At 39.8% G+C, this 130,828-nt stretch overlaps 1 protein-coding gene across 2 annotated transcripts; it reads left to right on the plus strand.

Moving 5' to 3' along the window:
* The first annotated feature begins 9,317 nt into the window (after nucleotides 1-9,317).
* LOC126652961 (myosin heavy chain IB-like) lies at nucleotides 9,318-59,715 on the plus strand. 2 transcript variants are annotated; one of them, XM_050340252.1, is made up of 3 exons: nucleotides 9,318-9,559; nucleotides 18,220-18,315; nucleotides 58,237-59,715. In XM_050340252.1, exons 1-3 carry the CDS (start codon nucleotides 9,367-9,369, stop codon nucleotides 58,248-58,250), a joined length of 303 nt encoding a protein of 100 aa, XP_050196209.1. In that variant the 5' UTR covers nucleotides 9,318-9,366; the 3' UTR covers nucleotides 58,251-59,715. The 2 variants fall into 2 exon arrangements, 1 of the variants encoding a protein (XP_050196209.1); XR_007632088.1 differs by lacking the exon at nucleotides 18,220-18,315.
* Nucleotides 59,716-130,828: the final 71,113 nt, after the last annotated feature.

The raw sequence follows: 130,828 nt of genomic DNA on the forward strand, positions 1-130,828 counted from the left end.
TGCACAAAATGCATGTAAATGTGAAACTTTTCTAGGGAAAACCCGCGTGTAATATAAATAATAGTTCACCAGGTGCTGAACTGAAAGACAAATACTGGCCCTCGGACTCTTCACTGGTGTCAGATCAGGTGTCAAAGCAGGGAGGGATAGTCCACTTCCACCAGTGCAACAGCATGGTCTGTCTCACCAGAAGTTGTCTTGACAGAACAACGTAGATCACTTTTGGGCTCAAGCAATCATGAATGGCAACTTAGAGAGGCAGAGCTTACCTTCTTTCTTTTGCATATTCCAGTAACATTTTTTCATTGAACTTCCTATGTATTCCAGGAAAACTGAATTCAGATCTTAGAAGAAATTCCTGCTGAATTTTTTACTGCAGTGTTTTACTTTATAAGATTTTTTTATTAAATTACTTTATAATTGATTTGGTATTAAACAGCAAATCAGAGCTCTGCTTTCAACCAAAACCAGCTGTCCACTTACATTTCTGTGCATTCTTGACCCAGTGTGACAATTACCAGGGGGAAAACATCCCTTTACAATATTGAATGCAGTCCTGAACCTGGACATTCAACAATATTCATTGGCCTGTATAATTTAAACAAGAGCAGTTTGTTAGCCTAATAAATACAAGATTTGGGCTGAAAAATAAAGGTGCTGTCAATAATCCTTTAGCCAGATAATAGAAAGGAGATTATGTGATTATTCTGTCAAAAAATTAGGTTTCATGCTTTTAATTGGCATCATATCCTGTCATGAGTCTGTAGGGTTTAAATCACAGTCCACCATGTTAGAATGAGAAGGAAGCCTAATAGTTAATCCTTTCATCGCAGAGCCTGTAGGGTTTTTAAGTGAAGTCCTAATTTCTGCTAAAATACTTCCAAAGAAAGACAACAGGAAACAGTAAACATGGCAACACCACAAATATATTTCTGTCTATTTCTGTCAATGTTCAAAGAATAAGTTGTACGAGCTGGAAAGGAAACTGCTGTATCATTAAAACAGGGCTTGAGCCCAAGCAGGCTCAAACAGCCACCCTTTTGTAAAATGGCCCCCCTCCCCACCATCTCTCATAAATCTTGTTTTAAACTCGACTAAAGTCATGGATTGACTTTGCCTCTTGCAGTAATGGCTTGAAACTGTTGTGCATCACAGCTCTGTGTTCAAAGGGAATCAGGAGTATTTAAAAACAACTTCTGGTGCAGGATGCAATTATAACTGACAGCCAGATGTCTGCCCTGTCTGGTACAGCAAGCCTGGAAGAGATTGCAAATGGTCTTGAGACCTTTGGATCTAAACACTGCGTCCGAATGAGTGATACACAGATAAACAACAATACCACAAATCACTGACACCAGCCGAGGGGTTGCTGGTACTGATAAAGATTTTAGATGTTGGGAAGCAGCTGACCCTTCCACCCTCCCCTCTCTTATTTTTAACTGCACCAAAACCAAAGTATGTTAGTGGAAAAAGGCTCAGACCACAAAGTGTGTTTATATATCCACTGCCAGAAGTTCATCTTGTGAGGAAAGTCTCCTAAGCAATCATTTAGTTTACAGAGGCTAATTGGACTGTAGTGAAAGATATTTGATATTTTGATTAAATTATACATCTGGAGCATTTGTAGCTAGATCTACAATACAGGGTGATCCCCCCAGGTGCATTAACAACTAAAAAACATTTTTAAATGGACTAACACTAAAAATGGACCCCCTTCTCTCTCCACAGTCTGAACTGATTATTAAGTACAAGAGGTGCTGCTTTGATGTCAATGTATGTTTCTCATAGTACTTGTAGGAATTTTTAGAGATCTCTCTCTTCACAGAGAATCCTACTTTGTGTGTCTTACATGAGGCATGTACACAGACCTACTGACTTAGTAAACACTGGTTTACATGGGGAGTACACAGAGAACTGTACAAAGCTTTCAGGAAAGCAGCACTTATCTTCACATCCTTTACTAATATTTACTATGAGACCAACCAACTAAGAGGCTTTAAAAGTGTCATTGGTTTTCCATGGACAGTGGATCAGGTCCTGCCTGGTTCTGGTGATATTTTTAAAAGAATAAGCTCTTAAACTGACAAAAAATCTCCATACCATAATGTTAGCATACAAGGGAATGGCTGAAGCATGTTTGGATGGTAACAACTTAAAGCAGTGAAGACGTGAATAATGTGAACTGGACCTAAGTTAATTATTCAGACACTTTAAAAGTAAGTATTATATTTGATATGCCTTTATGGTCACCTTCATCCTGTGATATTGTTGCTGTCTTTAAAATATCTGATATCTGATAAAAAGTTTATCTGGTTTGAATTATTTTCTGTTTTGTAGCAGGATTTATAGAATTTCTGGGGGGAAAAAAAGAACAGAAGCTGTGCAGGAGGCATTTCTTTCTTATATCCCAGTGAGAAAATTCACTGCATCACTTTATCACAGGTCTTCAGTGTGTCACAAAGACAGGTCTGTGCAATATTATTAGAATGAAAGATAAGAGACTCCATAATACAAAGATGTCATCAGTGATGGGAAAATTCCAATTTTGAAAGAGGACCCCATTCCAAATATCAAGCTTGAAGGATTTAGTATCTTGAAACATTTTTCAGGTTGGTTCAATGTCATTGTGATAAAAAGGATGTCACTTAAATCACAGCAACCTGATGTGCAAAGTTGTCCTGCTGGATGAATTGACAAAACTTCTGCTCACAGAAGACTCATTTCAACTAGTCTAAAAACTGACCAGACCCCTGCACATTATTTGAGCTAGAATTACTTTATAGACTTTATGGTGAAGAAAGGCCAAAACCCTTCTTTGTAGCTTCCATTCCATCACTGGTTCTCCCGTTTGACTTCCATTCTCACAACAGGCACTGCTTATTTGGACATCACCACATTCACACAGCAGGAGTGGCATTGCCCAGTGGAGGAGCCATGGCAGTGAGACTGGGCAGTGGGGCATCAGCTCAGGCACTGCTGCAGGACTACACTGCACAGGCTGCAGTGCAGACATGCCCTAACCCACCTTCAAGCCAAGAGAAAAGGCCCCAAACTTATGCTGCATCCCAAGAAACTGCTGCATTAGTAGGAGTGTTAGAGCATTGCAAACCACATCTTTTTTAAGTGTGAGTGAAAACAAGGCCCTAGAATTGCCCATGGGAAATAAAGAGTTGCCAAGAGTATGGATGTGAGAGGAAAGACTGTCAGGTTTGAGTCTTCTGTGAAAAGCCAGATCACACAGAGGGAGGGACCTGGGGCCTAGTGGTGGCGATATTTTGGCCAGCATTGAAGTCTGGGGAATAATTCATGAGAATATAATATATGATAATATGTAATTCAAGAAAACCTCTGGAGTCTTCTTTAAATCAAACTAGCACATGAACAAGTGCTGAGTTTTAAGCATTCCAGCTTCTTCAAGGTTGTCATTTTAATAAGCTTTGAATGGTCACATAGCCCAAATCCATCTGTGTTGAATTTTATTTTGTTTGTAATAATTTTTAAAGCTAATGATTACTATGTAATATTATGTATGGGACTCTTCTTGGAGACAGTCTTTATTTATATGAGAAACCTTTAAAGAGTTACTACCAGTGTAACATGTTCGCTGTTTCAGTACTTCTAAATGGAATTTTAAGATCCTGGTAATTCTCATAGATATGGGAGATATAAATATCTCCTCACCTTTGCCTCAGAGTGCATCAGGAAAGCAATACACACAGATCAAGAGGGAGAAGAAAGCATTCAAGTTGTATTAGCACTCCCTCTCCCCCGAAAACTTCCCAGCACCATGGCTGGGACTATGCAAGGAGAGAGGGAGAAGCAATGTGGCCTGAGAGACCAGGGTGGGCTGCAGACAATCACCATAATGCTCTCTTAAAGGCAGAATTTGAGTCAAAAAGTTAATGCTTGAAATTGTCCCCAGCCACCCCAAGGAAAACATAAAGCTTCCTCTCCATCCCAGAGCAAAAAGGAGAGGAAAGCCATTGGCTCAGGCTTTTCCATGCATGGCCTGCTGTGCAGCTGCTGCTCCTGAATGCCCTGACTCCCTGACACCTGCATCATGCTGGGCCACATGCAACACTCCAGATTAATCCCTCTGCCATAGCTGCTCCTGCTCAGGTGTTACGTGCCCTTCCCATATGAGGTAATTCCCTGCCACACCATCTTTTATGCAGGAAGGTGAGAGCAGTTTGTCAACGGAGATTTCGTGATGCTTTACCCTCTGTGCTTAAGGGCTAATCTGGTTACCTGAGGGGCACAAATTCATCTTCCTCATTTGCCACTCAAACCTGCAAAATGTTGGAGATATTTCAGGCAGGTAAAGATGAAATAGAAATCATGCAGAACAGAGCAGCTAGAGGGATTTCCCTAGGGACCTAAATATCTTCAAGCCAGTTTCTCCTCTGGAAATTGGTTCTAAAGATAATCCTGTACTCAGCAAATTGCAAGGTGCTGCCCTGCAAGAGTAACCAGAGCAGCACCTGGGCAGCCAGAAACTTCCCAGTGGCTCTGGAAACACCCTTGACATGTTTTTTTGCTTGTGCCCATGCTTCACATGCAGAAGGAACAGGGCAGATACACGGGTGTTAATTAACATAACATAACAGCGCCTAATCCCTAAAAGGTCAGCAGGATAAGTACAGAAGTTTGGTAGGATTTTCCAGTATGAGAAGGGTAGTTCTCCAGTTGGGTTTGCTGTTTATAAATCCTCCAGCTAAGAATTGCACCTTGGATTCCCTGTAGTTATTCTGAGTTGGGTATTTCAAGGTGATCATGTTAGACTCTGTTTCTCTATTGCTATGATTACCATTAGTAAAGTTGTTTCCATAAGTTACCAGGAAAAAGACAGTAAAAGAAATTTCAACATTTTCTTGAGAACTAATAATGAGAGAGACCTGTATATATAGAAATATATATATATGGACTGAAAATAAAGGAGAAGAAAAATGGGACTAAGATAAAATAATAGAAAAACATGAAATTATTGCAAAACTACCACTCAGCTTAAGAACTTAAATGACATTGCATTATAAACAATAACTAAGTTCTTAAGCAAGAAAGCAAATCCCAAGCTCTGTTTCAAGATCTGTAAATGTTACAAAACCCATAGTCTGGACCTACTGCTTACTTCCCAAGAAGGGTTTCTGGGCTTTCCAAGTTACCGCACTCATCAGAGGAAACTGGGGGAGCCAGTTTGTACTTCAGATGAGAGTTCAGAAAGTAAACCCAAGGATGTGGGTAGTATTGAGTTAGATAGGACTTTCATTGATTGAATAATCTATAGCTGCAGAAAGTACAGCTATTTTTCTACTGAGTTTGACTTATCTGACTTTCTTCTGAGGAAAGCTTTTATAGGGTACATCTATCAGTTTGGACACAGAGGCACAATGCTCATTGGCGTACGTCCATTAAACTATAATAAAACTACAATGTAGTGAGCACTTCAACTGTCTTATTTTTATATACCGTAAGTTTATATCATTATCTTCATGTACTTTTATTATTTTATACATCTGCAGCATACTAATCTTTGCAGAAGATAATTACATGGGAAAGAAAAGGATAGAGTTCTGATAGGAACGTGTGTTTTTCTCAATCCGAATGACCTAGTCAGGACTCCAGCCTTTCTCAGAAGCCACAACTCCCCAAACTTCAGGAATTTTATTAAAAATTCATGAAACAGGTTAATTAAACTTTGCTGTTATTTTCTCTCCTCCTTTGAGCTCCCTGGAGTGGCACTGGAAGATCTATCTTGGGATGTGGCAGATGTGGGCTAGAGCCTGTGCTCTAGTTTCAGAGGAGGCATTGTCTTACAGTCTCCTGAATACCAGGGGAGTATGTTAATATCTGGTCTACAGGAACCAGGTCTTCCTTCTCAAGTAATAGCAACCAAACGCCCTGGAAATTGCTTTATGAGGGACCCTTAATTTTTGTTACATTTTCTCCTGATTTGGGAAATGGCAACTTTCAACAAGGATGTGATTTGACGACAACAACAACAACAACAACAACCAACCCCCCCCCCAAAAAAAACACACAACAAACAGCACTGAAAAAGTGCCTATTGCTTGTTTTGTCAGCAGTTTTGCAAAAAATAAAATTAATAAAATTAAAGACCTTATTGAAGTCCCTTTAATAGATTTCAGAAGGGAGTGTACTCAACTTTCTGGTTTCATCATCAACCTCAAATTTGTTTTCAGAAAATTGGGATTTAACTGCACAAATACTACTCTTATCTATAGGAGTTCTGTGGTTGAGACACAAATGGCTTTCACAGAACATCTTTTCCTCTTTAGTTAAAGACTTCTGGGTTGATTATCATGTTGTTGGCATGTTGCATGTAAATAAATTGTTAAACTACTATTGTTCATACATCACTGTATAGCATACTGTAGTTCAGCTTTGTGCTTTTGATAGTATGATGTCATTACTAATGTTTGTACGTAACTGCCTATTAATAACTAATTAGTCATGACTGCACTTTTAGTCTCATCATGAACAATGGCATAAGTTCCACTGACTTGAATAGATTTAGGGCTATTCCCGTTAAAATTATTAATATGTATCTTCTCATGTTCACCAGAGCATCAGTAGATCTGGCAATGTACTGTGTGCCAAGAGTACACTGCATTTCACCAGTGCACCTGCTTGATGTGCTGTTGAAGAGAATGACTGGGCCATAAACAGGGGTTAATGTGTAAATACAGGAACAGAACATCCACAGATTTCTCCCTGGGCCAGCGTTCCTCATGTACCATCTTCTGGCCATCCTTGGTGGAAGGGAGGGTCTCAACCCACATAACTGCCCTGACAGTGCCTGTTGGGGTCTGAAAGACCTCTCCTGGGTCCCACTGGTGCATGCTGGGGACAGGGCCAGCCCTAGCCATGCTGCTCTATTTAATTATTCCACCAAGGTTGTTCTCTTTCAGCCAGGGCTATCTTGCCAGCCTTGCACACCTCCTGTAGGCACCAGCCCAGGCCCAGTTACTGAATCCAGCCTCTCTGTTTCTGTTTCCATGATGGTGGGAACAGCTTCATCAGACCTTTTTTCATGTTCTAGGAAAAAATTTAAGCCCCTGGGAAAGGGTTAAGTTAGTTAGATGCTTCATTGATTAAATAATATGTGGCATGTTTACATATTTATACTCAAAGCATTTCCAAGTTTGCCCTTTCTCTCAAAAGAACAATAGCAACCACTTCTCTTCCAAAGTTAACAGTTTCCAGTCCATCACTTCTTTTACCATGTAATTTCATCCTGCAGGTTTCCAGTGTGATTGTTGTTAAAGGTTTAAGAAGTTTAAATTGACCTTGACCAGCAAACATGTGATTTACAGTAGATGATATTGTTCTAGAAAAATAAAACTTTTGTCCTGAAGCTAAACAGCATTTAATTGATTTATATTACTTCTCCTGGGCCAGATTCTGGCATATTTACAAACACTGCATGTTACTTTAACTCCTCCAGAAGCCCCATTGATTTCAGAGGCACTCTTCCAGAGTGAGGCATATTCACAATATAAATAAATATAGAAACATACGGTCCATTAATATATTGTAATGATTTTGAATATAAATTCTTTGATCACTTCTAACCTTGTCTTCAGGTCCATTTCTAAAGTCCTTGGAATTATTCAAGCCTATTTTAAAAATACACAGACAGTGCCTGTTTTCTTTAATAGAAATCCCTATTGGCAGTATCACGAAATACCTTGGAACATGGTACATATGTTTGTGCTGGAGGAAAAAAGTCCTCCTCCTACTTTGGAAATTATGAGATATGTTCTTGTTGCAGACTTTAATGGGGCAGGGTTAGAATCATAGGGAATTAAATGATTAATTGTAAAATTGTGAAAGAACATCTTCCTAGTATCCCTGTGAACCTTGCAAGTTTGGAACGATTTGTGTTAAAGAGACAAAACTGGCATTGAAGTGTTCCTGATGTTATTGCTACCTTTTATCTTTTTTGGCATGGTCTTTAGGAAACAGCAGAAAAGGAAAAATATGAAATTGAACACAGAAAATTTAATTATAAAACAAAGCCACCCACCTTGCTTTCAGGGTCAGGAAGTATAATCGCCTCCTTTTGACGCAAGAATGAGTTTAACAACATATGTTAAATGAACAATTATTTAAAATAAAAGGAAATTGCCTTAAAAATAGCTGCAGGATCTCAGGCTATAGCACCACAGCAGTGAAGAAAAACAGCCCATTGTGGGAGAAGGGTACATGCACAAATGAGAGAGCTCCCACAACCCTACCCTTGCTAAGACAAAAGCAAAACACAATAATTTCACAGAATACTCTAAAATCTCTCACTTGTTTTTGATCTCACCAGCTTGTTTGTTTTCCTTCTGATTTTTTTAAATGTTTGTTTATTTTGGTCTTTCTTTTTTCCTATTTATTTATTTGTTGGCTGCAAGACTAAACCATAATGCCCAAAGCCACTGTTTGCTGCACAATGGCACGATGACATTGGGTGTTTTCCATAAATTGTATTTCGCTGAGTGTCGCAAGCAGTGGAAACACCAGAGCAAGCACGTCAGCGCTAGATGCACACCTAAGAATAAAAGGAAAAGAGCTTTTTGCACCAGAATGAATCCATTTTTCGTGAAAGCTCTGGGAGTCACCTGACCGAGCCCGGAGCCTCCAGGACAACACAGCACCAGTCTGCAATGGGAAAGAAATTAAGCAGGGCTGCCTTCGCCTCGCACATGCCTTTTAGCCTGTCGACGCATTGCCTGTCCGTATCCTTCACAGCGCATCTGTAGAGCCATTAAATTGGATAATCCCTCTGGCCTTTGATACATTTCTGGACATGATTATTTCATTACTCGCAGTATATCAGTAGGATCATAATAAAAAGGACTTCTGACAACCTGCCAAGAGTTTTGTGGCCTTGTAAACACAAAAGTGCTCTAATAAAATTTTATTAAGTGTTAAAAAGTCATAAAAAGTGAAATAACATAAACTACAAAATTTACTGTCCTCAGCAAATGCTGAAAATATCGTCCATAGTAAAATTAAATTAGCATGTAATAGCGCGGCAGCGTGGAGTGGGCTTGAAAGAGGATCCGGGAGGGGGGTAGGGGGAGGGGAACAAAAAAAAAAAAGAGGGAGGGGGGTTGGAAGAAAGATAAAAATTGCACTTGAACCGAATATGGGTCACGGGGGGTTCGTTTACGGCGATCCCCGCGTGTTCCCGGCGGGCCGCGGGGACGGGCGCGGCGGGGCCGCCAGGCGGCGCTGTGGGAGCGGGAATGCGGCGGGCCCCGCGCCGCGACCCCCGCGCCGCCCCCAGCAGAGCCTTGTACGGGGGCTCTGGCGTCTTCTTGCAAATTAAAAAAAAAAAATGGTGCGAGAAAAACAATGCGGGTAGAGCCGGGCTGGAAGGCGCCTGGCGGGGCAGGCAGCGGCGGGACGGGCTCCCGGCGGCTTCGGCCGCGCCGCCGCCTCGGCTCCCCCGCGCCCGGGGCAGGGGCAGGGGGTGCAGTGCCGGGGGCGAGCGAGGCGGCGGAGAGTGCTCGCCCCCCGCGCCTCCGGGGGCCGCCGCAGGAGACAAGTAAGTTCAACCTTTCCACCGCCGTCGGTGCTGCGCCGGGAGAAGGCACGGCCGGGATGGGGAGCGGGCGAGCACCGCGGCACACGGCCGGGATGGAGCGGGACGGGACGGGATGGGATGGGACGGGCTGCCGCCGCTGCCGCGCTCCCCTCTTGCCGTGCCGGCTGTCCGTGCTCCTGGGAAAGGGATGCGCTTGTGTCCAGACTGGTTTGGACGCCGGCAGCAACCGGGTATGGGAGTGCGGTCACTGAGGGAGCAGCCGAGGTGGCGATGCCAGGTTCTCGGGGAATTGCTTCTCGCCCTCGGGATGTCCGTCCCGTGGAGCTCTACCGGGATTTACCTGCGGCTGGCCGGGAAGGAAGCGACCACGCTGCCGTCACATGGAGCCAGCCGCTTGGCAAAGCCGCCCGAAACTCAACGCAGACGGGGCGGGGGGGAAGGAGGGGTAGGGAAAGAGGGAGGAGGGAGCGAGGATGATAAAATAGCAATAAAACAAGGAAATTGTGGGTAGGAAATATTTTAAGTTTCGTTTTCTTCAGGGGAAGAGGATAGCTGGTTCTCATGTTGCAAGGCTGATGTTCAAGGCCAACCACTGTATGAAAAATAGTGACTCGCCGCCTAAGCCTGGCGTGTCTTTGAGCCTGGGCTGCTGCCCGCTGAAGTGCAGCACGAGCAGCTCCGGCGGGGAGCGGGCAGGGAGAGACCCTTAGGGAAAAACTGGCTGGAAAACAGACGGTATATGAGCAGGAACAACGAGCTTTGCTCTCAGTAAGGGTGAAAAAATGACCATTAAGTTAGTTTAGAAGAAATTCTAGCAGCTCTTGTAAGTAAACTGCACTTCAGTGGCTTTGGATCTATACACTGTGTATTAAGGCAAGGTTACAAAGAAAACCAGTAATAGTATTGTGCTTTATTTTGAGTCCTAAGAATGAATGGGAAAGTTGTAGGTATAGTGTAGAGCAGTGCTTGATTTAGCAGGGCTTTATTTAGCTGTCTTGAATTAAGACTGGTTTCTAAAAATAAGTATTTCTGTTTGTACATTATCGGCTAGTCCTGTGTGCATGTGCAGACCATACAGCCTTAAAATGTATATTTATCTAACTGATACAAAACTTGTAATGTTTTATATACCCTTACGTTCATCACCTCTGATTAAGACTATGAGGATACTACTATGTAATTCCTATATATATTTCCTGGAAAAAATACAGAAATAAAATATATTGGAAAAAATAGCAAAAACCTTTGCTTTTCTTCCATCTCAGATTTTTCTATAAATCGGTAACAATTTTACAATAATGACTGCAGTTACTAATACTCACAGAAAGAAGTTGTACTTTTTAAGCAGTACTTTTTAAGCATTGTCTACTTCATTTTTTAAAAATCCGAGCTCTACAGCATCTATGGAAATACACAAGTTTTCAATGAAAGCTAAATAATGATTTTCTTTTCTCTCTAATGAAATTTACAGTCTTCTGTCACCAAATATAATGTAAAGACTGCAGAAATGCAAACAGAAAGTGTAGCAGCACTGTGATCAAAGCTTTGAACTTATATATGAATTAAAAAGTCAGCAAAGCATTACAGAATTCCACGTACATGTGGCTAAGGTGTGTGCACGCTTACACAAATTTGAAGAGTTTTAAAGTGAAATGAAGGCTTTTGGAGTTAGTTTGCATTACTGAAAGACTCTTCAGCATCAATTCTAATATTTGTTGGATTTTGGAAACATTTCTAGGAATTTCCACTTTAGGCTATGGTGTGCAGAGCCACACCACCTTTATTTTCAAATATGGTGTTAAAAACATAAGTCTGTCATCTGTTTGATCAGTTGTTTGCTATTTTGTGCTGCTCTCAGCCTGTACGTGTACAATATCATTGGGTGAATAATCCCATTTGTTCCCTGGATTTTACAGCCAAGGATCAGGATACGTGCTTATGTGGGTGGGTTCCAGGTTTCAGTAGAACTTTTTATTCCTAAATTTAGCATTCTAGTTTGTGGTGGGTGGTTTTGACTATGCAGCATTACTTTGACAACGGAATTTTTATGTCAGCCTAATGGGATCTAAAATTTAAAAAAAAAAAAGATACAACAGGCAACTATAGGTTGTGTTTAAATAGAGACAGTAAAGGCTCGATGGGCAAATGTCTGACCTTGCATTGCACAAGGCTGGAACTCCTGTTGTTTACATCCAGCTTCATCCCTGCTGCATTCAGTATCCAACATTGCCTTGCAATTCCAGCTGCGACAAGCAAAAGCTGGAGTCCTGCCTAGGGAAGTTTGCAATCTGCCTGTCAGAAGGGCCTCAAAGGGTGAGGAAGGAAAGCCCAGTTACAGTGGACCACAATGCTTGCAGCAGGCAGGATGGATATTGTCTGGGCTCGGGGACTGGGGCTGCACATGTGTCAAATTTTTTGGCAGGGTTTCTTTAAGTGCTTGCAGAATTTAAAGGCACGCACCATCCAACAGAGCCTACCTTGCAATACATTAACCAGAACTTTCTAAGTTGATTAATAACTTCAGCCTTTTGGTGCTGGATTTTTTTTTTTTTTTTTTTACTGTAATACAGCTGGACCCTATGCTACAGAAAGAGATAATGGATGAAATCTTGGCTCTCCTGAAGTCTGTCAGAAAACTCACTGACTTCATTGGAGCCACGTTTTCATCAGCTGCCTCATAATACTTTGTATCAGCCATATGGAGGAGATTTAAAATTGGCTTTAGAAGAAATAGAAATTAGCTCCTCTACAAATGATTTGCATGGGTTATCTGTTTTTTTTTTTCTCCAGGTAATATAAATGGCAACGCTAAATGTAAACTGCCAAAAAGACAAATAGCTGTATAACATTTTGATTTCCTGTAACTACAGCATAACTCAACTGAAATATTAATTTAAAATGAACAAAGTTGGATTACTGTATGTAAGACCACCAGTTCTGATCTGGATGATGCAAGGGCATGGGAAGACCTTCAAAAGCACAACTGGCTATTTACAGATCATGACACATTTTAAAAGATGTGAAACTGTATGTCAATGGTGCTTTAACATGAGAGGCAGTAAGTTAAGCAGGGGAGACGGTATTAATTCACAGCTCTCGCTTTTGTACTTTTAGTGTTATTGAATTGTGCTTCCCCTTGATATTTTAAACAGATGCATCATAATGGACTTCTTAAAATCTGATTTAAACCACAACACCAGGAAATACAATTTTGTTAAAAAGGGAGGGAGGGAAAAAGAAACTGCTGGACTCCCAGCCACTCCCACAGTTGTCTTTTCACAGACAGTTTTTTCTGATCCATTAGCCTGCCAGACAGAGATGGCACCTATCCAGTGTAAATATTACATTTTCAACATTTGGATGGCATTTTGGGCAATATTTCTCATCCCCTGAGAGTGTACACTTTATAAATACAATGTTATCTGCTATTCAGAGCTAGATTGTGGTAGGATGAGACTTCATAATGCAAAAGACGCTTAAAGAAAACTGTTTATGGACACACTGTAGAATAAAACTTCTTCCTTTCAGTTATTTTAATTTACAGTGAAAATTACTTAAGCACAGCATCAAACACACTTTTTTTTTCTGGAATAGGGAAGATCCATATACCATTTTGGAGGAATAACTGCATGTTTAGACAAGATCTGTCGCTACTGTTCAGCAGCTTCATCTGCACTGTGCAGATATTGAAGTGGAAAGCCACTCTAGTGTCTTTGGGACCTAATATCCTCATTGGACTAAGCTCTTCACTGTGTGTATTCCAGTAATATCCCACTAACAGTGCCAGATGCTGACAGAACTCCGCCTTGGAAATAATTATGAAAGTGAGTTGATCCCCATCCATTGCAAGTAGGAGATACACTTAGAGCAAGAATTTGTTCTGAAATTCCCATTCTATTTTAAATCCTTGTCTTCTGATTAAAGCGAAAATGGGCAATATTTGGACTAACCCCCAAAACAACTTCTTTGTGCTTGTTGTTCTAAGTAAAAACAACATAGCTGTTTTGGATAGTCTTGCATAAGGGAGGAGAAACCACACCCAAGCACGGCACTTCTATCACAAGCTTAAGCTGTCAGGAATTTACACAGTTTAATTATATGCCCTGAAATTTGTGTTTACAATGAAAAAACCTGACCTATCTCTAACTACAGAAGTGTTGCTTAGGACTATTTTAATATATACCAGATGCAGTCCATTAAACTGGAACAAATACAATCCTGAAAATGCTACTTTCACATTTTCCTGGTTGTAGTTAATTTTCCATACTCATAATCTACTGTTTTCAAAGAATGTCCTTATTTCTTGACTTTGAAGTACAGAGCAGTGTGTTTGTCTCCTGTTTAGCTTCCCCACCTTCCCTTCAATTTGTGGCTCATGATACTTTGTGTTTTGGACCTTATATTTACCCACCTTCAATAAAATGTTATCAGTTGGTGCATGCTTCTCATTTGTAAGTTTCTGCCTGTGGATATCAAACTTGAAGGTCTGGTAGTGCAGTAGAGGCTGGATCCTGGAGCCTGAGTGAAGAGGAGCCCCACATCCACCTGGCTACAATGGTAAAGTAGAAGAGAAATAGCAGATTTTCATAATGGAAAGCTGGGTAAGAAATTTCATGGCTTTCAAGAAGTGCTTTACCTGTGGTCCTGAAGGAGAGACACGTCAGTGTGACTGGATGACTCCTTGTAAACAGAGCTGGAGGGAGTCCCTCTTGCAGCAGCTGTGGCTTTCCCCAGGCCCATCAGCTTCCCCACAGTGCCCCGGGGCACAAGCAGTGGGACTGTGCCAGTTCTTTCTGGCAAAGAATCTGGCCTTACATTTCCAGCCTTTGTCACTGCAAAAATAACCTTGGAAATATGAAGCCTGAGTAAACTAAGGAGCTGGCAGGAAACTTGGAATAATGGTTCTGAGAAGTGTGAATTGTGCCCATCAAATGTGATACCTTAGAGGCCTGATAACGTGTTCAGTACCAGACAATATTAACTATTAATGGCAAGCCCTGGCTAAACTGTTTCTCCCACTGGGGGAGTTTGTCCATGTGCAGAGGAAATGCAAACTTATCAGGCCTTGAGTGTTCCCGGAAAGGGAATGTCCCAGTTTGGTACCAGGACATCTCATTCCTGTCACTCTGCTCCCTTGGTAGCATTGTGTATTGTGCTGAATCAGAATATACATGGTGTGCCCTGTGAAGGAGGTGAGAGGGGAATAAGCAGGAGCACAGGTGGTTCTAGTACTTCTGTCTTTCACAGAAGAGTCTGGCTTATAGTCACATCAGGAGTTGGACGTGATGATCTTTGTGAGTCTCTTCAAGATATTCCATGATTCTGCAAAAGCAATACAGGGCGATGTGGAATGCTATGGGAAGAAAAGGACTGATAAGTTTAGGAGGTTAAAATTTCTATGATTAGCAAAAGAGATGAAAAATAAGATACTGAGTGACCAATAATACCTGCCTTGGCCTTATACTAGTATGAGTGATGGTAAGACCAGTAGTCCCATTTTTATCTGTACAAACCATACATCCAGTTACATCAGGGTACCTGACAATCTAACACGGAAATGAAGCTGAAGGTGTGATGTCCTGGGCGTTCTGGACATAGAGTCTCCTCGTGTCACTGTTCCTGTAGCAGATGAACTAAATAACTCCTCCTGAAATGCTGTAACTCTTGGTCCCTGGCAGCAAAGACTCAGGATGGATCCAGTCACACTGGCTAGAGCCCCTCTGTCATCCTGCAGTTCTACCTGTGCTCAGGACTCTTCATGGCACCCACCAAAGCAAACACCCACCCCTTCTTCATGGTTTACATGTTTAGTCCTTTAACCAGTAAAGCATCTTGGTTGGCTCAAGGCTCCTATGGTTGTGCTGTGAGCAAGGCCAGTAGGCATTGAAATCAACTTGGACGGCACATACCTTCTGGTGTATACTTACACCAAAACTTAAAATGAATAAACTATCATCCATTTCCTGCTTACTGTTGTTTAGAGCATGCTGCATGTGAGAGCCAGAGCCATCGGAGTAGGAAGAACAGCTGTATTATTTCTAATGACATCCAGTGCTGTAAAGTGCTTTGAAGTTGCATAGCTGCTGTTTCTTCTTTATGATTTCCAAATGCAAAGGGGGGGGGAAAAAAAGGCATATCAATTGTAAAAGCATCAATCAGTCTAATTGGACAGTAGTTGTCTGTGTCGTTTCTTCTTATGGTGATCTGAAGAGGGAAAGCAAAAAAAGAAATTTTTTTTGATGGTTATAAAGCATACATTATTTACTTCTGAGACCAAAAAAAAACCCCATGCATAGCATTTGTCAAAGGCCAAAGGCCAACATACTTACATATTTCCAAAAGTGCATTTTTACTGGTGGTGTGCATTTGACTGGTGGTGTGCTTGACCACTGGGTGGATCACTTAGCACCACTAAAACACCCACCACCGTTTTGCATCATCATCTGTCCACCAGTGATACTGTCACTTTAAAATCTAACAAAAGTTTGCTTATTTTACTACATTCCCATTCCTATCAGACTGCTGTTTTTCCAATATGAAAGAGGGCTAGAAAGACTATGGACTGAACCTTACTGAGCTCACTCCTCACTGGGGGCTGCAAGTTGTCCTGCCCCTTTTAGGAAGGCCAATATAGTCCTTGGTGCTCTGCTTGGCCAGTTTTGCCAGCTGGCATAAGAAAATACCACGTTTGAATGAGTTTTAGCTTTCTGAGCTCTGAGGGTGATGTAAGGACTCGGAGGAGGATCGAATCCCAGGTCTGGCAGAAACTCTTCCGAGCTGACTGCTCTGACTATCGCACACAAGCTCCTCCTGAAGCAATGCCAACAAATGCTAACACAAGATACCCCTGCAATTGATGCAAACTGTGAACATGTAATGCTGCACTTGCTCTCCAATATAATGTATCTGGACCTTGTAACAATCATGACATTCACTCCATGACAATCATTTAATGTGTGTTTTATTGTGCATTTTAGATCACTACGTGCTCCATGGGAAATGGTAAGACTATATGCCAAAGGCCAGATTCTGCTTTCCTGTTATTCTCCCAGTGACCCAGAGAAGAGAAAAAATATAGAAAGAAAACTGCTGACATTTATATGCCCATATAAAAATACTGAAATACAAAGCTGCTTATGAGCATTTCATAATAAAATCCTGTCCTGATGACAGGATTTGTTTTAATTGTGTGCTTATATGTGACTTTAATGTATCTAAAACATTTTCATACATTGTTAAAGACATATTTCTTCTTGTGATTACATCTAGGTACAACAAAATTGAAGGTTTTTTAAATATAATTGCCTGGAAAAGGGAGTTGTTGATACACTTTTAAGTAAGTCCCATGACTGACATCTCTAGCATATTGAAATAAATACACAAATATAGTTAATCGCTACATGGTTTAAGCAGTGAAGGACTTGCCATAACTTTTATATATGACAACATTACAATGTTTAGATAAATTGCCTGGTGTAGATCAGTAAAGGGGGACCAATTCATTTTTGTCTATCTTAAAAAGGGCTCAGAAAAACATGATCCCTCACCAAACATCCACCGAAAGGACAACTCACTGTAATACACTGAGATAAAAAATGAGTTCAGCAGGGGAACATGCTTATTTATCTGGTGGGTCCATTATCTTAGTTGTCCTTGACAGCCAATGAAGAGTCATATACAGTTTACATTAATTGATTTTATTGTTAATCTGCTCGAAATTTTGTCAGTCAAAAGGAAAAAAACCACCTGAAAAACACATAATGACTCACTTTATATAGTGTTCATCTGTACAGAAATGCTGTTCTTCTAGAGATCTGATCACCAGCAAGCTGCAGAATGCTTTACAAGTTGTATACACACTTTTCTATAGTCTAAAACTACGGACTGTCTGTATTTTACTTTACTACCTCTAACGTTTATGTTTCACCACCATGGGCTGCAATGTTACATTACAGTGGTGCTGACCCCACCCACCCCTAACATGTCTTTGCATGAGGCGATTGCTCCCAGCAATGCTGGGGACAGACTGTAGCATAACAAAAAAGCTTTCTCAGTGTAGGAAGATGCCAACACAGGAGATTTCAGTGCAAAACTACACAAAAAAGACCTTATTATAGTCATGTGTTTCTGTGCATTTGATTAGCTAAGACAGTAAAGGAAATCTCTACTCAGAGGAGACTTTAATAGTTTCCTTAACTTCTTTTCTGGCGACTGGTGTTAGAAGTGCTGTGATTACTGAACAAATTCTAACTGATTACCACTTTAACATCTCTACATATTGCTTTCAGTAATACATCCAGATAGTCAGCAGAGTAGGATGTTAGTTGTGTTCTGGAACTGAATGTTACCTGCTTATAAAAGATTTCAGTGATATGGCATTGCTAATCAGAGGTGGGCAAAATACTTGATTAAAGTAATTTATTTATCAGAATTTTACATAAACAATTTTTCTTTTAATTCCACAAATGTAAACTTTTTTTTGTCTTTAGATGAAACTTCTTTTTTTTCTTTGTTTTTAGAGTCAATCCTAAAAGATCAATCTAGGTGCTTCTAACTGTGCATTGTTTCTGAATACTTAATACCAGTTTCAGTGAATTTGCAATGTCAAATTTGCTTATGCTAATTGTCAACAATTGTGGTGATGATTATTTCATCGACAGCAAACCTGGTTCCTGAGAGTTTGATTTGGAGGGAGACCAAACCACTTCTGCCTGCGGATGAAGGTGTTCCACTGTGTTACCCTCATGTCAAAATGGGTCAGTACAGCATAGCCCATGGCCATCATTGCTACAAGAGTAGCATTTCTGAATTAAAGATCCTGACAAAGAAAGGGGGATGAAATCCTATTATAGAAAGAAGCTTTTCTTTGCTCACTCCCATTAGGTTGCCCAGCTCGTCGAGGACAGACGTTCACTGCATGCACACATCTGGCCCAGCCTCTCTTCGTGTAACATCATTCATCACGTCCTGTCATGTTAGCCATGCTGCCCACATTCCCCCAGCACACCACAGAAAACTTTCCTCTCAGCACCTTACATTTCACTCCCTCGTAGGCATCCTTTGTTCATTCTAACAACAAAATGGTACCATTCAGGAGCTGTAGCAACATAATTGGTAGTTAAACAGCACAGTCCTCCGGTCACCAAGAGGTCTGTGAGTGCATGGTCATGCTAGGATTGCTGCAGTGTCATTCACTGCTCCAAAAAAATGCAAACTAATGGTTTTGTGATTCTTTTTGTCTCTGACATTTCAAGAATGCTTTGCAAATATTCATTGTCTCCATGTACATACTAGGTGAAGCTGGGAAGTATTAATTCTCTCTGGAATATGAGAGTAAAAAACCATAATTATACTTGTCTCATTGATGTTATATAGATGTTGTGAACCCAGGTGGTCAAACCTACTGCTTCTGCTCTTTGAGCATGATTTCAGATTTTTCCACTTTGTACTTCAGCCCTGACAGCAAAGTAGTACAGTATATTGCAAGTTTATGACTACTGAGATCAGAATCATGTTGATGGAGGTGTCCTGCCGCCTGTGACATGGAAGGATGCAAGGGCAATGCCTCCCAGGGATGACGTCCATGGACGGAGCATGGACAGGACCATCAGGCAGCCCATGCCATTGATAGGTTGGGCCACTCCTCAAAGGCTGATACTTTAACTTTTATTTTTATTGCATTTCGTCTGTTGAGTACCTGTCTTGGGCCATATCTCAACAGGCTTTCATCACTTATACTTAGCTCATTATCAGTAAGGACAAGGGGAGAAGTTCCTTACTTGTGTACTTCAATACACACTTCAATCAGTTCATGAGTAGGTGAATTAGGGAAATGTGAGGTACTTGCAGTGTCCTAGTTCCTTTTTCCTCATTGTGGTTCTTGAGGTTTTGTTTGTTTTATTTTATTTCCACACCTGTTTTTCAATTTCATTTTTTCCTACTGCCCCTCAGAGCCTGTTTTTTGCCTCTTGGCTTTATCCAGCACTCTTTGCCCCTGCTGTTTTTTCTGCTTCTGGCTCTAGGTGACTACATTAGACTGTCATTCTCCAAACCAAAAGTATGTTATTTTTTCTCTTAATTTTCTCCATCACATCCCATTTGTCTCTTCAGTCATCTCAACTCTCTTATCAGGCTCAAAACCTTGGCACCATCATTAGGTATTTGCCAGTATCTATTCCACTACTCAGTATTATAGATAACCTTCCCCTAGTACATCTGCTTTCATCTCTTTCATCTTCTTGTCACTGTTCAAACTATGGAGTGACTCAGCTTTATGCAGTCTTTTCTTCACATGGCTCTGTTTGTATTTGTTTAATGAAATTCACCTCAAAAAGTCATTTAAATTTTAGGCATGTAGACAGATAGACCAGTAGATCTAGCACCCTGTGAATCACCTGGATCACTCCTGGAGTTGAACAAATAGCAATTATCTCAAAAATAATAAGCTGTTGAGGTTTACACAGAACCAGACAGTTCTTCCACCATTACACTGTAGATGATCAGAGCATTGTTTTTTCATGAACACCAAACTAACCTACATATTTCAGAAGAAAAATTATTTGTTAAGGATCTATGTTCTTTCCTCAATATTTGACATGCAACAATATACTGTGTCACCATGCCTTGAATATCTTGCTGCTGGCCTGTGACACAGTCCACAAGGCACAACAGCTATGAAATGTGGATCCTTCTGAGACGTTTCATGCTTGTCAGGTTGGCAACAGATTTGTGCTGGTGATGAGACTTGTCTGAGTTGCTGGGCATTGCAGGCCTGTTTCTATTTACCTTGCCAGCCCATTTGCAGCCAGCTGTTCTCCAGCAGGAGACAATGTTAAAGCAAACACACACATGGAAATTGTCCATAATAATTAAGATCCCAAGGCAATAAGTCCCTTAAACACGTGCTTAACTATGTTTAATCAGGTGACCAGTCTAAAGCTTCTTTTTGAAATGTCTTCTACAGTTGTCCAACCTATTAAAATCTTTTCAAGGTGATAAAAAATTAATTTCTTTTGTCTTCCATGCATATGTCATCCAACAATTTTCACCTGGCTTCAGAGTGGGCATTTACCTGCAGATGTTTCAGAAGTTCTTTCTCCCCTGTTGATTCTTTGACAGTACTTCTGCTTGCCAAATTCTCAGTTTGTTGATAATTTATCTTCTCACTCTTTACATCTTTTGTTATTTAAAACTAGAAAAAACCTCTTCATTCATGTTAATAAAACAGTTTAAATATGCCTTGTATCTGCGCCTAAAGATACTAAGGCTTGTGTGCCTTATGGAAATAAATGTGCTTAATAAATGTGTTTGAACATTGTCATCTTGGTCATTATCATCAGTACTTAGGACACAGGTCTCCCCATATTTTGGGGAATTACAATTACAAGTCTAAGAGTTGTTCTTATACAGAAATGAGAGTAGATATCTGTAGCAACTGAAAGTCTTGGAGGAAACCTACCAATTAGATAGATTATAAATCCAGATGTAATAAAAGGTCTTAAGAGACGTGACTTATCAAGTAGACAGAGGCAGTCAGACTCAGACATTTTTCTGAGGGATAACCATTGTCAGACCATTTTTTGCTCCTTGTTTTTACAAATTCCCAATTTGGGTCTGCCAGGTGAAGTACTTTGGTAAAACAGTTGCCCCTGTGGAAGAGAAAAGCTCTGGTGGGTTATGAGGCTTCAAGGACATGAAACAAAAATTTCAGGTCTCCCCTGAAGGGTGTCACTTATCAGGGACACCAAAGCAGAGATTTGATGCACCTGGGCAAATCTGACCTGCCTGCAGGTTCACGTGAGCTTTGCTGGAGCTTTTAGCTAGCACAACCCTGAGCTCTGGGTAGTGTGTTTTCATCTTAAGCAGAGGCAAGAAAGACTATCAGTAGTTTTAGAGGTGGAATTGTCTAAGAGGAAGAGATTTAATAGTCTGACCAGCCTTTACCTCAAAGCTTTTCTGGACATTACTGCTCTGGCTGGAAGTCTATCAAAACTTGAGGTTAAAAAGCAAATACAACTCTCACAAGAAGTTTCTCCACCATGTTTAATTCTTACTCAGCCTGCTACACAATATATACACTGAAAATAATCCTTCTCAGGATCTCAGCACCAAAAACTTCCTCATCTCAAAGCTTACCTCAGACATCTGAATGCAACTCAAAACATCCTGCTTGGTCATTGGCTCCCATGCAAATAGAGAGGAGATAAGCTGCTCCTTTCCCTTCCTGACAGGCTCCACAAACCTTCCACAGTGGTCTGAGGAAATATCAGAGTGGACATCTCAGCACCATGCCACGTGCATCTGGAAAAATAGCCCATGTCACCAAAAAAAGGAAAGAAGTCTCCACAATGATTACTGCCAAATGCCATTAACCTGCTATCAACAAACTACACCACTGCATGACAACCAATCAGTGTTTTTGTGTATGATGAAGCACAGTGGAGCCATCTGCTCATGGTGTGTGGCCTAAATGTTGGGCTGCAAGAGCATCTGAAAAACTTACTGGATGTTTCTGAATTTCACATCTCTACCACAGATGTTTCCCGCTGTGTAGTAGTGAGGTGCTGTGCATATGAGGTACCACAGCATTTGCAGTTTCTCCATCACTTTTCTGGGTGGTTTTAATCATGCTCGTTGTCATTTGCAACCACTATTCTTCCACTCATGACTGATTGGCATGGGATATGTTAACAGTGGTAGTTCATCGCTGCAGCAACTGTCAGAGGGCTTCAGCCTTCTGAAACACTGCTATCAGGAAAAAAAGGACAATGATGTTCCAAATGGTTCCCTTGAGGGGCTGTAGCAGTGAGTAAGGTCCATTTGTCTCCCCTTCACACTCCAAAAAAACACACTGGGGATGGTGCACACTTCTGTAAATCCACACTGTCCTGCTGCTCAGGGCACTGATCCCTCTTCCTGCCTAAAGGGAATCTCAAAGAGGAATGTGGGGCAAATCCCCAGAACAAAATGCTGAACAGCTAAGAAACTGAATTTCAATGTTGTGGAGAATGATCCTCCACAAAAATCAGAAAAATTAAATTCTAGAATTAGGAACTCTTAGCCAGCACTTTTAGACCTCATGGATGCTTATTATCATGTCCACATTGTAAAGCTTTTGATAATCTATGATGTAATGTAGATATAGTCACAGAGACTTTACCTACCTGCATTTATCATTCTGGAAAGATCATGTCTATTAATCATAGGTGAGAGCACAGCCTATTGTGTCCCTGACAATTAGAGCTCTCTGCCAGAAGAGCAGACACAAATGCCAAGATGAACAAAATGTAAGGGCTCTTTACAGGCTTTGGGTTGTTTTGGGTTAGTTGGTTTTTTTTCTGAAAATCTTGTGCATGCTATGAGTAGGGTCTTGAATTTTTGTGGTGTTCTGTAAGTGAATCTTAAGCAGGGAAGGGAGGGCAAATACCTGTTGCTAGCCACCACAAAGATCTGTTGGAACTTTAAATTGGGTTGAAGGGTTGCCTTGTCTTTGGGAGCTGTGCTAGAGAGAACTCACAAAACACACGTTTGAATATACAGGAACTGACCTGACACCTCAGCACTAAGCACATGCAAGTTCCCTGCATTCAGAGGTGAGGGGAATGACCTGAACAAGGGCAAGAAACCTTTTCTGAAACCCTAAGGCTTATCAAAAATTTGTAAAAATTAGCTGCTGTCTACTGGGATAAGACCAAATTACTTTATTAAAAAAACAAACAAACAAAAACCCAACAAAACAAAAACAAACAAAACAAACAAACAAACACCTTTGTGGGGAAAAAGAAAACACCAATGTAAAATGTGAGTAGGAAGGATAAACCATAACAAAAAAGAAAGGAACAAATAAATTGATAAACAGATCATAGATCCATGGTTCTGCAGGTCATGATATGAACTGTTTGAGTGGACTGGGGACAGCAGCCACTTCCAGGCAGGTCTGTTTTGAGTCTGTTACCCTTCTTCTAGGCTGGACCAAGTCTACTTATTCTCTTTTACCCATGTTTTTAACTACAAAATGCAGCTAAGAAACTTTTCCTGACGAAGGAGCTATTGAAAATTTCTTTTGAAAATCTCTAATCTTGACAAATAAGCATGAACAAATTATCTAATCAGAAAGTTCCCAGCTATTGAAAACAATCTACCCATTTACACCTGAGCCAGATCATACCTGTCAGTATTTGATTGTGCTGTAAAGCAGGGACTCAGAAAACTGCTCTTGGTTTTTGTGGTTCCCAGTACAAGGGGTCCAGGTCACAAATGTCTTTTTCCTGGTTGGGGCAGCTGATGGTACATGCTGGGAGCTGGCACCCAGGAACCCTGAGGCAGCTCTGGAGTACTCAGGGCTCCCTTCAGAGCGGTACCCAGCAGATTCCCTTCTCTAAAGGTGAGAGTAACGGAGAACCTGGGGGAAGAAAACCCGAGCACATCTGGGTTTTAACCTGCAGGAGGCTCAGAGCAGGCATTCCCAGTACTGGATGTGCATTCCAGCCCTACCCTGGGTCTCCTTTGTGAGATATGGCCTAAGGGGCTGCTTCAGTGCAAATAATAATTTATGACAGCAGCACATACATCTATGAGAATATGTTTATAATAATTAATATATGCTTTCAGGGTGATTCTGTGGCCATAAACAGCACTTTAATTTGTTTCTAAATTTCCCCAAAGAAATTACCTGCTATAGGAGAAATCCAAAGCAGTGTTTTTCAAGCCCTAGCAAAATATATAATTCTGCAAACAAGAGAAAAATTGCTCCATTTTTTTTTTAATAAACTGATTTGTAGTTTATTTCTACCAGCATTCTAAACCCTAAGTGAGCTTGCTGCTGGATGACCAGAGATAGAGAGACATTTTGAGACTATTCGTTTTTTTGAGTTTTACAAGTGAGAAAAGAAACAACATTTATTCTTGCTTGCTATATATTTCCCCTGTATTTATTTTCAAATCAGCTGGGTTCTCTGCAGAAAACAGAACTCCCCTTTTCTTTCCCTTTTATAAAAGGCTGTATTTATATTTTAATTCAGGAAGGTTGCCATCTGTAAGGAGTAGAAGTTCTAGGTCGAGTGTTGCATCATGTCATTGGGGCAATTCTGTGTATTGTAGCACTTGTTCAGGAACCAGATATATGAGTGTTGGCTTGCTTGTGAATAAAGTTCTGGGTTCTGATACAAGTTCTGAGAAGCATTAGCCTTGCACACGCTGCTTTCCCAGTCAAAAAGCCATCTTCTGCTCCTGTGCCTGGTTCTCACTGCAACACTCCTTTGGAGTGAATCCACTGGTCAGTGCAGTGTGTGTGGCCCTTTTTACTTGGGGGAGGGACAAGCAGTAGCAAGAGAGACCCCATATCAGGCAGGGAAAGCTCTCACTGGAGACAGTCCTGCTGAGTGAGGAGCGAGGTGCTGTGGCGAGGAGGGAAAGAGGTGTTCCTATTTCATTAAAATGGTAAGTAGCAGCTTCATTACAGCAATGTAGGCATTTGCTTTCTTCCATAAAGGTGAATATTTTGCTCTGCATTTTTAGTTTACCCTTGTATCTCACCAACAAAACCCTATCATCCCATGAGCCAGATCCTGACCACTCCCAGTATCCCATCAGGACTCTTAAGAAGCTTCTGATATTCATGAACATTATGGGGTTTATAAGATAATGGTATTCTTTTCATTATTAGGTATCAAAAGATGGGTAACTTTAAACTACTGGGTTTGGGATGAAATTTCTCCCTTCTGACCATTCAGAAAAAATGAAAGGCAAACTGAAAAGTTGATTTTAGATGCAGCTTATGGATAATTTATAAGCTCTAGTCCTCTCTTTTATTTCTAATTTAGAAAAATTTACCTTTAAATAAATAATTCTTTTATCCAACTGAGCCCTAAATAATCCAGAGCTTTGGAAATGTCCTTTGAAAGAGAAGGATTTCTCTGCATCTGAGAAATGCTTTCAGAAATGTCAAGAGTAACAATGAAATCGCTGGAAAAGGCAAATAAGTGAAAATTTGTTGGAAGACATAAATATGGGTCCACAGGTGCTTTCTGGGACTGGGATTTTTTGGAGTGTTGGAAACAGAGCACAGCTCTCTGTCACTGAGATGAACTGATGTCACCTCAGCAGAGGCTGAAACCTGTTAGCATCTCACATCTGTTGGGAGGCCTGTGCAAAGTGAGTTGTCAGTGTTGATGCAGCCTTTAGCCAGTAAGGGTTATCATGTTTGTGGCATCCTCCATTGTGTCACACAGGGATTTAGGAACTAATGTGACTTAACCTGAGTCACATAGTGGGCACAGGAAAAGCAAAGTCAGATGTGATCTGCAGCAAATAAAAAGGCTCTGAAACTGCTCTAGAGGTAGAGCAGTTTTGTGTCTGAAAAAGTGTATTAACATTTTTAATAAAATATTCTTTCATTGTGTTCAGGGAAATGTCCACTTACACAGACAGATGTGTAACTAAAACCTCTGAAAATGCAGCAGTGAAATAAATATCTAGGAACTGCAACAGGCACTTCATACAGACCACCTGGGAGACATTAGGTGCTAATAAACTTGAGCCTTTGCTGAGGTGATGTAGTAGGGTAGGTCATCGAGTTGAATGAGTAGAATTTACCCAAAAGCATTGATAATGTGTGGTTAGAGAACATAAGCATTACTAAAAATATAAATTGAAGTTACACATGGAAAACAACAAATAATTTGCATCCTGAAATAGAAAACTCTCATCACCCCACACGTATGCTTATAGATTCCATCGCTGGACAGAGATGGAGGTAGCCATGCCCCAGTATTGACCCAATACAATCAACATCCAAAACTGAAAGCATCGCACTAACCCAGTGCCTTTGCTTGCACTTAGCCCAGTGACATCACTGGGGTAAATTACTTGCACGGGCACAGCTGAGATGCTGGGTGTAATGGAGACATCTTAAAAAGATGGATTTAGGAATTCTGTTTTGCAGCCATGACGCTGACCTTGTTCAGAGTCAGTAAGTGCCATGAAGACCGTGTGCCATGGAAATCAAGGAAAGAGAATCAGCCAGAAGCAACTGATTTGTGTCCAAGTTGTAGTGTCCCCTTCTGAATAACACAGGCACAGGAATAAGTTGCTGGGTAGCCAGTGATATCAATTACATTTTTGCTGAATAGATATGCATTTAGAAACCCCCTGGAGCTCCACTACACTGTGCCCTATGAGTTCCTCCTACTGAAATCTTACCATCCACAGCTTCAACTTTTTGTTGATATTCTGCCTTGTCTTACACTTCTCCCAAATTTTAGTGGGGAAGAAAAAGTGGCATCTCTGTTCATACAGCTTGAGTTTCTCCCCCTTTCTGAAAAACAGCAGGAAAGAAGGAGCAGAGTATTAGAAAAGCCCCCTTTTTTTTTTTTTTTGATGGCAGTAAGAGTTTCACATACATTAAAACAGTTTCAAGCATAGACAGGACTATCTACAAAACTGTTTTCATAAGGCACATTTGTAAATGTTATGTAAGCTGAACTGATCTACATTACCTAAACTTTTTGTTGCTTTCCGTGGCAGAGGAAAGAAGATATTATAAATATGTAAAATAAGGCACTGGTACATTAACATAAATAACTAATATACTTTAAAGCTTTGTAGATAACAAAAAACTGCTAATGGAATAATGCACATTTGTTGATTTTTGGAGCAGACAGTGGCCATACATCATGCACCAAAGCATATGCTAGGAGCATCAGCATGTAACAGCATTATTTAAACTTCTCTTGTAGGAGAGATTAAACAGTCATCAAAGCACCCCATACTGAGTCATTGATTCCATTTTCTATTTTCCTTTTTTTTTTTTTTTGCATAGAGAAGACAGAATTTGGGGTTCTCATTTGTATTTACATCCTCAGAGCAATACCTTCATGGCAGTTGACCCCCAGATTATCAACAATGAAAACTGCCCTTCCAAAAGGATCAGCCTAGAGGTCGGAAGCATAAGATTCAGTAATTCCTTTATGTCATCCAGCCTCACTCAAGCTTGCCAGACAACCTCAGGAAAGGATAGTCATGTGGTCTGCCACTCATTTCTTTGATGCTTTGACCAACTTATATCACAATGGGTGAAAGGTGGTGCTGACTCCTGGCCCACAAGAACTAACTCATCAAACCAAAGTCATCAACTATTGCATGTAGAGCACTAAATACAGTGACAAGATAGATGTTAATTCCTGTTGATCACCCTAGTCTGGCATGGATTTGAATGAAGGAGTAAAGAATATAGGCAAAGGCACATGTTGATCAAAGCTTCTGCAGAGGTAGTAAATTTTCAAAAATGTGGATTAGTGTATATGTAAAGACCTCAACTTAAGCATTTTCCCCTTAATGTTTCTGCGCTCTGTGGGGTTAATCACATTCCTAAAACTAAGATGAACTGGAAGCCAAAAGGTACCACCCACACGAGCCTTCCTCCACTCAGCATTAGAGACACCAAGGAACAAAAGGTAACCCACTCTTCTGAGGAGGAAACCTGTTAAATTACATACATCCAGCCAGGGCATGTGGAAAGACAAGCACTGTAGCTGTGCTCTGGTATATGCTGCAGCTTTGTAAATTTGGCCTGTCCTGTCGTGTTAAGGAATGAAAATACTTTAGAGCCAAGTTAAAGGGATGAATTGCAGATTGGAAGTCCTTGGATTTGTTGATGCTCTTTAGGCCAGATAAAACAAACAATAGAGCTCGATGGAATGAAAATCTCCATAGTCTGCCATACATTGAATTTGTTTACAGTTCACTTGGCACATTTTTTTTTCTCTTTTGGCATTAAATGGACTTTTAAACTGAAAGTTAATTTTTTTATTAAAAAAGCTCTGGCTATAAGAAATGGACGAATTAACAGCAATGAACACTTTCATATGGGAGAAAATGATTCATTAACTGTTCTTTCGCCATTGCAGAAGAGCCCATTGTTGGCTGGTCCTCAGAGAGTCCAAGGATGCTTATAATACAAGCAACATTTAGAAAAACTTCATTGCACAGGGAAAATTCCAGGCTTCAATTTTCTTCTTGAGAGAGTTCAGTAGTTGCTTTATTTTCTCTGTGTGTGTGTGTGTGTGTGTGTTTATAGACAAAATTAGGTTCTAGCAAAGGGAAAGTGCATTTATGCAAAAAGCAATTCATCAACCTCTTCTGTGCTCAGAATTCACTGAGGTAATTTAGATACTTTAATGGCAAGGTAGTTTAGGTAAGGTATGCAATAAATATTTCCCCTAACCCCTCCAAACAGTTAGAGTAATGGAAAATGTGCTCTCTAAATGAATCTTTTCAGTAAAGTAATTCTTGTTTTAATTATTTATCAGTTAGAAAATATGAAATATAATGACATAGCAAACTTCTCTGGAACCTCTCTTCATGTTGAGGGAGCACTCTTACATTAGCTGGAGTTTTATGCTGGCTGTAACTAAAAGGCTAACATAATGCAGTGTGTGGCACTAATCTGTTTCTCGTAATATTAAATGTGCAGCAAGCACCTACCATGGTGAGGAGACCCTTTGGATCTATTTGCGATATTTTCACCATGGCCTTGACCTTAGTGATGTCAGGCATATATTACATCTCCACTTAATTTACTATTGACATCATGGATTAAATTTGTTGTTTCAGCTAATGCAACAGAGCAAGCAAGGTGGATTGTGAAACAAAGCCAGCTGCTGAAATACGAGGGTTGTCAAGTATAAATTTACAAAAGATATTCAGACTGAGCACAGAAGACAAAAATAAATGGACAGAGAAGCTGTTTTTGACAGACTGCAAAGGGCTAGAGACTTAAACTTGAGCATTGTAAATCCAAATGTCACAAAACACTGCTACAGAATGTGAGACGTGTCTATTTCTCAGGAATATAAATGGTGATATGAAACCAAACTTTCAAGATGCTGTGCATTTTTGAAAAGTCTATCACTATGTCCTGATAAGAAACTTAGTGATCTTTTCCTCTTAGCTTTAAAAGAAGGAAATTCATCATTTAAATTCAGTGACCAACACAACAACTGTATTTGGGGCAGGTAGATTATAAAAATAGCAAAAAAAGCAAGCTTTGTATAGTTTTCTGGATTTCTAGAAAAATATATTAAACTGACTAATATGTTCTCTTGGTGAAATGTAGCCAATCACATCTAATTAATTCTTATTTGGCATCCATGTGGATAGGTGGTAGGTTTCAGCTGTTATGTGCCTGTGGAAGACCAGCACTATATAAAACTAAAATTTTTTTTTCATATACGTTATGTCATATAATTGGGGATTGGTTCTCTTGCCAAGGGTTTACTGTGGTTTCCAGGGTGACACGCTACTGGACCACCCGCAGGAAGGACTCAATAAAGTGAGACATCCATGGAGTGAGGTGGGCAGCAGTGCTCATGTAGGCCTGCAGCTGAGGCTGGGGAGCATCCTGCAATGGCTTCAGCTTCCAAATTCTCAAATCACGAAGCCAGTAACTGAGGCTGAAAAAAGAGGCGCAGCATGTTGGCCAAAGTCTCCGTCTTGAAGACTTTCGTCTCCATATTTGACTCAGCAACAAGCATGCGCTTTCTTATTTCTTTACAGCTTGAGGAAATAAATCTAACCTGAGGAAATTAAACTCTGATTCCATGACCTAAATAAGTTGTCAGCACAGATTTAAGAGGAACATATCACAGTCACAGGACCATCAATGAAGCAACCATGGGTTCTACAAAAATAACAGAGGGCACTGTTTTGGGAGAAACACAGAGATGGGAATGATACCTTTCTCTGTGACATTTGAAATACCTCCAAACAGTTGTATTTTGTGGAACCCTTTCCTCCAGTGCAAATCCAGTTGTGGCCTGAGTGATGGGGTGGTTACCTCTAAGAATTGAAGACCAGAGAAGGTGAAATAATGGCTAGGAAGAGCAGCTGTTTTTCAGAGGAGCTCATGTTTTTCTGTTGGGGTTTTGCACTACTCAAAAGTCTTAATTTTAAATAAAAATTGGAATGGGGTAAAACAAGGGTTTGACACATGACTAAAAGCAGTGTTAAGACAAATGGTCTATAGCTTTCTCCTATTGTGTCAAAGATGCTGTGGAAGATGATCAATGTAGGCCAGATGCAGAGAGATTCCACGCTCCACTCGCTGCAAACACCTCTTTGGAGCAGCTCAGATACACTGTGCTGCAAGAGGTAGGAGCAACAGCATGCCACATGAGCTTAGCATTAATTTTGATTCATTTTACAGGTCAAGCATGAAATGCTTTTTGTAGTGCTCTCTGGTGCTAAACAATTTACACCAGTTTAGAATTTTCCAATCTTAGCATCAATTATTTGTGACAATTTCAGATAGCTATCTAATTTGGCAATGCTGTATTCATACCTAGGACTTCATTCCCTATATATTGATTTCCTCTAAGCCCTGCTTTTTTGGGAAAACCTTTTACACTGATACACCTGGCTAGCAGATGTGGCTTAGCTATTATATGTGATGCAATTAATCTGGAAGGCTGGCGTCACAGGACTTTCTGTGATGCTGTGGCAGCATTATTGTGATTCATTATTGTCACTTCCTCAGCAAGATGTAATTGGCAGTGCTATATTGTCTCTGAAAAAAAATTAGTCACTGTGGTGGTAGGAAAAGGAATGGCGTATTTTCTTCTCTGAAGAAAACAAAGGTTATCCTTGTTTACGCATCTAATGTAAATGTAAAATGAACAAGCTCCATCCTTAATTTACCTCTTCTACCTCACTGCAAAGCCTAGGTGTTAGAGGACAGTGTTGAGATGCATTCACCAGACAAAAAGTGTTTCCTATTATTAATGGCTGGAGGAGCTCTCTGTGTAATCAAAGGGCACAGCTGCAGTGATATACGGCCAGTGACAAACGGAGAGATCTTTCCTTCTCACTGCTACAAGCTTACCAGCTTGCAGCCAGCAACTTCCAGTGCTGTATATCTGCAAGATAAATAGCATGAGATATGAATATACGCAGTGCTTACAGTCTTGAGAAGTATTGTTATATCCCCCACATACAATCATTCTAAATATGACTCGAGTGCATTTTTCACAATTTCGGAGCTGTTCTTGCTGTTTGTAAATAGATACAGTGTCTGAGCAGAGATTTAAAACCCTCTAACAGTGCTGCTTTCAGAGGTCTGGTTTGGAAGCAGGTATAGTACAGCTGATGGTGTCAGCAAAGCAGCTTTCATGAGATCCACAGTTCTCTTTTGCAGCACTGAACTTTTCTGTGAAAGAAATCAGCTAAAGAATATACAAGAAATCACTTTCTTTTTTTTGTTTTACACACGTATGCCAAAGCAATCTAAGGGAAGAACTCATTGTCTTCAATAAAAATAGGGAGTAACTGCCAGTAAAAAGCGAAGCAAACAAAGGTGCTTGGTAAATAAAAAATTATGTGCCCTTTTGCCTGGTTTGACTTGGTTGCTGTTGGAATAAGTGGGTCCAGATTTCCACAAACATGAAACTAAAGCTGTCAGGGGGCAGGGCCAGCTCTCCCATGGACTGAGGGGTAGGAAGGTGTCCCCACGCACACAGACCCACGTGCAGGCACACAGGCACACAGGCACACGGAGGAAGTCGGTGCCGCTCTGTGACCTTTCTGTGAACTTTCTAGGAGATGCAAAGATCAGTCAAGAAGCCAAAGGTCGGCAGTCATGCTGGTCACAAGCAAAAATCAGATTTAACCAGTCACTGGAAGAGTGTTTCTGGGCCTTGAGTTATCTCAGTAAAATACTAATAAATGCATTTTTTATAGTGAAAAATTGACTCAGTCAGTGTTTAATGTCTCAGCATGGCTCAGTCTTGCTGCACCCATTTGACAACTTGTTAGAAGCTATGTTCACTTTTCCCCTGTAATATATCTATGCAGGAGAATGATGGAGTTAAATAATATGAAGGAAGTGGCACAATGTGAGAAGAATCTGGGAATTCAGATTGAACAGTGTTACTACTGGTGTTTGTGAGGCACAAAAGTATGAGCTGAAGAAAGGAAATTACATGTTGATTGCCTATGAAGAAAAACATTGAGTTAAAAGCAAGGCAACAGTAAAGGAAGTCTGCAATTGCAGTTGTAATTGACTTGTCCAGCCTCTTGCACAGTACTTGGTATCAGATTATACCACAATGGTATCTTTGTTTAAATCAGAGTTAAAAAAAAAAAAAAAAGAATCAGAATGAAATATACAAGTAATATAATCCTACTTTCATCAGGTCAGAAGTGAAAACAAATGTGGTGATTTTGCTTCTGCTGTAGCCTGAGGTGGACATTTGCCCAAGTGACAGCATATGAGATACATTTTAGCACAAAACTCCCATTGACTTCAACAGGACCCTGATCAAACCCAGACACAGCAAGTACTGTATCATAGAAGAAGCAAAAACCTCTAACTATTATGAGTCTTTACTACAGTAGGTTGGGAGGATTTTGTTCTAAGAAATGCATTATTAGGAACGTTATGTTGTTTCCCCTTGCCTTTGCTTTCATCACTGCGCAGTCCAATAAACTAATGCAGATAGTTAAGTTCCACTTATAAAAAATGATGAGTGAAACTCAAGAAGAATTAGAGATGTGGAATTTTGGTAATGGATTGGAAAGGATACTTTTGTTTTTAACAGTTTACTTTAATAATGGCAAGTGGCTTATTAATACACTTTTATCTAAAATATATGAAATTTCTCAATATATTCTTCAACTCAGAAAGTTTTCAAAGTAAAAAAAAAAAGTAAAAAACATAAAATATTTTGCCCATGCTATCTTATTTGTTACTTCAATTATTTCTCATGCTAGTTCTTTTTTTTTGAGTCATCTGGATTATTTTGACCACTTCCCCACACCTTTTAGCTCCTAAAACAAATGGTCTTTCATCAATAATTGCTCACTCTGGGGCTAGTTTCACTGTGCTTTCTTTTGTAAACTAAACAAAACAAAACGAAGATAAAAAGGTCTAGGTTCATTCTCCAGTTTTTGCAGTAGAATATGAGTGAAAATGTTTCTGCACAAACCAAACACTGCAGCACTTCCTGCTCAGTCACTGAGAACTGAAGTGCTTTTCAGAACAGGGTCAGGAGCCATCAGGAGCCCTGAGAATGCTTTGTGTCTGCTTGAGCAGTGGGAAGGCAGCTCCTCATGTCTGGGAGCTGGTGTGTACAGACTCCCACCTGGACCAGACCTGGGCTGAAGCTTCCAGCTTCTCCATGAAGGGATCTGGGGAGTATGGACTGGGTGGTAATTCTAGATGAGTCTTGGGCTGGGATGGTAAAGCAAGGCATAAATTACACAAGTTCAGGGCAGGCAGTATTTAATATACATAATACAGGGAGGACTTACAGCCAGGGCTACTCTTCTGTCTCCACTGCAGAGCAGAATAATGGGAAATCCAATCTTTTAATCTTTCTGCAATATTTTAACTCCTTTTAAAATCCTTCTAATGATAGCATTTACTTCATACTTGAGCCAGCACTTCTCTGTGTGTGGGAGTGCTCATAGATCCTGAAGTGACTGTGGAGCCTCTTCTTGTCCCATCAGCCAGCAGAGAAATATTACCCAGCAGTAAATAAATGGTACTGGCCAACTTTTAGTTGGGTATGAAGATGTCTTGCCAGGGAACAGTCTGATCTGCATACACTGACTTTTTTAAAAAGCTAGAAGAGTATGAGGGGACTATAAAAGAGCTAAGGTCATGCTAATGTTTTAGAATGGTAAACGTGATGACTAATAGACATTCACCCTATTAAGCTGAAAAGAGCCATCATCCCACTCTTGGAAGCTTAACATTGGAGGCAATCAGTACATCATTAAATGATGGCAGCAGAACATTCATCTTGACACATTTTCAGGGAAGTTAAGTCTTGTCAGACAAGTCTGGTCTTCTTTTTTCGATGAAATAGCAAGTTCTGGTGATAAAGTTAAAACCCCCAACAAATCTACATACTCACATTGAATGGACTAAACCAAACAAAGGGATGATATTGAGTAACTGGGAACTGAAAGTCACCATCCTCTGTTGAGGCCCCACAGGCAACGGCCCTTGTTCCACTCCTGTTCCACAGATGAGGGTCACAGCAAGGCAGGGGCAGGGACACACCACCCATGTAGGAACAGAACCAGTCCAGCAATAGTAACAACAGTCAGCCAAAATCGACGCATCCCAGACAAGGCTGGTCTGAGGTCAAGGAAGGAATTCAGGTCAGCAAGGCCAGATGAGGCTCAGCACAGCAGGAGGCTGGCACAGGCACACCTAAAACGTAACTTCAACAAGGGCAAAAAGCAAAATCCCGACCTTAAATGCAGCTTCCAAACCAGTGGACAAAAGTGTTGCAACGAGGTTCTCTCCAGTTCTTTCTCATGCAACTCTTTCTCACAGCTTAACTGCTTTCATGGCAGCTCAATACAGGGTTCCACAACTGGAATTAGAGCATGGCATCAGAGCGGCCCTGAAGTGCAGCAGCCAAAGTGATGAGGAGAAGAGCCTGCAGAGCAACTGAGGCCTCAGCTGGAGTTTGGGAAAAATGGTAGCTAAACAAAGGAAGACAGGCTTTCAGTACAATATGCAGATGTGAAGGCAAGAAGATACACAGCCTTAATTGTGTTTCAGAAGGGCTTATCATATCTGCAAATAGCATTAGTGAAAATGCTTGTGGAAATATTGGATTGGTTCTTGAAGTACATTATGAAACTAGAAAAAGATTTTAAAAAAAACAAAAACAAAAACAAACAAACAAACAAAACCCAACACACAAAATAAAAAAGAGTCAGGAAAACATGCCTTAATCTGTTAAGGTTATCCAAGAAGGAGTTAAAAAGTGACTTAATCAGAGTCTGCAGGTATCTACATAAGGAAGAGATTTCTGATAACAAATAGCTATTTAGTCTAACAGAAAAAGGCACAATAAGATCCAATGGTTGGAAGCTGCCGTACTTTCTCTAGCATGGGCTATTAATCATTGGAACAACCTAACACAGGATGTGGTAGATCATTTGAAGTCTTTAAATCAGGGCTGCACCTTTAAAAAAGAAGTTCTTCTCTAAAAGAGAAAATCTGCATCTGATGCAGAAACTGAATTGCACAAAGATTGATGCAAAAATCCTTAAAATCTATTAAATTAAGGAAAAACAGTTCAATGGAAAAATACTGAAGACAAATAAGTGTGATGTTATAGGGAATCTTAAGAGATTCCTGTGCCTTTGTCACTAAAACTCAGCTATTTACAAGAATAAACTTATGGAAAAGAAGCAAAGAGGGGAAAGGAAAATTGTATTCTTTCTCAAAAATATATCTTCTGACCTTTAAACACAGTGTGAAAAAGACATAGTTTTTCCATGAAGTTCATCTGATGGAGTTCTGACTGCACATGGTGACGGGCTCACCAGTTGTTATTTATGAAGCATGGATTCTTGGGTCTGGTTAAAATATACCAGTTGGCCTTCTTTGAGTTAAATCCCACTCTTTTGTGGTGAATTTAATCACCTGAAAGAGATCTGTAAAACAGAAGCACTTCGAGTTTCCTACAGAGAAAAAAGGAAGACACCAGCCTATGGAGTAGAATACAGCTCTTATGTCAATCAGAGCCAATACATAGGGTGCAATTCCATGGCTATACCTCTGAGTTCAGACCGCCTAAGTTTATGGTCAGGGAGGGGAGGGACAGGACTATACAAGGATATTTTCTTCTTGCTATGGTTAATAGCACTAAACATTTATGTAATTCTAGTACTCTGCTTTGATGGGAATGTCTTTGTGCTGGGAGTTGCACAAACAGAAACAAAAAGGCCAGGGAGCACACGGTCCATGCACTGGAAGAGTACTGCAGACCAAAACCTCTAGTAGCCTGCACAGAAAACTTGAACTGGTCTTTCAGAGCTGCTGCCATGACAGAAAAAGGGTTCTCGTTCCCTACCTGCTTTGAGCCTCCATGAAAAATCTTTCTCTGAGACTTTATTTCATGATTTCATCCTCTGCTATGCAAACAGCTGCTGCATTAAAGTGTATGTTCCAAGTTCATTGGGCTTTTCTTAATCAGAGAGTAACAGTAAAGAGCTGGATACAGAGATTATGCTGCCTTTAGTCCACCTGTCCTTTGGGATCCAGCAGTTACATCCCTAACCCTTCTGTGACCTAAGCATATGTAATACATGGAGCACGGCTCAAGATGGCGCATGAGAAATGAAAATGCATAGGGATATACCTGATAATTTTTCATCTACATGCAGTGCACATGGCACACAGCTGCATGCACAGGCTGCACGTGTGTGCATGCAGCATGTGGACACCATCCCCCCCACTGGAATATGACAGATTTGTAATTAAAATTGGGGCCTCTGTGGAGTAAGCGGTTCATGCCTGTACTATCCCTGGAAAACTACTACAGTATAAATAAAAATTGGTTGCAACAATTCAGTAAAGTTCCTAGTGTCAAGTCCTTAAATTCATTAGCTATTTCACATACTTTGCCATTTATATTGTTAGATCACTTCTTCTCTTTCCATAAGCTTATAAAAAAAATAATTAGTTAAGAAAATCTCTATGGTTTTTCTCCCCACACAAGTCATTTTCAGGCTTCCTTTTTCTAAAGCCTGTTGTTGGGCTGAGCAGCAGTTTTACCCTTGGGGGTCTCTGTTTCAGTGATGATAGCCAGATGAGGCTGCTTCAGAATGACACCAAGTACCATCTCCACAGAGGCTGAGCATTTCTTACCCCACAAGTGGTGCTGGCTAGAGGAGCCAGGGAGAAGGCAAGAGGCTTAGCTGCTGTTTAGCATATCACAGCACCGATCTGTCAGTCAGCACAGCCCAGATCCCACATGGAAACCTCCATGGGCTTTGAATCAAGCCTTAAGCATTATAGCACTTTGGGCCTGTGTGTGTACTTGTGTGGTTTCTGGATGTATGCTTTAATTTTGTTTTGTTTTGGAAATAACAAGTATGCCCTTTGAGACCATTAGAAATCAAGTTTATATAGACATGGTAAAAGACCACTGTAGGCAAGGATAATGAAATCATTATGAAAGACATAACAACTGGTTTAAAATAGGAAGTGCTGAGTTTTTGAAGTTCATCAAGAAGGACTACTTTTCTCTTTCATTTTCTGAGTGCCCGTGAATATATAGGGTCCTAATTTGAGAACTGGAATGAACTGGGTTTGTTTATGAACAAGAAATGTAAACTTATCTATCAGACTCATCAGTACATGGGCCAAATCATAAATTACCATCTCACTGTTGGCTTTAAGAGAACTGCAACACTTACTCCATGTGAAGATGTGACCCTTATTTTTGAATCAGGGAAGCTAAGAGTTGCTTCTGGCAAGGGCAATGCTAAAAGAAATCATTCCTAATGCAATCTGTCCTTGAAATAATGCTCTCTCTCATCTGCATTCACTGTGTCATCTGATATGGGCTTCAAATATAAAATTTTCATTGTTTTTATATGACATTGTTTGGATGGGAAAAAATATTAGCAACATGATTCCTAACAAAATCTGCATGAAGTCGTCACACATTTGACTTCCTGCTAGATATAAATCCATTATCTTACAAACTGTATTTCTCAAATGACATTCCTACTAAGCAGCTGCAGTTGATAAAAGCTATTTTTGCTTTGAAGTATCTTTGAGATAGGATTAACCAGATGATGTACTCTTTTTTTCTCTCCCTCTTTCCCTCTGTCTCTCTTGCTGCTGGTGGTGGTGGTGGTGTGGTCCTGTTCCTACAGAAAGGTTTGTGGACTACAGATACCCATGTGATAACTGTACACCTTGTGAGCAGGTGTATTTGTATCTTACCCTAAACGTGTTTAAACCTAAATGTTTGGACTACTAGAAATAACATAGAAATATGGAACTGCTAAAATCAGACAGTAAAAAGCCACTGTAGTTAGCCAGTACAACAGCACTTGACAATACATCTGATTTACCAACAAATGACTGTTCTATCTTTCCATCAGCTTGCTTTTAAGTCCAAGTTTGCATTGTTTTTCAAGCATGTTTTCATTAGCAAGAAAACTTTTGCATTGTCTGAAAAAAGAGGATAGTTTAGTTTTGTATTCAGCGACATCTCTGACTCTGAGACACTGAATAGTTTTGTAGCTTCTTCCAAGAGATAGTTTTGTTGTGTAGAGAACCACATCTTTGCCCACTTATTTTCTGCATCACTTGTCATACACAATGCAAAGGAAGCAACTATGAAAATGCAAATTAATAACCTTGCCTAAGTAGTGCTAATATGATAGCATGCTGTACATCTGAATGGCTCAGAAAATTAATGGGTACCATTCTGAACTGTGGAAACATAAGCCACAGTGAGAAAGTTAGAATTCAGATTTACTGCTTCTTCCTTCTCATCTTTAGTCCTTGAATAAAAGAAAGAAACATTAAAAGGATGCAAGTTTAAGTACCTTAATCTCATCAATTTGGGCTTAACTTTTTGTTCTTTTGTGTTCAAATTAAGCACCTCATCAAAATTAGATTAAGATGATAAATAAAATCAAGGTCAACTTTTTATAACCTTTTGCTTTTTACCTCCCCTCTGTTTAAACACACTGGCTCTGAAATCTCCTGGCTGCAGCCGCTGAGTGTTTAGAGGCAATATTGCAGACTTTTAGGTTTTATGGATTCTACAAGAACAATATAACATGATACTGACAATCATAAACAGATACTAAGTTGTTTCAGTTTGGAAACAATTGCAGCCATATAACCCTTGGTGGGCTCTTTTATATGAAGTTTTATTTTTCTCTGTACAATGGCTAACATGGGAACTACCCCCAGACCAATAGACCAGCTTGTATTTGCTCAGGAAATGGTTAAGTTACAGCAGGTCACCCCTGTTACTTCATGGAAATGCTTTGATTTTTCTTCCATACTAAAACAGTTAGAGTCATTTGTTTTACTAACAACTCCCCTCAGAGCAGAACTTCAATACTATCTTAAAGCAAAATTACCTTCACACATGACTTTGTCAAAAGCTTATTTCCATCTCAGGAGAGTTCAAATTTCATGAAACTGGGACACAATGTAATTAGGAGGACAGATTTTGGAAATACTATTTCCATTCTTTTTTTCTGCCCATATTGCCCACTCACCCATGGATTTTTTGGGCAACATAAATGCAACACTTTCCTAAGTGCATAAAATGCCTGTACTTGACCACGCTACCCAGCTTGGCCATTGCCAAGAGAGTACTGGGCAAAATACAAGTAGTGTCTCCAACTTGCATTCTGACTTGTTTGAAGCCTAACCTCAGGGACATGTCCACAGCAGCCACACTAAAAAGGCATTTTTTGAAAGCTTCTGATAATTTGTAAAATATTTGGCATATCTAAGAATAGAGATAATTCTGGACTGGTTCATCACTATCAAAATGGGGAAGATGTAGCTGCAGCCTCCCAAATTGATTGATAAGGCAGCTTAAAGATTCAAACAGGAGTAGATGGACAGCAATCATGAGGTTTGTACGTATCTTACTCCACGCTTCTCTGAGGAGTCGTGTGAACATGAAGCTTTTTACTGTAAGGAAAAAAAACAACACAAAACAAACAAAAAAATTATTGCTGTTTAATGGTGATAAGTCTAGTTTGTCTAGCACATCCAGATCAGTTGAGAACACTTTCTGGACTTGAAAGAGAGAAAAATGAAAGATTCTTTTTGTTAGAATTTCAAAGCACTTCGCATTCACCACAAACCGCCTGCAAACAGTAAAGTTCAGAATACTAGCCTGTATCAAGTCATTAACCTTTTAGGACTCAATCAAAGCAGTGTTGTGTGACATTAATGAATGCTTTAATGTGGTATATAAAAGCTAACAAACATGGAAACTGGCAATGATTCATCAAATTTAATATTCCATCAAACATTTAATTTTGAAGACTGACACTTTTTTAAAAATAATGTAATAGAATACAAGTTCAGAGGAGTGTCTTTAATGAAAGTCATTCCCCTCTTTTTAGGACTTTTCTAAATTGCATTTAGATACCCAACAAAAGGAAGAAAAGCGCATAAAAAACCTGCAACAGTTATGCGACCTTCTAAATAACATTTGAACATATTTTGTGGAATCTGTTGTGAAGAGTGAAGGAAGTTGTCCTTATAAATACACTTGCAGTTTAGGTCACACATTGTCTGCAGTCATTGCTAGGAGGCAAAAGCCCTGTTGTAAAACAGCTGGGCTTCTTGGCTTGGGGCAAAGGCAAATTCCACAGCCAGAAACCTAATTAGACACTCTTGGAATTCACGGCACCCTTTCACGCTATGACCTTTTCCTTTCTGTCTTCCCCTCCCTTCTCTACAGCTCAGCCCCATATGTCCTCCTTCCCCCTGCCCCCATGAACATTTGATCCTCTACTTACTAAATATGTTGCTTTTTATTGCATAAATACTATCTACTAGCCAATTCAATCCTGCTGGTAATAAGAACAACTTGGAAGTCAACAAGTTTATGTCATTGACAAATTTGTCCCTGTGATCTATTTTACTTGTTAGAGACTCTAAGCTTATCCAGTCCTCTAAAAATTTCCAAAAAAACATGGGCTGCAGAGAAGTGATGTCAAAGAAACAGCTTTATCTGTCTTGGAAAACTTCAGAGGTCCCAAGAGAATCCTCATCTTGCCCTGAAATGAAAAGTAAAATAGTCTGACTTTTTTAAAACCTCACCAACACATGGTCTAACCGTGTCCCATTGCCAGGGTACCCACCTGAATGCAGAAAGCCCAGGTTCAAATTCCTGGAGGGACTTGACCCTGGGTCTTCCACATGTGGCACTTAGATACACCAGCTCCTGGCCTCACACTGGCTTCTTTTTGGACTAAAGCAGCAGAAATTCTGTTCTGAACCTGGCTTTTTTCACTGAAAGATTTTGCATATTCACAAAGCGTTTTTCGTACTGACAGATAGGTGTTTTTCAATGAGCAGTGTCTCACCATAAATTTTCCAACCTCCTGTATCCTCAGACAAACACATTCAAAACTTTTCTAAAAGGATTATACACTTTAATTTAAATGTTATTTGTGTCGAGGGGAAATAATACCCCAAAACTCATAGATACAAGAATCTAGGTGTCTTACAAAACAAATGCACAACTGATAGAAATGAAAGGCTATTATATGCCACTGAAGATGTATAATTTACAGTGAGGCCATTATATATCATTTTCTTAAATTGTTTTTATAACATAAGTTGCAATCTTATCCAAACTCATTTCTAGCCAAAGAGCATGTTCCCTAACATGAATTTTTCACTTAAATAAAAATTGCAGGATTCATCCATTAAAAAGAAGAAAAAATATGATAAATAGGATATTTTAACCGAATTGGGTAATGGAGAACTGCTGTGCCACTCCTGAGAAATGTCTATAATTCACTTATGCCTTCTGGTATTTGTATAGCATGTTGATTCATGAATCACAGTGTAGCTATCATAAAAAAAAACAATGTCTCCTTGACAAAAAATACATTTAACTCAGCTGAGATTTGCAGTTAAGATTCATGCCTACATTTTTAAAATCACAAATGCTATTACATTACACTTGGGGAACTGTTTTCGTAAACCTGTGCTCTTTGGTAGTACATTTCCTCTTGCAGGTCCCAGAAAGCACTAACGAATTGCTTCGCACCGTGTTCCTGGAAGGATTATTCTTATTTTACCAATGGAAAAACCGAGGCAGAGGGGATCACTAAGGTGACTGGAGAGAAGTGAAGCTCAAAACAGAGGGCAGAAGTAAACGCTGCTTTGGGCAACTGGTGCTATTTTTCCGTGGATGCCAACTCCAGCAACAGCGACCTTGTTTCCACACCAACTGCCCACCAGCAGCACCTTCCCTCCAGCTGCCCTTTTATGGATCACATAGATTTTTTAGACTTTTTATTTGTTATGGAAAAGCATCTTTTTCACTAGCCAAAGGCATTCTGATATGATATTGGTTTGTGAGGAAAGAAAAAGGAGGGTTTAGGCAGATTTTCATGAAATACATAGAGTAGTTGGGATAGGGGAAGGTGAGAGGTTCCCACTATGGGATGATTCCCACTATGCTTTTGTCATAGCTGCAAATAGTGAGAAACAGTACTTGTCATCGTGACTGGCAATGGGAAAGGGAAGAAAATATCAACAGGATATGCAGGGGAAATAGCCAGAGTTGAGTTTTCCTCCAAGGAAGAAGACAGTTCAACTCTCAAGGCTTGTAGGGCAGAGAGTAAATATCAGTTGGCATTTGTAGGTTGCCAGAAGTGCCAGGTGAGAAAAGATCCTGCAGAATAAAGTCTCAATATCAACAGAGAAACAAACAAAAACCACAGGGCTCCTTGTGATTTCAAACCCACAGAACATTACCTCTGCCATTGCAATTAGGGAGGCAGAGTCCTGGGCTTCTCCGAGTCACAACCAGCAGCTGGGCACCCTGGGCTGACTGCCAGCTTGCCCCAACCCCGTGTCTCCAGCTGAAGGGGTGCAGCATCTCCCTCAACCTGAGCCCTAAAAATATCTCATTTCATCTTCCACAACAAGCATGTATCCAGTACATGCTGTTGCTCTTTGCATGAGATTAAATATTTCAATCACTGAAAAATACCATCCATTATGATTTGCAAGTATCATTTTAATCATAAACTAATCCCCAAAGCAACACTAAGTATGCATGATTACTAACTGGTCAGCATCATCAAGGTCCCATGGAAAAACTAATTAGTATGTTACTATATATCTACATACCTGGGAGATAAATGTTGTTTGCATCCCCTTCCTAACAACAGAATGGAGATGGTTCAGTAAAACACCCTACCTCTTAATATGCAGGGTTTGTTGTAGAAGCAGCTCAATTCGTATTTCCACCAGTTTGATGGTAAGTGAACAGCAGTAGCAATATTAATCTGCAGTAACCTGTCAGTGAACTCTACAGCTAATATGATGTAGTTATGATTTTACCATCAATCAGAACTGAACAGGCCCTGGACAATCCTTACAGCACTGCCTCAAAAAATCTAATTGTGCAAAAGCTTCATCGTTTTCCAACATTTCGTTTTTATCTGTCACAGACTTTTGGCCTACTACACAACCTTTCATTATTGGTCTTATTGCATTAGCTTGTTGGACAAAAAAGAAAAGGCTAAATCTAAGAGTTCCCCTGCATTCCATCATTTGTTACCAAGTGGGATCCTATTTGACAGTTCCATATTATTTTAGATTTAGATAAATATTATTAGGACATATGGTATTGCATGAACTTTTGAACCACTGATTGCCAAGGTATAAAAAAAAGGCTAGCAATATTTTTACCTCTGCATTTGCATGTTCAAATGTATAAAAAATAGGTTAAAAAAATGGGAGAATAAAGCTGTAACACAGGACTGGATTAGATAAAATGTAAACCCACACTTTTTTTTCTTTTAATTAATTGTATTCACAGAGCAGAAGAATAGCTGAGAAATTAATTATTAACAGCAAACATGAACTTCTACAAGAGTTAGAGTTCTACTAGTAATTAAGATAACTGTTCATTATTCTTTTCAGGCATTTTTAGTACAACCATCTATTATGTAGTTTTGTAGCTTAAATTAGATGTGTGTGTGTGTGTGTGTGTGTGTAAATATCATAAAAGAAGCACAGACAGGCCTTCTCAGCCAGAATCTTTCCTTCAAACACTGGCCCTAAGAAATTACAACTTGCAGTGAGATACATTACAACCATACTATTTCTGGTGAGTTTACTATGCACGAAGTTCTGGCATAACTTTTGTGATTTTAAACATATAAACCCATCAAGGAAGATGAACTATTAACATTATCTGTTTAGTCATTTTAATCTTTTGCATCTTAAATGTAATCAGGCTTTTCAGAACTGAAATTGCTAATCAGCATATTGGATAAATGTTTCCATTTTAAAATGTGCACAGTTAGACATAACAGCTGGCTGTAAAGAATATATTTATATTTGTGATTTAATGTATCACAAACTTTATATTTGATTTCATTTAGCCTTACCAAGAAACTGAGAAAATTTTTGCTAGCACGATCTCTTTTGACAGTTTTACAGCAGCAGAAAAGCATGGAGTAATAAATGAGGTGTGCATGCAATGCATTATGTAGTCTTTAAAGCAAGCATGTCTTTTTAACAAAGCAAATTTTTTTACACAGTTTCAAGTAATTTCATCCCTTTCTAATGTGAGCTCAATTCATGCAAAGCAATAGAGATTGTGTATAAACAGAACACAGAAGATAAGCACTCTTCTGTACTACAGCGTCTGTTCATTAATTTAGCAAACTCTATATGAAATTGAGGGGAAATATTTTTTTAAAGAATTCTAACTTCAAAGAAATATTTTTGACTATATGAACATCAAATGAATAGCCTTCAATCAATCATAACGTAAAGTAACTGTAATCTAATAAAAATAGCCATACAAAATAAGGAAATGGCAGTTGCATCCTGTTAAAAACATGCAGGAATGCAGCTTTGGAACTACTGAGAGAACCGAGGCTATAGAAAGACAAAAACAGGATGTTAAATTCTTACGACAATTGGAAGCAACTGATTTTTTTTAAGCACCTACCACCACCCATGATAATTTGTTCAGCAGCCTCTAGGGGGTTCTGTGTGACTGCAGAACCCTGCAATTTTATGAGCACCTAAAAACAGGTTATCAGAGATACAGGCATTTACACCAATGTTGAAAATGCCCAGCTGCTTTATTATGGCTGCAAATTTGACTGCCACACTAGCGTTAGCAAAAATAGCAAAGGAAAGTTCTTCAGAACTTCAGCCCACTTCAAACTGTGTACTGTCATTATGGCAATAATAGAAAAATTAGTTATAATTAATATAATTACATTAGACTGCATATATTCATTCCTCAGGCAACTGTATTTGAATGTCAACCACAAATTTATTCACTTCCCTTTATGTTTTTAATGATTATTTAACTTCTTGTTTTAGAAGCTTGTCAGCAAGGAACACTAGTCTTGCTTCATTATTTCATATTCCTCTTTTTGCAAGACGTTAGATCTTTACCACGACGTGCTAATTCTCCTCTGTGCTTTATGAATCGACTACAGAATGGTATATAGAATTCTTGCTTAAAAAAAAAATCACTAGACTGTTAATAGCAGAATGAAAAAAATTGAATGTTAGTGTGGTACAATGTGTCACGCCTGGCCAAGTACAAGTATAGCAGAAGAATTATAAGCTTCATTGGTTAAAGAACAATAAAACCACATCCATTCAAAAGAGTTCAAAGATTAATAACAGTATAATTACGAAAAAACCTCAAGCCATTCTTTAATGAATATTTTTACAAGAGTAACAACATTTGGAGATTTTAAAATCTATTAGTCTGGATTTTTCAAACATGAGAACATGTAGTCAGAAATTCTGATTTTCTCCAGAGAAGGTCAGGGAAGGAAAGGCTGAATATTACCAGAGTCTACTAAGTTATTCTGTTTTGGTATGATACCTGCAGAGCAGCTCGCACATTGCAACAAATCAGTCCTCTCAGTCATGGTTGTCACAGGAGGGTAACTCACTCTATACTTGCAGGGAAGTTGGTAGAACAAGCTATACAAGTAATTCCTATAGCAAGGATTTTCCTAACTTTTATTATACATGTGGCCTCACTATTATGTAAAAGGAAAATAAATGAAGGTTCTAACTGTTACAGCTTTAACTGCAAATTATAAAACACCTCTTGCTATTCAGTAATTAGGGGGCCCTATTTCAGCAGAGTACTTAGAGATAAAGGTAATTTTAAAGTCAAACCTAGGCATTCTATAGAACAGCAATGGATGAGTCTAGGAATCAATGCCTGGCTTTTCTGGCCTTATAGTTCATAGCTAGAGGAATACTTGAGAACATTTACTTTTGGGCATGGTTCTTCTTGTGACAGACTATCGGGCAGGGATGTCATTCCCTCTTCTCCCTGACACACTTCCCTTCACCCCGCCTTTGCTGTCCTACCTCTTTGGACATCAAGATTTAAACGAGGATTTTCCAAAATTGACTTAAATACTCTATAGTTTAAGCTATCTGAGGGAGTTAGGGTAAGTTTTGTCCTGGTTACAAATCACGGTCACAGGCAGCCCCCCACCACGTGTATGCTGTGACTGCGTCAGGGGTTTGGGAGTTCCTGTTCCATGAGAAAGCTCTAGGAGAATCTCTTGAAAACATGGCCCTGCCTTCCTGTGTATTTATGGCATGGACATTGAAATAAGATTAGTAAAAGCAAAGTGATGGGCTATAAAAAGCATTGCGAAATATACTGTGAAACTTGATATTGCCCAGTTCACATGAGCATGTTATATTTCAGACCAGTTAGGTCACTATACCTGTACACAGTTTATTTTGCATTATACTGGCACTGCAATGTGAGTTTGAGTGAATAACAGTTACCAGCAAGCAGGGAAGTAGAATTTTAAAAATCACCAGGTTAGACTGTGACAACACTGACACATAACAGGTGCAATTTTTTCTAATTTTTAGAAATATTTTTGAAGATGTATATGTGTTTCAAGACAGTTAAAAACAACTTTTTCTTAGACTACCAACCTTTTTCACCTCCCAAAATAGGTACTTATCTAGTGAAAACAGGTGACCTGGGCAGCATCTTCCCAGGTTATCCTAACCAAGAGATGGTATAATGACTCCAGAAGGTTCTGAATATCCCAAAAGGATATATTTAGTATTCATTTTTTCCTAAATGACATTCAGGGATAGGTAACAGGCAAACAGGATATGTGGACTATCTCAAAGCCAATCCAGGAAAGAGGCAACGTGAATAATGAATGTTTGTTACCTTATAGTCAGTACAGTCACGTTATCTACTCCAAAGAAATTTTTCTCAGAGTCTGTATAACTATGAATGAGTCAAGAAAAGCTTCCTTGTCTTAGAAAAATATGAGATATCAAAATCCACAAAATTGAAGATAAAGTGGGTGACAGTGAATCAAACATGTCCTTATTAATTTTAAAATATTAATTTCAAAATATTTCCCTTCTAATCATTTAAGTTTGTACTGAGTTAGCCTGAGTTTCAAGGGAAAATATTACTTCAAACAATTTCTGTTTTCCATTAAGAAAATGTTGACACAAGTCCTTTCAAAATTAAAAAATTTTCCCACTACTTTCTAATTCTAAGCAATTTTGAAACTGTGACCCTTCCTTGAAATCATTTTGGTGGCAATGACTCACTGGTTTTATGAGAAAACATACCACTGTGACAACATGTGACTTCCTATCCCCTTGTGAAATCCCAGAGAGAGAGGATTACCATCCTGTCACACATTTGGGTCCGTTGCTTACTATTTCTGTGAAGTGGGTAGGCAGTTCAGGAGTATTTTAATTCTTCCTTTATAAATAAAGAAAAAAAAAATCTCTGTGTTGTGTGCATAATGCAATAAGAGATTAATGTCAAACTTAGAAGGAAAATTAACAATAAAATTCATAATCAGTGTATGAAAGCTCTTGAAACTAGCTGCTCAACTGGCTATTTTCTGGTACACTGACCTTATGTACACAGTGAGGGCAGTGAACACAAGCCTGTTCTCCATTCCCATCAGAGCTCAGGGGAATGTTTACAATCACAGCCCATCATGCAGCCTCTCTGCTTTTATTCTAAGCCAAGAGGCCAATAGTTTCCTCTGTAATTGAGCTGAAGGATATTTAAAAATAATTAATAGAATTTGATGCAAGCAGTATTATTTGTTGTGTTGTGTGCCTTCTAGTTTTTTACTGCCTGCTTCCAGAGCTTAAAGACTTTTCTTTGGAAAGGTTGAATACTGACTGTTCTGAACGTAGTCCCAAGGCAAGGCAGAATATAAATAGCTTTGCAAGCACAACAAGCTGAAGGCTCCAAAGAGGCAAAAGTACATCAAGTAATTAAAAAATACTGAATTATATAAGTAGGGAATAGCCCTTTACAATTGCAGTCCTTATATATTAAAATACTATCAGGAGCTGAGTTGTTTTTAACTGCCGTGCTGATGGGAGTAATGCATAAACAGGAAGGGTAAATACACAAGGGGAACAGTCTGCTCCACATGCAGAAGCCCTGAGGCAGGGCCACCTTCCCCACATCCCCTCAAGGAAGGAACAGACTACTGTCACCCCTCTGAAGAGCACATAAGTCATGTGTCCCCTTGCTACAGCTGCAGATCCACCAGCACCACATGCCTTGGCCATTCAGTGCCATGCTGTTCTCTCTTTCTGCAGTCTTTCTCCAGCGGACCAAGAGCTGTCAAAACAATGGGCATGGGGTGGACACATAGATAGGGTCCCCACCATAACCCCCTTACATATTTATTTCTTTACTTATTAGTCATGGTGCTACCTACACCATGACTGTTTAATTTTCAGAGGATCTGGTTCCTTTGTACTCTCATGATATCCCCAGGTGATGCAGCCCCAAATCACATGTACTAGCCCTCTGCAACAGCAGCCAGGCTTGATGTGAAGCAGCTATCTGACTGCACAATAGAAAGCTGTGATTTAATTTGCTCTTTTTCTTTGGCCTTTCAAACTGGGGTTGACTTTTCTTCTCTACAGGAAGTCCTGACATGCAACCAATAACGAGGCCTTCCAAAGTCTTATGAGCCACTGAAGAGGGGACTGAGCAGGGCCCTACCTGACACTGCAGCACCATCCATCATGTCAGCAACTCCACAGCTCTGGGAACATGATTTGTTAGTTAACATAGCCTCTGTTATCTCTCCAGTAGTATACGCCCATGGAGATCTACAGCTTTCAGAAAATTTCCAACAATAGACAAGAAGGGACTTGGCAACTAGGCCAGGTCCAAACCATACACAGATTTGAATCAATCAAAAGTGTGGCCAAAAGTATTTGTTTATTACCCAGATGGTGTTCCCTGCCATAGAATCTGAGGTGGGTTATCTTCTCAATTAAAATGAGATTGACACCCCTTAAATCTAATTTTCATCTCCTTTTAAACATATGCAAGGGCTAGGAGCCCTAAACACAAACCTTATGCATGTGGACTTTTCCCTGTTGCTGTTTACCCCTTCATTCATAAATATAGGAGCAAACATATATGCAGCACAAACATTTTAACAACTACTCGTGGTGCACTGCATGCCGTATCAGAGGAATAAAGAAGAAAGCTGATGGAACGGGGAGGGTAATTTACTGTGCGCTGTTCTCAGCTGCCAGTGATTGCAAAGGGAACACAGCAGATGTTTTTTTGATAAAGGTTATTTCTTGTTGCAGCAGCAAAATCCATAGCATTTTTCTGTAGGACTTTGCACATCGTGATTCTGCCATTTCAGTTAGTCTTAACAGCTGGAGGATAAGAAAAAATGTTCCACTGCATTATTTGAAATTTGTCATGTTGATTTAGTTTCATTACTGTTATTAAATTTTATTCTGGAATGGTTTACATATCAAGGACACATAATGGGTTTCTGTGTGGCCTGGGATTTATTCCTTGAATGAGGAAAGGACTCTACTGTGACAAAGTCATAAAGCCTTATTGACTTGATCCTTTGCCATAAACATAGGATTCAGGGAGTTAGGCTGAATATTAAATTGATAGGATGGTTGTATTTTCATCAGGAGAATAACTCCTTCCAAAACAGAACCTCACAGTAAGTCCAGATCTATGGAATTATTTTAGAAATCTGCTATTACCAGGCACAAATGGGAAAATATTCTCCTAATTAGGCAACAAGGGTAGAGAGAACCAACAAAAATATGCATATTTAACATACTGTTCAAATATTGAAGGAAAATAAAATAAGACAAAAAATGTAACAAAAATTAAAAGTGCATAGACATATGGAAGGATTTAAATATGTGAGAGGGTGTTTCTAAAGAAAAAAGTACTGAACAAAAAAAAGCCTTTCAAAAATGTAAGTCGTATTGAAAGACAAGATGAGCAAGCAAATTGAAATTACAGAGGATAGTCCAGTTTGACTCAAATTCAGCTTTTGAATGTCTTCTTGGGACCACTCACAAATCTAAAAAACTTCTGAACTGGCTCTTAATTTTGCATTATAAGCCAGCGCTTAAATGTGAGTGACTGCCATTTTGTCACATTCCTGGAGGGCAATTTGCACACAGGAGAAAGTTGCCATGTCATATAATGTAAATTACTCAAGATCACGTCACCTCAGAGAGATATACTCTTGTTGATTTGTAAATTAAAGAAAAGCCACAAAAGTTCCTAATTCCTTCACAACATAACTACTCATGAGTTTCTGCTGAAAGACTGCCATCAAAAGGCAATAAATCTTCAGTAAATAATATCACAATGTTAGTTCTAAAGCACTCATGACTTTTTCCCGACTTTCTCTGGAATATTTCTTCCAAAAGAAAGCAGACGGCAAAATACTCAGTGGGTCAACTTTTTCAAATGCTCCCAAGGGCTCGAGTTGTCTGCACAGACATAGACAACAACAGAAATAGCTGCCCACACTTCCTTAAGATCACCCCATTTTTCCTTGTTTCACTGTCAGAAGCATTTTTTGAAACAAGTGTTGCTGTTCAGTGCATTCTGGATGCAGTAGCATAAGACAAAACGCAAATAATGTGTCTTGCTGAATTGGATTTGCAGATCCAGGATGTGCCTGGGTCCAACCCAAATCCATCCTTACCTGGTGAATCCCTTGGACAGAGGATTCTGACCTTGCTGCTCCTCTGCCAACCCAGCTACCCAATTGGGCAAAATCAGGTCTTCTCTGAAAGTCACACACCATTGCTGAGCTGAAGCGTCTCAAGTAGCTAAATCACTATAGAACACCAGATTTATTTATTTACTGGTTTGCCGGGGAAAAACAAATTCCTTAGAGGACAGATTTTCAGAAGAATTCAGTGCTGACCTCATTGTGTCACTATTGATGTCAGTGAAACACGCCGAAACAAAATAAAGCCAGTGATGGACGAGTCCTAAAATTGCACATGCTGTAAACCACGAGGAAGTTCACAGCAACTTCATTAGCTGCATTGCTGCTAACGAACAAAGCCCGGCCAGGGACAAGGGCTTGCTGGCAGCCAGTGAGGGAGCATGTCGGGCCACACGGCCCCCCGGGGTGGTGTCCACAGCCGGGTGGGCGCCGGAGACGTGCACTCTCGAGAGGGAAGCCGCCATCCATCGTGTTTGTGCTGAGGTGCCGGGTGTTGCCAGGGGTTACAGCGCACACAGCAAGGGACAGGGGCCACGCAACACAGGGAAAAGAGTTTCAGCCCAAAAAAGGAAAACATCCACTACAGAAATGCAATGGAAGAGGCAAAACACCAGAGATAATCAAATGTTAATATAACCACATTCCTCTTCAGCGTAATGAAAAAACATCAGAAAGCACGAAGAACATGTTTCAAGTAACAGAGGGGTTTTTCTAACAATAAATTCCTACAACTCATATTCAACTGCACAGAGACTAGAAGAGGAAAGCCACTGCAGACCCACAAAATCAGCTTGGTGCACCTCTGTGAGAGCCATGCTGCTGGACCAGGGCCCAGTAGAACCTCCTCGCTCTGCCCCCAGCTGCTCCCAGTGCCCACAGCCACCATCAGCTCCATCACAGCAGAGAACAAGGGTTGAGCTGAAATATTGCTGCTGGCACCGACCAACCACGAGGTTCAATCAGTCTGCAACTGGGAGGCATTAAACCTTTATGGCTCTGCATGCACCAATGGCATCTCCTGAGCAGCTGTGCAGGGGAAAGGGGAAGGAGCCCCACACGACACCTATTCTGTATGAAGGCAGCCAGCAAAACAGCCAACACTTCAATGTTGCCTGCTCCTCTTCAGACCACACACATTTGCTGTTAGTCACCAAAATGCAGACTATTCTTCAGGTGCTTTCCTTTCTCAAGCTTGCACACTGTGAGGAAACAATACACAGCTAGTCCTAAGTTAAAAAAAAAAAAAAAAGAAATGCTTTAAATTTTAATAAGAGCACAAAGCTGTTAGCTCGAGAGTCCTGTTTTCCATAAAACTCACATTCATAACAAGCAATAAAGATGGAAGGTTGCTGCAATATAATTCATGAGTCTGCCTAAAACTTAGATCTGAAGAGATCTCCATTAAAGGTAAAATGTAGTATAGGCTTCATGCCAGACCAGTCTTTTGTTTCTTTTCAATAAGAGAGAGAGTGCCAACTATGATAAAGTTTTACAAGGAAGTCACCTATTTTCTAAAAACATGACTGCAACTAGCCACTTATTTCATGCAGGCTCTCAACAGCCAATACAACTAATTGACATTGCTTTCCTTCTTATCTCTGAGTAAGACAAGAATACTTTATTTAAATTCTATTTCTAACTCAACATTGATATTTACTGCATTCCATATAAAATTAGACATTCCTCTGTTTTAAAGGATAGAATCAAATGAAAACCAGAGACCTGACTTGCTTTGTATGGTGCTTTTCACAGTTTTTATCAATTTCATTGGCAAGATTTACATTCAAGGCACAAGGTTGTAGCAGATCATATGACAGATACAAAAAAAACGTGCTGTTTGGAGTGCATTCAGCATAAACACAATGGATTCATAGCACATTGAAATCAACGGCAGACTGTATGGACAGTATTGAACTTTAGCTGCATCCAGCAATATGGAGAAAGGACAACATACAGTGGAGGGAAACAATGGCTCCTTAAATTAACCTGGCTACAATGCACTGCTAGCATATCTGAGAGGGCTACAGACAATCATTAGAGCATATTCCAAGGAACTTCTGGCAGAGTAAGCCCTTCCTGTAATCAAATTAGTCACTGTAAAAGTTTCCCTAATAACTTAAACTTGTATGTTGATAGAACCAGCAAGCATCTCAAAAAATTGTTCTGTCTAGGAATATAACTCCGAATGTTAAATATTAGAAATATGAATCATTAGATTGGTCTCACGCCTTTCTCCTAACAATGCGACATTATTTCCTAGTGCTTTTGTGTGCTTGTTATTTTTTAAATATACCAAATTGTAGTGGCAAAGTAGGCTGAGTAAAGAGAATAAGAAAGAGGTTATTTCACCTTGCTATAGGTCTTGTTCATGCCACATAGTCGATTTGCCTCACTGCCATCATTTTGCTTTCCCATCTTTAATAAGAGAGATAGTAATATCTGTCTATTCCTCAAGACATTTATGCTGATTACTTATCACTTACCAAAATCTCTCAAACCAAAAGAAGTGTCACAGAGGCAATACAAGACATAAATTTGTCTTTCACTGTGTTTCTTACTTCCTTTTTGTGTTGAGAGCCAAGACTCGTTTCTGATAGCTATCATGTTCTACTCCTTCTCTCATCAATTATTTGAAGAAGTTACTGTCATCCAAGGCTACGTTTCTAATGATTTTTTTAGTTGTGTAATTTAAGGAGTGCAAAATCACTCAATTTCATCTTATTCTGGAGATCACTAACTGTAATTATACATGGAAATGATGAAATGAAGAGAAACTAGATATACTCTAATCCACTTTCAGGGTCTAGCAGAAGAAATCCAGGTCAGTTATGCTAATTTCAAACAGTGTAAGTTCACCAGCGCTTCGGGACAATAAGACTGGTATCAAGTTACGATTCAAAATTTTGTTCACAACAAAGATTTCATTTTCCCCACAGAAATGGTGCAACCATATAAAAATAAAAAATATTCTCTACTGACTATTTGGTCAATCAAGAATTGCAAGCCAAATATAAACACAACTAAGAACCAATTCCCTGCCCAAAAGACAGCCTTCCCCAAAACATCCAAGCCTCCCAAACCAACTGAAAAAAAACATTGCAAAACTCCAAGTTAACCAAAGAGTTCAAGGAGATTGACCTTGGCACTTCTGAAGACTTTAATAAGTATTCTTTGAAGAAAAGAAATGCTAGTGAGAATCAATCCTTTCACACATGAAGAGAATAAACAAAAGATTCAGAAATGGCTTTGACATCAAGTTCCTTTTCAAGTGTTTCATCAGTGGGGAAAACCAAGAAGAAAAGCCTGGAGCACTGAGGGAGGGTGGGATGAGGATCCTTTAAAAGAAATTGCAACAACTGATAAATGGCATATAGGGAAACACATTAAGGAAATGTAAACAATTTAAAAAACCTGGACAACCTACATCATACAAGACTTAAAAGAATTATCTAAACTCCTTTATGCTCATTGTGCATAAGCCAGATAACTGAAAAATTAGAGGAGAGGAAAGCAGTAACATTACCAACTTAAACAACAGCAAGGGTACTACAGACAGACTCTCATAAATTCACTTTCTGTTCCCAATGGTCACTCTTGTCTTCAGTGAGCCTTGGGTACAGAGCCTTTAGCAAGGATAGGAGACTACCACAAATGCAGATGAGCTTTAATAGGGTCGTGATGTTGTATCTCACAGGATCCTAGCTGAAAAAGTAATTCACATTGGCTTGGCCTTTTCCATGTGGCTTTCAAGTTGCTGAGGTAATGAAATTACAGGAAATAAACTGCAATGTAGCGAGCTGGTGGGAAGTGTCTCCTGGCTACCATGTGGATGACTGCTAGGAACAGTCTGTCAGACTTCTTTATTGATAATCTGGGAAAGAAAGTGCACAGCGCTTTGCTGAAACTCGCATGCACTCTGTAAGAAAGACAGTGTACCAAGAAAATAATAGAGAATGTCCTAAAGAAGTCAGAACCATGGAAAGAAAATAACTAAAGGAGACTCAGCTTGGAACAAATGCAGGCTGGGAGAGCACCTGAGAAGGAATAACAGGCAGGAGAAATCTCAAATGAAATAATGATGAAAGAAATGTAGGGAGATAGCTCACGCTAAATTACATGAATTGGTAATGTGCTATGGCATGCAAAGGCCAGTACAGTATTGAACAGAGTAAAAAGTGTCACATCCCTGAGGGAGGAACAAATAGCCACTTTCTGCAGGGTGCTGGTACCACCCAATCTGGAATATTATATGCATTTCTGAATATTGACAAATTTGAGGGTTCAGAGAGGAGCAGCAAACATGATCCAAAGACTAAGAGGGTTGATTTATGAGGAGAGATTAGAAGAGTTAAATATATAAATTGCTTGGCTAAGAAATGATTAATGGGGGACATAATAACAGTCTACAAATATTTGAAGAAGACCACCAGTGGAGGAAAGGCATTTTTCAGCAGGATTCACAGGGAAGAGCAGAGTCCAGAGAGTGACTGAGAAGCAAAAACATGTTCTGAGTATCAAGAAATGCTTCCTGACCATGAATTATGATAATCTGTGGAATAATTTCCTCAGTGGGAGAGGCAGGGAGCTTTTACTTGTGACTTTTAAACGCAGACTTGAAGAATCTCTTAAGAAATGTATGTGCCCACAACTGCAAAGGTTTGGACTCAGTGAGCTCTCTGATCCCTTCCAGCTTAGGAGAGCTGGGTGCAGCCTACAATTCCCCCTTCTCCAAAATGATTTTGGCATGGGAGAAATGACTGTATTTGTAAAGATGTTACATTTTTATTTGTTTTTTTCCCAGTGCTGCTTGGTACTCTGGTATTCATCAAAATGAAACAAACAGTAGCTGCTGTTCGAGAAGTACTTTTGTTACTTGAGAGTCATGGTGAAAGTCTCAGCACCTGTCTTACTACTGCATGCAAATAACAAATCAGCAGTCTGATATCCACAGAGCCTTTCAGCGACTCAGTTGGGTTCTTGATGAGCTACATTCAAGGCAAATATTATCTGCAAATACTTCTTTCTTTTTAAGGTGAAAAAGTAACTATATAGCAAAGCCTGATTACTCTGGTTATGTCAGGAAGCTCATGGTGGTCAGTAACGCAGGAGAAACAATATGAGCCTGGCAAGGCAGGGAGCTGGAAGGTAATTGGAAGCCTCCTTCATCCAGCCACAGGGTGTTACCCAGGGAGACACAACACCATAACACGTGTCACGCAGCAGAAACAGAAGTTTTAAATCTTGCAGCTCCCTTAGCTAGATATATCTCCCAAAAGTTAGATTAATTGTGAGTCTTTCATCTTCAGCCATCTCTGAAAGGCCTTATCTTTATCTCTGCTTTCAGAGGTCCATAAATTTCTCTGTGTTCAAAGGCTTCATCCCTTCCCCCAGTTCCTCTTTAGTTCAGATATCAGACTCCAGCACGAATGGTAAATCTCTCTGTATTTAATCCCCTTAAATTATCTCTCCTTTCATACTTTCTTCCATGTCTTTCACCAATTTCCTTCCAATGCTTCACCTGTTCAGTTCATTCTTGCTGAATCCTTCTGTTGGCAACCTCTTTTCTACCAAAAAGTCTCCCATCATGGAAATCAACATTGCTACTTTCTTTTTTCCTGCTACGTCTTTCCCCGTTACTCAAAACCTAAAGTATTTAAAGGCAGTAAACCCATGAATTTTGTTTGAATGTTTTCACTTTTTCCATGGACATCTTCTCCTCCTCTCCAGAGGCAAAATTATCCATAAACTGTTGCCAATGGTTATGCTTAAAGCATTCACTGAAAAACCTAGTGTGAAATATTGGCACTTTGGCACTTGCTTTCTGCCAGGTAAAGGGATTTAAATCCCTCAACAAAAATGGATTTAGTTTATAAGCAGGCAGTTATGTTTTTGATTTAATTTTTATTCATGTTTTTCTACATCAGATATGATTGATTTGGGTGGATCAGTCCCTGTACACTAGGTTACCATAATTATGCACTGTACCCATTTCAAAATTAGTTCCATCTAGTTAGCTTCACTGCAAGACAATTCACACTTCCAACTGAGAATTTAACCTAGTCTGATGATGGATACATATCAACAGCAAAATCTATTATTTATACAGAGTAGGAAATAAACTCTCTCGCTGGCCGGGGATATGAAACATGTGAAGGGTTTTCATTTTAGATGGTTGGAAATTTTAAACTCAAGCAGCTTTTAATCAACATACCATCGAAAACAAATTTCAGCAGTTGCATTTCTTATTCCGCAATGGTACAATGTAACTGAAAATAGAAACTCCAAAAGCTTGATGGTCTATTACTCAACATGTGCTTATAATAAATTAGATGTAAATAGCGGTTATTGTGTGCTAAGGAAAACAAGAGAAGACAACCAGTTTCAATAAACTGAAGGGGCTGAGAAAAGGGCCATTTCTGTCCTACTGTTCTGAAATAATCCCCATAATTCAAGCACTCGCATGTATCATTGTTTTCCCTTATTATCAAGTTACAGTAGCATCTTGATGCTCAAGTCCCTTAGTACTAAAATAGCTTTCAAAAAGCTAACACCAGTTACATACAACTAGACACTGTTATAGTTTAGCATTGACAGCAAGGCCCCAGCAGGCTCTCAGCTGAGGAGGAGCTGTAGGAAGTGTGCAGAGCAGGGTTAGTGCTGAGGGGCACTCTCAGTGCGAGCATCACACACAGGGTGAAGGCACTCTGCTGCAGAGCTGGGCTTCCTCGAGCCTGTGAGGGCCCCTGTGATGCTCTGCTGTGGGCACCAGGCACTGAACAGAGTGGGGCTACAGCACATTACCTGCAGTGTCACACCTCAGATCTTCCAGCAGTGGTGGGTACCTTAATCCCAGTGAAACCGAGGTGTATAAAGACCATTGATATTTGGGCTTAAACAGCCATGGTTACACAAGTAACAGGTAATCAAGAAAGTGGTCAGCCTGAAGCAGAGGAGCAATGAGCAGCTCCCCATACATGCAAATTTACTGAAATTGAGGGAATTCTCTTGTCCCTGCAAGTAAAAGGAAAACAAGCTGTTTTCATTTCTGGTTCTTGTTTTCTATACTCATAACAACTTTCCTTTAACTCTAGGTGAAGATGGATAATTATGAACCACATGGACAGACAGTGAAGACTGCATAACCCACCAAGTGACAAGACACAGGCTACGTTTTTTCACACTGATGTTATAAGAAGAAAGTGTTATAAAAATCAGTCATGGATTCACCATGTGTAGCGACGGCCTCCGTCACCCCCCTCCATGAACCCCTATCCTGCATCCTGGTGCTGCAGTTCTGGAACCCTGTACATTAGAGCCTTGCCATGGGCCCTCTTAACTCCTCAGCTCAGGGTGCTGGTTAGAGGGAGCTGGTCCTGCAAGAAGCAAACACATCCCAGAGACTTGCCTATGTAAGTCTGTGAGGGCAAACTCATTCCCTTTGACTGAGCACCCTTCTGAGGGAAATGACAAAAGTTTGTTGCAAACGTTTGTGACAATTTGCTACAGAGCCATTTGGGTCTGTAGGTCACTGATAAGACTTCGGGATTATGAACTGGAACAAAAATCTCAGTGAAACAGTTCAATAATTACTTGATTTTTTTTAACTATAATTTGTCATGAAGAAAAAGAGAACACCTCATCCAAAGGCAATTTTACTGGAGGGATTGTTCCGACACAAGCAGCAGGCAGCAAGGGAGGTGCCAGCCCAGGGAAAATGTGCATGGGACCATTGGCAGGACACCTATGGGAAGGTAAAACCTAAAAATCCACGTGAACTCTTCAGAATATCAGTCGACAGTATTGCAGCTCATGGCAATAAAGTTCCCACCTTAACAATTCAGTAGGAAATGGTGCAAATCAATAGAGAGCTTACTGAAAAGCACCCAAAGTCAGAGCCTGATCCATATTTAGAACAACTAAGTTTCAGAGCATGCATGGAGCTGTCACCTGAGGACATTTTTTCTAACAGAAAACCGAAACCAAGACTAACTGCATCATTAGACACTGGGGACTTGCAGGAATGGAGAGTGGGATAGCAAAGCAAACTCCTCAGTTAAACTCAGTGCTCTCAAATCCATCTCATCCCAGAATAGGGGTGAGAGCTGGAACTGAACTTCATGGGGTTTCTGAGCTTCCTGGAAACTGCAGATGTGTATTTTTTATAGTAATTGCTATGTAAGTGATCCTTTCAATTTCTTCCATACATCCTTTTAATACCCTCTGCAGATCCATCAGCATTCACTGGTTATTGTGTGACCTGATCCATTCAGTCAGCTTGTATTAAAGCACTGGTCTTTGGTATGCATGAAAGAAAATCATTTTATTTTGTATTACACAAACAGGGTCAGGCCCACATTTAATGTAAACCTGAAATGTGCACTGCTTTATGGCCCTTTCAGGTACTATATTTATGCAAAACCATCTATTTGGAATATGAAACTTGCTATGCATTCAGAGTGTTCAATTTAAATACAGCTGCTCTTGTTATTTCTTCAAGTATGATTTCAGAGGTTTTATATTTACATTGTTATATAAATAAAGTTAATCAGATGGTTGAGCAGATACTGTGATTTTGTCTAGATTGTGTTTTCATTCTTAGAAATATCCAACTGTAAACATATTGTTGTTGGGCAAAATATACAAATATCTAAACAGATAAGGGAAAATAATCTTTATATTAAATGACATAGGCTTTCACAACCCCTAGCAGAGAATATTGAAATCGTTAGCTGAATGCACAAAATTGCAAAAAGCACAGAAAAGAATCATTTTATTATCACATTGTCATGGCTCACCACCTGCTGCACTTCAAAACCGCAGATTATGATAGGGCCAAACTTTTTAGCAGGGACTGTTGCAATAGAACAAGGGATAATTAAAGGAGGGTCGATTTAGACTAGATATGAGGAAGAAGTTTTTACAATGACAGTGGTAAAACACTAGGACAGGTTGGCCTAAAGTGGTGAATGCTCCATCCCTGGGACAGTGCCTCAAGGTCACGTTGGACAGGGCTCTGACCTAGTGGAAGGTGTAGGTGAGTTGGAGTAGAGGACCTTTAAAGGTCCTCCTTTCAACCCAAACCATTCCACAACTCAGTGATCTCAGGCCCTCGCAGCTCCCTTCTCCAGTGCTCAGTGACTGAGGGATGGAGCTGCTGCTCCGCTGTGACAGGAGCAGGGCACCTGGCTCTTACGGCTGTTTAACAGTCACACCGACTGCTTAAACGCCGCGGAGTGAGGCCACGCCAGCGGCGGGCGGGCCGGGCCGGACCGTGGCGGGTCGGCGGCGGCTCCGGCCCGGCTGGCTGGTGTGGCGGGGGCCGCTGGGTGTCGCTGGGTGTCGCTGGGTGTCGCTGGGTGTCACTGGGTGTCGCTGGGTGTCGCTGGGTGTCGCTGGGTGTCGCTGGGTGTCGCTGGGTGTCGCTGTTGCCGGGCGGGGCCGCAGCCCGGTACAAAGCCGGGCGGCGCGAGGAGCGCCCGCCGCCATCTTGGGCGGCCCCGCCCAGCCGCTGTGGCTCCGTGAGCGCTGCGGGGCCGAGCGGAGCCCGCACCCTGCGGGGCCGCCGGCGCTGCCGCCCCCCCGGCTGTCTGTGTGCCGCTGCCGGCAGGCCCGGCGTGGCAGCCCCCTGGCAGAAGAGGCGGGCCGCCGCCGCCGTGTGTCGGGTGGCTCCTCGCTGAGGGAGGGTGCGGGCGGCGCTGGCCGCGGTGAGCCGCGCGTGCGACAAAGGCAGGCAGCCCGCTGGCTGCGCCCGCGGGAGGCTTGCGAGCAGCTGGAATAATTTGCTGGGAAATTGAATTGGGGGGGGGGGGCAAATAGGAAATCAAATCAGGGACAGATAAGTGATAAGAATGCTGAACAAGGGCCTGTCCTGGAGATAGTGGATGAAGGCGGATTCGCAGCTGTAGAAATGGCCAAACACACCAAGCTCCCTGATACTCAGGAGCGGGAGGAGCTGGGGAGGTGGTGTAAGGTGTAGATACTCGGCAGGTGCATTTGTTTTTTATCTCTCTTAAGCCTGGCGTCAGATTTAGAGGGAAGTCAGAGCTGGGGAAATGAACACCCTTTTCTGGTCCCTTCCTAGGATGGTCTCATAGAGGGACATTTTTCAGAATGTAACTTAGGCCACTCTCCATCCCTGAATTTGATCCCTGGAGGTGGGTTTAGGCCATGCTGTTCATGTACGTGTTTTATGTCATTGCGTGGTCCCAAGTGGAAAATTTCCCATACCCAGGCCCAAGAGTGGGGCTAAAATTCCCCTGCCAGGGAACCTCCACTGGAAGGATGATGAGGACAGTGCCCACAGCAGCACACAGGTGGGTTCATCACAGCATCGTATATCACGCTTGGCTATCCCTCTTCAGGAATATACCAGGATCACCGTGAAAGGAGCCTTTCTGGCCAGAGTCACTGTTCAGCAACAGGCCACATTCAGATGGATCCCTATGGCACTGCCACTTGAAACCACTCCCATGTGCAGGAGTAGTCTGAACACTTAATAAAAGAAGATGAAGAAAAATGTAAATTAGGAGATGAGAAGCTTGTAACAGGAATGATTTGTCATGACAACTGTGTGTAAAGGTGAAAGATTCTCAATGCCTTAGGCAAGACCCAGTAATACTCTGATGCAAGCAGACTCAATGCAAAGCAGCACAGAGCCAAGCTTTTTGTCTGTTACAGGAAAAGTACTCAATCTAAATGAGGGCATGTGGAAGAATTAGACATTGTCTTTTCCTGACATTCTGTGATTGTGTGAAAATTACTGAACACCTGCTACAGCAAATCCACATAGTTCAGCTCAAACAGTGTTTTGCGACAGGGTTCCCCCTTTGTTATGTGGGTTTTTTTCTCTGGGGATGCGCCCACCATTAAAGAGCAAGAAAGGGAAAGGTCCTTGAATTTACAGTGTGCCTCCTTCCAAAAGTGAGGTGGAGAGGAGCAGAATGCAGCCCCTCATTCGTGCCCTTGAAGTTCCTTACACAGCCACAGCTGTTACCAGGCAGACACCCCGGGGTTGCTTTTCTATGGTGCCTTAGCAAGCTGTAAAAGTAACTAGTGGCAGTTTGTTGCTACAATATGAACAAGAACGTGTTCCTTTTGTGCCCATGTCCTTTCCTCCTTAGTCCATGAACTTTCCAAAAGAGCTGACTATGGCACTTCACCTGAGTTTACAGGGAGAGGAATCTCCCTAGTAAAACCAGATATTCCAAGAGAACTGCAAATCCCCTTTGGACTGAGGGTACCTTTGGAACTCTTCTTGTCACAGCAAAGCGCTTTGTAAATTCAGCTTTAAAATTTTGCAGTTCAGATGACAAATCTACACCCATCAATACCAGCAGCACTGATGTCAGAAGCATTGGCAGTCTATGAGAGTAGAGCAGCAGGGACAGATTGGGAGCCAGTTGTTTTGTTTGGTTTTTCCTCCTCATACACACACCAGGGCACACACACAGTGTACAGTCTACCCTGGCAGCAGATCACTGACAAGTGTGTGAGGACAATCATTTCTAGACCAGGCTTAAGTGATCTCTCATGGCTTTACCTGTGCACTCCTCATCCAAAGTAGGAAATTTACCAGTTCCAGCTAGAATTTAGCTGGAATATCCACGAGTCAAAAATGTCTTTATAAAACAAAGAAAACAACCCGTTAAGGTGGAGTTGGTGACCACCAGCCTGCTAACCTTTGCTAAAAGCTGTTGGCAGATAGACTGAGCATCTTTGCTGCTTAACACAAATCAGAAAGTGCAGATAGCTCTGACAGATTTTGGGAAAGACATCAAATGAGTACCAGAAGGAATTAATGAATACAGGGTTTTTCTTTTATGTGTTGGCTAATCTACTACATTTAACAGCTTTACTAATTTCCTTGATTTAGGAATGAGCAATCCTGTGTTTTATGGACATTCTAAACCCTGCTACAGGAAAGGTGTTGGGTCCCAAAACCTGCTGTGTGCAGTTCATGTCATAGCCTGACATCAATAAAGACATAAAGAACAAAAGAGATCTTGCTACTACTGCAAAATGGGACATGTTGAAGCCAATCCTCACTCCCAAGAATGTGTGTTTCTCTACTAGACAGATTAGATTGGAGTTCATCAGGGAGTTGCTCTTTCTTACAAGTGTTAATTCCAACCCTGTTTGTGAATTTATTCACAGAATAAATAAAACATGAACAGCAACATTGTGAATGTACACCCAAGGTGTGTCCATCCTGAAGAAAAATACCCTCTGCCCATGGCAGGGATGCTCTGTTAACACTGCCAGTGAGGTGTGCTGGTGACAGCAGTCTACCTGGAGGAGAATCTCCATTGCAACTTCTTTTATGTGGGTGACCATCAGATGATCATGCTTACCAGTCCTTTTTGGACTGCTGAACTGAATTTGAGCAGTCAAATGAGATTTCTGTGCCTGTCAACCAGCAATTGTAATAACTGTCTTAGGCACAGTTGTTCTAAATAAAATCACATATGTTGAAGTCTCCCTCTGTTTTGCTGCTGGTAGCAGAACACAGCGTGCTGCAGCTGATTTTCTGGTGCTTTCAAGCTGGTTTTGAGGGCCATATAAAAATAAGTTGTTTGCTTAACCCCAAGTAAGCACACAAAAAGGAAGTCTTTTGCACAAATGGTGAAGATCCTCAATACAGTCCCTTTAATGTAGCAGCAAGGAGTCATAAAAGTCCCATTTCTGCAGCAAAAGGATTCCTTTGATGTAGAGAATGTGGAATAATCTTTGTAGAGGTCTTCCAAACTCCAGTGCACGGTGTCGGTACCTATGCTGAGAAGCAGAGGTTCTATATGGAGGTGCTGTGGAGTCCAAGCAGCATCCTGGCCCCTGGAATGACTTGGGGGGGATGGGGGAGGCATGAGCAATTTTTTGACAGTCCTCTGCATCATTTCAGTTGCTCAGCAGACTTACCAGAGGCTTCAGAATAACTCCAACTCTGGGCACCAGGTAAATTTTTCAAGCCACTTTACACCTAACTTTCCAATTCCCTCCCAATAATTTCATATGTGTTACTTAGGGATGGCAAAGGTCTGGGCATCACCCCTGTACCTGAAGCAATTGGAGTTCATTCATACAGAAACCCTTATGGGATCAAGTAGATTTCAAATTATCTCTTGCTTGGTTGTTTTTCCATTTTATTCAGTTTGTGTTCAGTAAGCTTTTCTGGGACATTTATAATTGTTTTCATTCCTGGTTCTCATCTGCTGGCTTTGTGTTTCAAGTGAGTAGGAAGGAATTCTATGTGTTTTTTCAAATAAAAGATTTTTTCCAAAATTTAAAGTGTGACATGTCCTTTTCTAAATGAACAGGTAAAATCCAGCATGTGGGAAGGCAGCATCCCGATATCCCTTATCCCTTGGAACCATCTATGCAAATCTTTACTGAGCCAAGACCACATGGGTGAAGGGCAGATGAGGAAATCATGCAGATGTTCACAAGTGGCAGGTGACAAGAGGTCCCGGATATCCTACCAGTCCACTTAGTAGGGTTCAAATAGGCTGGGCCATTCCCTCTCTCCCTCCCATTACTAAGGATTCAGATTGATCAGTAACTGATTAGTCCTGGTTATAACCCCAACATGAAAACAACACTCAGGCCGAAGGAGACAGAACTCCTTAGAGAACTGAGGCCATATGTAAGACAGCAGAGGAGTCCTAGGATTTTAATATGAATCATTACCATGTCTAAAATCTGATGAGATGCATGTTTGTGGCTCAGTTCTGACCTTACACCCACCACCACCCCCCTTCACATTAATTTTTTGAGAGCTTTTCCTTACATTAGCCAGCATGTTCAAATTTTAAATTGCCTGCAAGCTGGAACTGGCCTGCTTCACTTCTACAAAGGGGTAGCTGCTAAAGCATGTGTTTTCCACTCACACCAGGACTCCAGCTTCAAACATGATGGGCGGGTTTTTTCCTCTGTCTTTTGCTTCTCCAACAGTAGAACATTTCACAGAAATAACTTGTTCTATGTGAATTTGCATGACACCATGTTCCCTGAACTGGTTGGCCCTGGACCATATAAAGGCTATAGAGAGCGTGCCTGAGATAGAGAGGGTTCATTTTATAAGGAATAATCAGAAATAACCATTTAATTCCATAGAAAAACCTACATAACAAATTAATTTCCATTCCTGCTGCACAGTACTGGCCTTGTCACAGAATTTGTAAGACAGCAGAACACAAAGCATCAAACCCTTTTTAATAATTTTTATGAAATATGCTGTTTTGTGTCAGAGATAGAAAGGACAAGAGGAAAAAATACCTCCATCAGTCTGTGCTTCCTGGTGTATTTAGTGTATATTCAAGTGCTTCCTGGTATACTTAGAAACAACCAAATGACAGAAAATATAGTTTGTAGTTAAGATCCCTTATTAACACTTTGTCTGAGTGCAGAGTAAGGAAATACACAACATTCTGCAATGAATAAATGAATATTTAACGAATCTGAATGAAGATAAATTGAGGAAATCCTGTTATAAAGACAAACAAATACATCTTTTTTCTTTACTGTCTAGGCAATAGCTCCACACTGCACATGACAAGGTATGCTTTATGTAATAGGGTGAGTAGGTATTGCAAACTGTGTGGAATACAGTTGAATTGAGAAAATGTATTTTTAAATTTCCATAATGGAGGAAGGCAGCATGTCTGAGGTTACTCACATTTTAAATTATTATTACTGAACACGTTTTTTACATCATTAGTTTTTAATACAGATGCTGTTTGCTTCCACTGTACAATTTACTCTGGTTTGTAGACTGAAGATACAACATGTGGTTGCCTGGAATGTAGGTTCTGTTAGAACTAAGCAGGTTTTTTACTGAATTTTACACACATATATCCAACAGAATAACAGTTTACATTTTTCATTAAATATCCCATCTGTTCCAGTCTTTTTCCGTCCTTTAAAAAAAAAAAAAAAAAAAAAAAAGGCATTTCTTCCTCTCTCCTTTACACGCCCACAGGGATTCCCAGTTTTTCCCGGAGGAAGTGTATAACTCTGCAGAGGTGCTGTTGCATAAAGCTGCTTGTCCACTAGGTGGTCCGTAAAGACACATTTGAGAACATTGGGTCAGGTTTTCAGTCTCTGTATTTACGTACACACAAATCAATGCAAGTATCTATTTTAATATCATAATAGGCATCTATGGCTAAAATTACTGTAATGATTTTTCTTCCTCTTCCTATATTCAATATGTATTCACCAAAAATAAATAATCTGAACAACATTTCGTGTAAGATTCTACTGTGTATGTAAGCCTCCAGAATTCTTAAAAAGCAAGTAATTCAAGTTGTTTCTGTGGGATTACTCACAGAAGTCAATCCTTTTTATGTGAAGAAAACCTCATCTGCAGCTCACATGCTCCATGCATATTCCAGGGATGCCAAACACTTGGAAGTAATGCATTACACTGGCATTGTAGTGATGTTATATAGGGAAAAAAAAACATTGGCATAGCTGTAAACAACAATATCTGACACTGACAGGAAAATATTAGGATTTTAAGCACAGGGTTTGTTTTACTTTGAGGCAAGTTGAGATTCAATCTGGGAATCTACCATATGCCTAAATCTTCCTATAGGAGGTGGAATGCTCTCAGAACTCGGATGGTGTGGAGCCGTTGTGAGGTGTTTGCAGCAAGAGACTTCTCTAGACAACCAGAGCCACTTAGTCTTCTATTTGTTATTCCCAAATTTGAAAGAAGCCATCATCATTACAGATGGCATGTGAACTGAAGTAAACCCTACTCCACAAACATTGTGATCAGAAGACATTCTAGCAATACCCACTATCAAAAAAACCTGAGATGTATCAAGAGCGATATTTTTTTCTCACACTTAGATCTTTAAAGTTATAGTCTGTGATGAAGAGGGAAACTATGAGTCCATGAAATAGATTTGCAGTCATTATATGAGTCTTTTTTATTATGTTGCTGTACTTTTTGGTGCAGTAATGGTAAAATTCTAAATACATTGTACTAATTTCCATATTAATTTTTTACTTAATTATTTCAAGTGTAAAGTATGATTTCATTAGTCTCCATTATTTCATAGAAAATGTGACATGGACTGTGTCTTTTTATTAAGGAAAGGAAAAATAAGAATGAAGATATAGGTTGTGGTGAGGTTTGGAAATGAATTTGCTTCATCTTAGAGCAGTTCTGGAGCAAATTCTAAGCTGTGTTGTGTATTGTTTGTAATACAAACCCTGCCTAATGGAAAAAATTGTGTAATGAAAAACTGTGAAAAGACAGGAGACTCAGTATTCCTTCTATCCTTATGAGCAGGGCTTCTTACCATAAACTAATGAATTAGGTATTAAAAGAAATGCATTACCACTGTAATAAAGAAATTGATGTATTATTCAGAGGGTAAGAGTGGAGAAGAACAGGTATTTCTTTCTTGTTGCTTCTTCTGATATCATGTGAGTTTAAATGTTCAATCTAGTTACAGCATTTTCCCAAAGTGCTTCACAAACTGAAAGATAGAAATCCCTGTTTGCTTCAATGACCTTTAACAGTCCAAACCAGCTGTTTGATAGGCTGTAGAAATTTAATACAAGTATTTGGAGAGCAAGCATGCTCTGTGATCCTGTGGGTGAAGTTTGTATTGGGACAACTATTTAAATTGGCACAAATTCAAGGCTAAAACCTTCATAGGAATTAGAAAATGTATTAATTTTCATAATTTGCAGTTTATGACAAATGACTGTTTAAAGGAGGACACATAAAAACTGGGCAAAAAAATCAGAAAGTAAATCCAACAAAACCAGTTTCACCTTTCAGTATCCTCGTAATACACATTCAAAGCAGAAGTGTCATAGTAAGAAAAAAAAGGCACAAGCCACAGGAAAAATAAGTAAAAATTCTTTCCCCTTTTTTCCATGCAACAGTGACAATACTTCCTATTTGTTCAAATCTTTACGTAGTACAAACAAATACAGCCTTTAATACAACAGTCTTTTCACATTAAGCTTCTGAACAGGGAATTATCCTCCTACTCTAGCTTCTAATTTCCTCTTCCTGTCCCATATACAAAACATCTGGGTGCGGTTGTCTGATGAGCCCAGCTGCCTTGGTCTCCCAAGCTATTTTACCTCTTCCTGCCTGTTGCATGAGCTCTGCTCATTTTAGGGGAGGAGGGTGGTGAGTAATTTTGGTCTGGTTTTTCATGTCTGTTTTAATCTCAATGTTTCTAAGCCCTCAGAAGTCAAATGAACACTGTATTTGTAGAATCAGAAAATTTGAAAAGAAAATGCAGTAAGGAAGGAGCAGCAACTCAAAAGATGCTTAAAGAAAAGCCCTGGAGCTGAAGCCAGAAGAAGGCTCTTTGTAAGTTGCTTTGCCTTAGAGTGAGGCAAAGCTACCTAAGTGTCATGAAGAAAGGAGGATTTTCAGCCAAACTGCAAAGGGACAAGAGCTATGGGGAGTTTCAGCTGTGAAAATTAGACCTGATCTGAATGTGAAGACTAAAGAGCTTAAGGCAAAGAGAATCTTCTTCAATTTAAGACACAAGGAGACTAGTAATCATGTGGTGATCATGACTGAGATCCAAGAGACTGGGGGGAAATGCTTAAAATAGAGGAAGGAGGAAGAGTATGCTGAAGTTATGCTGAGTTTTAGCTGGTGGCTGTGTATACATTAGGTTTCAGTAATGCTGATAAAAATTCCTGCTGTGAACATGGGGAGTCAACAAAAAAGTCTTTAATCTTGAAATGAGGCTAAAATTAGTTAAAGAATAGCATAATTTGATGTAGTACAAATCAGAAGTCCCAGAGAAAATGGAGGAAAGAAGGGGAGAGTCCTTCTAAAGGATCAGTTGAAGAAATAAGACAATTGGAATATGATGATGTCACTGAAATTAGGGGTTTGAGGACATAAATATTTACTTGAACATATATACTGGAGAGTGTTAAAAATAATGATACATAGAGGGAATGAAAATGGAACAAGTGTTTGTGAGATTTGTCTAGGAAACAATCTCTTGAAACTCTAATGACAGCATCTTTATTGAAATGTGAGGAGGAAAGCCACATTAGAGAAGTCAGTTGCTGTGTTTCTGCGTGGTTGGATTTTTGGAGTGTGCATTTTAGGAGGAAGAGTTTATTCTATATTTTAGTTTTAAGAGAGTAAAAAAGAATGCAGCCAGAGCCTGAGAGGTAGGTTCAGAAGGTGGTCATGAGCTGGCTAGAGGAAAATAGATGAGAAACTTCTGCACCTGCAGTAGAGACCATGTGGAAGAGATGTGGGGTTAATCACTAAAGGCAAACATAAACTAGTGAGAAGACCAAGTCATGATCTGCTAAGCTGCTTTTGAGAGATTGCCACAGCCCTGTGCAGTGAAGAGGGAAGGAGAGAAAGGCAAAGAAAATCTGAATTGACGTCACTAAAAATTTCAGTCCAGAGACTTATTTGTGCTGGGAGAGGTGTTCTGCTGAGGCAAGACCATAAGAGGGAAGAATAGGCTTCTGGTGGGGAAAGTCATTCTAGTCACAGGCTTTTGCCAGATACATTCTTGAGCACAAGAGCAGGGGTGGAGGAAGCAGATGTTTGAGCGACTTGGCAAAGTGGACAAAAATGTTGAGGCACAGAAGACTTAGGAGAGGGGGAAAGAGGGAGCAGCATGCAGTGAGGATCAAGAGCAATTGGAGGGGAGCTTGAGAACAGATGTAGAGTTGTCTGCCCTTTGCTGATACTAGGCAGGTCCTGCCCTTGAGAAACGTGATTTAGTAAATAATAAGAATGCATCCAGATAGAATGCAACTTAGCAGCATCTGCTTGGAAAAATAATTGGAATCAGAAGGATAACTTTACAACTGTCAGTGCAACTCATTATACTGTCAGCAAAGAGCCACATTAGGGTGTGTGGGAAGACAATCCCAAAAACGTTTATTCATTCCTGCACTTCCCAGCAGACTCCCATGCCAGAATTTGCCAAAGGGGCAGAGACAAGAGTAGGAAGCCCTGGCAGCTGAAGGTAGAACAGAATGGTCACTTTAAAATACTAAAAAAAAAAAAAAAATAAAATGGCAGCCCATAAAAGAGCATCCAGTTTTCCTAGGGGAGATCTGTTATTCTTACACCTAGTGAAGCATCCAACTGAGATGGGGTGCCCCAGATGTGGAAAAAGCTAAATAAATAAGGTTGCAGCTGCTTTTTTTCCCCACTCTCTAATTTTGCAGAGGTAAACAACAGTCTCTAATGACATCATATGACTTTTCTTCAGGTTTTTTTTTCCTGTTTTACAACATGATGGTATTTCTTAGCATTGTGTTTCCCATCAAACATGGATTCCCATTTTATGACCTCTCCCACGTTTTACTGAGAGAAACAAGATTTGGAAAGAGTTTTTAGCAGAAAAGCCAGTACTGTCAAACACATCTGTAAACATTCAGCTCTGCTTCACACAAGAGAGTTTCATCTGTGAATGCTGCATCTAGGAATCAAATGCAGAGATAAAGCAGGATATTCTCAGCACCTACTTATAGAAGAATGCATAAAGTGCTAATAATTCTGCCACATGTGACAATAGCCACATGACCCAAATACTAAACTATTCACATGAGCCCATGCAAACAGCAGAAGCAAAGCAAACAGCTTAAACCCAACATAATTGAAGATGAAAGCACCGTCAGGAAACATGACAATGAGTTCTGTGTCATTTCATGTTTCATGCAACACAAATGTGTCACCTTATCTCTGAGATTGCTAGATATTAATAAAACATACTGTCACACTTGAAAGGATAATGCTATTGAAGGAGAGAAGCATTTTGTATATTCACTATGTATTCTTTAAGAACTGCAGACCAAAGTCATGAATGGCATCTTAAACCATTTTTCACACAAGGAGCCCATGTGTCACACAAGATTTCTTGTTCCATACCCTACTGTCCTTTCATGTTAGGCTGCTTCTTTTTCAGTACAAGGATATCCTTTATTATGAGGCAACTTTTTTTTTTTTTTTTTTTTAAGGTTACCTTTGGGTAAAAGAATGGCTTTGCTGAGCTCCACTGCTTTAGCATTGGGTATTACAGAAGCAGCTCTAATAGCTTTGTATGTATTGTAAGTTCCCTGTCCTTTCCTTCTGACTTTGCTCTGTGGTTTCCCTAGAAGTGTGACAATTCCTGACGAGTCATGGTGAAGCTGGGAAAAAATCCTGGGTTTATTCCTTGAGAACACTTGAAAGGAATTCAAACACATGTCAAAGTCAGATAGAACAGAACAGTGTCTGTTCTGGTGGCTGGGATTTGTTAAGGGCAAATCCAAAATATTTCATTATGATTCTAGTTCTCAAATGCTTAAGCCATGGAGAAGCAAGTTTTTGCAAATTCCTTTTCCTTCCTCATCACCCTGCGCTCCAGTGTCTTTGTTCTCCTTCCTCAGTCCCCACCCTCCTTCTTTAAGACAACCAGTTTTGAAGGCTGGAAACTTACCAATGCCTACGTGATGATATCTCTGCTATCAACATTCTGGATAAGGCACGATGTAGTCCATGATCTGGGTTTCACGTGTCCCGGTTGAGTCACTGCAAAACATCACAGAATTGTTGCTGGAGGATGTGGTCCATAGCCTTGCCTGACCTGGGATTGCAGACATGGATTATTGCTGAAGCCTGTCTTGCTTTAGCCTGGTGAGTTTAAGCACAGGCTCCTCCAATCAGTTTGTATGCTATGCAAGTTAGGATGACAGAAGGGGTTCAGACTTTAAATACAACCAAGACTGGGGGGCCTCTGGGTCCTCCCTACTTAAATGTTTTTCCCATGGTTTGGCTTCTTCAGTGGGGAACTCCCCCAAAAGAGATATATGGCCTGACATTTAGCAGAGTGGCAGGCAAGCCTGTGGAGTCTGCTAAAACATTTGTGGGAGTCTGGAAACACTTTAGAGGCTGATAGATAAGAAGTTAGAAACATCTGAAGTTTTGAGGAGGAAAACATGATTTATGGTGACTATGAAGAGCAGGAAATCAAAACTGTTAAGAAATCAGCTTCAGGTCATCATAAAGTTTTGATCCCTAGTTTCACATTAAGAAACAGAATACTACTAGAAAATCATGCCTGTGGTAATAAATAAAATTAAAAATTAACTACTATATACTGCTTTTCATCTATAGATTGTGGTGATAAGAAGAACACAGTGAAAGTCTAATTTATTGCAGCTAAATAGTTGACTGTTAAACATTTCTTTTTGTGGGACTGTAAATTCTACCTGTTGACGTGAGCTCAATCTTAGCTGCTTTCTGGGCTGGATTGCTTTATCGTTTAGAATTAACTCCATGCAGGCATTTTGAAGAGTTATTGTTTCTTGCAAGTGTATTATGAAAAGGAGAAATCCCAAAGGAGAAAAAGAAATAAATTGGCAAAAGATTTTGGCACTAATTGTAGCCATGGCTGCATTTATTGTTATACAAATCAATTAGGACCATATTTTGTGAATCTTAATTGAGGAAAACTGCCATCTTTCTCCTAAAAACCTTGATCTTAGAATATGTAATTTTTTAGTGACATCATTTGTCTACCACTATAGGAAACACTTTCTTTAGTACACTCTGAAAATATACGATGCTGCAAGTGTACCTACTGTACGTCTTTTTAATATAAGTAATAAAATTCTAAAGTGCTTGTTGAAACAAAGTGCTAGTGAGAATCTTTCTATTACTTAAAGGCTTGGGAGTTTGCCTTATATTTACCCACGGATTTGGGCCTTAACTCTGAAGAATTACTGATCCTTTGTTTTTGTTGTGCCAACTGACACCATTCAACTGAGCTTGGGGTTCATGCAATGAAGGGCAAATTTGAAAATTAAGTTCTTTACAATTCTCCAAAATCGGTTGCCCAAGTCATTGGTCTGAGTTGCAATATATGTTTATAAATATATTATCTATTCTAATACCTAATGCAAGAGTCCAAGTTACTACAAATAATTACTGCAAGCATGAAGACTTGTAGGACGATGGCAATGTGGTGGTGTGGGTTGGTTTGTTTGAACAATTAGTAGGGATATATGTCCCTAAATGTGGCTGGAAGCTACACTTGGAAGCAGGCCTGAGCCCACATGCTTAGACATGTCTAATGGTTCAGTGGATCATAGAAAATAGACTGGTGACCCTTAGCTGTTGAATCTTTTTAGAGAACTGTGGGAAAAAAGGAGGCAGATAGAAGCATGGTACAAATCTTTGATTTATTTGAGTCATTGGTATTTTTTTGCCAGATTTCTTCTTTATCTGATGAGAGTCATATGGAGAAGAATATGTCCTTTTTAATTTACATGTGACATGGATAAAGACTGGTGACAAGGTTTATTTATTGTGGCTAGGAACTGAAGCCAACCAGATGGTTTTGGAAAGTTTGGATGCAAATGTAAACTTCAAAGCTCTGAGTTATCATTAGTGGGATAAAGGTGTGCTAATGTACTTTGTACAAGAAGGACTTCTTAAAAAATTAGATCACGGGATTTCCCCTGGCATTCAGTGAGGTCATCCTGGCAACCAGAGCAATTGGGCTGATAGAAAGGAAAAGCACATGTTTATTGCTGTCCTTAGGAAGAAGAAGCTGAAAGGGACGAGGGTGGTAGGGATTTCATGGGGAAAAAGAAGGTTTCTTGCTAGCACAAAAGGAGAAGGACTGCAGGAGGTGCTGCTTTGGTAGTCTTTTTGGGGGAGGGGATGAAGGGAAACTTCTAAAAATAGCAAAATATGATTGTCCAGTACTGGCTTTTGTTCCCATCACCCCCTTGAGTTCTGCTTTCAAGATTTATTATATCACTCTTAAATCTCTTGGAGTCATTACAATCTTGCCTTTCATCTAGTCTGTATATAAATAATTGATCATCATAAGGATTGAAAACTGTGGAAATGAAGACAGCTTAACACAGATATTCTTTATGACATCAATTACAGGGGGAATCATTTGATGAGAACAGAGAATATTTCAAATGGTACAATAATGCTAGCTCCTAAAATTACTTTGTATTTGAAATGAAATGTGTACACTGATTGGTTCTGTTGCCAGTTTATGGAGAAAGTATATTATGGTTCAATGAAAAAGATGGTTAATTATCTGCACACAGGGCTTGCTTCACCCCTCCCCTACTTCTCTTTTACACTAGTGTAATTCTGTTGAAGTCAGCTGTGTACAAATGGTGTAATGCAGTGGTGAATCAGGCCTATATTTTGTAAGTAATTTATTGCAAGCATTTACAGTACTGATAGAGGAAACATTCAGGCGTGTTTGCTGCTGAGATTGAAACTCCCTGAGCGTGTGTTCTGTTGGCAGCAGTCACGTGAGCTGGGCCAGGGGTGTCATAGGGTTAAACACTGAGTACTGCAACAGTAGCTTAGCCCAGTTATTGTATTAAAAACTGGTAAGATGCTAAAAATACATAATTAAGTGTGTTGAAAAGAAGTCAAAGTTCAAGTGAGGTGGTTTTTTTTAGTGGAGTGTTGACTGGTGAATTTATATATTTGGCTTGACTGGAGAGGACACTTCCTCTTGTTAGCTGTCATGTCGACATTTTGTGTTGTTCCACTCTTCATCTGCGTTCAGGCAATAGGTGGTTTGGACCAATATTCAAACTGAAAGGAAGCGTAGCAGTATTCACGCTGTTCTAGGAAGTGTGTAATGGTGTCTGGAGGACTTGTCTCCAGCGCCTCTGGCAACTAGGAGCATGCCAAGCTTGTGCAGAGCAATAAAACCATCTCATTTTATCTGTCTGTGGAAAGAATGCCATGCCAAAAATGAAACCCAGTGTACTTTAATCTGTGTGAGCAAGTGATAACAACTTTGTTGTTAAAAGTTCTGGGGGAAAAAAATCTTAAATGTTTCATTTTATATGGGCCACTTCTGGAACTAGACATCAAACAGAAATACTTCCCTTTATGGTGGACAGTCCCAGGAAATTATAGGAATTGAGCTGTGAAAGCAGAGTTGAATGGTGAGCTTGAATTGCTGTGCATTTACAGTCACTGGAGAAGGTCCCAGTTAGCAGGAGTGAGAAAGGCAGTATTAGTTCTGGGATTGTTTCATGTGTTTTTCAGGAGTAAGAACTCTAGTTTGAATTAAGATGTGTCTGTTCCATTACTCTTTAATCTTTTGCAACAGAGTTGGTGTGGTTGTATGTTGTAACTGCAAAAAATGGAGAACTGGAATGTGAGAAATTGCAAAAAAACTTCTGTTCCTGGTGATAGTTAAACATTATCATTTGTCTTGCTTAGAATTCAATTCAGAAAAATACTGAAGTGTGTGCTTTGAAATCATAAGGTCTTCAAACTGAAATATTTCAGTACCAATTTTCCACAGATACTATGTGAATAATTCACATACAGATTGTTATGGCTGCTCTTTCTGTCCTTTGACTCTTGACCAAATTATCACAATATGCCTTAATAGTTCCTTTTCTTATTGCTACTTGTTAATTTTAGGGGAGACCCCAGTAGCTTGCATTACTTACACTGTCCATGTACTAGTGTTAGTAGGTACAAAACATTTGGTTTGCAAGCAGAACTGTGCAGAGATTTGCAAACAGCACTTGGATGTGTAAGGAGTTTGAAGGAGATGTTTGATTTTGTGAAATATTTTGGACTGATATAATATTTTATGGTATTGTCTTAGACAAAGGGCTTTTCGTCTTTCCCTTTGGCAAGTGAGCTGGCACCAGACACAGAATTTCATCAAACCTCTGCTTCCTGACAGTTTTGAAAGGCCAAGAAAGTCTATTACCTCTCTGAATTTAAAGTGATGGTTGTGTGGCCCAAGAATGTGTTGACGTTACTGAGAGATAGGAACAATGACCCACTACTGTATGTGAGTAGGTTCTGCTCAGAAAACTCCAGTGCTTGCTATGCATTTAGTTCCTTTATGAAATATTATTTATTCTGGGTTGTTTTCTAGAATTCTTCTCTCTCTACTTCTTTCTTCCGTATCTTAGTGGTGATCACATCTAGCAGCAGTTGGAAGAACATCTGTATTGCATATTGACCCTGTCAATTATGCTTGTGGGAAATCTCATCTCTTATTGAATATCATCAGGCTGTTTTTGCAGAAGCTTTTGTGACCTTGTTACAAATAGCATATCGCTGGGGAGGGGGAACCCCACAGCCTGGTGTTAACCGTGAAACGTGCATTTAGCCAGGCACAGCAAATGAGCAGACATGCATCGTCAAGATAGTAATTTAGAAGGAGGGCTGGACATCTAGAGGATAAAGAAGACAGAAGATAAGGGAACTTCCTGGGACAAAGAGAAGTTCAGAAACAGAGTGGGCAGCAGAATGGGTTGCTTGAACTGTCTGGAAAGAAAACGGTGCTGCCATTGAACAGTGGCAGCCATTCCAAATATCACTTTTGTGCACATTTTTCAGAACAGGCTTGCACAAATCACAATCTGAATAAATTTTCAGATTTTTGCATTTAGGTGGTTCTTAATTGTAATTTTTACATAAAGAAAGGTAAATTGCGTATGATTAATGATAGGGTTTCATTTTCAAGAGTTTGATCACATTAAGTTAATGGGAACCACGAAGTGTAATACAATATCTTGTTGATTTAGACAGTAGATCACTTTCTGTATTTCTTCATTTGAGAGACACAGGTATGAAGAACAGATGTGCAGATGTTAGCCTGGTGTGTAGTGTGCCCAGAGGGAGAAATGTAGGTCGGGGATGATTTTTAAAACAGATTTCTTTCTGAGGTGTGGGATACAGTACCTTTAATTATTGTATTTCTGAAACTTCTTGATGACATTTCTAAATTGCTGCTGAGAAAACAAGCCCTTCCATGGCCATAATATCAAAAGGAAGCTGTGCCTAAGGAGTAAATGTAAGATTTATTCCCACTGCTGAAAGATGTAATTTTTGTTTGTTATTCTGGAAAATGTTCAAGGTTGGTTTTCCCTTACAAATCATAGCATAACCTCTGGGAAAACAAATATAACACTTTTAAAGTTGTGTTGTTATAGTTACTGAAACGTAATGCAACTAAAGTCAAAGGTGAGGAAGCTACAGTATGTCCAATTGATTATGAATAGTGATGGACATTCATATGTAAGGACATATACAAGAAGAGATTTGAAGGTATGAAGTAGAATTGGTCTATATAAATTCAAGGACAAGTTACATCTGGTGACAGTAAGTAGTAAACTTTGTCAACCATTCACTTAAGCAGCTTAATCTAACTGTAATAAGCAGCCTTTCAAATTCCTTTAGTAATTTCAAACCTCGTATATGTACTCACTTTATAAAACATAGCATTATTTTATCAGTTGCCGTGGTGTATGTGGGCCCAAATCATACTAGGACACTGGTTAGGTGTCCATTATATTGGGTTCTTTGCAGATGGGACCAAACCAGAAATTATACTCGAAGACAGCACTGCATGCTAGTGCAATGCAGTGGCAGATTGTACAGCTCTCTGCTGTCTGGGACCACATGCAGACCTGGGTAGAGCTAGATGGAGGTCTTTCATTCGTTGAAAATTTGTCCTGTCTTAAAATGATTGTTAAGTCACACTCCTGAAGTGGGTTTCATGTTATCAGCGTCAGCTGCCTGCAGTTTGTTGTCCTGGAACATGTTCTGAAATTGAGGGATGAACTAGGGGCACACTGGCAGTGCCTTGATCTCTCCATTTATGCTAAAGGAAGGATGCTCAGATGGGACTCTTCTGTTAGGCAGCTGGAATTAAGTAAACCTCACCTTGCCTGGGTAAAATGGGACCAGACTCCAGTTATTTCATGCTCACCTCTTTTTTTCTTTTTTTTTTTTTTCTCCTTTTGACTGTCCATCTTGTTTCAGACCTTTTCTGCCTCCAAGGACTGATTGCTTTCCTTTCCTCACTCAATAGTGATTACTTGGCTGGCTTACTTGCAGCTTCCAATCTCCTGGAACCCCAGGGTTTTCAGACAGGAAGGTATCTTTTAGCAGTGAACTGTGCTGGTCAATATTTTCCTCATGAGCAATTCTCTTACTTCTCCTTTTCTCTGCAGGAGAATGGCTTGAAGCCACAAGTTTCCATGTGGTGTGACTATATTTGCTATATAGTTTCTTTGCTGCAGCCTCTATATTTTTCTCTCCCTCATCTATATCAAAAAGCGGGGGGCAATCATGGGTATAGCTCACTTTAGAGATGCTTTAGGCTAAAAGTATTAATGTTTTTAAGGCTCTTAGAATGCCTGAGAAGGTATAAACCTTGACATTGTTGTAGCATTTGTTGAGAGCTTGTGAAATTGAGCAATGTAATTCTGTCAACAGTTTTTGTATTTAGAAAGTTGTGACCCATCACTAAATTCTTGTATGAAGTTAATTCTTAAATGAAGAAAATATTTAAAGGTTTGAAGTTTAGAATTTTGATTGAACTCCCAGAGCCATTGGGCTAATAAGAACTTTCTCCTCAGCCAGCTCTTACAGCCGAGATTGTTTAGATATCCACATAAAAATGTAACTAATACTTCTATAAAGAGGAAAGCTGGAGTACCTCCATGGCAGAACTTTTGGAATAGCTCTGCTTCCTTCAGTTCCTTTCCTATTAAAATCATTGGAAAAATCTGTTCTTGACTTTAAGGGGAGCAAGGTTAAACTAGCACAGAATGTTTTGAAAATTCCAAACTGGTAATTTAATCTTCAGATTTAACCATAGTGGCCCTTGCAAATTTTTTTTTCCAAAGCTGCACTCAAAATAAACGATGTGTTAGTCTCTAATAAATGGTCCTTAGTAAAAGCATGTATTATGCTTCCTTTGAAAAGTCATTTATTTCTTGTGGTGGGTTTCTGATTCAGCTGTCTCCCAGCATGCTGTTCCAACTTTTTTTCACTTCTAAGAGTTTGTATAAATGCTGCAACTTGCCGTGTTTCTGTACAGCAACACATGTGCATCTGTGCATAACAACATGAAGAGGATAAACCTCAGACTTATTACCATGGTTGTCTTCAGATTGAAAAATGCTTTCTGTAGGTTCATTTCTTAGAATCAGCTTCCTGATTTCTTGCTTATTAAATCATGTAGTGTTTATGAAATAGGACTCCCAGTCTGTCAGTCAGAACCCTAAAGCCTTTCACAGACCATAAATTCACATTCCAGTAGTTATAAATAGAAAACACTATTGCAATGGTTGTAATACTCTCTCTCTGATGTTGTGTGTTGTACTGCACCAACAAATCAGAAAAAGAGATGGTTGGGATACTGTTGTCAACATCTTTTTGCTCAGAATTTCCACTGAGCCAATAAGTGAGCTTGTGCTGATGATTTGTAGTATCTGTTATCACCTTTCATCAGACTCTGAGGAGAAAGGATATACAGGATATTCCAGATGGGAGTCTGGTGCATGTGCACTGAGGAATCTGTTTGTTTCCTCTGATTGTTAGTGAAGGACAGTGGGGGTGCTGCTGCTCATTGCATTATTTCTTTTACTAATGACCATATTCAAGTGACTTCTGTTGATGTGCTGTAATGTACAATTCTTGTGGGATAAAGCTATTTATATTTTGGTAATTTTGACTGCTGTTGGACACCGTGCGACACTGTAGATTAGAAGCTGCAGAAGTTACTCTGCAGAAGAGTACATTTCCTTTTTAATGGTGATCCAATGTTCCCCACCTTTTCCTTTACGTTTTTACTTATTACTCTTAGAATCAGCCTCACTAGGTTACTAACTTCTGCAATGCCCTTGTTAATCAGTGCTAATACAGTTTTCTGAATATGTTTCCCAATTAAGTTTCTGGCCTCTTTATTTAAAAGAGAAGTATTTGATGTTGAGAATTAAATCTGCAGCACACCAAGAGTTTCTTACCTCTATTACTGCTGTTGTGGAATGGTATATATCACCTTTTGGGTTTGGTTATTCACTCATGAATCATTCATACTTCTCTCATATATCAGTCACAGAACACCTGTACCGATGGTAGGAGCAATGGCAATGTATCAGAAAGGATAAGAACGACACAGCCTGTTTTGGGATGGGCTGTTTAGCTGAGAATTAAAAAGGCAACGCAACACAAGCTGAGATGCAGAAGCTGGACAAAAGTTCATAAAAAAGAAATGCCTGACTGCATGAAACCAATGATCAGTCCAACCTGCATCTGTCTCCAGCAGAAGCCACAAGTAGGAGGGACTATTTAGGGATAGCATGCAAACTTGGCCACTTCCATGGTCTGTTCTCAGGTTCTGTCGGTGTCACAGCTGGTGTATTACAGGTATTAGGGGCCGCATACCTGCATAGTCTTTTTACTGTTCATGGACATGTTTCCCATTAACTTACCTCAGTATCAACTCTTCTTCAAGTGAGAATGTCTGCTGATACCAACAGCCTCCTGTGGCAGCAAGTTCCAGAGGTTCACTACTCACTGTGGAAAGTACTTTTCGCTTCAATTAAGTCAGTCTAATATTAGTTTCATAATGTCCTCTACTACTTTTTCTAGTATTGCAGATCCTGTTTGATCCTGCAGTATTCTGTTTGATCCTCCATGCATTCAGCTATCCCCTTTTTTCTGATGCTTTGATCATCTCATTTTTATCTTTCCCCTTTCAACAGAAGGGTCCTAGACTATACTAGTGTATGAGATACTACATAGATGAGGTACCTTCTCTGTCTTCTGGATGATTTTAATTGGTCTTCTCTTAATCTTCTGTAACTTCATTACAAAATTAAAAGAAAACTCTTACCTATGTGCTAGAACAAGTATGTCAAGCATGAGAATCTCCTGAACAACCTTAGCAGTAAAGGTACAAATAGTTCACTGAGGATCTGTGGTGGCATTATCCTTTTTATGCCTTTACCATCAACTGGTCCCACTAATCACAAGATAGTTTCCTGCTTTTGATGTGTTCAAAAAATGTTTTATCATCGGTTTGAGCATCCTTTGCAAGTCACTCTTCAAATTCTTTTTTTAGACCTCCTTACTTCCTGTTTACATTTGAGCTACTTTGTTTTATGGGATTTTTCTGTCCTCACTTCAGAAAGCTTTCTGGTGGTTTTCTTGGGTTTTTGTTTGTTTGTTTGTTTGTTTTCTTAATGCCGGTCTTCTGCCTTGAAAGATTCCTTTGCTTTCCTATTGAGCCATCCATGCAGAGGGAGTTTGGACTACTTTGTTTTCTTAGTCTGTGTCACACACATTATCTGAACTTCTAATATAGTGTATTTCATTCTACAGGCTTTATGTAGACTTCTTGGCTTTTGAACTAACCTTTTCAGAAGGGGTATTGGGTTTTGCTTTTTTATAACTGCTAATTTTTAACAGACTTTTTTCTTGAAATTGAATAGTCACAAACTAGATGTATTTAGCCTTCTTTCTTTTTCTAATTTTAAGCTGTAGTGTATGATGATCACTAATTTAGAACACCTCTCCCATTAATAAGCTGTTGTCCTGTGCACCAGCTGAGAGAAGCTCCAGTATGGCTTTTAAGTAGCAAGTGTTTGTGTGTCAGAAAAATTAGATTTCTGTGTCTTGATTCAGCCTTAACTCAGTCAGGTAAGGTTAATTGTAATCTCTTTGAGTTTGTATCTGACCTAAATTTTCAGCTTCTATTATTTAATGAAGTTTTTACTGTGTCAGTGATTCTGGCATTGCCCTAATCAGAGGTTGGTGGAACAGCTATGCTATTATTATTAATGTCCAGGCTTTTCACTCGCAAGGATTGCGCTTCTTTTCCCCCCCATAATATTTTTATGCTGCGCCACTGTGTAATAACCTTCACATGCAGTGCCTCTACCTGATGTGGGTGTCCTATTCCATCATTCCTCTCAAGTAGGTAATACCACTTCTTATCCTCCTTTCCTCACATGCCAAGAAGCCTGTTATATCAGGGTTGTCCATCTGATGCCAAGCATTTTAGCTCCCTCTCCAGCTTTTCAGATGTCTAGTATTAATGTGGAAGAACTCCCAAGTATTGCTCTTACACGATTGCTTATTATTTTCTCTTCAATTCAGCTGCAATGATAGGCAGCCTAATTTATCCTTCCTTACTCATGGACAGTGTGCTGCTTACTTTCCTCCTGATGCTTTCAGAAATGCACTTTACTTGGGACCAGCTCATGGGTTGCATCACTCTGAATTGAGTGTTTCTGCCCATGTTGGCTTGTCCTCTGCTTCTAGGTTTGATGCTTCTCAGTAGCTATTTTAGTTTTTTATAGCTATGTGCTGGGTTTTATGATGAACAATTAGCCCATCCCTCTTGCAGGGGTTTGTCCTGTTCCAAACAGCTCCCTGGTTCCCAATGTAGCCAACTTCCTGTTGTCTACACTGTCATGTTTTTCATGCCCTGGCACTCTGGATTTCGTGTCTTTTGGGCCTTGTACACAGCTTTTTAGAGGATGCTACTATGCAGATCCTGCCCAGCTCCTTTTAAACAGTCTGATTTTGAACCTTCACAACCCTTTTAAATCATGGTACCAAAATGGTTAGTGACTATAGGCTTTTCCCCTGCAACATGGGTATTTTCACCTGGCAGACATTAGCATGGGGTCTTGGGCATGAGAAACAGGCATCTGTGCATGAAAAAGTAACTGTCTACTTCTAGCTAATTCTTCCTATCTTTGACAATTCTCTTCTGGTGCAGAAGCATCCTGAGAGGACACAGTGACAAAGACTTACGCTGTGGATTAAGATGATAACATGGAATGCTTGGATCTGTTTCATTACTAAAACTAATTTCCTTGGCTTCTCAGTTCAGCAAATACTGCAACACCACTGGGGAATAATAGTAGTTTGTTTGCCCATACAAGAGAGACTCCTGCCCAGATTGCCAGGCATTAGCCTTGGGCGATGCCTTCCAAATAACCCAGACTCAGGGCTGACAGTGTTGCAATGTCAGGGGACATTAAGTTAGTTTTCTGCTAGCCTGTCCTGGCTGGTGCAAGCAGCAGCAACAGCAGGCTTGAAGGAAAGACATATTCAGGGGACCTCTGCAGAAAATTAAAGATTCACCACTGTCAAAGGATACTGAGAGGAGAGTGTCCTTTTAAAAAAAATGTTTCAGAGAACAAGAAAAAAAGGGGAATTGTCTTGGTTTTCAGTATGAAAAGGAATATTTTTGGAAAGGAAAATTTTGGCAAGTCTTTTTCAAGGCAGATGAAGAAAACAAATCGAGGGACAAAACTGGACCTTCTTTGAGAGGGGAAAAAAGATACAATGTCACTTGGAATGAAAATGTATTTTCATTGCTAACATTGGAAATTTTTTTTTGTTTACTTTGAAAACTTATGTCATTATCTGTACTAGAAGCATAAAACACCAAATCTCTGAAGAGATTTAAAAGCAATGCAAATGTTTTCAGATTTTCATTAGAGGAGATTTTCTGCAGACAAAAGGGCTTTCAGAACATAAAAACCTTTGGTGCTTCAGTAAACCAAACTGAGTTTTGCTTGACAGCTGAAAGATATTCCCTGTGGGTCATTTATGCTCCTGTCTGCAGAGTTGATTGAGTAAATATGCAGCAAGAAGGAACATTCTTATACCCTATGTCTGGCATCTTCTGGTTGATATTTTTAACTTAAGGCAGATACAGTTCGATAATGTAGCTTGCACAGCTTGCCAGTATTCATCAAATACGGAAATGACTTTGATAAATACACCTTGCTGCATCTTCAGTTTTTAGCAGCAGTCATGTTACATTTTAAGTTGGAAGAATTCAAGTGCAGATTTCTGTGAGGATGTTAAATCACCACTAGGGCTCCGGATAATCAGTCAGTTCCTAAGAGGGAGCTAAAACACTTCAGGTGTAAGTCTACCTGAAAAGTCTATGAAGACTCTTTAGGTAAGGTGGCAGGAGATTAAAATCAGAAGCTTTTTTGCTTTGAAAAGGGTAATGCTCTTTCAGCCTAAGCAGGTATAGTTGCCAGGGGTATTTGATCTATGACAAGCTGTGTGAGGGGTTTTCCTCTGAGGGCCAGAGGCTGGTGGACAGCTGGGTGGGTGGCAGGGGAAGAGAAGTGATCTTCTTCAAGTTCTAGGGACATGTCAAATGAGAGCTTTACTTTCTCCCTGCTGCAGACTGTTTGATCATGTTTTGAGTGTGACATCTTGGGGACCTCCTTTTGTGATAGAGAAACATAAGTTGTCTTCTGCTTTCTGTAACCAAATGAAACTCAGTGCAGACATTTGTATCACTGTCCAAACACTGAAGACCATTTCCAAGATGACACATCTGCATTTTGGCCCCAGCTATTATTAGCTGATACATTAGTAATGTTATTAGATACATGAACATAGTAATTAATTTTTTTTTTATGTAACAATTCAGAGATGCCAATGATGTGTTCATGGGTTTTTAATAATGATTTTCATAAAGCTGCAGTTGTATTTGTTACAGGGATGTTTCGTGATCATGTTTGGGTGAAGAAGTGGATGATGATGCCAGAAACTGAAGGGGAAATGTTGTATCTCAAGCTGTAAAGAATTTAGGTTTTGAACGGCTCTCTAATAACGCATTACATGTTTCCTGTGGGGGTTGATGTTCATGCTAAAACCTTTCACTTTTTGTGAATATTTTCATGGATTTACAGCAATTACTCAACTATTTACAAGGGACAAAATATGACCCCCATTAATCATAACTAATCAAATTCAGCATGTTCACTCATAAAGTTTTCCGTCAATGTTTTCACTACTTTCATCCTTACTCATATTTTCCAAGCTAGTCATGATTCAGAAATTAATATTTACGACTACCATGTGCTGGTATCTGAGAGCTTGCTTTTTCCTTTTTTTTTCTTTAATAGACATTTATTTTAACTAATATGTAGCCTGGAGAGATGAGCTACTCTGAGCTAGAATTGCTATCTTTCCATGAAATTAATGTTCACACAAATTTCAGGACTGACAGCTTCTGGAGGTTATAGTCTGTAGGAAAAGTGGGGCAGAGGGAGCTTGCACTGTCTCATCAGCGTACCTCAACTCTGCAGGGTTGAGGGAAAGGCAGAGACTTCATGTTACTCCTACTTAGTCACCTCAAACTGCATCCAGGTAGCAGGTCGTATGGTGCAGTTTTTAACTTCTTAAAGTCATTTGTTAAAAAACAACTGCATACTCACTCCTGATGCTTTTCTCTGTAGCAGCTGTTAAGATACAGTAGGAACTTTGATTGCAACTTGTGAAGTTGTCACTGCAGGCTGATGGCTGGCTCCACTGTTGGTTTGAGGTCTGCATGGTGCTAAACAACAGAGCCATGCTGTGCTCTGGTGTGTACTGGAAGAAAGGCCATTAAGAGCTGAAATGTCAACAGTGACCCCACGCACCTGTAATAAATGTAAGCTTTGTAATTAGTAGCAAGCTGTCTCAGAGGGCTAGCGATAGTTACTAAGATTAATTTTCACTATGGTGTGCCCAAAGTTCTTGTATGACATAAGGCAACCAGTTAACGTTGTCAGGAGAGACTATCGAGTTGCAGCGTGTGTGGCTTGATGACAGAGCAAAGCTCTAAGATTCTTGTGGCAGCAATTATCTTTCCATATGTTTTTCTGGAGCTTACCACACCCTGCAAGAGCAAATAGAATACGTATGGAGTCACACCTTCGTTGTGAGTATTGTTCTTCTGCTTCCTTATGCATTGAACTTATGTAGTAAACAATATTTACAGGGTAAAATAATACCAAATTGTGTGTGTGTATGTATATGTGTATTATAAGTGCTGCAGGTGTCAGAAAGGGAGTCAGTGAACACACCCAGCAAAAGAATCATACACTGAGGAACTCTTCTGCCTCTCTGTTTCAGGCTTTCCTACTACCTGTGAAACGCAGGTGGCTCTGGGATCATGTAAAGAAGCCTCAGATGAGGATAACTGACACTGGAGCACACTTTAAGCAAAAAGACATTTCAAAAGGCATCCTAAAGCATGTCTAGACTGGAATTTGTAGTTGAAAGGAAAAACTATTATCCTCTAAGTTGAAAAGTGACCCATGGCTTTAGGCATTAGTGATTTTTGATAAATGACCTGGTCGGCCCTCTCCCTGGTGTGGGAGGCAATTGGTTTCCACTGTAAACCTGGACTGTAGACTATTTCCTTTATCGTATTTGTAGCAAAGGTAGCATAGCCTAATGCAACAGAAAAGAGGGAGCTTTTGAGAATTTTTTCCTGGCACCTATTTGTAGAAAGAATCTGAAATAACAATATAGCCCTTCAAACTTAAACTTTGAATATGTTTACTAACGTAGGGGATCTTTTTCTCCTAGTTTATGAAGTAGTTACATTTTCATGGAATACATATTAGCATGATTTTTGGCATGTTATAAATGTGACATTGCTATCGCATATGAACTGTTTTGGTCAAGAGCCATGTTAACTGCCCCATCAATTACACTTCTAAGTGCCTGTCACATTAAAAAAATGTGGCTCTGGGCCCCTTAGGGTTTTTCCTTCTTTTAGGCAAAGAGTTTTTTGTTTTCACTCACTACTTTTGATCTCCTTATCATTCTGGAAATGTTCTTGCTTGCATTTCATTTTTTGAGGGGTTGGGTTTTTGGTTTTTTAGTGAGAGAAATATCTTTGTGTGGGAAGCAAAAGGAGCATTGTGAGATCCAAAACTCCTTGGGATACTGAAAGAGCATTTAGAATTTCTTAGGGATGGGTTACTATTGTGAAGGGAACAGTTAATGTCTTAGACATAGTCGCAAAAGTTCAAAGGTAATGGCTATTTTGTCTTATTCTGTATGCTTAAAAATGTTTACCGTATTGTGCAGTGTATTTGTTAGCAAATATTGCCATTTCAGCTATGGTCAAATATGTATTTGCATATAATTCCCCCTCAGTATATTTTTGTGCAGAACAACTTCGGAGAGCCTAAGAAAAAATATCTCTGCCACTTCAGAACACACAGGTACTTAATTCTGTATGTTCAGTAGACCAAACATTATTGAAATGAATGTGGTGGAACACAGCTGGAGTTAAATGAACTTTTGTTCTCACAGGGTTGGCTAGATTAAAAACCATGAAAAAGAAAAAGTTAAAAATCCTGTGTTTTTAATAGCTCCAACTACAAGCTTGTATCAAGACAAACAGCTGGCAAACATATGACATTTTCTCCCCCTATAGATCTTATAAAAAGAATTTCATATTCATCCAGCCATGTTTTTCTAAGGTTGCCTGCTGGCATGTCATTCCTGAAGGAAGCCGTTCATCTGGGAAGGTTGTTAGGGGGCTGCCAAGGCATAGACAATGTCCAGTGACTGGGAGCAAAACACACCCAGGGAAAGCTCAAAGCTTGTACCCAGCCTGTAATGGACAGGTGTTCAAACAGGAACCTGAAGAGGGTTCTCTGCAGCGTTGCTGCATGTTCTTTCCCTCACAGATAAGCTACCAGCAGAACTCAATGCTTCCTTTTCTACTTGTACTGCGGGACTGTACAACTGTATGAGAACCTCATGTAATCCTGAGAGCCTCAGTGTAACATTATTTGGCTTATACATCTTTTATTATGTTTGGCTGTTGGTGAGAGTCAGATGAAAATTATTTCCAGATTACAATAAAGCAACTTCAAACATAATAACTGTTGTTAGATCATTGACCATATTAAAATAAAATTTTAAAAGGCTGTACATCAAGGCTGAGAGAAAACTGGTTAAAGAAGAAAAAAATGTGTAGCATTATTGCTCCAAACATACTGCTGAACCTTGGGAAAAGATTTGTGCCACGTTTCTTATGACAGTAACATCACGGAGGATATAAACCAGTCATTGGCACTCTCTCAAGAAACACATCACTGTAATTCATTATAACAATAGCACTGTGATATTTGTTCATAATATTTTTGAAAGCTAGGCTATGAAAACAGTATGCACTGACTGTCAGTGGTGATGTATCATTCTGTAAAAGAGAACATACATGACAAAATGTTTTAAATGAACTCTAAAAATATACTCATGAGTTAAAACAATTTGGCTGGTCTTGCGCTTCATGCCAGGAGGGGCTTCCTAGGATATGCTTCTGGATGACCTTTTTGAGAACATATATCAAATAGTCATGTATTTATTATAGTCCCAGTCAGTCTTCAATAGCAATGATGAATGTTGTGCGGTGTACACAGTCATTACAGCTCTGTTTCCAGTTGCTTGTCTTTTCTATAGAAAACAGAGTGGCCTGTGTCATGTCAACCCAATAAACCCAACTTTTACCCACAAATGTTCTCAGTGGCATAAAGCTTTATCTGACCTGGCAGTGGGGTCTGTCAGGAGCCCTGCAAGGAGGCTTCTGTTCTGCTTCCCCAGTTCTGTCTGGGCCTGGCAGGAGTCCATGAGAGCAGTCTGGCTCTTGTGAGCCGGGCAGCATTATAAACCCTCACAGCTTCCAGTAGCATGCTGGGATTCACTGCAGTTCTGACGTCAGTGTAAATCTGGATTTCTGGGCACTGAATAAAGAAGCACCCTTATTCTGTGGCTGAATTGTCTTGATGACATGCCATTTTTCCATTTTCACCATCAGCATGGGGGGGAATATAAACAGCATTTTGACATTCATTCTGACATTTGTTGCTACCAGACATGGGCTCGGTCCAGTTCCTGCTGAGAGGAAGTCTACAGTCCTGGAAAAACTCAAGAACAAAAGTAGGCTCCATTTAAAGGTACTGAGATTAGGCTGAGACTGAGACCAGCGGCAGGCAGAGCACAGGTAAGTTTCCCTGTGTTTCTCACTTCAAAAATAGGTGAGATTTCACTGTAGTTTTGGAATGTAATTTCCAAGGAAGGGAAGTAGAAACCACAACCTGTCTTCCCTGTCTCTCTAGGAAATCCTCCTCCTCTGTCTACTCTAGTTCATTTCTCCCCAGTCACTTGGTTGCTCGCTGTCCTGGGGTGAGAAGGGAGAGATGAAAAGAAAATGGAAGGCAATTGCATCTTGCCACCATTCACAAAGCTTCTCAACAGAACTTAAACTTGTCTGGTGAAAAAAGTGGACAAATCTAAAGTTGCTTTTTAAGCTCAGTTTTCCTGGCTTCACTACCCATTGCATGAATACTTAGATTTGAAAACAATAAATACCATCACCGCAGGAAGCCCCAGATTTGAATCATGTGCATGCACAGCTATTTATGAATCATACATTTCTACTTAACCACTTCCATCTAAGGTAGTTGGCTCAGTTTAATAATGAAATAGCCCCTCCAGAAGTCTTCTGCTAGATCAGCTTATTGTTCTGGGAAAAAAAAAAAAGGAATCTCAATGCAATTTTTCTGAAAGATTTTTTTAAACAGAAATTACTTATCTAAGATAGATACCACACTAGACTTATTGTGCTGTAGTCAAGGACTAAAGGTTAAAAACATAAGAATGGAAAGAGGGGGAAAACTGGCAAACTGAGATGTAATAAAAAAATATAGGAAAAACAACTAAGGCCATGGATAACATGAAGGGAAAGATGAAAACTGGAACAGAGCTGTTTATATAGTACTTTGGGCAGAAGATTAAATTGTACCTTTAGCTTCTTTGTCACTCTCCTTACATGTCTCTTTATTTATGCCTATAAATATATATTATTTATATATTAGCCATTTCATCTCACAGGCTTTGAGGTCCTGAAAGTGTAACAATATTTTACCACTTTTTTTCCCCTGTTTAGTTAAATCTCATGTCTATGCATTTCCTTAAATTGATATACCTCACTGACATGAAAATTTCCTATTCTCTTTCCTTATTGAGTACATTGTTTACTTGGAAATATTACCAGCTATTAAGAATTTATGTTCAGGTACATACATTTTAATCATATGGAAGATGACTGATTCATGCTGGGGTTACACCTATGCCAAAGGTTACATCAGTGATTCTACTAGATAATTTAGTCATGTAATTTCAAGCACAAATAACTGTCCAGGCATATAATGAAGTTTCACCTGCAACACTAGAATCAAGGCCAAGATGAATCCGGCCAGAAGCCAAGACTGTACCCTTCCATTTTATAGGTCTGGAGGAAATACAGGGTATTGCTCCAGATCAGGGAATTAAGAAATTCAAGACTCCTATTAGCACTTAGGAATTGTTAGCGAATCTTTCTGGTTGAAATTGTCAGCATCCTTGAAAAAAAATTCAAAATGGAAACCAGTTTGGTAGCAATTTCGTTCCTATTTTAATGTTGATCAAGAAGATTCAGTAATCATTTTAACAACATTAGTAATTACTTCAGTTGGAATAATTAATAGGAAATATGATGTTTATATTGAAGTTATATTTCAATATTTATATTGAAAATAAAGACTGATTTAAAAGTAGAATGTGGATTAAAAAGAAAAGACTGAACATCTTCATGGCCTATTATGGCCTAAATAATAGTTGCTTAATATTTGCATGCAACTCAGATAGAAATTCACATATTGGATGATTTGTAGAGAGAGAATATATAAAGTAACAATTAAGGTGTAAAAAATTCTGAATATAATTGTCAAGCACATTGTAAACACCATCCAGATGATGTTATGGGATCATCCATGCTCTTGAATAAAAATTCTAAAGAACAGCCAACAGGATTTCAGTATTATTCAGTCTGAATTGTAATTCCAGTCTCAGTTTTTAATTCTAGAGCAACCCTAATTTATTTCTATGCATTGTATTCTCAGTCTGTTTCTGATACTGATCTCAGTGATATAAGCAATTTATTTTTTGCAAAGCAGAAAGGCGAGGATATTTTTTATACAATATTGTATAAATAGCTGAGGCTGTGAAAAGTGTCTGTGTCACCGGAGAAAAACTATGGATGTTGCTGTTTGTTGTAAGTATCAATAAACATTTGGAATAACAAATACTTAAAAGAGAAAGGGAGGAGGGCTTATGCAGAATTTTACTGTCAAACAGCATATCTAGCTCTGATCCACTAGAACATCTAGTCATGCAGATATTACAAGTTTCTTAGGGACTGTGTCATAAGCCATATTATTATAGAAATCTTTTAACCTGCAAAAACTGATGACTTCATTTTCCGTTTCCAACTCAGAGGAAAGTTTGTTTTCTGAATGGGGAGAGTCGTGTTACTTCTGAGCTTCATGTTTTCAAATCATTTCTCTTACAATGTCTTTGACCCGTCAACAGCTGTGTAGATGGCCAGAAAGCAAGTACTGTGTGATTCTTCACCTCCATCTATGCTCTTTGTGAACGTTTTTTTCTTTCTTTTCTAATCTCTACAATAATTTATAACATTTCTTCTTTAAACATTCTACTTTCTTAAATGGCAAATTACATTTCCTTGACCTCTTCTGTATTAAGTGCAAAGGACAGAAAGAAAAGTTTTCCAGCCAAATGAGTGTTCTGTCTCAACTGAATTTTAATAAATGCCTAGAGTTTATAATTGATACTTTCAAGATGGTCTCAAGGAATTTAAAACAATCCAGAATTTAACAGCAATCAACAGAATTGAGACAAAATGAAACTATTATGCTGAACTTATCGAAAAGCTGGGTTTAAATTGATGCTGCATATTATTCATTTTGACAGTTGCAAATTCACATTAAAGATAGCAGAGACCAAAAGACAGCAACTAGAAGAGGAAATGCTAATTTATTACTTGCAGAGAAACAACTCTGAAGCTAAGCTGTTCAGTTAAAATTATGAAATACTTTCCATTTCCAGTGTACCTTTGATCCGCAGAAGCCCCAAAGCACTTTACGAATTATAAATACAGTTTTAATTTCCTGTCATAGGAGGTGATAGGCAAGTGTCTTGGGGTGGAAATGTAGTAGATATCACTCAATAGCAACCCTATGCAAAGACAAAATGAACAATTATTGTTAAGTAAAATGGCATGGAAAGGTTACATTGCTAAAGCATGTGTCCCTATCATACTATGCCACTTGCATTAGAATAGTGAATGAAAAATTCCAAAATCAGTTCCTGGGTGTACATATCCTGCCTGGTGTATGACTGGAGACAAGTCGCTTAATTTCCTATGCTTCATTATAGAAAGGGAATAATGCTGTATAAATTCAGTGTTGTAGTGCTGATAGCAAAAGAATGATGTGGTGTATTCCTTCTTGAAGGAATTGTATCACAGCATTTGGGAATGCTGAAGTAATACAGCTCTAAGAATGCTCTGTAGTATTGTTTTAAAACATTCAACTGGGAAAAAAAAAACATGTAAACTGTGTAAATACAGACTACTACATAATCTAGAAATTTATAGCAGAGGGATGTAAGGCTGATGTTTTGCTATGCAATAATTTCAGTTTCCTATATAAAAGTAATGTTACTTCCAGGCAGTTGACACTCTGGAGAGGTTTGTATACACTGAAAAGCTGAAGAGGAGTGTTACACTTCTTAATTGAGCAAAGTAGCCAGTATTTTTAAACCATTAAATCTCTAGTGATATCACTCTTTAATGAAAAACCATTAGATGCAAACACATTGTCTTGTAATGACTGAGAGTTATCAACTTTCCAAAACCCTTGAACAACTCATAACTTAAAGGCTTGATGAGGTGAGGGGGGCATTCTGATGATATCATGCTTCTAATGTTTTGTTTCATAATGATGTCATTTAATTCCTAAGGTAGTGTAGATGAAAAGTCCTAAAACTCCATTTTTCTCTCTAGCATATTAAACAATCTCTTAACTGATATCTAAATTGATTAGCATTGTTGCTCAAGGTTCAATCTGGTATCTGTTCCCCTTAGCAGGTGACAAAATGTTACCTGGAGAGCAGCCAGGAGGGGGGTGAGTCCCTCAGAAACCTATGGGGTGCATCCTTTCCCTTAGGAATATTTACAGGTACCATGCTAAAGACTGGGGATTTTGAGTTGCTAACTTTGGATAATGACAAGTTACAGAAATTGTGAATCTAAATCTTCAAATATTAGACTTCTGAGCAAGTGCACGGGCACCCCTAAGATATGTGCAGTCAGACATTAAGGCAGTTTACAGGGATAGTCTTGCATGGCTGTAAAGCTAAGACTAAATTCCTCAGACTAGCACCTTCTCATGGGATCAGAAGATATGACTGCCAGAGTTGGCTCAAGTATATCACAAAAAATAGGCCAAACCACTTCAAGAATTAATCAGCTGTATGAGTTTAGGACTACCAAGATTTATAGGCTAATGGGTAACCATCAGAAGGAGAAAATACTGTATTAAAACAAACAGTAAGGAAATTTAGAGCCCTTATGTCTCTCCTGGCTTACACTGATGTAAATCAGGATTAGTTGCACTGAAGTCACTTGACTTACAATAATATAAGTAGGAAGAGATTGGGGAATTTATGCTCCCTTTGCAGTACCACACAGATAGAATTAAGTCATCTTTTTGGAAATGAGAAATGGGTCATTTCTGAATCATTTTGCAGGGAGTTAAGAATGGCAACCAGATGCTTCATTCAATGAGATTTTAGATGGGGAAAAAAAAAAGCCTTGGGAGACTTTTACAGTATTTCTCAAGAGCATGTGCCATGCATTTGCCAGCTTTAAGTTTGTGAAATTTATATACACTGTGAACTATATTAATTTCCTAATAAATTAAAATTATACATAAACAGAAATTCTGATGGCTTCCTATAAACACTCTAAAGTAGACTGTTTTCTATAGTCAGCCAAAAATGCAATAAATCTACAGCACAGCACAAGAACTTTTCTACTTATCCCAGGTCATTCACTATTTTTCTGTTTATGAAACTACTGCTGAGTGAGTCTCAAAAGGAGACCAACTACTCACACTGGGTGAAGCACGTAAGTCTAGAGTCTTATTCTGTGAATTGACACCTCCAGTCAAGGCAAGAAAGAGGTGCCCAGCATGTGATGCTTACTCCCCTCCAACACTAATTTAAAAAAAAATACCAAAAAAATCCTCAAAATCCACCAGACAACCAAAAACACTTCAATAGAGGGTAATGAACTAGCTGGAATCATACCTAGTGCAGTTGGAGAAAGAGATGCATCAATGCAGAGAGAGGCCTCTTTTGAGAAGTATTTTCCTAAAAAAACCTGGATTTTGATTTTCTCTCCCACTGATGGACAGTTGCTCCTGCAAGTAAGTGCAGTGGTTTGAGGGAATCTGCTCTCACAAATACAGTCCCACAAGTAATCTATCAGCTGGCTGATGGATTATGCAACACACAGTTAACAAACAAGACACTGGAACGGCATAAGTTCATATTTAATTTGGACACAACATTGGCCTCCAAACTACAGTTTTGTTTTTTTCATCTGCTTCCTAGACCATGAAACCAAAAATACTCTCTCCTGGAATGCACAAGCAAAACTGAATTCTCAGTAGATCCCAGGATGCGTTCGAAACTAGGAAATTTGTCTTAGGAAGAAGTATTATCTTACAGGTTGAAAAAGTGTGTCCTGTTGTGTGATTAATGCCTGTTATTCAGGCAACTGGGACTCTCTAATGCTGAGCATACTTTATTTTTCTTCCTTAATACACCAATGTGTTTTGGAAACACACCATCCTCTGGAGTTCAGGAACATAGTGAAGGTGATTGCCAGGACCCCTTCATTCACACCTCTCAGTTATCACAGAATTGGGGCAGAGATGCATAATGAACTTCAGCTTTTACCAACAGATACAAGCCTTGGGCATCAGTTGTGCTTTTCCTGCCCCTAGTCATACATTATCTCCTGCTCTGGCACAGCTCATCTGGGTATCATCATCCCTGTAACTACTCGCACTTTCACCTTTCAAGTGATGCTTGAAGTGAGAGCATCACTCAGCATGGTTGGGTATTTTGTAATCGTTGCAGTTTATTTTGAAAAGTTCCTCATGAGCCAGTGTTATGCCCACCACTGACTTTGAAACTGTGCAAACACAGAGCTAGAAGGCAACTCCGGCTGCAGGGACCCCACAGTGTGCAGGGAGAAATGAAGGAGGGAGCAAGGACGAGGCAAGGAGACAGCATGATGCCCGCTTTCCATCAGGCCTTGTAGTGTCTGTGTCCACTCAGTGAAAGCAGAGAAGGCAGGAAGAGGTTTCATTAGGCAAAAGAGTGGTTCTGCACTGGTACCTCTCATCATGTCTTGGCAGCTGGGGACTAAAGCTTTTTTTCCCCTTTCATTCAGGGACCCCTCTCTTACGCTTGCCTCCCAGTCCTGGAAAACCTGTCTTCACCACTGTGGCTGCTCTGGTGAAAAACTTCTTGGAGCTTTTCTGCCGTGGAGAAGTGAAAGGCAGAGCTGCAGGCAAAAAGCACAGCATCAGCAGTCAGTTTTTTATGGCTTAAAATCTCAGAGTGGAAGAGAGATAGGACTTTCCTAGATGGCGAGTCAGAAAATCACCTCTGAGAGAGATGCTGATAGAACAGAGGTGGTGGAGTGGTTTACAGAGCAGCTTTATGCACCTGCCCATCCTGAGGCTGGATACTGGTTGCTCTGGGTAGCTCCCACTACCCCAAACACATAGACCTTTGTTGCTTCATCATATGGTGGAGAGGCCAGGTGCCAGGAAATGATGAATAGAAACAAGCTAATTGTACTCCTTTGCCTCTGCTTAGAGCAAAGTGCTCTTTGGAGTAGAATGGTGGAGGTCTAACCTGAAAATTGGCAGTTCTCAAAGGAATTCTGTATTGGTATTCAAGCCTGTAGTTAAACTTCTCTGTTAAGTGTGAAAATAAGAAATAATATGCAATTTTTTTTGAGTGCTTCAGAGCATAAAATACACTTCAAACAATGTTAAGAAGCTGATTTAGGAAATCCTAAGTACGAAGGGGAACTTAATTTATGTCATTCTGGTTTTATATACTTGGGGTTTTTTTAAGATTTGGGACCAAAAAGCAGCCTTAATCCACACTTTCCTTGTTAACTGTTTTAACATGGCTTAAATATTGATATTTTTTTAAGTTATTGTTAAGTATGTGAAGAACTATTAATCCATTAGTGAAGATATTGATATTCTCAAAGATGTTCCCTAATCTCCTTCAAATATTGATTTAATATTATTATAGCATGGCCAAATACTCTATTACTCTGTCTAAATTAACATTTTTTCAAGATATATTTAGGAAGGAAATGTGTGTTTATTGATTGTATGAATAAAATCACTTTAATTAAGGAAACAGGCCTACTGCCAAAAATGGCATACATGACTATTAGTGTAGGCTGCTTCCTACAACAGCCCAAAAAGGCATCATCAAAAGCAGATGCCTAAATTAGTTACAAGTACATCCTGGCCAGACAGAGGCTTGGCCACTTGTAGGATAGATTATCCTTCCTTTGAAAGCAAGCCAGGGCACAGTAACACTTTAAGTTTTTCTACCTACCATAATTTAAGACTTTTCACCTCTAAATTAAATATTACTTTAGTGAAACTTGATTCTCTTGTAAAGTGACATGGGAAACTCCTGACAAAACTTTAGATTAGTGCTTGGGGTAGAGGATAGAAAATTCTAAAGAAATGTTAGAATTTTCATCTTTTTGCCTGAAAATACAGTTTAAAAAAAAGTGATGACAGAAATAACTACTGAAAATGAAACATCAGGCTGTTGTGCTTTGTTTTATTTCATAGCAGTGTTCCAGTATTATGATTTCCTTTCACAGCATTTTGCCTGAGAATTAGTTGGAAATCCAGTGTGGATTTCCAGTGCCATTACTATCTCATACAACAAAGACAAAATCCTCAAAAAACGATCAGGAATCTACAGTTTAGTAACTCCCATAAGGGGATGATTTTAGGATGTTGTGTAACTGAAAAATCCATGTCTTTTCTGAACCCCAGCTTGGTAGTTAATGGGCTACTGTACTCACTAAATCTTCCCCTGGTGCCTGACAATAAAAAATACTTTGAACATAGGCATCGTGGAATGTCTTTTTTCTGTTCAAACCAGAAATGGTTAAAAAATACAGCCTCTGAACACAACCCCCACAGCTGAGAGTCTTAAAAACCTGGAGGAGGGACGTAAAAGGGAGAATCCCACTACAGCAAGGAGTGTTACCAAATGAGCCCTGGAAAGAGTGATTATTGATCAAGGGATGTCCTGGCACCAAGGGCTGCCTGGATCTGTCTACCTTTACCTGATGTGACAGTCAAGCCTCAGAAAGCTTGGTGGTAATTTGACCTGTACCATGCTCATCCCTGCTGGACTTACTCACTTTTTTCTTCTTTGGTGTAGTGGGAGCTCGTTGTCTTGGGAACATGTTGGCAGCTGACTTGTGCCTGCATTGAGGCGTGTACCTGCGTGTGAACTGTGTGGAGGAGACAGTAAAGGGCTGTGTTCTGGGATTTTTTTGATCTTTTGATCCAGCAATCATTCAGGAGACCACGTGTCAAGATGAGCTGTTTGTACCCCAGCCAGAAGAGAGCAGCTGTTGGGGAAGAAGCCTTCTCTGCCAAGCCAGCTCTAACAGCCCATGGCAGTACATCTGCCTGTGTAGCAGGGAATAAGAGTGGGGGCACATGCAAACACTATATGTGAAAAGAAGCATGTGGAGAGGCTGTAGCTCTGCCCTTCAGTGCTAATGGGCAACATGCATACTTCATTTTAGGCTGCAGCACAGAATGCTGAGTCTAACCCTGTGATGATAGAACTATCCAGCTGAGGAGCCTGGGCACTTGAGGTATTTTCTAAGTCCTGACCTGATTGTAGCAGACATATTTATTCAGCCTTCCAGATTAAGGTCACTAATTTACCTTCAGTGTGAAGAGGAGCATCTACAGACCTTCCCACCTCGTGTTCTGTGTATTACACATATGCCCATACCAGCAGAAAAAATTTCAGTGTAAAATTACGTGCCGTGGGAAATGGAAGGAGATTTCTTCCAGTGTTCCAAATGGAAAGCAGATGAGTATTTCCTCTGGACTTTTTAAAAAACAGAAATAGGATATTCCTTATTCTGGCAAAGTAGACTGGGACTAGCCAAAGTAGACTAGCCATGGAAAATTCTGAGCTGTTAGGACTTAAAAACTTATTCCTCTCATTTTTGGTAGAGCTATTTTAAGCAATGGATACACTCATGAAGGATTAGCTGTACAGCTCCATTTCCCAAGCTCTGCCCTGTGGGGTTCTTTGTGTGAGAGTGTGAAAATGCATTGCTGAAGTTGACCTTCTCTGCTCTGGCAAGCACCCTCTCTCTGAAACCATGAGGTTTCAGTATCCTCTGTGCATATTGTCAGGGGATAATGGGTTCAGCAGCAATTATGGGATGACTTAGATAATTGCCACTCAGTCATTTTTGTAGCCCCTCTATGTAAATGCCAATAAAGTACTTCAAACACCCTATATAACTATAATGCATACATAGTATAGCTGTAAATACTGTGATTGGTATCTCAGTACATAATGTTTGCTGACACATGTACACAAATATGTCCCTCCTATTGAAAAGTATAAAATACTATAAAGTCACTTGCAAATCCAGCAACCAGTAGTAGCCAGTATTTACTGATGATTTGGCATATGTTTGCTAAACATATTCATAAGCCTTGAACAAAGACTGCGTGAGGGGTTCCCAAATCAAGACACAACTAGCAGCTGCTTCGGGTTAAATGATTTCAGTGGTTTAAAACCATAAAGGGGATCTAAGTGCTGTAGTACACTGAGACACCAGTAAGGGGAACCCTTCTTGCAGTAAACCTTCAAGCTTTTACTGCTTTGATGGAAAACGTGGTCATAAAGATAATGTGACATTTTGGTTCAAAAAAAATTATGTTTAATCAGAAGGCGAACAGAGATAAGCAGTTTAAAATGAAATCTGAATTACAATTTCAAATCTACTTTTTTTTTCCACTTCTCAATGAAATTGAATAGGAAATATGAATGAACCTGCGTAAGGCAGGCATTAACACTCACAGTGATACTAAAGAAAAGGAGGAAAGTTGATTTTGATGACCGGCTTTAAAACAATATGAATCACTCCAGAAAAGTGGCTGTCATCAGGCATTGTTTTAACAAGCAAAACCAATGGTTGATTTATTGCTTGAAATTATGTCATCATAAGTAAAATTTTACCTGTGGACAAGTCTTCTCACTCCAAAAATGTAGTTTTGAAGCTTAGACATTACCACTCTAAATATTCCCAAAAGTTTTAAGGATGCAGATGAATCTTTGTACTTTAAATGCTATAGAAAAACTCCTGACACTATAGTAATTAATCTGTGTTGTTGTACAGTAGATGTTACATCAGGAGAAAATAAGTATGTATGTGGATTGCTGTTCATGTAATATCCAAAATCACTATAGTCTTTAGCTGTCATAGTAGGTGTATTTTTATATTGCCCAGATTGTTTTAGAGGGATGAATGGAAATTCAGTATTTAGTTGGCTAAGTAACCTAACTACAGTATTTCTTACATCAAATGAGCAATTCTGGAACTGATGTCATGGAGCAGTCTGAAGGGACTCCTCTTTCTGTCCAGTGCCTGCATTTCCATTACAGTTAACCTGGAAAAAAAACATATTTGTAAATCTGTCAGATTTACTCTTTCTCTATGAAGGATCTAGTAACTAACTTTGTGAAACCACTGAATGTACAGATTCAATGCACCTATAAAATCTCTAAATAAATACCACTGTAAATCTAAGCCAAAGTCTCTGCCATGCTTTCTCAAATGGCCTTCCCTCTAGACTGCTAATTAGCCTCTCTCTAACTTTGAATACTCCATAAATGCACTATGCTGATTGATAGTGCATCAATATTAATTAATAATTTACCACACTGTTGGAATTTTCCTCTACATGTAATCACAGCTGCAGCTTCTTCTAAACCTTTGTTTGCAAAAAAGGAGGAAAATCATTTTACTGCTTTTACCCTATGTTATTTAGTCTCCCTTTGGTTTATCTGCAAATATTTGGAAAAGTCTCTCTTGGATACTTCTGAAAATTCACAGGGTTTATATGGTAGTGTAGTTTCATTTCACAGAAGCGTGCCACTGCTCCTAATTGGAGCTAGTGTAGCATGCTTCATGTTTTATTTATGTGCACAGTACAGATGTGAAAGTACTCCTAAGTATCTGTACTCTGTTAAGAACTGGAAGTCTAGCTTTCAGATAGAGCCCCTATGGGCTATCCCACTCTTAACCTACAGATCAGCTGGATGTGCAGCAGGAGATCAGCTCTGCATGGGTGGCCAGGAGCTTGTCATAGTCATGGTTCTGCCAAAAGGCAAATTTCTCAGAGTGTACTTAGTGCCCACATTCACACAGGCATTTTTGAAGCTGTCTATTATTTATATCACAGTTGAAAATAATGTCGTTCACAACAGAAATAGCAACTTCTCTTATGTGTACTGTATTCTAATAAAGCAACAGGTGCTCCCTAGGAGGATAGACTAGCCCAAATGAGGTAACTGCATTCTCACACTGATCATGAATCACTTCCTAAAAACACCTTTGTTTCATGGGAGTCTCTTTATAATACCATATAAACACTTTTGTATAAAAATTATTCCTGAAAATATACATTTAGGCCAATATCTGCTTTGTAATTAAGTCTCAACACAAGTGAAAAGTCAGACCTGAGAGAAGAAGGGTTAAAACCAAAAAATGTACATTCCAGCTGCATTCGGATGTAGTGTACCGTGCCTGTCATTTAATCAGTCTTATCTCTGTGGTCCCGCTTTTGTGGGGAAGATCTGATGATTTGCAATTCATACTTGTTGCAATCCATTCCTGTTGCAATTCATACTGCTCAAAGCTTATACAGTAATTCTCTTTTCCAGGTGGCTGTCAGCACCTGCAATGTTGCTGAAATGTCCCCAGAAGAAACTGCCTTTCCCCAAGACAGTATGAATCTGCAGGTTTTTGGTGACAAGCTTGAATTTATTTTGTTTGTGCCACTTCTCTGGTTTCTGAATGAGAAACCAGTATATAGCACCAGGCACACCAAATGAAAACCTTCCTTAGGGTATGTCTTCCAATTCTTAATTACTTAAATATGATGAAGTGTATGCTCTTAAGCAGTGTTCAAAATATGTATGTATATATTTAATTTCCATTAATATTTTATCTTCCAGGACAACCTCTTTAAAGCACAAAAACAGCCATTCTGATTTGCAGGAGTTCTGACCAACCTCATAAGGTGAGGGCTGTGCGAATGTGGGAAAGTAGTTGGATGTCACATTCTTCAACTTTGGCCTGTGCCAAAGTCTGCAGTGGTATCCTTGTAGGTGACGTGGCAGATTTTCCCTAAATAAATGGATGTTAAAGCAAGAAGAAAATTGGCTGGCCCACCAGGCTCAAAGGGTTGTGTTCAGAGGTGCAAAACCCAGCTAGCAGGTACTGACATTGGGGCCAGAACTATCAACATCTTTATTAACAGCCCAGGGAGGCCATGATCTGCGAGACTGTGCATGACTCAAAGTTGTGGGGACCAGTCAATAGGCCGGAGGGAAGGGATGCTCTTCTGAGGGACCTTGGCAGGCTGAAGTAATGGGCTGACAGAGACCTCGAGGTTTCAGTGAAGGCAAGTGCAATGTCTGGCAGATAGGACAAAATAATCCTATGCAACCATACAGACTAGACAGTGGAAGCAGTGTTGCAAAAAAGAAGACCTGAAGATCCCAGTTGACAAGAAGCTGAAAAGCAGACAGCAGTGTGTTTTTGTGATAAATAAGGCCAAAAACATACTGTAACTTCACCGCAAGATTGTAGCCATGCACACAAGAGCAGCAGTTATTCCCACCACATCAGGGTGGGCGTCTCCTGTTTTGGGCTCTCTGGCACAAGGATATTGGCACGCTGGAATGAGTCCAGCAGAGCCCACCAAGATGACCCCTTGAGCATCTGACATACAAGTAGTGGCTGAGGGAAGTGGGCATATTCAACCTTAAGAAAAGAACAGGGAGAGGGGATCTTACTGCTGTTTACAATGATCAGAGGCTGTAGAGAAGACTCTTTTCAGAGGCACACAGTGATATGACCAAAAGGCAACAAATGCAAGCTGTGACATGGGAGAATTTTATTAGATGTTCACAAAAAGAGGAATTAGATGTTAACCACCTGTGAGGGTGGTTAAATACTGGAGTAGCAGCCCAGAAAGGTAAAGTCTCCATCTTCGGAGGCAGTCAAAACTCGACAGGACAAGGCCCTGAGCAACCCCATCTTGTTGGACTTGTTTTGAGCACAAGGCTAGATCAGATGATGTCCCAGAGGTCCCCTCAAACCTAAACTGTTCTATGATTCTGTGATATTGCAACAAATTCTTTACTAAGTATTGACAGAATCAGTCAATATTACTCTGTTAGAGCCATTTACAAGGCATTTTGTCAAAGATCTCTCTGTCTCCATACTATAGATTAATGATGTTTTCATTATCAGACTATGTCTTATAGAGGAAGCAGCTATCTCTAAAAGGCACTCTATTTTTAAAACAAGGATGGGAAAAAATAGGCCAAGAACGGGCTCTAGCTGGTATAGAATTTTGCTAGAGACAGTGAGGATGAATTGGGCCTAAAATGTTTTTCTAGTCAAAGCAGAACAGGACTGCACAGTGAGAGCAATCCCATCAACATTGCAAACATAATCAGAATTCCAGACTTCATCTAAAAATACCTATTTGATAAAGTGTGGGTATTGTAAGTTGACATGATATTTTGAATGAGCTTTAAATGGTGTCAGAGATCTCTTCCTTTGTGCATTTGTTCTGTATCCCTGTTGAGGAGTTGCAATGTTGATACAACACTTGCACATTTGCTGTTTACTAGTGACTATGTATTTTCAGTTAGTGCAGTGCTGCATTTTTATCTGCAGAAGGTGAATTACCTCCCCAGCACTGTAGGTTTCAACCAAGAGAAATTAATGTATTATGAATGTAGTGGTTAGGTCTCCTCTGCATCTTGAGGTAACAACACACTGCTTTTGGGGCAAAACAGGAGTATAATCACTACAACAACAATGATAATCTGTTGCCTCTTGCACTGTGTTCAAGACAGATGACCATATGTATCAAGTTTCTGAGTATGAAATTCTCCCAAGTATTTATGATGTTCTAATAGTTGGACATATTAGGATTTAATAAAGAGAAAAGCCTGTGACAGAAAACACATTGACAGTTCCAGACTCCTCTGTTTGCTCAAAGAAAGTTGGGGGGTTTTCCTCTTAACATTAACTTTGTAATCTGCATAGGCAATAAAATCAAAAGATCACTTGAGTGCAAAAATAAAAGTTACACTTTTGGAATAAGGCTGTACCAAGGTAACTGTCATTAAAAGTTACTGGATTTTATAGTGAAAATAGTCTATTGGATTTTTAGAAAGTTTAAACCCTCTCATGTAATCTAGACTTTTGTACTGTGCTAGAAACAGCCATTCAGAACATAATCTTTCTGCAAGGTTTACCATGAAATTGCAGGGAGTTTTCATCCAAACATAGGAACGTCATATAAAAGACATGAGCTAGGCAAAAAAAACTTGCTTATATTGACAGTACCTAGAATGGTGAGAATGCAAGATTTTGGTCAGGTTCCCCTAATTCTCACAGAGTTTCCAGGTAGGAAAGTTTCCTCTTCAGAAATGCATGGAATTATCTAAAGGGATCTGTAGTTTTTCCTTTTTTAACTGCTCCAGAAACACCATAACAGGTTGCCTTGTTCATTTCAGGGTTCAGTTCTAAAGGGTTACTCACATAAAACAGGGCTGATCTTGGCCATAATGGTTGTGTGCTGGTCTCCAGAAAGTCTGGCCAAGCAAACTTGAAGTTCAAAACTACTCTAGGATGGTTTAAGCTTGTTAGCTGGGATTGGTCTATATGAAATATCAATTCTGAAGTTTTTCTGGTTGGATTCCCTGCAGACTACATGAGAACAGAGAATTCCACAGAAAACAATATGTAAAATTATTATAGATCATAACTCATTTAATACAAATTTCCCAGAACCCTCTATTCAAGATTATGACTGAATATCCTGTGTGACTTCTGTAAGAGCAAAAGCTACAGATTAATTTGGTATTGTCCAGAAGGCATTTCTGCTCCTCTTTATTAAGACTACTGTGCTTTAGTTTTATATACATCTAGTGGAACAAAGATATCTTTGCTGTGGTGTGTCAGTAGGCAAGTGACTTGATTGGAGTGATGGGAAGACTGTGTGTGGCTGGCGATGACAGCTCAGGATCATACTGAATGGGTTTGAAACAAAATAGAAATTGGTGTAGATGAGTTCGTGTACAAACCGACAGCAGACCGTGGGATGTATGGGGTGTATGGCTTTTGATATGATAAGCTTCAGTACAAGATTTTCATGCCAGTGAAATATCCAGTCAGTATTCTCCACAGTGGGATAAAAGACATTCCTTCTCAGGAACGTGTATTTGTGCTGCTGCATACCAAGGTTGTTCAGTGTCATGTGATCTCCTTACAAAAAATAAGGGGACGTTTTGGAAATGTACCCATGGCAGAGATCCCCAGGGCCAGAGTGAACACTCTACTAAGAGTTCCAGAACACAGGAGTGTAAACTGTGAGTTCCCACATCACAGCTCATGGGAATTCAAAAGCACTTCTTTCTTTGTTTTCTTTGGATTATTGGGTCAGTAATATTCAAAGGTTAACACTGAGCTTTTAGTAAGTAGTTACCCACAGGAAAGTCATGACCTTTTTAATAGTTTCTCTGGTGCCAAATGCTAATTACAAGACTGTAGATATAATGTACATTGTTCCTTTCATCTTCAGGATATCCCAACAGTTGTAAAGTAGCGAGTTAGCTACTGCACTGATAGACGAAGGAATCGGCCATTGTGCACTCCCCAGACCTGGGAGCAGTTTGGGTTTTGTGGAGCTGGAATGTCGAGCATCCTTCGTGTCGCAGCTGCGTTCACACTCGCTCTGCCGGCCTCCTTGCTGTGCCCTTTGTGCTGCCTCCCTATTCCCCCGCCTTCGGCAGCTGTGTCCCACCTTTCCCCTGCCTCTGCTAGCAGCACCACAAAATTGATCTGGCTCCAGAACTCTGAAATACCATCAAGGGACAGGGATGTTAGTCACTTTGACTTCTGCTGCTGGAGTGACAGGGAAACAAAATGGAGGGATGTCATGGGAGATGCAGAGCACAGAAGATGTGGGAGCAGGGTTAATATTGACAGCGAGGGGATGGGAAAAATCAGACAGCAGAAGAAAGGGAAGGAGCTGTGAGAGATGGGGAGACAGCAGAATAGCAGTAGTGGGAAGAAATCAGAGCATGATTAAAAGCTCCTTTGCTAATTGCCCAGGGAGGTGGAGGGTGAAATCCAACAGGAAATGGTACAAGTGGCTTTGTGGCAAGAGTAAGGCGGATAATTAATGGGGATTTCTTGTGAAATAAGAAGAGGAAAATTGACCTGCTCCAAACAAAGCAGGAAATATTGGGAGGTATGGCAATTTCACAGAGTTCAAGTTTTCCTTATAGGTCTGTCAACAACAGCTATTTGATGCTTGGCAACATCAGCAGTATCAAACCTGAGAGTTCAAAAATCACAATTCTAGCCCTTCACAGGCGTTGAAATTTTCTTTAAAGTAATATATTTTGGGTTCTCTTCATATGTTTTTGATGCCTTATATGCTTGAATTCTGTTTTCATGAAGCTAAAAAATAATGTAAAAAATTGTCTGTGTTCTTCGAGAAATCCTTCGAATTTGAGAAGGTTTATAAATGCACCACAGCTGATAACAAAATCATATGAGTTGGTATTTCACTGAACTGTGACTAACACTGACCATATTAGATTACATGAGAACTCTCATGGTCCTGGAGCATTTAATCATCTGCATATTTGATGGCACACTGAAGTGGGTCTGTTTCCTGTTTAATCTGATGCTGTATCTTGCCACAATGGGAACTGAGAGTGCCAGAGGACTTGGCAGCTTCTCTCCCTGAGGAAAAGTGGCAGTGAGCCAAGATTGAGGAGGAGTGCCACAGAAGTAAGACGGTGAGTGAGGTAAGGGGATACAATCACAGAGTAATCATGTCATGGATGGATAGTAATGTGGCTTTCCTAATCCATCGTTTAAGTGTGGTGAGCAAGTTCTTACCGTGATTACACTGCCAAGACATTCATCTGCAACTGTATTTTGTTTTCATTACATATCTTAATAACAGAGTGACTGTCCAGCCCTCCAAGCTAAGTACCCTCACACTGGACTACTCCCTTATCATCAGTGTTATCATCCCCTTAGCTTGAAGATGTTCCTAGAATATCAAGCTGAATGAGTAAAACAACAAGCAAACCATGAAGTTAAGGATGGTCTTTAATAGAAATCATCAACCTTTACTCATTGATGAAACTTCAACTGAATGTATTTTTACTGGTTGCTATGTATGGAAGGAGTAATGGCTCTAGCTACAAGTGTTATCCATACTTGGGAGACCATACAAAAAAATTCTTAAGTTTGGAAAGCACTTTCTACTATAGATACAAGACTTCAAAAGTATGAAATGCCTTAATAAAGTGTGTCCCTTTTTTTAACACTTGGACTAGAGCGTTTTTTATGATAAATTTCATTTCTGCACCATACAGAAACTGATTGGAGACATGGACATAAATAATGGCAGGAGTGAAAGACCTTTGAAACTTCTCTGCAGCTTCTGCTGTATGTGAGAGGAGAATTTTTCTGAGATACATACCTAGCAGCAGGGACATTTAAAATAAAACAATGTGCAACCCTCACCCAAAACACACATTCTCCTACACATACACTTCTTCAGGACAGGAGAGTAAGGCAGAGATGATGGATGTAAGTCTTGCCAGTTAATGTGCTACTCAATGGAGTTAGATGCTATGGGGATGAAGGCAGCTTAAGAGCTTCTGAAAGAATAATTCTATCACTGCTAAAGCATGTAACACCTGCTTAGGCAGGGGTTCTAACATCAGGGAAAAATTTTCAGGAAGGTCATAAAAAAGCTTCACGTTAGGGTGGGTCAGATATGATGATTTTAAAAATCATGATAAAAGCAGATTGAATAGGAAATCATGATGAAAACTGGCTATCATGATGAAAGCTAGGTAGAAAATAAGTCCAATTAATCTTCCTCAAATGAAGAAAAAAAACAACCTATCTGACGTCAAGCACTTTATTAGAATAAGCCATCTTTAATTAGTTAATGGAAGACAACTTACAATGTGTTTGTTGGTCCATCCCTTATTTACTAATATTTATTTACTTGACCATGCAAGCTGATTTTCTGTGAGATAGTGATGCCTGGTACCAGTACATGCAGTGGAAAAAAGGAGACCAGCCACTCCCATTCACTGTAGTAGTCAGTGAGGATACCACAGTGTTGTTCAGAGTTGGAATCCTTCTCTGATGCTTCTTGGAGAGACTGTTGGAAATGGAGCAGAGAGATTTTGAATCAGTCAGATGAGGAAGAGGTAGAAGGAACTGAATCTAAACTTTTCACATGACAGAAAAATCTGACATGGGAACTGTGATACATTTGGGGAATATAAAAGGAAAAGTACACAAAATGGAAACACCTATGTATTTTTTTAAAAAGACCACATAAGCCTGCTCTCTTCAGTGTTTCCAAATTATTAGTTGATGCTCAGGCTCCATTCTAGCCGTCTCTGAATCTTGTTTGCTCTTCCAGACACTGAAGTCCCTCATATGGGTTTGAGATACCAGGTCAGAGCCCATGAAAGCCTCCCACTCCTCACTGTCACATGCTCTTTTGGTTCTAGCCCTAGTCCTCTGGGAGTTCAAACATCCTTGTCAGTGCAAAACTCTCACATCTGTTTCAAATTACACAGGAAGATGATAATTTCATTAAATGCTTCAGTCAGATTTATAGAGAGTCCTAAATGCACTTTGTGACTGATACTGGACACTAATGCCTCTAGGTTTTGTTTGCAGAAAAGCTCACACTGTTATTACTTCTCTGGTCAAAGGTTACACTTCCTGCTCTCTATCAATGCAACCAGCATGTAAGTGTCTTCAGATATTAGTCAGATCACTTTTTCACAAGAACCACTCTAGTGAGGATCTGCCTGTAAGAGTTAGCAGAGTTACAGTTGCATCAAGATGATGTGTTTGAGTCTTCCCAGTAGTTGGGACTATATACTTTCATAATTTGAGAAATTGTGGGAGTCTTTTCAGTGTACTTCTGTCTACTCATATAATGATTATCATCAACCGTCATACAGGCAGCCCATATAAAAAATTTTAGAAAACTGTGTTGCAATAATCAACATTAATAAAAGCTATAAAATAAGCAAAAAATACATAATTCCATGTTAACTCTACAAGAATTATTTTTAGAGTAGCCACATGATCATTTGTCTTTTTTACTTGATCTAGTTCTTTTCTTATTGTTCAGCTATAAGAGTTCATTGGAAACCCAGTGTGCTTGAAATAGCAGAGAGAAGATGCTCTGGAGCTGAGCTACTTTTTTTAGACAACCACATCATCTCAGTTCATGTGTCTGGGTGGTTTGAAATAATGTACGCTCTAAAGACCACTTGTGTCAGCTGGAAAGTGCTCTCACTATACTTAACTTGGACTATGTTGAAAAAACCAGTTTCTTTCTGTACTGCCTTCTCTTTTGGTTCCCTGTCCAAGATAGTGCAGCATTCTTTGTAATGGCTTGTGAAGAATACTTCCTCCTTTTATCTACACACATTCTTATTGAGACAAATAAGTCCCTTTGAATAAATAATCTGTCATGACAAAATGTAACTGTATGTGTAGATGATGGTAGTTTCCTGTTTCTATGAACTTTTTTTAAGGTAAATAACAAACTTTTCTGGGCCCATCTGCTCCACTAGCCACCTGATATTCTTTACTCCCATTTTCATCTTTGTTTCTTCAGATAAACCCTCCAATCTTACTTGATTCCCCCGGGGCAAACTTTGAAGGTCAACTAATTTAGCAAAGTGAAGTTTCATTTGCTAAAGGAAGGGATTATTAATTTGTTTTGTTGATTTTTCAGGTTTCTTATATACAAGTCACAGGTGCATATGCAAAGGACCAGGAAATATTAGTTTCAAATATCTGAAATGTATATGGTGAAATGTAAATGTTGAAATATAACACTCACTTGGTCTTTGGCTTTTTTGTTGTTTTTTTAAGTTCTATGTGTTTTTGTGAGACTTTTGCTGATCCCAAACATCATTACTGGCATGACCAGATCACAAACACCAGCTCTGGCACTCATTCCTGATAAATCAAACAGAAACTTAAAAAAAAGAGAGAACTTTATAAAAAATTAACCTATTTTATGGAAAATATATTTTCAGATTTAGTGTTGTGAACTAAAGTCCTGGTAAGACTTAACTGACAAGCAGCCAATAAAGTCTTCCAGTGCCTTATGAGGTTGTATCTGATATACTCATTATATTTCCAAATGTGTAATAACTATGAAAGTCATAGACGAGAGATTATCCCAAAGAGTTGCCTCAGCTTTGCCTGACATATGCCTACAGGCTCACTGTGGCAGAGATCACTGATTGAACAAGGCCTTTGGTGGTGACTATGAATTTGGGTTAGAGGCAGAGCTGGCATGTGGAGATAGAGAACACACCAAGCTGTGATATAATTTTTGTGTTTAACTTGATCTCTGGGACTGTGAGGCTGTTTTTTCCCAGACAGTTACTTCTTCAAAGCACGGACACGGTCTGCAGGTACTCACTGGAGGCTTCATATGGCATAGCCCCCATGGTACTAACCTTTATTTGAAAACAAACAGTGTATGAGACATTAGCTGGTTGATTATCCCTTGCTGTGTCCCGAAAGGGAGCAATGTGGATCCACAAGGAGTGTGACCATGAGCAGAAGTTCACTGTGTGGCTGCTTTCATCCGTATGGGTATGGATGAGAAACCTACAAGTACTAACAGCTGAAAGAAAAGTCAAAAAGTCTGTCTGGGGGGAGAGACAGGACTTCCAAACATTCTAGTTCATACCTAAACTTGTGTATATTTGATATCGAAGAATTTAAAAAAAAAACCTTGTTTAGGGGAAGAAATAGAATATGATATAGCTGGACCTGATTCCTGCTCAGAAATTCCATAGGAAGTAGACAACAAATGTTCTGCTGCAAGAGGAATATTTGGGGCTTACCACAAATGCTACATGACATCAGTGCTTTCAGTGCTGACAGAAGTGCCAGTTGCTCTGAGTTGTATTTGCACGCCTCATGCTCATCATGGTGCATCACTGCACAGATGTTTCACCAAAAAAAAAAAAAAAAAAAAAAAAGCCTAATTTCTTTAAAGTCACCTTTTTGACCATGTTTTCAGAATCACAAACTTGCCATAAAACAGAAATGGTTTTGAAGGGAAAAGTGAATATGTCTAAGAATTTTTTGCCTCAATACTCTGCCTGACTACTTGAGTCATATTTAATTCTGCCTAATTTGACACAGCACAAGAGGTCAAGAAATTTTCTGGGCTGAGTCTTACAATTGCATATTTACAAGTAGCACTAAAACACAACTAACTTAGCAAATCACTATTCATTGTTTTAAGACCCTTTTCTGTCAATCATTTTTCCCGCAAAGTAGTTTGACATCACCGTACTTTATGACAATTTAAATGATTTTTATCTCTGATGGTTTCATAAAGTTGCCCACATGAACTGGTAAACAAGCATTAAGATGAACTTTATTTGTTTGTCGGCATTTTTTTCCTTAATTTCTCCCTTAGTCCATATAAGCTCTTGTACAGTTCTTGCCACACTGAGAACCACCGAAAAGTACGTCAAACAACATGACTATCATTTCACATGTGGTTTGTCCTTTCTTCAGTCCTCTCCTTGGACAGAAAATTGAATGCATAATGGAATATTTTGCTTTGGCAGAGTTTTATTGTTTAATTGTAGGGTTGTGGGGTTTTTTTGGGGGGGTATATCTATGGCATGTGTTGATTTGAAAATTGCAGGATTATATCTTGTACTTAGAGTAGTTGGTGATGTTTGTGCTGATGCTGATATTACAACAGCTCATTCTTGGCTGAATCCTGAAGTGTTGGGTTCTTCAAATGCAAATGTTGTCCACTTAAGGGCATGGCCTAGTGTCTGAAACTTCACTAGCTATTCTCTAGGAGTCTGGGCAGGAGACAGAGGACTGGGTTATAATAGCACAGCCTTGGGTTATTGCAAATCTCTCCATGCCATCCTTTCTGACAAACATGATAGTATTGTGGGATCTTCCTTTGGTTCTTAACATTGTGTGTGCTTGGTATGTCAGGCTTCTGTTCCCTATTCTGCAACCACCTTGTAAGCCTCTTTTGAAGAAATGTATTGATTTTAAAATTGCTCTCTTGACTTCTTTATCATTGTCCATTTTTATTTAATTGATTTTCTTTCTACATAAGCTTCTGGAGACTCTGTGAAAGAAAAGGGGGGAAAAAGTCAAACAACAACCAACAGCTGATTTCTTACTTCTGGTTAAAGATCCCATGGCATTTCTCAAGATTCAGCTGATAGTGCTGATTTTCCAATCAAATTGTGTTTGATTAATAATGTTTTTATCCCCATGACTGGACCTGTTTCATCAGTATTCTCTTGTGTTGTATTTGTATGGCATATTGTATGCTGCTGCTAGGTGTTGTTAAAACATTATATTCTTGTCCTCTTAGGGAGTTTTTAAGCTGGGCAGAGGGGCTCGTATGCACATGTTTGAGTGTACAACACCCACATACATTCTTACTCATACATAGTCAGTATTTAGTAATAAAAGCACTTTGCTGCTAAATAAATGAAAGTAGTATTAATACAATGAATGTCCAAATAGGATTGATTCTGTGTATTTCATAGCATCTGCTATTGCTCTTTTTACAAGGTACTAATGTGTTCGAGTCTGCATAATATTGTTATTTACAGATACAATACTGGAGCTTGTCTGAGATTACCAATGTTGGCTTGTTTTGTTTAGTATTAAGTTTTAGCAGAGACTAACCAAAAGTGAACAAGATCTTGAAGTGAACAATATCTTGTAGTCTACATTTCTAATGTATATGTTAGTTATTTTCAAGTCCCTTGAGTCCATTTTCTATCAGATGCAAAAAAAGTCTATCTTATTTTCCTTGAATTTGGTAAAAACTACTGAAGCTCAACATCACAGGTCAAATGTAGGTGTTACAAGGACAGTGGTGACTTTAAAATTATGGAAACCTACTAAACTAACTCTGCAGTAGGAGGAACACCTTCTTGTCCCTTTCTGATTTCTGTTACATTAGAGGAGCATAACATACCATTATTCTGTATTTACTCTTTCTATTTAGTTCATTTACAAGCATAAGGTACAAGAAATCAGTGATTAGTGTACATAGGTATGGAAAGACATGTTACCTGTTAATGTAATGAAGCAGCATAATTCATTCTTTGCTGTCTACATTATGTAGAGGGAAGCAAATGTGCATTAATCATGCAGAAAGCAGGAAATTGAGATGTATGGAAGGGAAGAGTGATATGATACATGAACCCATCCCCCAGACTCACAGAGCTGGCAACAAGTCCATTTTTGAATAATGTATATTTTGACAGACATGTCATTTGACAGACAGGGCTGACCAGAAGGGATGTAAGGAAGCAGCCAGTTATTAGCAAGAAAGAGGAGGGAACAAAGCTTTATTACATCTAACGCAAAATAATCCTGACCCAGTTAGCGTCTGCTAACATGGAGGCACTGGCTGACAGGTTTCAGAGAGCAGCCATCCATGGAGAGTCATCATCGACCACTGACGTTTCTGGTGAGTGGCACGTCCTGCACAGGTTGCTACCAGTGCTAGCACTGCTCAGCATGGCTCAGTCCCAGCTTCCTGACAGCCCTGCTCTGCACAATTCCTGCACAGAGAGACACGGACAGGGAGAGGTGGAGGGCATCACCTACCCCTTGACAGAAATATGGATCCCAGGCTTATAGTCTGCTTGCTGTCTCGTGCAAAGCTGTTGGCAGTTTGTCCTGTGGCAGAAGCAAAGTTCAGCCTGCAAGGTGCCACCTGGGCAATGGGCAAGGGTGCAGGCTCGACAGTCTGCTTGGGCCAGGGCAGCCCAGGGGTAAAACTCATCCTGAGAGTAGACAAGCGCAGAGAGCTCCCGGCTCCTCCACTCGTCATATGTAATCTGTGCCCATGCTTCCCCTGTCCACGTGGCTCACAGAGGGAAACAAACTCATTCAAAATCTGCTGTGCCAAGCAGAGCAGCACTTGAGCATTTCTCACTAAAACTCTGTCTCCTGGTGTGCAGGACCAGCTTGGCACTAGCTGTGCCAAGGCAAGCAAGACAAAACTCTGGAGTCTGCTCAGCTGGTCGCTGTCAGAGCCGTATCTTGGCATCCTTCTTCTGTCACCTTTTCCCCAAGGCACAGCATCAAGGCAAGAGAGGGATTATCTGGGTGCCACTTCCCTGATGCACTCCACGCTCCTTCAAGAAGGGGTATCACATCCCAGAGAGCATTAGTGCTGCTTTGGCAGGCCTGAACTCTCAGTTCCTGAGGTCTTTTGCAGGGTTGCAGTCCCTTTCACCACACGCTGTTTTGCAGAGGGAAAACAGGAGCTGAATGGGAGCTGATCCACACCATGGTACAGCTTCATTTTAACCCCCCTTCTGTTCTTGGTGGTGCAGGTTGGTGGAGGTGGGATGTGAAAGTGAAAATCATGACTTCTGCAATACAATACTGATTTGTGGGCTCTGTTCTTCTGCGCTGGCCAAGGCGGACGTTGCTGAAGGGGCCCACCATATGCTTCTGCATACTAAATTTTAATTCACAAAAATGCTCCATATGACATTCATATGTACTTTTATATATATATATATAATTTATACATACTTTGAATTAAATAAGGTCAGAAAAACTGTGGAGATTAAACATAAAAGTAAAATCAAAGAAAAGGCAACTCCAGATGATGTTCACCAGTCTAGCATGCTCAGTGTTACTTTTTTATCTGCTACCTATTTTTCTACTAGTTGTCACTTACTGAAGGTTAAATTTTTTTTATTATTATTATTATGAGTCTCATAAAAAATGATCAACATTTATTTCATTGCTGGTTTATTTCCTTTTCTCCTTTCATCTCTGTTTTTTTTTAATACCTGTCTTGATTTAGATTTCGTTTGTGAGAATTTATTTTGCTTTTCTATTTCCCCAAATTCCAAAGTGCTTTATACTTAAAAGAAATCAAATAGATCTTTCCAAGGGGAAAGATATTTATCTTGCTTATGTAGTCTCATACTCAGGCAAATAACATATAATAAAAATAGATCCATATGGAGAAAAGTGGTACTTATGAAATCATGGGCATAAGCATTGGATAACTTTAAGCCCTTTGTGCTGGCTATAGGTAACAGGTTTTTACATTTAGTTTGTCATTAATTATTTTGAGGCTGTTAACTGAGAACTACGGTTCAGTTAATAACACACAGGACTAGACTGCTACTTTTTCTTGGTTTTGATCCTTCTGCTCTTCTCTCTCGTTTTGCATTTTCCCCACAGGTTCCCTCACATCAGGTCAAAATCTGCAGGTCTGTTCTGTTTTGCTAGAGAAAAATTATTTTTCAAGAGCTGCTGGATGATATTTCCAGTCACTTTCTTTGCCACATCATTTTGTCTCCAGCTGCCAGAAGAAATTTGAAATGCATCATAGTCACTACTCAAACTGATAACATGTGAGAAGTCCAGAAGAAATTGTTTATACAATTTCTGACACAGTATGTCTTGTAATGCTGCTCTGTGTCATGTTCCATAGTTTTATGTCCTAATCTGACATTATGAGATTACATAATGCATTCAATCCTTAAGCAAGTATTCCTTTGAAATGTTTGACAGAGTTATGGCACTTCAGATATTATTTCTTATTATGGACAGATAGGTCAAATCTGCAAACAATTTAATGGCCATACATTGCTACCCTTGTCAAATCAATCCTCCTGGCAAGTGTGCTATCAGCAGTAGGAACATTTAGAAGCATAATCCTTCAAGGTGCTAAATATACCAGTACTCTAAACTCCAAGTGGAGCTGAAGGCTCTCAGCACCTCACTGAAGAAGGGCTCCAATTAACCTACTTTTATAGTAATCCTGAATGCATGGACTTCCTGTGCATATGTTAGGATTCAAACTGCCCTTCAGATTTACTTCATTGAAACCTGAGAAGAAGCTATGCAACCGTGGACTAAAATGGCTCCATATGCTTCTTGGCTCCAGTATGTGCTGAGAATTTCTTTTTTTCTTTCTCTCAGCTGAGAATGCTGCTCTCAGTTCTGCTGAGCTTCAGTGAAATGTGGTATTCTCGTTAACACTTTAACCCTGATCCCAAATAAATCACCTCATGCCACCATTTAGCTTAGCAGCAGCAGGCAAATTGAAAGGATTTGATGTGTCAGAAGGGGACCAAACTTGACCCCTGAATCCTAGCAAAGAAGCGTTTCCTTGTTTAAAGAGTCGTAGAAGAGAACAGTGCCTGAAATACACGCAGATTTGTGGAGTAAACAGTGATATGGTTAATCCTCAAACAGGTTGTCCAAGAAAGGCCTGGCAGATCTGATGGCTTCCTTTGCTGGAGCACTGACCTTGTGAATGTGTGCATTAGCTGAAGTGCTATCTGAACTGGGAGATCATTGGTCTCTCATTTTATCTGGCTTGCTGTCTGATTCACGGGGAATTCCTCTCTGACTCATCTGGATGAAAGTCCTAATGTAGGAAAGAAAGATCACACTAAGAGCAAGATGCTGCACCTGTGAGATTTCCAGGATGCTTCTGGGTTTTTTGAAGGTGTCATGGAAAGACCAGCTTTCATTTCAGGAAGCCATAATGTCTACTATATTCCTGCTGCTCCCCCAAACTGCCAGTTTCATACCTTCTCCCTGAATACCTATCACAATTTCCATGTTCTGATGTGCTGTGAAAGTCACAAGGCACTTCCTTCAGGCCGGCAAAACACACCAAGGGGTCACCCAATGCAAACGGCAGCACATGTCACCAGACTCAGCACAAGTGTCCTGCCCCCATCTCTCCACTGCTTAACCAACACCCTTTGGACATGTTTCTCTGTGAAACATTTCAGATATGCAATGCAGGGCTGAGGGAGAAGGATCAGGGTCATGACCAAGAAGTCTGAGAGGGAATGTGCGCGCCTGGGAGGCACTGGGTGGTGCAGCGTGTTCCCTCAAGCCTCATGCAGGTGCACTGAATAAATCAGCCTTAGATTGCTTCAAAGTATGCAGGAATTTTTTTGTAGCCAGAGGAGCATACAGTAAGGGTGTCTGGGAATGAAAAGAGGGTCAGCACTAGCTCTGTATCTTTGCAAAAATTAAGTCTAAATCAGGGAACATACGGTGATTGTAGGGACTCTTAGATAGTCTTGGAGTACCAGCTGAAAGAGGGACATCATCAAATGGCAGCTCTCAAATTGGACCCTGCTCTTTAGCCAGAGTTAATAGGAATAAGACCTCTGAATATGCTGCAAATGATGATTTGTTTCTGACTCTGCAGAGCCCTGCTGTGAAGAGCCCTGGAGCCATGACATATAAAAAAGGGGAAAAAAGACTTAAATTGGCAAAGAGAAAATAAATTCCACGTCCTAATGCTGACAGTTTAGATATGTGGGGTTTTTTTCACAGAAGCCAATAAAATAAATGCTGTAAACAAAGAGTTTTAAATATTTCTTCACTGTAACATGATGTTCCCACTTGCTAGGAAGGCATTTGTGTTCATGGAAAAACCAAATCCATATGCCCTTATTCCAATAGATTATTTGAATATTCCAATGAAAAAGTTAATTTTATAATAACAGATTAGTGGTGAAGTAGCATTTAGCTATAATACCACACTGGTGTTGAGTAGTAATGTCAAAGCTAATTTTACCTTTTAATAAGAATAAATCAGTACAGTGAGAAACACCTTTTGTAGCACATTACATATTTGCAATTCCTCCCAATATATTTGCCTCTTTCTTCTGAAGAAACCTCATTCTATTTTCTTCTTGTTATTCCAGTTTCTTACAGCGGTATGAACTCTGAGTTTGTGTACAAATATTCATGTACACACATACAGTCTTTAAGCTGATTTGAATAACTCTGGCTTATGAATAAGTGCCTCAGGAGTTCTTGATAAGTCTCAGTAAAGGCATGCTATAAAAACAGAGGAGGTTTCTTATTAAGTATTTCCTAATTTGTTAAGTAATTCTGGGTTCTTTTAGGAAGTTTGTAAGAAGGGACATTTCAGAAATTAGTATAGTGAAATTTGGGCGTTTTGATACTGTTCCTTATACACAAAGATACATCATCTCGTTTCTGCTTTTCTCATGTAGGTGTTGGAATGGTTAAAATCACCACAGATTTGTAATTATGAGAGTGTAGTTTAAACTGCTCACAGTTCTCTAAAATCTTAATCAGAATAGGTGAGATTTGCTGCGGCTCAAAATTATTTTCTTAAATAAAAATATTTAACCATTTCTGATAACAAGATAGCAAGTTGAGAGAAAAACACGTTGGTTTGTTCCTGTTAAAAAAACATAAAAGACATGTTGAAAAACATTTCCATGCACAGTGACAGGGAAGTTGTGAGGATACTTGTTCTGCTATTCTGCTACTGTGTCTGTTCCCATTCTTGTGGAAAAAAAAATCTATCACACTCAGCAAAGCCTTCAACAAAAGCAGGGTAAGAACAAACTCCAAATAAACCAGTAAACCCCATTTTTTTTTTACCAGTAAAGTAAACCAGTTTATTTGACCTTATTACAGTTCAGTACTGTAGTCTCTGCAGATGCCCCTCCACTAGTCACTCAGAGCCTGGCAAAAGCATCATCTCCAGGACTCAAGTGAGCATCTCCTGCACAGTGGCCATGGGACTCAGACACTGTGGTGCAGCTGAATTTTATACAAGCTATAAATTATTTTTAAAGGTGTATGTTTTAATAAACAGTTTCATTTGTTACAGTAATTTGGGGATTTGTGTTCTTGTAACTGATGAACATGTTATCATAGTGTTTATGGTTTAGTCCTGTATAAATAGCACTCAAAATTGTATATATGCATCATCTTCAACTAACGGAGCACTGCAGTGTATGCCTAATTTTAAGTGTTTAAGTAATTTCCATGGAACTTAGGGGTAATTTTAGAAACTGTACTTTGAATGTTTTGACAAATTTGATTAGATATCCAAGGAGTACCTCAGTTAAGTTCACTTGCATTCCCATAAATATAAACAAAACAATTACTTTAACATTATATATACAGATGCCATTTCTGTTATTGTCCATTAGCATCAAGATGTATCCCATGGGCTAAAAAAACTGTTTGGCAGTTGAGATTCTCTGCAAGTTTCACAGCTGAACAGATTATCTCATGGTTTTGGCCATACAAATCACTGAGTGATGCCTATGATGACTATAAGTGAGAAACAATTTAGTAAGTAAATGCTTTTTCACTCTCGTATAACTAGAAATATCACTTCACAGATATATTCAACAGAACTGAGCCATGTGATTAAACTTTATCTTTCCTTTTTCTATGTATGATCTACTGGTTTAAATATTTAAATGCCTGCTAACAGTTTAATACAGGTTATCTTGATCACACAGAAATATAATCAGATTTAGTTCCTCGATGTACTTATCTGTATCAGCTCTCACATATCCACTTACAAAGGCTATTGTCTGAACTCCTGAAAACAAAATCTCAATGAGGAGCTTCTTTTTTCTTCTTTTTTTTTGGCTAAGTAGCCGTGTCTCTTCGTGGGGAAATGTGGAAGTGTATGTATACTCTAGGGAGAATTTCCAAAGAGATGAATGAACAAGGAGTTTGCATTCTAAATTTCCAGATAGCTGAAGTAAAGAAGGATCAACAGAGAGTCACAGCTTCAGAAGTGCTAGCAGGAGGTGACCACTGGGGTCAAAAATTGGAAACCAGGACCAGGCTGGCTTGTAATTTTTCTTCCCTTACTTTTGTCTTTTCTGAGACTTTTCCGAGGCTTTTCTTCACTTTCTTGTAGACATCTCTCAAAGCAGAAAAGTTTGCCACAAAAGCAAACCTAGAGAGAGAGATGATGCGAGGCACATAGAACAGATTCTGGTCTGGAGTTAATTCCATTTAGGTAGAAGTCTGTTGTGATCCTGAAATGCTTAGAAATGTAAGCATTACATTCAAATGGGATCTTGGAAGCAGGTTGTTGCTTGCAAGTTTGTTCCAGCCTGCAAGCCTGCTACAGCTTGTAAATTTAATTTTAGCTCTGGAACTTGCTCCGGTTTTGTAAGGTTACTGAAAACCTGAAAGAAGCCAGATTTCTTACATGCACCAAGAATAGCATGACAATGTTTTCTCAAGAATTCATATCCCCTAAAATAGTGCCCCCCAACACCAAGGGCCTGAACCAGGTTTCCACACCTGTCAAACACATGCTGGACCATCGCTGTTTGATAGCAATTACTCCCCATCACTCTCCTCCCAGCAGCTACAAGGATTTAATTAGTGAGTGTTTCCCAGCCCCAGAAACCAGGAGACACAAAGAAGACCAGGAGCCAAAGTTGCTTGGTGCAACTATTCATACTGTGCCCTGCTTTGTTTTGTCTCTGCTGCCTGCATTGCAAATTAAAAAAAAAAAGGTTTTAAAAGGTAGAGTAATGCTGGTTTACCTAATAGCCTGCTGCTTGCGAGTATTTGTATTTGAGCTTATTGAACATTCATTATGTATCAGATACTCAGCCTTGTAGAATTGATCCAGGAAAGGCTTGCCGCATCCGCTGGGCTCCTGCCTTGCTGCTTGTGTGTTGACGAGTGCATTGCTTTTGCCTCCACACTCGAGCAGATAGCACAGAAAAAGTTCCCTGAAACAGCCTATTAGCAAGGGCACAAGAATAGCTCTTTTTCTGGCTGTTAATTCAGGCATCATGCAATTAGTCAAATGAACATGTCCTCCTTTGCAGCTTTTGTGGAGGTTGCTCCCTTGAAAGTGACTATGACATGTGTCTTCCTTTACTTAGAGTAGGTCATAACCCACAAGCAGGTTCATTTTGCCAGTAGACATATATCATAGAATGGTTTAGGTTGGGAAGGACCTTAAAGACCATCTAGTTCCAACCCCATTACCACTGGCAGGGACACCTCTCACTAGACCAGGTTGCCCAGAGCCCCATCCAACATGGTCTTGAGCACTTCTAGGGATGGAGCATCCCAGCTTCTCTGGGCACTTTGTTCCAGTGCCTTACCACCCTCATAATCACATCACTGCCTGGCACCAACAGATTGCTGTCTATAAACAGAGAACCTTTGATATGAAGGCAGCAGACATGGGAACACCCCGTGAAACCACAAACATGGCTCTTGCAGCCCTCCTCTCTCTGAGGCTGTCCCACACAGCCTGGCTGGGTTTTCGTGTGATTTCCCAGCCTTAATTCTGATCACATGTCAGAGCTGAGAGTGGCACATTGGCCTTGAAAGAGCTCTTTGAAAATGCCTGTGTAGGCAGTCCTATTTCAGTGCCAAGCCTAACTGCTCCAGAGCAATGTGCATTTTAAGGAGAAACAGCTTCGGCAGTCTATCAACTTTCTTGTTTGTTACTGCCACATATTTTATGTCACCACTATATTGCAAAATGAATACTCTATATTACAAAATTAATATTGGAAATGTCTCCTTTGCATTTTATGGACTTTATTTGTGCTTTGTTTTCCTATGATTGTCTCATTTTTGCCTCTGGAGAATTAATAGTATTATTATCAAGGGCAAACAAGCCTGGAATTAATCTGATTTAATCTTTAATTATTACTTATGATGGTTTTTAGATTACATACCCAGCATTGCTGAATGCTGTTTTACAAGCTAGAACAGAGAGATGCACAGTGAGCTGGGACACTGGGATTACTCTGAGACATCCTCAGTGAGGTTTTCCAGCAATAGCAACAGCCATTGTGTGTTGTGAGGTTTAGTTTAAATTGCTGGTGTTCTAATCAAGGCAGCAGGCACAACACTTGGACAGGAAGCTGAAAAAATAATAACAATTTTAAAGCTGAGCTGAGAGCACCCACCTGGATAATTTTGTGGTGAGCACAGCTCAGGCCTCCCAGCCTTCCTCTTTGGCAGCAGCTGTTGTCTAGAAGGTTACACAGAGCAACTGCTTTAAAAAGGAGTAAAAGGGAACTGAAAGAAGATTACTGCACATATGTTTAGTATCATCTATGTGAAGGCTTCTTTTGAAAGCTGGTAGGGTTGAGTTTCCCCTTGAGCATACCTGGCTGCCTTGCTTGCAGAAATCTTGAACAATACAGATGGCATTTTGGACTCTCTGACGTTCACAGATAAACTGCAGTTGGCATCAGTGAGAGGGAGGGAGTGACACTCAGATTTTCTCCTAGTCTTTACTTTCTGCATGCCCTGGGAGCAAGAGCATGGATATGTCTGTGTCAAACATCCTGCTTTGAAAGTCTGCTTGGAACGCTGGGGATGACCTGAAGAATTTGAGTGTAAGCCTAAGAGGGCAGTGATAGTGAACAAAGTGAAATAGGGATGTCTTCATGTAGGGAAGCAGACGCAACTTTTGAGATCATTTCTAGGCGTCCTGGTTCATGTATGCAGTGAAACCCTGATGTTCAGCACTCTGTAGGCATCAAAATCAACAGTGAGGCAGCACCATTCTGTTCAAGATGGGCTGGCAGGCCCTGGGATGCTGCTGTCCTCAGCTGTCTGTGTAACTCCAGGTTGGGGAGGGAGCTGGGGCTGCATCCTCAGGTCTAGCAGGGTTGAAAACACTCGTTTTCTACTCACTTTATTCAGAAGAAAAAGATTATTTTTAAATTTCTCTTTTTCTCTCTATTTTTTTTAACTTGAAGAGAGATGATAATAATTAAGCTAAAGGGTAACTAAACATTGAATGCAAATTGTTTAAATTAAGATGGGACTTAAAACTCCTGGCAGGTTCCAGACAAATTGTTCCTAAAAACTCCTTATTGCTTATTGTTGCCCATATTTGAAATTTAGTGTACATAAAGATCTGGGGGTAGTGCTAAATAATTACACAGTAGGATAATCTGTTCTTCTTATATAAGATTATAATAATTTTAAAAATCTATCTATGGAGTAGTTCAGGAAAAACTATTCTTCAGCAGCTATTTTGGGTCAACTCAATGCATAGTCTATTAGAGGTATTACTTCTGCTGCAGAGTAATGAATCATATTTGCAGTCAGGAAGTCACTTGTGTAACTGTCATTAAATATAACGAATACAGGGATATTTAAAGAATTTCAGGATTGTCTGGTGTTCTGGAAGACTGTCTGGAGAGAAAGGGTAGAAACCTCTCATTTCGACTGCTCTCAGTGGTTTAACATGGAAGAAAGGGCACCATCAGGATTTGTGCAGCGAGACATTGTTGTGCTTTCGCAATTCCTATACAAAATTAAAAAGAGGCTTCTTAATTTTGAAAATTGACTTGTAAGCAGGATATAAAAATATAGCAGAATTCCTCCGCATGTTAAAGCCTAGATTATTGATTTTTAAACCATTCTCTTTAATTATTTGTTCTGAGTCCTGTGTTAAAACAGGACTAAACCCTATATTGCAAATCAAAGCAGAGGCTCTGAAAATACTGATTGTTGCAGACAAATTCCCCAGTGCTTCATTTGACAAAAAGATGGATTAGAACAAACTCCAGAGTGTTATTATTGCCACCTATATGAAAGATTGTTTCTTTTATTTGTATTAATTACTGATTAGTTCTTTCTGTGTCTTCAGCTCTTTCAGATGTTTTAAATGAGATGTATTGCTTTCCATAGTTTCTTATCTAAAGGGAACCCTGACAGAAAACTGGTATCTAGCCACTGTGCACAAGGAAGTCATTGATGTGCTTAGATGCTGTTCTTCAGGGAAAACCCCGGCTGAGAGTCTTGAAGAGGTAAAAATAAGTTCACAGATAATACTGCAGGTAGATAATTTTCCATCCAACAATAATGTCGTGAGTAAATATACTCTTTTAAATTCAAGTGTAGAAGGAAGAGGGAGCTGAGTGTGTGGGACAACTTGGGTGTGTGGTGCTTGGGGAGCAGCCCAGAGCTTGCAGTGATCCAAGCTGTAGGAGGAGAGTGGGGCAGCCCCTTCTGGATGGCTGTCCAATCCTGCAGGGCTGCCCAAACCACTCCCCTGGGCAAGCTGGCATCACTGACACTGCCTGCCTGCAGTAGTGCTTGGGGGCCTTTGGTTACTTGGGAAGAAACACAACGGAGTGGCTCCTCTCCCAGTGAACTTGCATGCTAACTGGGACAGAGAGGTGTGGGGGATGTCCTAGCCAAAGGCTTCATAGACTCAACTGTGTGGTTTCTGACTGCCCAGTCAAACATTACGGGTCAGACAACAGCCCTTGGGCTTGCAGCTGCTCCCAGTCCTTATAGCCTGGTGGTTTAAATGGTCTCAGCCAGGAAGGAGAGCCTTCTCATACAAATCCCCTGAGTCTCACTGCTCAGAATAAGCAAAGCCCTTTTCCTCTGCCTGGGAAAAGGTACTGGAAGAAGAAGCAATTGCATACGTAGGTGGAAGAGGTTGAGCTTAAGAATGTTAAAATGTTACTGAGCCCTTGTTTCCCCACGAAGATCTCAAAACACAAAAATCCAAGGCAGGTTGCCAAGAGCTAGGGTTGCAGGTTCAGCATCCTATCACAAGAGTTTAAAAAAAAAAAAAAAAAAAAAAAGGGCTTCCTGACGTTCAGGGGTCTGGTTTTATACGTTTCGTGCATAAAAATGATCACATCATCTTGAATGCAAGTAAGTGTGGCACTTATTTAATATATCAACTAATATGAGACCAATATTTTGTCAGGCGACTGCATGAAATTCAGTGGTGAGCCTTTCATGGCCCAGGTTATGTTAAAAAGGGTAGTTTTAAAATAGCTTGTTGTACGTCATCAGCTGATCTGTCATTTTCCATAATTCATGAGCACTGGGGCAAGATTAGACAATGGAGTCTTGAGTGAGAATTCATTAATTTCCTCCATGGTTTTAGAAATGTCAGAGGTGTAAAGCTGAGAATAATAAAAGTCAAACTCCTTAGATATATCTACTGTGCTAGGAAGAATATTACTCTGAGCATCTCTGATAGTATACAGTGTCTTAGTGTGCATGTGTCTTTAATTGGTATGCAAGGAGTTTATCTGCTTTACTGCCTGCACTTATCAGAAAAGATATAAAATGGGATGGTGATAATGGCTGCCTTCAAAGAAAAAGATATGTTCTTTCAAGGGTGTAAGTGCAATAAATCTTTCTGGTTTAAGGGCTCACTGGAAGCAGAAAGATTCTGTTCTGCTGACAACTGAATGTGGGGAATTTTCCCAGGGGAAAACAAATCACATTTCTCTATTCAAAATATAGTAAAAAGTCACTGAAATGTGATACTCCAGGATGTATATTACAATATTTCCTACTGACTCCTTTACCAATTAAGCACACTCACAGAATAATATATTTCTCAAATGGTTAATAGAAGGTGTCTTGCACTGAATACATTTAGAATATACTTGTGAACTCCCACAGTAATCTGCAGTTCAAATTTAAAAAACAAAGGATGAATAATAAGTGGTCAACTTTAGGCCTTTGTTTAAACTATACCACAGGAATTAATTTGTCTGGAATAAAAGAGACAGTGCCGAGTTCATTGCTATTCCAGAACCATTCTATGCATCTGTGGAAAGCACAGTTAATACTACAGGTACCTACCGGGTCTTGAAGGGATCTTTTGTGAGTTTAAATCATTTTATTTACTTTGGAAAAGCCCACATTATTCATAAGAATCAAATGTTGTGCCTGACTGTTATAGAGAAACAAAACAGACAAGGGTGTTTTAAATTAATCTGTCAGTATGGTGCTTTCCAGTGCTCACTTTGTTCATGCAGCCAGGAACTGATGTTAGCATGAATTTAAATAATTCCTCTTGCCTTGAATAATGACCATGAAAGTTGAGTAATGGTATCTAGGAAATATCCCAACTTTTGAGGAGCTGCCTCTTATCTAGGACTGTTTGTTTCTCCTCATCTCCCCCCGCTCCTAATTGCAGGGAGGCGCTGCACACAGCATATAACTAAACATAATACAATTTGATTTGTGTTGCAATGTTCTCTCCAAAGAACAAATCTGTAAAATTACAACATGTGAAAGCTTAACACAATGATATAAAATGGCAGTGGCACGGTTCATATCTTAAACTGACAGACTGATGGTGATTATTGCAAGGACAATGCCCTGCATATGTCAAACGATTTGCAAATAATTTATGTCACCTTATCCTCCATTATTGTTTTTGCAGAGGACATAAACTGTGTCACTAATATTAAACTGTCGACAAAAAAAAGCCTACCTCAGCTCTTTCCTAGCTGAGAATGCAAAGACATCTGCACAGAGACAAACATGCATATGGCCATCATTTGTCCAACATCTTACACATTGTGAAGGTTTTTTACTTGAAATGCCAACCTATGTGGCAGATGATGTATGTGTTTCTTCAGTCCTGTGATTACCAGCACAGAGCTGCTCTGCAGTGCTCTTCACCTCATCAGTTCCACAAGCTGCACTCCAAGGTGTGTGAAACATTTGCAGGGAGATGGCATCTGACATGCAGCAAGGCAAAAGCATTCTGGTGTGAATATTTGACTCCAGATTTTGTTCAAATCAGGGTCAGATTCTGACCTGGAGAAATTAGTGTGGGTAGAGATTTAGGACTACAAAATAGCAATTTGAAAACTGGAATGAATATATTTTAAAAATGGGGAAGCAGAGGAAAGTGGTGCTGTCTCCTGGGTGTCTCCCAAGGGGAGAGGGGAAGGGGGAGGGCTTTATAAATTACCTGGGCTTTATTCTTTGGGAAATAAGCAGAGGACAAGGCAATCCTAGTCACTTCTATTTGTTAAGTTGCATCATCTCAACTGCCGAGTTCTTTGTTTAGATTTTGATGGTTCATTTATTACTACCAAGAAATGCCTTTGAAGGGTGATTTTCAGAGGCTGCTGTGGTTAAAAAAGCAGCAAAGAATGCAATGTGGTGGTTGGAGCGTGAAGCTGGGAAACCAGCCTCCAGCCTCCCGCTCTAGACTTCGCCCTGCTCACATTTGGGACAAATTACTTGCAACTGCCGTGGCTTGACTTACTCTTCTGTCAGGCAGGTTTTTCTGTCTGACTCATCCACTTGGTTAAGTTTGCCAAGTATTTCATAATCTTTGGCTAGAAATCACTCATTTGATTGCAGATCAGTGACATTTCAAATGAGATGCATCAAATAACTTCTGTTGGCTTCAGTGCAAGAGATGGCTCCAAATCACTGTGGTTAGCAGGACAATACACTGACAAACTCACTCAGCTGAGTTAAGGACTGAAAGGGAACTCCATTCTCTTACTGCTACTAGTTTTTCCTTTTTTGGAAGCCTCATTTAAGCATTTTGCCCTCTTAAGCCCCTCAGGAGTGAACAATCTGCTCCTTGCCCTTCCCAGCTTTTCTCATCCTGCTTCTCAGTAAATCGCAGTTTATGACTAGATTGATATTTTTTAGTATTATAATACAAAAATGCCACAAAAATTGACAGAACTGTATTACCTATATGGATTTTAATCTTACTTTCCATTTTTCCAATTGACTTTTGCCAATCTTAAAAAAAACTCCAGTTAACACCAATTACCTTGTTATTGGAGTTGTTCTTGATTACTAAGTTAGAAAAGCAAATTTCAGGCATCTGAGCCTAAAGCTTGCAGGATGACTCTCCTTGCCTAAATAAATCCTAGAAAGCATCCTTGTTTCTCAAGTCACGCTCAAGTGATTTTACTGGCACAAGGAACCTCTTTCGAAGCAGAGAGAAGAATGAAGTCCACAGGTGTGAAAAGCTTCCTTAGAGTGCGACCCTTCCTTTTCCCAGTGCAGGATGACCCTGAAGCATCAGAAAAGGCAGGGAAATCACAGAAGGATATCAGGGAGAAGGGGCAGCAGGACAGGCCCCAGGAAGATGCACTGAACCAAATGAAAGCGCTTCCATAGGAACAGGTCTGCAGGAGCTGTCCTGTGTGTGTCAAAAGCATTTCCATCAGATGACAGGCAGCCTTTTCCACAGCAGTGATTTTAGGCTTTGCCTCAAGTGTGCTTTGGCATAATAGCAAGACTTTGCACTCACACTTGCATGTAATACACAAGTCATGGTTAGGTCTGTGGTCTTCACATGCATGCAGAAACCTACCTGTCTTTTACAAAATGTTATAATCTATGGGAAAATGTGCTGGAAAGAAGTTTATTTTAAGTAGATAAAAACATACCCTTCCCATAATGCCCCCAAACTAACTGATCTTCATCAACTGGTTCCTTAAACATGCCACAACACAGACTTAAAGCTGCATACAAAAGAGATCGCGGTGATAGTCGGTAATCTCAGCTATACACTTCTTAGCTAGGAGGCATCGTAGATCAAGGTGCTGTGCACTTCTGAGGGAAGGAGCTGGTAAAAACTGCAGAGGAATTTTAGAGAGGAATTTACAGGAATAAAGTTAGAAACAGCAGTGGACTTAAAGAGAAGTTTTCATTATCTTGACAAGAAAAGAAAGTGGCCAGCCCTTAATCTAATAGTCCAAGTGGCAACATCTGAGAGATGAAGGATAATTTTCACAAGATAATCTTGGGCAATAATCCTGTGCATTCATGACAAAACTGTTGATCTCGGCAATGAGAGAATGGTGTGACCAGAAATAAATACCTTCAGAGTCAAGTAAACCTAGCCAAAATTGTACTTTGTAGCTAAAAGTAAAGACAGACTTCACCACCCATGGGATTATGAGATGGAATGATGGATTATGCACCTGAAATGTATGACTAGGGATGTGGACTTGCTGCTGACAAAGTTTGGGCAGGAGGAAGTGATAGAAAATGTAAATTCATGCTGAGAGAAGACAAACTTGGAAGAGGTAGATGCTCTGGGGACTGGGTCATGCCATGGTTTGACAAGATCAGCTAGGTGATAACTGGTCTTTGCAGCTCTACAGAATTTGTCATGGCTAAACTGCACTGGTTCCTCCCCAAGGCACCTGCAACAAGGTTCACTCAGATACCTTCTTGTGGCTTCCTGCTTAGCCTTGAAAGATGATCTTTTGTTTGCAACAAGCCCTTAATCAGCTGCTGCTTATAATTTCTATGAATGATCAACCTTTTCATTCTTGTTTCAAATCTGTCTCTGAACTGAGAACAAACACAAACCCTGGAAGACTAATGATTTTGAGCAGTGTTTGTAGGGAAAGTGACCATCATGCCATACATTCTCAAGATCTCTTTATTTTCTTCTTAAATGCAGAATAAACTTTTAGGTATAAAAAAAAATCTATATGAGAAAGCATTTATGTGACACAAAGCTTTCTTACAAAAACATCTTTACTAACAAACTAGGTTCCTGTCAACATAAATTCAAATAGGAGAGGGGTGATGTTGACCTGTCATGTTGGCTCATTGTTTCAAGTCAGCTTCTGGGCACATTGGCTTGTAGACAGGAGTTACTTTGGCTGCCATGGGTGTCGTGTGGCATGGACAGCAGTCCATCTGTGTCAACAGTGGGAAGTTCCTTTCCTCAAGTATTAGCAAATTTGAGGTCTACAGCAATAGATGGGAATGGTTGATGCTCTCTGTGGAAAAAGCCTGTAATTCTTTCCAGATAATGAATCAGTTGGAGCCAAAAGGGGTTTCTTAAGCTCTCACCATTTTTCTTTTTTCTTCTAAGTCTCAACAAGCAAACAATCAACGTTTCTGCATGTTTTCAGTGGTGGCGCATCTCTCCCAGACTGAGTTCTTTAACCATAGTAAAGGCTAACATTCAGTTTTTATATCTCTGAACCTATAAAACAGGACTTCTGTGAGCATTGCTACACAGTCAGCTTCTCAGCTCCCCAAAATATTTTGTCAGCCAGAGTGGCTTGTCATGGTGACTTGATGGTTTAGGGTTGTAGCAGCACACAGACCTCATTTCAATGCAACCCTTCTGATCAGACAGCTGTCATCTGTGGGCCCTTTTAATCCCTTATATGACTAATGGCCCCAGTATGCATACAGGTACCTGGGTGTAAACTTCATTCTATTTGATGTCACTGATTTTCTTTCCTGAACCTGTTATTGCCTTCACGCAATGGTATTTTGCCAGGCTGGTAACTGTTCCTATGGCAAAACCTTCCAGTCTAGACAAGCCCTAGAAGCTTAAAGTCATTTCATTTCTTTTGAGGCAGTTACATAATGGGCCTTGAGCTCCCTGCCAAATGCTACTTTTTACGAAGTTGGCACTGGGGATGTGGAGCCAAGTATCACAAACCTGTGGAGCAGATGAGCGTGTGTTAGCAGTCAGCAAATGACAGAAGAGAGATCAGCCAGGAAAGTTTCAAACTGCATCAGGCTACAGCCTGACTTTGCTAATGTTTTTTACTTCCTACTCCTACTTTTATCCTAAGATCAGATAACAAGTAGCATTTTTTCTTCGTAACAATTCATTAATCAGAGAAATGATCCTTGCTGGTGTTTAGATGTTTTACTTAATTTGGTACTTCTGGCCTGCTGCCCCAGTAGTGCCAAAATTATTATTTCTCACCCAGCAGGTGATAAATAACAACTTCAGTCATGATTAATACCATGAATTTCTCAACCTGACTAATGCAAAAACTTCAAACCTGCAGAACAAGTGGGTGCTAATTGTTGTGAGAGACATTGGAGCTGCACTCTGCTTATAAAGAAAGAAAGCCACAGGAAATGAAGTGTTTTCTAGCAGCACAGCTGATCCTAAGAGGCATCATTAAGTGCAGCTCAGCAGCATTCTCCACGTGTATGGCTATGCTAGCCTCTTTCTTTCCGCAACACTGAGCTGTAAGTACATTTGAAAGGCAGGAGATTGCCAGGTTATTTTTCTTTCCTTGGGGACAAGAGGGGGAAACAAAATAAAAGCCAGCAAAAGTAGTAGATTAATATCTAATTAACACCACTCAATACTAGAATTTTTATAACTGATATGTGAAAAGTGATAGATCCTAGTAAAAGCTGCTCCCACCAAAGCCTCTTCACGTCTGTCTTGAAATCTCATCACATCATAAAATGTAGCATTAGAGACTCCCCAGTCAGGGAGAACTTTCCTCCCAACAGGAGAGGAAAACCAGGAGATCTGGAAGGACCGTCAGCTGGAAACAATGATCCAATATTATAAATTAGCCTGTGGCTGGGATCCTGGCCACTTTCAAATCACAAGGTGTGCCACAATCTGCAGTGGGGCACGGTGGTCGCTCCATTTTCTGTGCTGTATTTGCAGTGGCACAGGGCACATGGGATCCACAATTTAGCCACATGTACAGTGCTGTGCTGGTCAGGAAAATGAGACTTCCACAACAACTGGAATTGGCACCACACATTTCTGATAGGAGCAGACACCAAACCCAGCAAGGGCATAACCAGTTAACTTACCTGAGGGGAGTCTGTGCTGAGCAAGATCAGTCCGTTCCACAATCCCAAAGAAGCGTTTCAGGAATGGAGGAGCAGTCCTGTTTTCAATTGGACTTTTCCAATGGTTGTAGCTCCATCAGGCACAGAAAGTACCTGTTACTTTCCAACATGAGCATTTAGCTCAACTTCAGCATGTCCCTATGAAGTTATTATCATGGAACAAAAATACTGCAAGAAGCAAACCACAAAGGGTGATTTGTACATTGCTCAGACTCAGTAATGTCTATTCACTTGTAGTTCTGAGTGCTTTTGTGATTTTGTGTACTATTTTGATTAACTCCTGCAGTTTCTGCTGGGCCATATTCAGATGGATGTTAATCTGTGGTGCAGTTGGTCCTGACATTCTTTCTGTTAGAAACCTAACTTTTGGGGACACTTTAGAAATTCCAGCTGTCTGCTTTCTTCACGCAGAATAGCCTCTAGGAGCTTTGTATTTTTGAGCCTGAAAAACTAGGAAAGAAATCATCATCCACACTGTCCTGCTACATGAAACAAACCATAGGCCTTC

Source organism: Myiozetetes cayanensis, unplaced genomic scaffold (assembly GCF_022539395.1).
Source record: "Myiozetetes cayanensis isolate MyiCay16 unplaced genomic scaffold, myiCay2020 scf9, whole genome shotgun sequence".
In the NCBI taxonomy this organism is placed as follows: Eukaryota; Metazoa; Chordata; class Aves; order Passeriformes; family Tyrannidae; genus Myiozetetes; species Myiozetetes cayanensis.

Bases quoted from the DNA above. Each gene is read 5' to 3' on its own strand.
- LOC126652961 (XM_050340252.1), top strand. From the start codon at position 9,367: ATGCGGGTAGAGCCGGGCTGGAAGGCGCCTGGCGGGGCAGGCAGCGGC. The intron at 9,560-18,219 runs GTAAGTTCAACC...TTTCATCGACAG, and splicing joins GGGGCCGCCGCAGGAGACAA to CAAACCTGGTTCCTGAGAGT.